Source organism: Lichenostomus cassidix, chromosome 6, assembly GCF_008360975.1.
Source record: "Lichenostomus cassidix isolate B80296 chromosome 6, HeHo_3.0, whole genome shotgun sequence".
NCBI lineage: Eukaryota > Metazoa > Chordata > Aves > Passeriformes > Meliphagidae > Lichenostomus > Lichenostomus cassidix.
In genome coordinates, this window is record NC_139487.1 from 17,763,715 (window position 1) to 17,889,338 (window position 125,624).

Here is a 125,624-nt window from a genome sequence, read left to right on the forward strand (position 1 = left end):
AATGGCATTAAAAACTGCAAATTTGTTCTTGCTCTGTCTCTCCAGCTCAAACCCCAAAGCAGAAGGTCTTTTCGCGTAGCTGACCAGCTAAGGATTTAGACAGGCTTTGTACTAGATGACAACCCCATACTAAAGCAGATGCAGACTCTCACTTCTGTCCTCAGTGACCTCTGCAGTCAGCAACTTGGTACTTACCACTCTGGGGACTCTGAGCTTTTATCTCATTGAAACCCAAGAGGCTGGAAAGCTCCTCATCATACCAGACAAGCAGTTCCTCATTTTTGTTGATTTTCCTGGTAGAACGATAATATAACTGACTGTTTTCTAAGTAAGCTTCCAAGTTCTGCTCCTTGCTATTGGCAGCTGCTTGTACAAGTCTCATCCAAGGCAGACCTGTGGGACTGTGCACAGATGTAACATCTACCTGTAAGACAGGACACAAAGAAGGGAAGTTACAGCTCTTGAGTCCCACAGCAAGATTTTCATCCAATTCAAGAACAAAGCCTGTTTTCTGCCTCACACTGAGCAAATATGACAAAGCTTGAACCCAACACATCCGCCAGTGTCACCAAAACCAAAGGCATCATAGGGAGAAAGCTGCCCCAGTGGGAGGGCTGAGAGCTCTGGGAACACAGCTGCAGGGCAAGGAGAAGGAGACATCAATGCTCAGGTGTAACCTCCCAGGCCTGGTATATTGGCTCTAGTCCTGTCCTGTGCACACTGACCCATGGGACTGTGCCAGGTGGGGATCACAGAGGAACAGGATGTGTGATCCTCTCTAAGAAAGGACCTCAATCCCATGGGGAAACAGGATATGAGTCAGGAATTGTGCAAGTGTTGTCAGCTGGGGGGGTGAGGGACGTGCAGATCCCTGGATCAGTGCAGTGTGAAACTGGGAATGAATATACACTCAGGACAGTGGAGTTTTTCACTGACATAACAGGATATGGATCAGGAAATGTAAAAAAAAACATAGTTATTTGATTAAGTACCCAAAGTAGGCATCTGCATATCTGTTTGGCTAGATTACACAAAATACAGATTTTAATAAGTACAACTAGGAAGCACTTACATGATCTCTTTACTTTATCAGAAATAAAATTATATATTCCTGTTTTAACCTTTGCTAGATTAATTAAATTCAATTAAGGTATCTAAAGAGATAAACCTCATCAGGTCAATTTTTTTTTTTGTTAAATAACTTCTGAGAGTTGCAAGGGGTTGATCTACTTTCAATTTGTGTGCATTCAGAAATACCAAACAAATTAAGATAAAAAACATTTCTCAGGTCGTAAGGTCAGGAACTAAAAAGTTAAAAAAATATTAAGTTTATTGCTTAAGTTAAATTTCTTTCTGTGTGTATATTACAGCACAGTCCTAAATCACATATAATCTTTACTCCACTCCCAAGTCATTTAGTCACAGGTTGACCATGAAATAATATAAGTACAAAACATTTGGCTTTATCTTCCTCATTCAGTGTGTGACTCCAATCTTAGTTACTTTATTACACTGAATAGGGAATGAATTATTTCTTTAGTGTTTTTTTCTTGGTGTTTACCGCAGCAGATCTGTGCCCTCTGCAACGTTTGAAAGACGGGGAAGATTTTAGTAGCTTGAAGGCAGAAACACAGGGCGATCAAGGGCAACATTTACATGCATAAAAAGCCTCAAATAATTTTTGAAGCACTAAGTCATTGTTTAGAAAGGAAGAATTTTGAAAATGAAAAATTTCTAATGACAAGTATGATCTAAATTTCACCCCAAGCAATGTATAGCTCTTTGTTTTCCACTAATTGCAGGGCAGCCATTCATTGGTGTTTGGTACCAGAAACAGTATTTTGGCTAATTATTTCTCTGGTTTTAACTGACTATTACCTACCATGAAAAGTTTGATGACATTAGTAGCTTGGATACAAGAATGAAACATTAAGAGACCATTAGGATAAGAGTTAATTAGTGTAAGAGAGAAAATAAATTAGCATGCCCTGTAACTGCTTCTCTCTAAATGCCATGGTAATTAACAATGATTGAGAAATACAAGTGTCTGACAGCGACACAAGAACACCCACCCACACAGAGTGGCTGTAACTAATAGCTATGACAGAGGCTGTCATATTTTAGTTGCTGTGTTTCAGAAATTCCAAGCAGCCACCCAGTGCTCTAAGCAAAGTCAAAGGGAGCACAGCTCCTCCAGGAACCAGGACTCCAGGGAAAGAGCTCAGTGAGCTTAAAGTAGGGGAGGAGAAGTACCAGACATAAGATCTGGGTGCTGCCAACTAGAAGCATGAACCAGCTTTAGTTTTTCCATGTGTTTAGAGACACTATAAATGCAACAAAGGCACCCTCTTCTGGAGATGTCAACCCCTCGGATGGATCCTTGTCACCCATTTATGAGGTAAGGGCTTCACAGCCCAACATCTCACTCATAGCTGGGCTATGGAGGCAACACGGCTCCCTTGGGAGATGCTGGAGGAGAAGAGAGAAAAAAGGACTTTTCCTTGAAACCCAAAAGAAGCTGTAAGAGGCAGAGGAACTGAGCTGGAAGGAACTACCTGTGCCAATGGCTGCCAAGGCATCTTCTTTGCCCAAGCGTACAAACTGGGCCAAGGAGCTCAAATTAAGGTCTTCAAGAAAATGAGGAAAAAAAGTGGAGTCCCCCTTTGGTGTAAGAAAAAAAGCCCAAGATGATGAAACCGTTCTTAGAAATAATATTCCCCAAGGTCTTGCAGGAGTGCTGATGAGCTACAATGAACAGAAACCTCAGTTGCAACAAATCCACCTTACTAAATTATTCCTACATGTATTCTGTTTGTACTATAACCATATAGCAAAACCCAGTTCTTGTTTTGTACTTCAGTGCCATGATGAAAACATAGTATCATGATTGAATTTTTAATTACTACACACAGAGTTAGGAGCTTAATGGTACTTCCTGATTTCTGGAAGGTTTACTTTTAATTATGAGTAGTTAACAGGATATGGGACTACTGATTGCATCTGAAGCAGCTAATTGCACAAAATTTCATGTATTTACTGCCAAAAGACAGAGATCTGAGCCAACTCAGGCATCCAATTTCATTGCTGCATAGCAATTACTTAGCTCAAGTGTAGAAAAACACCAAGGCCATCCCTCTGGAGGGCTCTTCCAATGTAGAAAACCTTTGAGGCTCTCTCTACAGTAATTCAAAACTCCCAGGAGAAATACAGAAATATTCCAAAAATAAAGCCTCATTTCAGGACAGGTCTCTCTCCAAAGAGTTTGTCGGTCTCCTGGAGTACTAATAACACTGTCCAGGAAAGCAAACTTGTGCCAGAGACTCAAAATAGTCAGATAAACCCAAAGCCTCTTCTTCTCTTTTTTAATATGCTTAAAGCAGAAGTGTAGAACAGGTATCTCTGAACAACTGTATCTTCCATATCACACATACGCCCTGGGGTTTCTCTGCTCCAGAGCACAGAAATCTTAGGCAAACCTGGATCTCTCCCAGATCCATCCATGCCACAGAATATGGGAAATTGGCTTTCCTCACATTGTAAAACACCTCCCTGTCTTTATCTACACCAATGGTGACTGAAAGGCACTCCAAGACCCAGAAAGGTAGGGTAAGAGGTTAGCGTAAGAAATATGCATTGCTCAAATTAAAATGTTACAACAGATAGTGACAGTGGAACACAAACATCTGGGGAACTAGAGCTGGAGAGTTAACAGGCCATCACAATCCTGGGGTTTCTGCCTTCCCTACAGTGTTGGGAAAGTGTAGCTGTAACACAGACATACATATCTAAGGGAACTTTAGGAGGTCCACGTACTAATAGCAATTAAGTTGTGGCTGCCTGAAGATTGTGTGGACTAGCTGCCTAACTGCCATGTGGTTTCACTTTTAAGGATAATGAAGCACACTGGGTTAGCAGTTGCTCAGATCTGTAAATAAATGCTGTGAATGTACCACCTGCATCAATCAGTGCAATGCCACAGTCTTCCCCCTCTGTTCTCACACAGCTGTCACACCTCCTGATAAACCTCCGTTGTAAGGACAAAACCTGAACTAGAGGTTACTAAACTATGTGTTCCTCTTTCCTCCTATTCCACATCAGATCTGAAGCAGGTCATCAGTCATCAGCATAGAAGTGGGACTTTGCATTCTTCCTGCAAAGGAAACAGTTTTCATTAGGTGTCGCTGTCGAGCAGCTAGCAGAGTAATGAATGCATCGGGTCTCAGTGGCAAGAAGGAATGACCTTTATTGTTTTGATTTCATCACATTTATAGAGTTCTCAAAAGTCACCCAGATTGGTCAGTCAGAAGCCTTCCCCCAGGCCTGATTGGCCAGGCCTGCACTGTCCAAGTTCTGGGACACTGTTCCAAAACATCCAAACTTTATCTTTATTTACAAAAACACAAGAAAGCTTCCCATGGGAAAAACTGTGCTAGCCACAATTAGGTCCTTCCAGTCTACAGCTCATATATCAGAAATGCACTGGCTACTTCTCTTTGAAGGCGCTGCTACTTTTGCTGAACAAAACAAAAACTCACCCCTAGCACAGCTGCCTTCTCAGGGATGCTGTAACTCTTTTTAATATGTATAACATTAAACACTTTTTTCTCATACCTTAAATACATAGTGGATGTTCCGTCTATCAGAACACTTGAGAGCAATGAAAGCTACAGTGTCCAGCAGAGTGTTCTGGAGCATGCATGGTCCAAAAACAACTTCTTCAGGGATGTCTTGTGTGGTATGAACAGTAGCCAGTATGTCTGGAAAATGGTGATGCAGAAGCTTGTTGTCACTTGTCCAAAGAAATTTAGGCAAAGATGTAAGTTCCATTATAAACCTGTAAAAAACACAAGAAATCACACTTGGCATAGAGATGGAAGTGGAAGGTGGCATCACTAGCTGAAGTACAAAACCTTCCAGAAGCTGTAGGTGAACTGTAAGAGTATGTCAGGACATTGTTGCTTACAGAGTTTTCAGCTTTATTAACATCCAGTTCAGAAAGAGAAAGGTTACTTTGCACTAAACCAAAATCTTAGGTTTGTAAACAAGTGAATTACTCTTCCTGGAATAGACAGATAGACCAAGACTTAACTGCTACTCTCTACAGATAGGAATAAGAAGCTTTGGGAAAAATACGCAAAATTTTCAGTGAGTAGAACTCAGCATATCCTTGTTAAGCATGATATCAGATATCCTTCTTATTTATTATTAATAGTTTGTGGAAGTGTAAATAAAGGTAGAGAAAGAGAACAGCAACCAAGAAAACCAAGACTTTTTGAAATAAATTTTGAATAAGCTGTGCTTTTTTCACTTGAGTGCAACACCAGTCTAGCTTCTGGTCAGCTGCTACAAAACCAGGAATAACCTGAGTGCTGAGTCTACCCACCCAGAATGAACAAAGTTTGTGGATATTCCTGAAAAGAATTCTTTTCATCCTGCCTCAAAATGTTATCAGCTGTTGTTGAGAAAATCAAATCAGATTATGGTTCTTTGCATAGTGATACTCTTAGCACAATGTTAGTAGAGATTGCTGTCTTTAGAGGATTAATTTTCCTGCCCTGAATGAAGAATAATATATTTGTCATTGCAGAGGCAAATTCTGCAACATGAGCCACAATCTGAGAACTCGGTATGCAGCAAGAAGACAGGCTTGAGTTGTTTGTCATTCTAAGCCTCTCTGGGTTTCTAATAAAGATATTGCCATCTCCAACTCCCAGCTGGAGGTCATGGAAAACCCCTCATTTACGCCATCAAGAGCTGGATCAGGTCCATTAGGCAGAGAAAATTAAAGAGAACAGCAACAAGCCCTGAAGAGGCCTTAGCCTAATAAATCCTGAGATAGAAGGGCTGAAGATCTAGTCTAATCTTTCTCACTCTCTGACAACAGAATTGATTTGTTACTCACTGACTCATGACTTAAACTGAAGTGGTATTAAGAGCTCATGAGAGTTGTACTGATTTAACTAAATCAATTTCTAAATCAGTGTAGTTAATTCAGTATAATTTGTTCCTTGTAGGCAAGGTCTATGAGCCTACCCTAAAAATATTAAAATACATGGTCATACATTCAGTATGTAGTAAACATCAGAAGGATGAAGGCATAAACCAGACAATTAAGGCAAAGTGGGATAACATACCTCCTCTATCCCACCTGAAGCATCCCTCAAACTCAGTATGACATTACAGTTTGCTTGCTTCTAAGTGACTTGTTAATTTAATCTGTGATCAGACAAAAAAATCTGCCAAACCTACAGGTGTAAGTGACAAACTCTCGAAGTGCCAGCCTGGCAGCTGTGGAAGCACAGAACTCAACTCCTTCATGGAAGGGTCACTTTTGTGAAAAGTTGTGAAAAGCATGCACTGTGATTACACAGCCGATGGGACTGTTAGGTCAGCCTTGCACCAAAAGGCTTGGGCACTGGGAAGATCCATCTTTTCCAATCATTTGGCGAATGCACCATCTAGTGTCACATCTCAGCATAACACTGTCCCACGACAGGGCAAAGCAGGACATCCGCCAGTCCCTGCTGCCGATGTGTTTTATCACCACAGCTCCTGAGCACCCTGTCAGGCAGGAATCGTTTCTCTCAGGAGGGGGTCATTCTCTCTGCCACTCTCTGCTCAGACAGGTTAGCTGCCTCTACAGGTACTGGGCTTGATAGGGTCTGATCAGGGTTATATCATGTAGGGAGAGGAATTTAAATCTGCGGTGTTGACTTTTTACAGTGCTGGCTGAAGATGTGCTGCTGGTATTTAGAGGGGAGAGTGGGGATACTCTGCAGCCAAGGAAGTCACCAAACAGTGCAAAAAAGCTGTCCCCTCTGCAGCCACAAGATTTCATCTTCTGTTACTGAGGCAAGTTCATCAGCTGAGGTATAACAGTGAGCAAACATGAATGTACAGCTTTCAAAAACAAACTGCTACCTCTGCAAAGTGATGCACTGCATCCTGTGAGTTTTCCAACCTGCCCTTGCTCAGGGCTCTCCATTTCAAAGTGTAGGGCAGGACTGGAACAAGTCCTCCCTTCTGCAAAGGTGAGGGGTGGTAGGGGGTTCTCTGGTAGCTGCCACCCTCACCATGGAGAACTAAAATACTGACTTTGTCAGAACTAAAGAATGAAGCTTGAGACATGACTTGAGAGAAGAGAAAAAGTTCAACTTATTTACTTTCTGAACTTTCTGGTGGAGCAAAGGAAATAAAACAGATGGGCTGAAGGGAGGTAAAAGGACCATGGACAACAGGAGTAAGAGATGAAGAGGAGAGAAGTATCTACAAAAGCTTCACAGGCATCACTGTAATATTATGGCTGGATTGTGCAACTCAGCAGCTGCAGCATAAAAGAGGTAATGCATTTTTACATTGCAGACTTTTTGAAATTACTTCTCAAAATTACTTTCCAATGGCTGTTACTGTTAAAGAAACTTATCAGGCTGTGCGGCACTTTTAAAGAAAGTTTACTAACATAGATTTTATCTTTGTCCTGTGACCCTGAGGATGGTGGTGTCTGGAAAATGCACAGAGAGGTGCCTTTTCAGCAAAGCTCAGCAAAGTTCAGCAGTATCCCAAGCCTAAACCCACATAGTGCTTTTCTCCCAGTAAGTCCAGTCAAATACTCACTGACACTTTACAGAAGTAAATCTCAACAGAGTATGGGCATTATGTTGGATTTGTTGGATTTTCAGAGAGATTCAGCAGGAGTATGACTACACTGTGGCACCTGTCAGTGCAGAAGGTGGCTGTGTAATAGTCAATGCAACCTCATGCTTTGAAAACACCACCAGAGATCCCAGAACTGCTGAAATGCAGCAGCACCACCCACAGCACTCAAAACAGACAGCAGAAAGGAGCTAGATAAAGATCATGTGTAGGTAGGCCAGAATATAAATCTGAAATATCTCTCAGTTTGAATGTAAGTTTGAATCTTACATGTTTTTCACCTGGTTATAATCTAAAGCAAAATCTTCAGCTACAGCCAAGATGCCTGGGAATTTTTTTGGCGAAACTTCCTTTAAGTTTTCAGGAACTTCAGACTTGAGCCTGAATGAGAATTCCACACGAAACTGTGAACCCAGTACCTGAGCTCTTGTTTAATTATAAAATCTGCTCTCAATGCAAATCTCACATTGTATTGGCTGAAATGCCAACGGTCTTCATAGTCAAAGGAAATTCATTAAGAATCTACAAATGGAGTCATAATAAGAAATTAAGAATGTATACTAGAATGCCTGGCATTTTAATTTGACAGGCTAAAGTAGGTGAATCGCTCACATCCTTCCCAGTGCGTAAAGAGAGAAAATTCTCGTAACAGAGAATTCCCCCAACTTCACCCAACTAATTACTCTTGTATTAATGACATTGATCTCCACATTTTGGCTACCTCCTTTAAGGAGCAATAAATCTGCTCTGCTTTCATTTCTTACAGATTCACTAGCTGTTGTACATATCATTCACTCTTCTACTATGTAGCAAAGTTTACAGAACTCTATCATAAGCTTCATTGTGAAGGTCATATTTTCAGCTCTATCATGCAGGCAATGATATGCTTGCCTCAAACTGCCAACACTGGGAGTGCCTTTGCTTCCCAGAGACATGATCCCCTCACACAACGAGATCTTGCTGCTCTCACTCAGGTTCTGCATAAGCAGTTCCTATCCCTCTAGGATCACCCACAGACGTCTCTGAGAGGCTGAAATAAAATGAATATTTATAGTGCTTCAGTGGCACATTAGACTCAGATCACCTGTTAGATGATGGGTACTGCCCATATTCTATCTGTCACAGATGTGAATACTTCATATGGATAAGTTTAGGGATTTGCTGCTTAATGGACTCTTCATCCCCCAGAGAGTTTCTGATACACATATACCATGTCCCTGAGTGATGGATTTTGCATCTTGATTTCTGAGAAGTGTGACAGATCTGTCAAAGAACAAGTACCTATGGGCAGGCAACTCCCTATGGATTATGCAATTGAGGATGTTCCATCAAAAAGCGCGTGAAATAGATGGTGCTCACAGCAAATGTTCCCAGCCTGCTTGCTTCCTGAACAGCACACAAATTGCTAGTCACTTTGGTTTCCTGAGTGTTCTCCCAAGCTGGAACTTTGCTGATAGTCTTCTCCTGGTCTCTCCACATTCCCTAGCACTTGTATAGCATCCATTAACCAATCAGGGTTACAACTTCTGCCTTCCTGTAAAATGTTTACATAGCTCCCTCACTTCTTGGGAAAAACATGTTTCCAGAGAGGAAAATAAAAGAATTTTAAGATCTCTGGTCTTCTACTGCATGGCCTTCAGATGTCACTGCAAGCTCTTCTAAGAAATGTCTGGAAATTCCCAAATGTAGAAAGACCAGTTTGAGCAAGGAGTCCCCTGCATCCTATTTTCAGAGATCTGGACCAGATTCTCCTTGCCACAGTAACAGTACTGAACTGTGGCATCATTTGGAGCTTCTTGGTGGCCATAAAGGCACTGGTAGCCCTGCTTAATGTTATGATAATGTTATGATAAGCTATGCAAGTGTTTAGGAAACAAACTAATCGCATTTGCAAGAAGGCAACTTTTTCACACAGAACTTACTTAGCTAGTTCAGTTCTTCACAATTAAAAAGAGAAGCAAATAACAAAAACTTTCTCTTTAATGAATTTGATTTTTTAAAAAGTCAATAGCCTCTTCTATTTCACCTTTACTTCCATTTTAACTGTAGCTTAATTTGCATGTATTTATATTGCTTCCAAAGCAATTACCCTAGTTGAAAAAAAATGGCAGAGAAGTTACTCATAAAAAATAATTAAAACTCTTTGATCCTGGAAAGCATCATCCCACAGTCTTCCCAACCATTTTTATATCTACTCCAGACTTTCTCCAGAGCAGGGGCTAATGTAAATACTACAGCTCTGTATTTCCCATATCTACAAAACTGAAAGGAAAAAAAAAGCAGAAAGACTAACTACTGGAGCCATCACTTCCGTCACCTCTTAACTTACTCCTTGCTGCTCCAAAGTGTGATGGCATTTTCCCTGAAGCGCATAACCTGTGACTTTGTGCCAGTGCAGTCCTGTGGCTGCTGCCAAAACTTCCTTTGATTTCAATTGCAGGTCTGTCGGTCTGAGGAATCCATGATCAGACGAGCAGTGTCATGAACAATAAACTGCAGATAATAAAGGAACTGAGCTGATGCAGACAGAGTTGTTCTGTCTGCAGCATTTATTATTTTCTGTTGTTATAAGGAACTGAGGATTCTTAACACATGAAGGAAACTTCAAGGGAATGCAAGATAAAAAAGTGAGAAAATCTGTTCTTGGGTTTTATACAATGGCTTTTCTTCTGTGCCAGGTTTTCTTCTCCCTTTATTTAAGTTGTGAACTGCAAAGGAGAAAAATCAAAACTAAAACTGAAGGAAATTGGCAGGAAATCAAATAAAAGAATGGAGAATTCTTCTTTTAAAAAATAAGTGATTCCAGAACCCACTAAATAAATCCTGGAACTATAACCTGTTTCCTAAATTCAATTACAGGCTAAGAAGTCCTTTGAAAGCACGAAAAGTCTAAACAAGTAATTTCTTTTAGCTCACTGCTACCGCAAGACAGAGTTTATGTGCTTCAGCTTGGGTGCAAGTCAGGTCTTTTTGAGCATGAAGTGGTTTCTTTGCACCTTCGCTGCTGGAAGCCCCACACACATGAAGAAAATTGCACAAACACATTTGGAAATAATAGCAATGTACTGCCATTCCCAGCCAGACTGGGATGAACAAAGCCATCTGGGGGTTTGCTACCCTTCAGACAGATATTATATCCCTAGAATATGCAAAGGTCTTGGATTACCTTGGAAAGGAAAGAATTTCTCTGGATTTTAAGAAAGAAAATTACTCATATGTCACTTATTTCTGAGTCTCAAGTTTAGTAACCTATCCATCTTTGAGATGGACATAAGACAATACACTGAATTTCTTTGACTATGCTCTTTCATCTTCTCATTTTCACTGCTCACAAATTTGGATCCCAGCAGTGATCCTGCATAGAAGCAAGAGGGTGGCTGAGCCAAAGAAATCCCTTTCCTGCCAGTGAGCCACATCCCATCTAAGCATTAAGAACAGCCCAACTAGCACAGATAAAGTAAATGAGAGAATGATAATAAAATCCGTGGAGACTGGAATTTTTTACTTTTCTTTTTGCTCTCCAGGGCAACAGCTGGGGCATATTTTGAGTGCTCCTCAGTTCCTCATAGCTCTTGATGTACTGCTCATCTAGCACATCCCCTGTTCTTCTGGCATGATTCAGTCACGCTTGCCTGACTTGCTTACCTGAGCTAGGCACCAGGGAAGAAGCAGAAGAAGATACGATGCATCAAGGAGTACTTTACTGACTGCAGAGATGAACTGAATCTAAAGAGAGTGGAATAAAATTGGAATTGAACTAGCCTGATGCATGAATATGGTTTTCCCTTGGCATTCCAGGGTTCCCCAGCTTTCTTTCATGACACTATTTTGTACAGCAGCTGCCTAACCCTGACCTGACAAGTCCTAAAAACAGTGAGTAGAAACAGAGAAACTCAGTGGCTAGCATCCTCTGGAAGGATCAGGGGGCAGCTCAGGGAAAGGACCTTGGTGTCTATTTTGAGCTTTCAGAAACTGGGCTGTTGTGGAGGTTTTATTGTGAATTAGAGACCTCCAAGCTTATGGGGTGCTCACCATTTTCTTACTGCATCATCATGATATCTTCAGGGAGCAGTTCTCCAATTCCTACTATTTTAATGCTCTGTGGTCTTCAGATTGTCTTCCATCATCTGAAATCCCCAGTACATGCAATGTAAGATGACAGCTTTTGATGAACCATCATTATATCTTGGCTGGATACCCAGCCTAGTGAATCATGAAACTGCCAAATCTTTTTATTATGAACAATCTCTCAAACTTCAGTGGGAATAATGAAGAAGACAGAACTAAAATTCCTGCTTGGAAATGAACAAATATCTCAAGCTCCACATTTGCTTTAAACAAATTTTGTGACATACAGGAACCATTTAGAAATGGAGATTAGAAGAAAAGCTTCCAAGTTTCTTCTTATTTTCTTTGAGAATAGGGAAGGTTGAACTGGCCTCTCCCCTGACGCATGGTAGCTGCCACATGGACACACAGAGCTGCCTCTCCAAAGCAGATGATGATTAAGACACATCTCCAAGACCCCCACAAGGATGCAATTTCCAGTCTACCTGAAGTCCTGAGACTGAGCATCACATTAAGTCTGATGAGAAAATAACTGAGATTTGAACAAGTCCCAGCAGAGTCACATACCATTGCCTCACTGACTCTCAAATGGCAGCTCAGCACCAAACTTCCTTATGGTTTTCAGAATTTCCACATTGAACCCCTATTTCTACCACCACTCCTTTCCATGGCAGGAAATGTGGTAGGTAGGAAAGGAATGGGCTATCCCACTGAGCTGGAAAGCCTGGTTAATACTCCTTGTTGGGATGTGTGATGCAACAGTATCTGCATGAAGCCTTTTTTGATTTAGCTGGAGGTTTTCAATCTGGCAGAACATGAACAACAGGGCCACTGAGGTCTCTGTTCCACCCCTTCCAGTGCTTGAATACAAGAAAAGCAGTGCAGGCACTGGGAGGACTCTTGATATTTCAAACTGGACAATGAGCAACAGTAATACCATGCTGCATCCATTGGAAATGATGAAATGCTTTTATTTTCCACAATCCCAGTGGTTCAGACTGGGTCTAGGAATTTGGCTTCATGATGTGTAAAATGTCAATATTCCTTTCCAGTTGGGTTGGTCCCAGGGACAGAATGAATGCTTCTGTCTGGCACTGCATCTGATCTAATGGACTCTGTTAGATGGTACAGGATTGTACAAGTCATTCATAAATCAGACAATCCACCTGTGGATAAAGAGGAGATGACTACAGCGCCTCAGTCTACCAGCTTTCAAAGGCTTTATTTTTGTCTGAAGGGCTGACTCTTCACTGGCTTACAGCTGTTCTATTTAATAAAGCAGTGTGTTTATCCACCACTTTGGTCTTTTGGTTTCAAGACCTAAGAAGCAGGGTTTCTATAGGATAAAGGAAAAAAATGGGTTTCTGTAGGATAAAGGGAGCATGTCTTAATTCTTCAGCCAAGACTGAGGATTATGAGACTGTAAATGTTATGAATAAACATAATTTCAGCTGCTTACACAGCTGTACATGCATTACACTGTATGGATACATTTCAGTTCAGAGCTCACAGTATTTCATATTCCAGGCCTGAACTGTGCTGGTGGTCACCTCAGAATTGGTCTGGTTTCTGCACCTGCTGCTCTGGCATTGTTCACCATTCAACAATTGACATAATGCCCCAAATCATCACAGGAAGTTAGAATTTTACAAGAGACATCCAGAAAAGAACAGAAAGCAAATGTTATTCCATGAGAGGGGGACAAAAGAAGGCAACTATTCATCTGTCACACAGTGTAAGAAAGTTACTAATCACATAGATGCATGTACCTACTTTCTACAAAATCCTTGATTCACATGAACAGCAGCCCTGACCATAGCAATTTGTGCTAGTGCATTTGTTTTCACATAGATCTGTGAATTTGTTCCTTCACCCAGGTATCCATGCAGACAAAACCACTATTCCCTATATGTAGCCACAGAAAAAGGAGAAACAATGGCCAACCAGACACATGATCTGAACACAAACAGAATTAACCAAACACAAACAGACTGAAACAAACACAAACACATGGAAACAAAATGTGTAGCTTGTGAAAACAGTCATAAATATTTGTCTTCTCACACAATTCACATTGATGCCTGTTTTTCAGAAATGTTAAAAAATTACATGATCTGGTTGAATTTAAAGATATATTAAGGTATGCTCCTGTTTAAGAGTTCTGCTACTTATTTTGGCAGCTTAAAAAAAAAAAAGTTGTAACTATTCAAATGTTTCTTTCCAACAGAAAAGCCTAATACACATGGTGTGTAAGCCCATACATAGAGATGGAAACACATAAATGCACATACATGACACGTATTCACAACTATACATAAATCTATACATACAGCTGTTACTCTTTTGTGATTTTGCATGTTCATAATTTGTATTTAAAAAGAAACATTTTTAAACAAAGACCAGTTACTTTCACATGGCTGATACTGGAGATTTCTTCAACAGTACTAAGTGGCATTAACTTACATTAATCTTATTTGCATTAGTGCTAAACTTACTACATGATGTCAACTCCAATAAGAGCAAGTGACAGAGCTGAAGGACACTATGCAAGGTGAAATTGTGGGAAGCAAAATAAACAACTTATTTTACACTACAATGAAGCCAAGAAACCTTTTAATTGAAAGTGATTTTGTAAGTTAAAACAGGTCTTACCAAAAATAATTTGTTTTCTACAAAAATACTTCATTCTTTGTCCTGGTGTTTATCTAGAGCATCTGCAGGTAACATAAGCCTGTGCTGCAGGAAAATTATATTAACAGAATCACAGCAATACAGACATGGAAATATCCATCTGTAAATACTGGGATTTAGCCACATAATTTCTTTTGCAAAATCTTTGATACAATCTGTAATTCATACACATAATTTATTTTTGTACTTTCTCATCTCATTATATTATGTTCAGCTAACAGAATCTAAATATTTTGACTTTACATTAGTATTTCTATGGCTACAAAACTATTTTTTTCTATTAAATGGTATCTCTATAGAGTTCCATACGGCAGCTCTACTTTGTTTGAAATACTGGAAAATGCTTTAAAAAATGCTTAGATACCCCCAAAAAAGACTGCGTTCTCAAGGAACAGCTTATGCTTTGGTGTAGTTTTATACATTAAAAGACATAAATTTAATCACCCTATTGCCCAAAGAAATTCCTCTTTTCCTCTCTCTAGTACCAACTATACTTAATAAATGGTAACAAAAGCTGTCAAGTGACACATCTTGCATTTTTAAAAGCCAAAAATAAGGGATAATTCCTGAGACATAATTTATTATTAAATTCTGAATTTCATGCATGAGTGAAACTGCTTTTTATTTAAAAGCAACTATATTAAAAATACAGAACTATTTAAAAATCATATCTTCCATCAAATTTCTATTGACATTTCTTTCAACTTTTAGCTGTCAGATCTCAGAACAAAGTCATTAAAACGTTTAAAACATTTTCAGTGGACTGAATTCCTGCAGAAACCTTTTCAGGTAAAGATTTGCAAATTTAAAGACCAATGTGACATTTTAAAGTGACAGCAATAGCAGCTCCTAACTTACTTAGCCAGTAAGAAATTTCTGCTACATGGATATCCACGATATAAGGAGTACATACAAACAGAGAATAACAATGAGAGCTTTTCCAAAGAAAGTTCAACAATTTCTTAAAAGCAATTAGACCCTCAGTAAGTACCTAAACCAGCCACGATGCTCTGATCACCTGCCGAAGCTGGAAGGATGGGGAGAGCTGTAGCCAATAAAAAGAGCAACTGATGCTCGAGAGTTCTCGGCGAGAGAAGAGAAGCCGGAGGGAAGGCAAAGGGCTGCTGCCGGCGGAGCTGCCGGAGGGACCCGCCTTCCCGTCCGCCTGGGCATCGCCCCCGCACCCCGGGCACGGCACTCGCCGCTCGGGCACTCCTGGGGCTCCTCGCTGCCGCGCCGAGCCGGGCGGTGCCAGCCAGCTTAGGCACGGGTCAGAGCAGCACCCCCGTGCCCCCACCTGCTCCCTGGGCCACCGCGGTCCCGGCAGGTCCCGGCGGGTCCCGGCAGCGCCCCGGGACCCCCGCTCCGGCCCGGCCCGGCCCGCGTTGGCACGGCAGCGCAGCGCTCCGCGGCTCCGGCAGCGCAGCCCGCTCGGGCGGCACGGACGGCGCAGCTGTCGCTTCGCCGCGCTCCGCAGGATCAGGGCCGCCCCGAGACCCCCGCCCGGCCCCTCTTCCCGGCCCCGCTCACCTGCGGGTCCCGCTGCAGCCTCCCCGCGGGCTGGGGATCTGCGGCGCCGGGGGCCCCGCCGCGCCCCTTTCCTCTCCCGGGATGCCGCTAGGACAAGTGCCCGCGGAGCCCTCACCTTACCTCACCTCACCTCACCCCACCGCCGGGGCCGCTCGGCCCCCCAAGAGCTGCGCCGCAGCCCCCGCCGCCGCACCGCCCCGGCACGCCGGCACCCTCCTCCCCCGCCGCGGCTCCCCGCCCAGAGCAGAGCAGAGCAGAGCAGACCCCGGGAAACGCCTACCGCAGCTCCTGCCCCCGACCCCCGCCTCCAGCCAGGCGTCCCCCTCCCCCGGGACCCGCCGCCACCCCGCCCGCGGGGCCCGCAGCCCTGGGCGAGGCAGGAGCGCTCCCGCAGCGGCTGCGGACAGCAGCGCGGGCGAGTCAGGAGGCGGACGGGATTGCCCCTTGTAACGGTACCGTAAACCGAGGAGTTTCTTTTCAAGTTGGGGGGAAAAACACACAAACACACGCACACTGCGAAATAAACAAAACAAAACCATCTCCACAGCCGCCTTTCCTCTTGTCCTTTAGATCCTCTGACAACACATTTGAATACAAGGTTCTTCTAGGAGCTGCAGGTATGGACAAGAACCGCTTAAAATGAAAACTACTGCTTCATAGAAAATACTCGTAGGATAAAAATTAGGACTTTGAGGTACGAAACGATTTGTGGCACAGCTGGTATGTAAAATAAAACCATCAAACGTCTTGTCATAATCAAATACACCCTAAATCTGGACTGGAGACATTGCTTTTGAAAGATGTCGTTCCATATAAATGCCTTTAACGCCTGGTAGAAAATTTTTATGAACGTGTTGACAAATGAAATAACCCGGGTTATTTGATTAGTGTCCATGTAATCTGAATATAGGCTTGTATCAGGAGAAGAAACGTCAACCCTTTAATGCTTTTGAAAGGATGGATTTTCGCTGCAATTAAAGAGTAATCTTATATCAATAATGAGAGCGAACCACTCTCGCCGTGTTCAGCGATACAGGGATTACAGAGGATGAAGTCAAGAGTTTCTGTTCTCCTTTAAAATTCTGCTCGGGCCGAACGGACAACGTTGTTGAGGACAGCGGGGGTTTGGTAGCTGCCCAGCCGCCCTGGAAGCTCTGCATCCTCCCGCCCGCCCAGGAACGGCGCTGGGTGCTGGTGGCATCTCCTAATCCTTCTCGGGAAACACTTGCCGATTTGGGAAGCAGGTGTCAGCCAACTGGGATGGACAATTCCCACTGCACTTCATATCGCAAGAGTTCTTATTTTTTGCAGCCTTTATGCAAATAGCGACAGGAGGTGTAAGAAGGGACAATTAGACGTGGTCACCTGCTTTACGGAGCTTGAACCACTGTGAGACAGTGCGCTGACATAACCTGTGGCCCAGGGAGGGTAAGATCCGCACCTTACAGTCAGCTCCGCTGCTGTTTGGTCTGATTTTCCTTCAAGCAAGACCCGACCAAACGAGCCCAGGCGCCCGAGTCACCGGCCCTGCCTGCCCTGCCCGCTCTGCCTGCCCGCTCCCCTCCTGCGGGCAGAAGCGCTGACACCACACAAAGCTCGCTCCGGCTGGGGACCTGACAGGCCTCCCAGGTGCGTGACAGCCACGGGAGGGGCTCAGGCCGATCGGAAAACCTGTTTTGTTTAAAACAGGAGGCTGTGGTCCCGGGAGGAGGCTCTGCAGAGGCGGCCCGCAAGCCCCCGCAGCGCCCGGCCCTCCGCACAGGGGCTGGAGGAGCAGGGAAGGGGCACTAGCAAAGACGCAGCCCCACATTCCCCATCGTGTTTCTGCCCAGCACTGACCGTGACAGAACCCAGCCGTGTCCTTGCCTTTGCATACGCCCAGCTAGGCATACGTGCCTTAAAATGTGTGCCCCTCGCCGAGCCCTTTGGAGGAAGGAGGCAGATGAGCCAGCCATCTCTCTCTGCAGACTCAGAGGATGTGTCAGAGAGCAGAGAACGGCAGTGCATTATCGGAAAATAGTGATTTTTTTTCTTGGCAGTGCCTAACTTTGCTTTGAAGACTCCCTTGGAGTCTGCCGCGTTATTTTACGAAATAATCTGATATTCACGAGGCACCGAGGGAATCTGACGCTATCAGCATTTTTATTTCGTTTTGAAAGGCCGCGGAGTGCTCGGGGAAGGTCGGCTGCCAGGAGCAGGGCTGGCGAGGGCTCCCGGGGCCCAGGCGGGCTGCGGACACTAGTGGGCACCGGCGAGGCCCTAGCCCGGCGGCGCGGGAGGAAGCAGGGGATTCCTGCTGCTCAGCAGCCTGCTTGCTCATTTTTTGTGAATGTCGCCAGGGAGGATGTGGGTTTCTTCCATTTCTCCATGATCTAAGTAATCGCTGGGTCTCAACTGGCCGGTGCTCAAAAACCTTTCAAGTGGTGAGCTCAAGCAGTGCATTCGGCTTTTAGCTGCGCATAGTTAAACCAGGCGAGCGGCTGAAAAGCGGTGGACCCTCTAATCTTTCCGCGATAAGTCCCCGACCGCCGCCGCGGTTGGGTATGTCTGAACTCAGTCCAGCACAGAACGGGCAACTGAAATCGAGATGCTTTCCCCGAAGTGCAAACTTTATTTCAGACTTGCGGGCGGCAGCCTGCACCGCACAAAACACGCCAAGGCTGCTGGAGGGGGCGCTGGGTGCGACGGGGAAGGGGCTTTACGCCTAGTCCACGCGTGTCCTCGTCGGGCGCAGAGGGAAAGGGCCTGCCGGCTGCGTGGAGCATCCCACTATTCCCCAGCAGAGCCGCACACTCGGGGCGGAGCGGGCAGGGCTCAACGCAGGGCTGCCGTGCGGTGGGGAAACAACGCACACGTCCCACGCCCCAGCGCTTCCCGAGCCCCGCCGCTGGCAGCGGGCCGAGCCCGCCCTGGTGGGCCGTGCCCCCCGCGGGTACCACCTTTGTCGGGGGCGGGAGGTGTCACTTCTTGCTGCTGGCACGTACGCTCGGCTCCCGGCTGGAGCGTTACGGCTCGGCTTCCCGGGTGAAGAGGCCCCGGCGAAGCGCTGGGTATTCGGGGGATGTGCCCGGTGGGGCAGCGCGCCAGCACCCCTCAGGGGATGGATTCCCTCCACCTTGACTCGCGATGGAAGCCTCGCCCCGAGAGAGAAACGTCTAACCCCAACTCTGTCATGCAAAGTGACTCTACTCGCATCCCTCCCCGTGGCTCTTTTCATTAATTAGGGGCTGCAAAGAGTGTGGGGGAGGGGGAAGCGGCTGGAAGCCACTAATTATTCAAACTTTGGAGACAGCATCCAGATGAGCTGGGCCATCTCTTTAGGGCAGCGCTCTGTAACCTGTATGTATCAGGCGGGGGGCGACTATGCTACTGTGCAAAGCCTCCATTAAGAGATTTCATTTCATCATTACTCATCGCCTGCAGGATGTGTCCAGACTCCAGAATGAGTAAAGCAAGATTTCCACGAAGAGAAACAATTTGCTGTGGCACGAGAGGGCCGTGAAAACCTGCCCCTACCCCCGCCCCCAAGCAATAATCTTTTTAATTGCACTCAGCTGCAAACAGATTTTTCCTAAGTGCCCCCTCGCGTTGTCCCCCTATCTCTGGTTTGTCACAGGTTTTTGCAATGACGCCCGTCTCCTACAGCAACTAATTTCTGCCTTGGGAGCTGCCGCCCCTCAGCCCCAACTGTTTCAGGGCTCTATCTGCTCCCGAGCCTGCTGGAAGTAGGCTTAGCAGGACGCGCAGCGATGCTGTGGAATGCAGCTGGGCTGCCCCGGTCCCCGGCTGGCTTCCTTGCCCGCCGCCGGCGGAGTTCCCGGCCCCGCTCCCCGCTGTCCTGCCCCGAGGGCAGTCCGAGAGGGAAGGAGGGAGAAACGCCCGCCCTGTGCCCCGGCGGCGCCGGGCAGTGGTCCCTAACCTCGGTCCCTCGCTCGCAGCAGCCTTTACCATCTCGGTATCCCGGAACAGGAAAGTCCCAGTTCAGCTTGCCCCCATAAGATCCTGTCTCCCTCCTCCCGCTCCCCTCCCTCTGCCCCTTCCTGCCTTTGGCCCTTGCGAGAAGAGCCTCTTCTCTGCTTGCGGGACGGGGCTGAGGCGCTCGGGGCAGCCGCCGGGGCGGCGGGGAATGGGGACTGGGCTCTGGGGACCATCCGCCTGGGCTCAGCCCCCCGCCCGGAGCCAGCGGTCCGGCGCCCCGCGGGCAGGGCTGCCTTGAGCTCTCAGGGCTGGGCTGAAGTTAGTGATTTTTTTTTTTTTTTTTTTTTTTCTTCTTGTTCTGATTTTTTTTTTCTCTCTGCTCTCGGTGCTTCCGAAGTGCCTGTAAGATTTGCAGAGAGAGCGAGAGAGACTCTGTGGGAGGAGAAAGAATTAAGGAAAGGGAAAAGATGGCGAGTTGCTGGAGCAGTGTGGAGAAAGCGGCATTTTTGTGCTGCTTTTTGCTGGCAATGGGGAGCCTAATCTGCTGCGCCCGGCCGGAGAAGGAGGAAGAGCAAGAAGAGCAGCGCTCCTGTCACGGTGCCTTTGATCTCTACTTCGTCCTGGATAAGTAAGTGACAGTCGCATTTAAAAACGTTTATTCACCCTTCAGTGACTCCTTGCAGCAGCAGGGATGTTGTTTCGCCCATCTTCCCGGACGACTTCTGATGCCAGACATGACGTGTGGGGCTCGTTGGGTACTTTTGCTCCCCAAAAATTGCACATTGCCTAAGTGGAGCATTTAGGGGAGCAGTGTGCTTTATGCTGAGCTAGTTGCATATGCAAACCTGGGAAATAGTGTTGCTTTCAGGTTGTAGCGTGTGGGGTGTGGGCCGTGAGTGTTGGATTTGAGGGGATGTTGATCAGTATCCCCAGCACTCCCGGAGTTCTGTGTCAAGACTTGGGCTATGTGCAGAGTTGTCACCTGTGGGACTCAGTAGTGCCAGGAGAGTGCAGACCTACTTAAAGATAACACCAGACTGCTTGTGCTTTTTTACAGATTCACTTATAAGAACAAGGTTTTATAAAACTTGTTTTCTGCTCAGCTTCTTTGGAGTTGTCTAAACCTGTATTTGAGTTACATCTATTAAAAGAGGTTGTCAAATACTTTTCTTTAATACTATGTCAGCTAAACTCAGGTATGGCCAGGGGTTATGATTAAGCTCACATGTGTAGGCATGATTTAGGAAGCACTGGCGAAGCAAGGGGTAAAGTGGTGCAGCCATGTGAAAATGGGTGTTTTTCAGAAGGTACAAATTTCTTTTTCTTCTGGTGTACTGCCCTGGCCTGACAGAGGGTTAAAGCCAAGGGTTTAACTCAAGGAGTAAATTGTTAGTATCCCCCAGTGTGATGGCTGTGTTATCTAATACATCCTGGGCTACCTATGTGACAGGGTATTATGAAAGATGCAAGACTTCTTCATGATTCTTGCCCACAAACCAGGTATGAAGTCTGCATTTTTCTATTTCCCAGCTTGGAGAACTGGTCAGTCCATAAGGCCTTCTGCACAGCCTACACGAGGCGAAAAATCACTATCACTCAGTATGTGTATTTATGTATTCAAGAAGGAAAAAAGTATCATTAACTAGTGATTCTTTTTTAAAGCAAAAGAAGCTGAAGATCAAAGGCATTTTGCCTTTCTAAAAGATACACTAGGATACCATGTGATCATTGTTTTGTTTTTCTTTTGCTTAGAACTTGTTCCTGAAGTAACCTTTGTGTCTAGAAAGAGCTCTGAGGGGGGCCAGTGTTATTTCTCAAATTCATTCCTGCCGGGCTTCCTAGAAGTGATGGGTGCTGTCATTCTGCCCAGTTCCCACATTGAATTCCCTGTAACAATGAATGTTGGTGATAGCAGAATGGGTTCTCCCTCTTCTGTAGTACAATTTCATTGTTACAATGACACTGAGTACTCCTAGCAGTCATAACACACTGCCCCATGCTACTTTTTATCTATATTTCAAAAAGCACTTTATTGGCTGTGCTGTTACCATTCATATTGTATTTCGGGAAATAAAAGCAGAGAAGAGAGCAGTTTCCTCGGAGATACTGATCTTCAAGCAGTAGGAAGTTGATGATGTAAGCAAGTTCCCTTCCAGTACTCTGGACCTGAAATAATATGTTTTCTTTTAGCAAGCCACAGGTATTTTATTTTGTTTCAGGTGCTGTCTACTCATAACAGTGGTCCACTGGAAACTGGACCTGATCATGGCTGAAGTAAAAAGTCAGGCATTTGGGTTCCAGTGGGCGAACTCTCTTTGGCTTCAGTTGCAAACTGAGTCTTTATGAGCTTTGAGAGTTATACCAAAGAGTTCCTCTTCGGTGAAAAGCTATGTTAAGTGTTACTTGGGCCACTGGGTGGTTTTAGAATCTATCCCTACTCCTACCCAGTCTGTGACAATGTGGTGGCAAAGCTGCTTTTGGTCTCAATCAGACTGCATTACAATCCATATGGGAAATATTAGAGCACCAGATCTAATAGGAGTCATAGGTCCCATGCTGGCTGAGGGTGTATTTATCCCAGCTGTGTTCTGTGACATCTGGCACAACACAAGGGGCTTTATGGAGGCAGGGAGGACTGACGGAGTGGATGGACTCTGGATCTTGGGACAGTTCATCAGGAAGGAACTAGGCAGTGTTTAGAATTCATTAGCATTGAGAAAGGTCGTGGTATTTCAGGTAGGGAGGAGGCAGGAAACCAGTCAGAAGCAGCTGGTAAATCTGTAAATGCAGTGGACAATTTTTAATTTTTTTTAGAATTGGATCCATGCTGACGTATATCTCTGAAGAATTCTGCCTCTAATTTCTAATGGGAGAAACCCCAGAAAAACCCAGCCATACACACCACAAAGTATCCCCATGTGGCTTGGGGATTGCCTCCCTTTGTTGGTGCCCTGCCAGTCTGGAGATAGATGCATTCAGCCTTAGTTAACTGTCTAACTGGCATTAAAGTACTGTTTCTGTGAAAGCACCAGGCTTTAGTCCTGCGACCCTGTAGTGAGCTGAATGACAGTTCTTGTCTCTAAAGCCAGCCTGGGTGAACCAAAATGACTTCAAGTCTGATTTGCTTTGCTTCCCAATAGAAAGATGCAATCTCACATCAGTAGGAGGCAATTTGGAAGAAGACAAACCTTTCTCTTCATGCATTGTGTGTGTTACTGCAATGACTTTATTGGGGCATGATTTTTTCTTTTCATTCTGCCAGACAAAGTCTGTGGGGATTTAATCCTGCAGGCAACAACCATCAGATGGAAAAGATCATCTTCTGGTTAAGTTATTGGTATAATATATATGCTGCCAATTAGAAAAAAGAAACTTGCTGTTTCCTTACAGCTTTTCTCTGCCTGAAGTTGACTGCAGCCCTTTCTGTAAACTCCACAGGATAGGCAAGATCAGAGCCATGCCACTAAGCCTTAGATGCCCAAAAAGCTGGCATGACAAAAGGGAAAAGCAGCATGTGTGGGAGGGAGACCAGGCATCATCCCCAGGATTGTTTCACCATGCCAGAGCCACATTAGGACTTCCTTGTCTCTGGGGATGTTTAAATGAGGAAATCTCCTGAAGCTGTGAGGACTGGACATTTGCTGGCTGCAGAGATGGCTGCCTAGAGTCTGCAATCTTGTGCTGTCTCTGTGTTTTGCTTTATGAGTTATGCAGGCTTGAGCTTGTTTGGAGGCGTAGTGGAAGACTTTAAAGTATCATAATGAAGCAGGAAAAATTTGTCTGTTTGCAGCTAAATCACCCTCTGCATGAGGTAAGGCAGTACACATTGCAGTTGGCACACCCACCTCTCCTTTGGCATGTGGTAAGATCATGTCACTTGTGATAGCAAAGATCTCATTTTCACCCTTAAACAACGTGAAAAATGCTTAAGCCAGACATAATGGGTTGTTGGGTAGTTCTTACTTGCTTTGGTTGCTTCATTTGCTTAGGTTGTCCCAGTGCACAAAGAACTTGTTTCAGTCCCATCTCAAACTGTGGAGGACAGGCCCTGATAGGGGTTTGATTGCTTGACCATCAGGTTTTGTAGTGACATGCTTGTGCTTGAGAATGTAAATAACTCCCTTTCATCCTGCCCTGCTGTTAATATCCAGCTGTTGTTTGTAATCATACTGAATTGCACTTCCAGAGAAGAAAGGATGACTGACCCCTAGTGTTTCCTAATTATAACAATGTCTGGTAGCATCATTATGATTGTTTATTAATGCAAAAAATAGAAACCCTTTTAAAGTAAGGGCTTATACTTAGCATAAATATCTGCTGCTGGCAATGCTTGACCTGACAGGTTTGAGCTGCAGAGCTATCTGTGTTGTAATTTGCCAAATATGAAGCAATTTCTTGATTATTTTTGACTGTGAGATAGACAAAAGTAGTTTCTTATTTTTCCTATTTGGGATGTTTGCTAAAATTGTTTGGATTTTGAGGAAAAATGAGCTGCACAGACTTGGGAAAATGTTTCCTTTTTCTACAGCACAGGTCGTGGCAGCAGGAATGTATTGATAAAGTCTTGGCTGGTTTTCTTGGATTATAGCTGATATGTTGGAGAGTTTGGCTTAACTACACTTTCTCCACTCCCCACCTTCTTTCTGAATTTCTGTATAGTGCCTCTTTGACTCTTTGGGCCCACAACAATATTGCTTTTCACCTCAATTTTACTTTGTCTGGTGTGCTTCCAAGAGCATCTGTGTCACCAACAACTTTGGTAAAGACATCAGTACAACTTGCCCAGTCTCTCACTTGTACTCCATTCTGCCTCTCTTTAAACTTGGTAAGCCTTGCTGCAGAGGTGAATGTTGCTGGTGGGAAAGAGCAAAACCTCTGATTAGGTGGGAATTAGCTACCCTGTCCAATATCCTTCCTGATTTTGTTTTTTGGGTCTGCACTCCTCCTCAACTTGCCCTTGAAAAGGCAGTTTTGTAGGGGTAGGAAGTGTCAGGAGGGAAACAGGTTGATCCTTCCTGATTTGCTTCAGGCAAGCCAAAAGCTTTCAGAAAAAAAGCACTTCAGGAGCTGCTATTTGAGGTCACCTTCTATAATTTTAAGACAACTAGAGGGAATTGCTGATCTCCACATACCTTGTTTTCTTTACAATATGCCATATTTAAAGCAAACAAAGAGCATTTGGTAAATACATGATTTGCTCCCCCCCTCAAGTTTTCCTTGCCAATGATTTGAATGAATTTAGCACTCATGAATTACAAGTGCTAGTGAGAACAAGTATTTTTTGCCTCAGGGTCTCACTGCAGCCCTCTTCTTCTTTTTCCTGCCCCACATAGTCCCAGCCTAAGATCGTTAGGCTGGAGCTGGACCCATGGGAACTTCTGCAGCTTCTCTCTCCATCCTATCTCAGTCCACTGCCATTCTATGTGCTGATTTTGCTCAATGTGTGGGGAGGGGAAGAGTGGCTAAATAACGTTGTTGTGGTTGAAAATCAGACTGCTGGCAAAAATAGGTGTCTGAACACATGTTCTATCACCTAACTTAGTTAAGTTCAAAAAGTTTGACTGACTTAAACCACTGCTGAACTGTTTCTTTTGAGTAACAATATCTACCTGCTGCAGCCAGACTTCAGTTCATTGTAAGATGTAGAACCTGATGCAGGTCAGCTGAGAGGAGTTGCTATCTGAACAAAAGTATCAGCTTTGTTCCTTTGATAGCAGTGATTTCTCTGTGTGTATTTAAAGGTGGTTGTCTGTCTTCCTGCTTTGCTGTCTAACTTCCCTTGCTTATAATTTGACCACATCATCTACATGACACCTCTCATAATCTCCAACTGCCTGTAAGCAAATTTTTTTTATTGTTTTCAAAACATAATCTGTTGGTATTTTGCCTTTCTGTCTTTCTTTGTTGTGGTTATATTGGAGCCAGTGCTGTGATTTGCTTACAACCAGGTATAATTGCTTGGAATGTTCCAAAGCAATTTTTACTCTATTTCAGACATACCTATGATATTTTAACCAGGTTTTATTTGTTTGTATTTTGTCTGATATTTTTCTGCCAGCTTTGACTTCTGTCAGGAAAAAAGAAATATTCAGGAAAACCAATTCTTCCTTCAGTCCAAGAAAAAAATCCTTTATTAAACACAAGGCAAAGCTAATGGGTAATGATTATTTGACATAAAACATGTACAGTTAACAGGAAGAAAGAGCCATGGCAGCTTGTCATTTGCAGTCTATTTATGCATGTAACTAAATCTGATTTATTTGGGGCTTGAGCCAAGGAAGTAAACCGTAAGATTCCCACTGACCTAGGATTTTTATTTGTATGTTCAGTGATTGAGAATTTCATTACTTTTGTCTGGGCTTGTAGGCCAAATTCACCGTTGTGAATTGTGAATTTGTATGAGGGTTAGTAGGACTGAACCTTCTAATCTCAAATGCAGAAATGAATTGATTCCTGTGAGGTATTAACAGCTCAAGAGTTGCATTATCCCTGCTCCCGGCTATCATTTGCACCGTGTTAAGGGTGCTGCAGCATGGCTGGGATTGTGTGCCCTGCTCTGCTCCCTGTGTTGTGCTGAAGAGCACCAGGATGCTGAGAGTGGCTCTTCTTGCCCTGCTGCTGCTCAGAGCATCTCCAGAGCTTTACAGGGAGCTCTGAAGTGGTTGAATGCAGTGTGAGCATGGCTTCTGAATTTCGCTTTGTGCCATGCTGTTGGGTGAGGGACTTAGCAAGAGCTATAGTGTAGCACTAGGTGGACAGGATTTGGGAATTAGATGGATGACTGTAGGATCAAAGGGCAATGTTTTGAGGCCTGGTTTCATAGAAGTCTGTAATATTGTTACAGACTTTATTTGTAGCTTTGTAGCACAATAGCAAGCTATGAAATTAATGAGTTTGATCATGAAACCTTTTGGATTCAAGCATTTTGGGTCATGACGCTGGGTCAGATGCTGGCCTGGGATTAAAACCCATTTTGCAGTCACTTCTCTGCATCTTCCCCTCCCCATTTCAGCCCTTGCCTTGTCCATTACAAGTACTCTGAAGCAAGGACTGTCTCGGAATGGCTGTCTCTGCCCATGTTTCTAATTGCCTCTAGAGCAGATGATAGAAACTAGTCCTTCCTACCCTGGATGAATCACCCAGTCAAGGTCCCTTCCATGCTTGGAAGATGCATTGTTTGAGAGAACAGGATTCTTGTCACTTTGAATGCTGTGGTGGCTCAGAAGGGAGCAGAGGGGTGGATGAACACTCAGGCATGCGTGTCTGAAACCACAACAAGCTACATGCCCCAGGGTTTGCTTTTATTGCAGAGCCATTATTAGCCATGTGCAAGAATTCTGTTGTCTGCAGTGTGGTTGTAACCACAAAGAGCTCTTCAAATAACAGTGTCACATTTATATGCAGTGGGCTATGTACAGGGCCACCGGTAGCTCAAGGAGGTAGAGACTTACAGGGACCTACAAACTTAATAGTCTTGTACTCTCCTGACACCATATCCAGACTAAACCCAGCATCAGTAATAATGTTTTTTACTTGCTTCAGGATGTCTGGAATTGCTGCTTTCAGCTACTCTCTAATGGAGGCAAATGGGCATGGGGTGTGTGTATGTGGAGCAGGACAAGGGGCAGCTCTGTGCTTTCAAGGGGTTTCACTCTGTCACTTTCAGCAGGGATGAAAGGCTTTAGGTCCTGCTGCCTTCTCTGTGTACATATGGTAATAAAAATATTTACTGTTTGGGAAGTGTTAGGGTTTTAACTTTCACTGTAAAACTGCATGACTGCTGTTTATTGCACTGGGTTAATCTCTATGTGCTCCTGACTGAATTCAGTGTTAGCTGTGAATCTCATGTGCTCCAGGACAGACACAACTGGCCCTCCTGCTATTTTACTGCTGAACTGACTGGGCTGAGAGTGGCACCCTTATGCCAGGGTTGTGCTGCTTCATTTCTCTAGGCTCCAGCTTCCACTGCTGCTGGAAGCCTGATAGGAAAGAAGAGAAAGTTTCCAATCTGTCTTGCTTTTGGTCTTCACAAATATTGAAATCCTTCGGACTGGATAGACACAATTCTAACATGCTCACAGTTTTTATGCTGACACAGAGCTCTGCTAAACCAGAAGGAATCACTCCAAAGTTGGCAGGAGCAGAATCAAGCTTTGGAATCACATCACTTCCTTCCACCCCCAGAAATATTCACTGACCTCCTCTCTTCCCCTCCCATCAAGCAGTAGCAATGTGAAATTAAGGAAAACAGCAGCAGCAGGAGCTGCGGCAGCAGCTGTTCCTCCGAGCCCAGTATGATGAGGCTGGGAGGACATTCTTTTCTGTGTTGTGGTTTGCTGACTTTTCTCTTTGTCTCGTGTGTAATAGGAACAGAGCTCATGGAGCAGGGAGCATGCTTAAAGCAAATGGCTTCTGTGGGGTGTTTTTTTTTTTTTTAACTTCACTTGTGCTGAATTCTGGTCCCAATTGCATAGGTATAAACCCAGGGAAATTCTGCTACTTCTCTGGTCCTGCTCCAGATTGACCTCAGTGAAAGTAGCAGCAGAAATAGGCTCTGAGATGCTTTCTGGAGCATTTCAGCTGCCTGCAGCAGCTGTTTATTGTGGTATACTTTCCTTCACCGTAAGAATTATGTCACCTCTGAGGGCTGAAGTCTCACTGTCCTGCTTGACTCTGAAAGGCTTGTCAGCTATGGGTCACCATCCACAGAGGTTTTGGGCTTGTGATTCCCCACTTCTTTGCAGAGAACATTAGGCTGGCTGGGCTTCTTCAGCAGAGAAAGTACAGGGAGGAAGGCCAGGGTGGAGGCAGCCTTTGATTGATGTGAGGGGCTGAACCAGGTAGCTGATGGCTGAAAGCAGGAAATTTCTGAGGTGTGAGGCTGCAAGGTGGATCTGGCTGCAACACAGGCTTTCTGTTTGCAGATAGCCTCAGTGCTGTCCCTGTGGCCCCGCTGGTACAATCCTCCACAACAGGATACGTAAGATTCCCTGTCTGCATCACTTCCTCATGGCTTGTCCCAGTTGCTGATGGGGATGGATGAGTGTGTGTTGCACCCCAGTGCTTTTTCTGCACGGTGCTGATCTTTAATATGCTTCATTCATTGTCCTAATCTGACCCAGCCACAAAGGGCAGCAAGTTAGTTTATGCTGACAGCAACAGTGATTCTGCCATGTGAAAGATAAGATTCCAAAGGCAGTGAAATGGCTCAGGATTTTCAATAGTGTGGGGCAGTTCTGTTTGTCAGTGTTGGAACTCTCATTTGATGGCATTTTACAACTTAGTATATAATGCAGCAAACATTTTATTGTTGTAATTTTTTGTTTAATCTTCCATTAAAACTGCCACTGCTGGTGGTATGGGGTCAGGCCTCTGGGGCAACAGATGAAACTATCAGGCTAAATCCAAGAAGTCTCCAAAACATATATATACACATATATATGAAATTACAAATAAAAGTCCTTTACAAACAGGGGTATTTAGAGGGAAGCTTGTGTGGCAGGGAGGGGAAATCAGGTTCTTGTATAAGCCAGGCCACTCCCACTGGTGTTCATGAGGGGTTTGGCATGACTGGCACTGGTGGCCTTTAGGCACCATTTGCAGTGGGAGATGACACCTGGGCTTGGAGGAGTGGGATAGGGAACGTGCTTAAGTGCTGACCAATTCACTGGTACTTCCTCCATGGGATTTTGAAACTGACTTTCATGCTAGTATTTTTGTCTGGCCTTGACATTTCCCTGTTGATAGACTGGGACACTTCTGACACTTCCCAGCTGGAAAGCAGCATGTGGGTGCAGAATTCCTCTTAGGGGTGAAGGACACCACTGCTGTGCTGAAGTCACTCTGCTCTGCAGGGCTGTAGCTCAGTGATGTAGAGCTGGGCACTCTGAGAGCACAGTACACTTCCTGTGAGGACCAATCCGTGACAGAGACCTCCCTAGCTCTTCAGGGGTGGGTGCTTCTTGATTTATTACAGTCAATTCTCAGTCTTGCTGGCTGTACCCTTTCCAAGAAGAAACAAGAAGTAATTCTGACAGTCCTAAGAAGGTAGTGGGAATGTTGGTTTGTTGCAGTTCAAAAGAAAATTCGCTGCTACTTTTTTCTTTGGATTGCATCAGTGCCTCTGCAGCTGGCAGTAGAAATTTGATACCTCATCTAAAATAGGTCAGTCTTTTCCAAGTAAGGATCTATGGCTATTCTGTGTAGGGAATTGACTTCATTGAAAATTTTAGGAGTTTAATTTAAGTCAGATGGCAAGCTCAGAATGAAATTGACAGTGTCAGCTTCAGAGGGGGGAAGAATTAAAAAAAAATTGGGAGCTATAGATGCATCTTGGATAGATTCAAGGAAAATCTTTGACTTCATCATGTTTAGAGATTTAGCCTGGGACTTTCATAAAAATCCTGGAGAACTGCAGGTGTTAAGATTAATTTGATAATAGTGCTAGCACCTTTCATTGGTGCTGTTCACAAATGACAAACATGCTGTTGCATAGCACATATAAACTGGGGACTGCAGAGGATCCAGACCCGTGGTTTGAGCAGTCCCTGGTGTTTTGTTGCCTTCCCTTGGTGCCTGGAAATCTCTTCATTCTTTGATCATCAGTTTATTCTGTGAATGAATCACCAGTTCCCCAGAAGAGCAGGATGAAAGCACAGGGTTACACAAGCCAATTTGTTCTAGCTGATGTACTTCAGGAGACTCCTTTGGTCCTTGTCCCTCTATCTTTGCTCTTCTCCACTCCACCAGCACTGCTGTAGGGCAGGCAGTGCCATCCTGCATGGCACATGTGGGTTTCTGTGCCTGACATACGAGGGCAGGAGTGACTGGCACAGGACCACTTGGAAAGCCCATAGTAGAACTGAGAATTGTAATAAGTAATTGTTTTCTCATGTTTACCCAAAAAAAGGCCTGACAGCAGTTAGAGGAATACTACTGCATTATAGTTGTTAAATTTCAGAACTTTTTGATTAGTTCTGCATCTAAACCCCAGTGATTTTGTGTATATTCCATAGTTTCATTTATCTCTTTTTATCTGCCTAAGGCACCTGATAGATGAGTTTGGCAAGCAAGGAAAGCAAATGGGTCATTCTTTCATAACCATGGTCCTAGGGAGGGCTTTTTAAGAAAATCACGTTCATGCTTTGTAGCCTTTTTAATGTCTTGAAAGTGTATGGCGTAGATTAACATGGTAGAAATTGATAATTAACTGTAGAGCTGCTGTATGCAAGGCTCTGAGGTCTCAGTCCCATCAGACTGTGGGGGTCCCTGATAAGACTTGGCAGGAAAAAGACAGGGAGTGCCAGTAATGTAGTTTTATATAATAGAAATTAATGTCTAAGTCTTCTGCATGTAACTAAGTTGCCTAAGTTTTCACAGGAAATCCATAATGGAGCCAGGGTTTGACTGTCCAGGACATTAGTCCGGCAAATCAGCCAAGAGTACTGCATTTCCCTTCAGAATTATTTCAAAAGCTTTCTCTTTTGAAACAAACAGTAATTTATGGAAACATTCTCCCACTCATTCTGGGAGAATAGATCAGTTAAGATTTTCTGTGTGGCTGCAACAGCAGAGCTGTGCTCTAGGAAAGTAAATAATCTGCTAGCAGATAATTTAATGAAGTCAAATAAAATTAATTAAACCAGAAGAAAATATTTATATTTTATACTATAAAAGGAAAAAAAGCAAATGGAAGCATTACTGAGCTGGTTTCAAAATTTTATAGTAAACCATTTCGGACCTCTTACTACATTCATTGAGTCAGTGGGTTTTGTCTTCATGGTTCTTATTACAGCTTCTAACACATCTCCATGCAATTTGTGTCCCTAACCACCTTTGGAGTAAGCCAGGCTTAAAATTCAAACAAGGAACAAGGAATTTCACTGCAAAGAAAGATTAATGTAATCAGTTATGTTTTGTTTGCAGATCTGGAAGTGTCAAAAATCATTGGACTGAGATTTACTCCTTTGTGGAAAGCCTAGCTGAGAAGTTCATCAGGTAAAGTTTTTTAAGATGATATTTTAATTTCCTGCATATGGTTCAATTTGTTTGTTTTTTTTTTTAATTCAGTGCTTCTTAGTGAATGAAAGTCTGCTGAAGTAATGTGTGATGTGGATCTGCCTTGTCCTTCTCTTTCAGCCCAATGTTGCGAATGTCTTTCATCGTTTTTTCTTCACGAGGCACTACAATCATGAAACTAACAGAGAACAGGCAAGTACCTCCCACAGCTCTCCTCCAGAATTACCCTCTATCCCTTCTCTCAAACAATGAGTGGCTCCACACTCAGAATTTGGAGGTCTGTCTTGGTCCTTGGTGTGGCACCAACTGAAATCCTCTCCTCCATTTCCAGCTGGAGGAGGGCTTAGAAGGCCTTTGGGTGTCCCATTATAATTTTATTTTCAGCTTTATAACAGAAAGGTGGCACTGGCCTTGTCCGTTCTTTACTGTGGTATTTCGGGGAGAATCTGCATTGCCATTTGGGGATCCATGTACAAATTGCTATCTTTAGCTACTCAAATAAGGGCAGTTTTTGTGGAAGATATCTCAGACCCTTAACTGATGAGCAGAAGAGTGTATGAGAGTCCCCCAATGCCCTTGGAAAGGACTCAGAGCCCTGAGCTTTACACCAGCAGCTGGTTGACCTCACTAGGCTGTGGCACCCTTCTCCTGGGCTGCCTGTAAACAGCACCCATGCCAGAGGTGGTTGGCAAAGCCTAGTGACAGGCTCTGTAAAAAAAAAAAAACCTGCAGCAAAATTCTTGTTGCCAACTTCACAATCAAATTCTCTGTCTTTAATAAACAAGCAAAAAAACCCCCCAAAAAACCCAAACCATCACTGAAAAAAGCCCCAACACAAAAAACCCACCCTCCCAATTCTTATTATTTTAATTTAATTTGCCTTACACATATAAATCCCTGTCATTGGGGTGTTTCTAAGTGTTTTCTTCCATTTCAGCTTAAAGCCTTCACTTTGGCTGCTGTTGCTGTCTGTGTGAGAGGGCCTCAATAGTACAGGGCACCCTGTAAATAATGGGAACTCTAGAGCTCCCTGGAGGTTTGTTTCAGGTCTCCATCATGTATCTTGGTGACAGAGCTCAAACTTGCTTACATTTCCCTGGGTGAATTTGCTCTTTGCAAAGTGGAAAGTTGACAGGAACCCTCTGTCAGTATGTTCAACACATTATTAGAGTGCTCCCTGTCCTAAACTCCTGTTCTCTGTATGGATCACTCTGTGCCCTTTCAGTTCATTTTTTGCCTTAAGGACATCCCCAATCCCAGCTCCTGATTTTTACCTTCATCCCATATAACCTCCTGTATTCTCTGTAACTGTGGTTGAGTCACCTAAAATGCCCAGTTGCAAAATGGAGTTTAGAAACGTTCTCACTATTCTCTTAAAGAAAGGCTGCCCCATGGTATCCAGAGCTGATGTTTAAACTGCCTATGTCTTAGCTGTTGAATATTTGTGCCTTATTTGTGTTCCATTAATTTAATGAAAACTTTGTCGAAGATCAGGGTCTTTTGGCGATCAGTGATCGATTAAATCATTAATGTCCCTGAATGATCCTCTTGGTTAATTGGCATTTGAGGAGTACAAAGCTATGCAACACAGGGGTCATGACCCCATGCAAGTGCCTCTGTTTCCAGGGAGTAATCTATGCCCCAGGAAGGCTGATCAGTCTCTGGCCTAGGATAGGAAATTCTCATCATTCCCGTCCTATTTTCTTATCTTTTGGCCTCTGTCGTTAAAATGGAAAAATCCTAATCCAAACTGTCCTGATGATTGATTGAATATGGAGTTTTAATTTGTCCCATTTTTGTGACAGGGTCATAAGCTTCTAAACTGTTTTGTTCTGCTGTTTGTCAAAGTTTAAGATCTGGCATTGGCTGTAATTCAATCTTATCCTTACTGACAGCATACAAGAATGAGGGAGCAGGGACAGAATTGCATCTTTAAAATATGTTACCCTAATGCTGTACCCTGTGTCTGGTTTTGTGCTCCCATGGGTGTTTGGCTGAGAAATTGTGGATTTTGAAAAACATCTTGGTTCAGCCAGTGTTTCTGCTCATGTTATACACTCTGTGCAATTGATTGACAGGGTGCATAATCTAGCTGTGGTACAGGAATATCTCAACAAAAGAAAAAAAATTAATAAAATGTTCTCCTGGGATTTTTTTGTTTTGTTTATTTGTGCTTGTTTTTTTTCAATCCAAAGGGAAGCCATAAGACGAGGGCTCGACATTCTTAAGGCAGAAGTGCCTGGAGGAGACACGTTCATGCATGAAGGATTTAAAAGGGTACACATCACAGTGCCTACTTTCTTTGTTTTGCACATAGAAACTTTGCTTACTTCCTGCTGGTATACTTAAAAGCTAACCATGTTCTACACTTTGTTGCAGGCAAATGAGCAAATCTACCATGAAACCTATGGAGGTATGTGTTGTACATCATTCCTGTTGTGTATCTGCATGGAAAAGACAAGGAATATAGTTCTTTTTATGACCTGCAGTAAACCCGCTGTAAGAAGTATTGGAGAAGGAGTGATGTTATGCAACACTGCATTCCATTTTGACTACAGCCCTATTTTAAATGCATGATTCATGGTTTATTGAGATCAGAGAAGACCAGTATCATCCTGGATCTGACCATTGCAGAATGCAGACCAAACCATTACAGCCAGAGCTGCCCTCTTGCACCCAGGAGACAGCAATACCCACATTTTCCTGTGTCCTTTTGTCCTGATGCACTCGGCCCTGTCTGCTTTGTGGCCCCACATCCTTGTTCTCATTAGTGTAGGTGTGAATGAGGGTTTTGCATCAGTGTGAATGATTTGTGTTCATATTCTGAGTTGCTAAAATGTGCATTTTCACTAAATTTTGAGGGGAAAGTGTATTTGTGCTTTTTGTCTGTGCCAAAAGACCTAGTTAGTTAACAAGACTTGGCTTGTTCATACCCTGGTGTGAGGTTGTTCTCGTTTGTGGGCTGATGGGCTCTTTGGAAGATGGAGAAACAGGTCAATGACTTTTTGTTAAAATAGGCTGTGAGTGTAGAGTCTGCAGCAGCAGCAGCTCTGCACAGTGTTGCAGCATTTCTGCCAGTAAAATCAGGAGTCCTGAAGTGTCCAACTGAAAACAATTTTACCTCATATCTAAGAACTAATCAAGTATTCTTTAAATTGAATTAGGAAGGAAAAAGAGTAGATGAGATCTGGATTTAAAAGCTAAATTACCAGGGAGGAAAAGTGTTGAAAAGAAAACAAAACAGGATCTCCAGTTTTTTCAGTGTTTTTCAAGGGTGCTGGGCAGAAAAGAAAAGGAAATCCAAGTTATTTTTCCTCCAAGTTGCAGGTCATTTTTTTAAGATTTATGTCTGTGTCTGACGTGACATGGGAAGGACTGCATGGCATAAGAAACCTGTCAAAACTAATCAGTCTTTAATTTCAGACAGTATGGGGGAAGACACTTGAAATTGTAACATATTATTTTGAAAAAATAACAAATACTTGCCTGAAAGTAGCGTGTGTATTAGTTACTTTGGTTAAGAGCTATGGGCTCAGAATGGTTAGTTGAATCATAGTTTGCATGTTAATTTGTTTTAATTTTGTTAACAGGTTGCATATTTCTAGGTAGCATAATATTCTATTTTGCATTATATACAGAAATATCTGCAACCTTTTCACATAAGTTTAGATGGGATATGAAATGCTGTATCACAAGACATGATGATTTTTTTTTTTAATGAACCTTGTCTTAAGCTGTTCACCTGTTCAGAATTCCTATGAATTTCCCTGGAAGTTCTTGTTGCTTGAGAATCACAGGACTGACCTCCCTATTCATTTCATGCCCAACATAGCCTGTTTCATGCTATGTTCAGTGGGATTGCTCTTTCAAAGCCTGCTGGAGGGGAAGGTAGGATGGCAGGAAAGCTCCTTTTGCAGAGGTATCTCTCACCACAGTCTCTGGACAGTGTTTATCTGGAGACAAGTTTGTCAAGAGAAGAGAGAAAACATCTCCTTTTCTGCAAACCCGTTTTGTCAGTTCTCCACGTGAAAGGTCTGGCTGTAATCTTGGCAGGTGCTCTGATTTATGCAGAACAGAAAATTCAGTGTGTGAGCCTTGTTAGAGCAGCACTGCCCCTCCAGAGGTGCTTGTGACGTGAAAGTGCCCAGGTTTTGGCTCACTGCATGCCTTCCATGTGGCCTTCAGCTGGTTCGTCACCAAGTCCATGCAAACCAGGCTGAGAGTCTGGCCTTACAGGATTGTATTTATTTGTCAGAGAAAAGGATTGCCTCACTCCAAATGCTTTTTCCATTGCTGAATCTTGCCATGTGTGTGCAATGTGTTGAGCACTGTCCCCCACGCAGGAGTTCGCACTGCCAGTGTGATCATCGCCCTGACGGACGGAGAGCTGCAGGACGCTCAGTTCTATTATGCAGAGCAAGAAGTAAGTCACTCTTGTGTTTACCCAAACTAATTCACGTCAAACCTGTACACATTTAATGATTATATGGCTTTGCACTTAATGGAATTCTTGGGGTTTTTTAGGCCAACAGAGCCAGAAACTTTGGAGCTATTGTTTATTGTGTTGGAGTGAAAGATTTCAATGAAACTCAGGTAACTTTTTTGCTTTCTCTTGTTGTGTTTTTCTGTCATACTACGGCACAAGTAACAGCATCAGATGAAGGCATTTATTTAATTACTTGAGGCATAAATCATTTCGTGTTGCCATGATGTCTTTTTGCAAGTATGAAAGGGCCCAGTTTTGTTCTCTATAATTTTGTTTTCCTCATGATTTATGATTGTCTTTCTTTGCAGCTGTCAACGATTGCTGACAGCATCGATCATGTTTTTCCAGTGAAGGGAGGCTTTTATGCCCTAAGAGGAACCATCGATTCAGTAAGTGGGATATTCTGAAATGCAGTAAAGAGCGCCCTTTCCTGCAATTAATAAAGCATAGAAGAAAATGGTTACCAAAAATGCTCTTATCTAAATCTTCTAGATTCTCAAGAAGTCTTGCATTGAGATCCTAGCAGCTGAACCATCCAGTGTGTGTGCAGGAGGTAAGTTTCCACAGGAACAGTGTGTTAAGGCAAATGAATGACACTGATGAAATGTCAGTAACTACCTAATGTGGGATTGGAGCTGAAGCCTGTGGATGCGTTAGAGCATCCTTTCAGGCCGTGGTAAGTCCCTGCACGTTCCTTCTAAGCCTGAGAAAAGCATTCTGACAAAAAACCATGTAGCTGCTGTGGCTCAGTTCCAGCTTGGAGAGTTGGCAGGGGAAACACTCAGGGAACTGGGGATACCACTTTTAAAAAATCTGACAGAAAGATGAGAAAAGTGATGTAAAGCCAGGCTGACAGGGGTGTTTTAGGGTCCAAAGGCAATATCTCACAAATTTCTGGAAAGGCTGCATTCCTGGGATCTGCTAGGACTTGTCAGCAGTCAGAACAAGATTTTGCAAAACATTTACAGAAATTTAAGGTTTATTAAACCAAATATAATTTGCTGCATAGGCCAAGATACTGCTTGTGTTTTCCAAGATGGTGATGTTTTACTTACTTGAAAGAACCATTATTCTTTATGGTAAACATGAAGGATCCCCAGAGGAGCTGTTGATAATTTCATGCCTTTCATGTCTAGTATATTTAACTTGGATTTGTTCTGGTTTATGTTAGCAATTCTCTTGCTGTGTTTTTGTGTACTTTAGAGGCTATTGCAGCAGAGTAAGAGTGACACCATAAGTTTGCTGGAAGGTACAGTTTTCAGCATGGTTATTTAGCTCTAGTGTTAGTGTCTTGTGTTCATTTTCTTCTGCACTGCAAAAAGGAGCACATAAAAAATGGCAATGATGCATGAAAGCTGACTTGAAAACAGATAAAATATGAAACTCAGGAAAAATCTAGTAAGTATCACAGAAGAGAAATTGTTCACTCTTCATTTCCACATGTTGATCACAATACGATCTTACCCTGAATATTTCAATTTAACATGAAACATGCTTGTATCTCTTGAATTATTCTAAAGTATATGATTGTGGACTAGATGTAAAATCTTGTCTATAGAAAATTTAAAGGAATGATTTTACTTTTAAAAATATTGTGGAGTTGATTTTAAAAAACCCACAGTTTTAAAGCAATTTTCTGTGTAAAGCTTATTGTAAGCTGTCCTATTCAACAAAAATTAATTTAGCTACATGAAAATGTGTGTTCCAATAGAAGGGATTTCAGTACTAGTCTTGCAATTGTTTGGAGCAATGTTAAGAATATTGGAAAGTTGAATTTGCTTTTGAAAAAAGGGTTTCAATGTGGAAAATATTTTATGGAGTATTTGAGAAAATGAATTCTCAAAAAAAATTTCTTTCAACAAAATCAGTATCTTTCAGCAAAAAGAGTAAAATTTCTTTATTTTTCCAAAGGATGATGAGTTCAAACCACTTCATTTTTTGCTAAGCTTGCTAGGTAACAAGTTCATGATAAATGTGATTAAAATTACACAAGTACGCTCTAAAAATAATTTGCCCTTAAAAACCCAAACAATATTGTTGCCTTACTTGGATCTGTGAAAGTTTTTCATTGTCTTTGTGGCTTTCAAACAAGACCAATACAACTTGGGCAGAATTGGTTTGTGTGTTGCTGCTGATTCAGCAAGGTACTGGTGCTTCTTTCACTTAAATTCTGACATTTGCTCTGTACCTGTTGACAAAGCAAGGACTGGAAAACGGTGAAGCATTGCTGCCCAATCTCCACGTGCTTGAAGGTTTGTTTGTAGCAGCAGAGAGCTTGAAAATGGGAGGAAGCCAAAGCTGCAGCTCCACATGGTGTACACTGTTTGTATACTGCTGTATTTAAAGTATTAAAGTCTTTAGCAGTAAGAATCAGGCCTGTAATAGTGTTTAATATTATCTCATGAGCCACAGCTGAAATTACTTCCTGCAAGAGGTTTTTACAGTATGAGGCTACAGATATTTACATTTGTGCTTAGATTTATTATCCTTTATTATCCCACTTACTTCAACATAGCTGGAGGTTCATCTGCATAGCTGTCGGCACCACTGTCTCCTAAAAGGAATCTTCCAGGATGAAACAACTTTTTTCATGGTAGTGTGAATCCAGATCTTGAGTTGAGTTCACTGGAAAGTTATAGTGCTACACACTATGTAATGTGGGGGTTTTTTTCTTAATGTGCTTCATTTGGACTTTGATGCATAAGGTAGTGAAGCCTATGAAGTAATGTCAGAATTTTCATGCATTTTAAATTTAGGTAATTACTATTATAGTTTACTGATAACGTATTGTTAAAATAAATAGCCATTGTATCCTACATCAAAATACATATGCACTTGCATGGTGTATGTACCCACTGGCTGAAAACTAGAACATAACATTTTCTAGAAATGCAACATTCCTCCCCCTTTTCTTTTAGGTTAGGAATTTTTTTGTTTGTCTTTTTGGGTTTTGGAGGTTTTTTAAAATGCATAATAGAAATTTGCATTTCAAAATGATGATCAGAAAGTAATAGACCTTTGGAAAGATTGCAATATATTGTCACATTCTCCAGCAAAGATATTTATCTATTTACAGCCTTGAAATGTGTGTCCCTCCATACTTGTTGTATGAAACTTACCTGAGTGAGGAGGTGATAACTGGTTTAGCCTCTATTTAGCATTGCTAATAATTTTTACTATTTGGTATGAGATCATGAGAGATTTGTGTGGGTCAGTAGAAACAAGTTATATTCAGGGCTTAAAGCATGGTCTGAGCCACTCCTTGTAAATGTTCCTGTGGTTACTACCACGTTGGTAATTACTGGTGATCTTGGCTTCATTTTTGACTTGCCAGAGGTTTAGTGAAATGCTAATGGAACAATTTCCATGTGTTGACAATTCCAGTTGGGACTCTGGCTTTCCCTGATGAAGCTATCTGGCAAGTCCGTTTACAAAATGATCTCGTCATATTGTGGCAGCTGTCTGATGTTTAATGCTTTTTGACCCTGCAAATTCATTGTCCCCAATGTGGAGCAGTGTTGTTGGGCCCTTCCTGTTGCCTCTGATTTAAAGTGACCAAGACATGCAGCCTGTAAACAGGCTATCAGTGCAGAGTCAGAGGTGCCTCATATCCCGTTTGACAGCATCATTGCTTTGATTATGCTTATGGTACGCAGATGTGATTGAAAGGTTTTGTTGGATGTGGCATCCTAGTGGCCACGTCAACTCCCAGGTGTGGATGCAAGCAGTCAGCTTCTCATCAGAGTCAGAGAAGCGGAGCCGACAGCACAGCCAGTGCACACCAGCTTCAACCTACCATCTCGCTGCCAGCGCCGCCCGGTTAGTTCAGTGCTGACCTTTTTCCCTTCGCTGTCTTGTCAAAAGCTGCAATCTATGATCTGACAGTAACTAAGGAAGAAAAGGACGCAGCCAGAGCCAGGGCGCAAAATTAAACGGAATTAGCCATTTCAACAGACCATCATCCAGAGCACGTTAATGCTCCACAGCAACCGAGGGGCAGGCTTCTAACTGCAACAACAAACCCAGTACCAGCTGTTTACATTTCCCTGCAAATCTGGTGTACTGTCAGCTTGGGTTGGTGGACAGGTTACTACCCAATCACTTGTTCACAGCTGGCTGTGCAGAGTGGCAGTCACAGTGGAAAGAGCGGCAGAAGAGGTAAACTATCTTGACAAGACTAAACTTAGATGTAGCTTTTACCTGTGGTATCTTGTATTGAAAGTTTCTTACTTGCTGCATCTTTTTAAAGTCACTAGTTAAGCTTTTGTGGTTGCTACCTTTTAAGGCCATTATTTCAGAAGCAGGGGAAGAAAAATTTAAGTGCAATTTTGTTATACCAAGCTTCTTTTTTTTCCCCATTTCAATTTTATATTTTAAATTATAATCTTGGCTGGGTGTTCAAGTCCCTGTACCATGGACTGGCTACAAGCAAGTCTGGCAATGTGTGGTCCCAGGCAGGTAGTTCTGGTGGGTGGCCAGAGGCCCAGTTGCCCTCAGGGCTGGTCATGACTCTCAGCTTTGCTGGCAAAAATAGGGGATGCTCATCAAGAATAATTCTCAGTATATCAGCTGGGTTAGATGTGCAATGGTTCAAGGCATGAATCTGACTAAGAGTAACTCAAGATTCTTACCAGAGTAAGAAGCAAATGAATCTGGCCTACAGTCTATTTTCATTTGTTTAAAGAAATGCCCACCACCCTCTATGAGAACCAGGATGTGTAACCCTTCCCATTAAAAAGGGGCCAAATTCTGATGCTGGGTTTGCGTATTTGGCTTTTGGTGTTGCTCGGTGAGATCTCAAATTTTATCATCTTTCTTTAGCAAGGTGTCCAAGCAATGGCAACATGATCAGTGGTGCCAGAAGTGGAGGGCATGTGCAGTTGGGATCTCACTTCTGGCAGCACTCTTCCTAGACTGGCTTTACTCAAATGCAAAACTTCTTTGTCATTAAAAAAGGCTATTGGAATGTTTGCTAAAAACCAAACCTGGTGATGCTGCTTCTGCTAGAATGAACAAATCAGAGTTGTTTATCACAATAACATAAGAAATCACAGGTACCTTCCCTATCGGGACTAAAGCAACAGAAGTTTTGGCAGGTCTCTCCTGGTGCCACTGGTATTTTCAGCTGCTGGGGCAGGGATGTGGGGGAAGAGCACAAAGAAAACAGTGATGCCTGGGTCCTCAGATATTCCCATGCAGAACAGATTTTAGTGGGGCTGTGCATGGATGCAGTGCATGGGAAGGAGCACTGTTTATTCAAACAGGGTTTGTAGCAGAGGCAAAGCTTTCTCTCTGAGTTACAGGAGGTTTGGGAGTTTTGTCTGTCAGCATCTGCCTGAACAGAGTTGCTGCTGAAAGCCTAGTGCCATCTGCCATGAAGATTAGGGAGAAGGACTGGTACTTGTGGCTAGAAAAAGTGTCTGTCCCAAAAGCCTTGGAGGAACCATGAGATACCATCAGTGAAATCAGACTTAGTTTTACTGTGGCACCTTTAAGGCATTGCAGTTCTGTGTTAGACTTGGGGGAAGCTGACTTTAGACAAAGAGAAGGCTCCAAAGCACTAATGTCACAGCAGCATTCTTGGACATTGCTGCTGAATAGAGAGAGTCTCAGTGTGAATGTTTTATTTCAGGCAGAGAACAGCAATTGTCATGTTTTAATTGAGGTCATTCTGAACAGAAATGCTGTATTTGAATAATTTCTCCTGAATCTTCTGTATTTTTATTTACAGAATCCTTTCAAGTTGTGGTAAGAGGCAACGGCTTTTATCATGCAAGAAATATCGACCAGGTGCTCTGCAGCTTCAAGCTCAATGACAGCCTTACTGTCAGTAAGTTTGCATGCTGGTGGATTCCAGTGACCCCTGTGGCTGTGTCATCTCATGGGACACAGGCCAACTGCCATCCATGTTAAGGGGAGTCCTTGCAGCAGATGTGAGAAGGAGCTGGGGTAGAGGTGTACACTTAAAAGAAGCTTGAAATTAATCTTTATTCAGTGCAGTGACTTGTGGGCATTGTGTTGTGGGTGCTTGCACAGGGCATGCTGCTGCACAGTGACCTTAGCACCACTGGAGTGGTGCACGTGGGTGATGCATACAGCAAGAGAGGACTGGGGATCAGGTTTTAAGATGGAAAATTAGAATTGCCTCCCATTCCCTTGTTCATCACCAGTAGAAAGAAATAATGCTATCTTGATCCCTTGGTGGTGTTTCCAGGTTTTTATTCACTGGGTCAGGAGACAATTGCCATAAAGCCAGGCCTCCCAGGCACACTGTCCCTGTCTGACACCAACTGCTGGTCCTATTGCAGTGGCTGGGTAACATGGAAACTGCCTGTCATTGCTGTGCTGAGCAGGGTCTTTTGTTTGCTGTCTCAGCAGCCAGGCAAAGGACTGAATGGCCAAAAAAAGATGAAATGTCCAGTTTCTCAGCAGTCCTCTCTCATTCCTGAGGAGCTGTGTGTGTCTGGCAGGGGGAAGCAGGGTGTGGGGAGGGGAGCTCTGCTCCTTTTTCATGTATGCTCCCCTTGCGGCCTGAGCACAGTAGAGGCTTTCATACCCTGTCGTGGCCAGACTGGTGCCTTCCCTAGCAGTGAATTCACTTACAAGGGGGAACACATGAATTGCTCCTTCATTTCCCACCCTAGTTGTCTGTGTCAATGCTGCAGTCAATCAGCTCTGGTGGTCTTGCATTTACAGAAATGCCATCTGTAATATATACCTTGCATGTTACAGATATGCTTTAACCAGGATTTGTTTTTTGTGGTTTATCAGTTAGACACTTTCTGCTTTTTTTTTTTCCTTGTCCCCAGTCCACTAGCACCTTGACTGGACTTCACACAGTGAGTGTTGACCTGGGCCTGGAAACATACAGGAAGCTACTCTGATTCCATTCCAACTCCATGTTGTGTTTTCCTTGGGTTAGGTTTGCAACAGATGTTGTAATGAGATGCTGATCTATGCTGGCTGGCTTTTTTTCCCTCTGGCTGGCCCTAAAACATCTCTGATTTCCCTGCCCTCATCTCTGCCAAGGCAGGGAAATGAGTTCTGTCTCAGGTGTGCTTGAAGTGGGTGAAGCATGAAGGAAGAACTCTTAGATCTGTTGCTTAATTTTTTTTTCCTAGATAAAGAGTAAAGAAGCCTCTAAAGTATAACTAAGATGGCAGCTTTTATCAGCCCATTATTCCCTTGGATTTGACTCTTGTAGCCCAGTCTTTCTCCAGGCTGGCACCAGAGCTGCTTTGCTGGCCACTCAGAGCTAAGCTGTAGTCACTGGAGTGATGTGTCTGCTCTTGTGCCCCAGCTGACACACTTTTGGTGGAGTGCCATTGCAGGATTTCTGCTGGGCCTCCTGTCTGTGGACATGTCCTGTTCCTGGACATGTCTGCTGGGCCTCCTGTTCATGGGACATGGCTTTCTGGATGTCTTTTGAAAGCAAAAGGATTAACACTGCTGACTCCTGGAGCAGTGGAGTTCAAGGAAGTGGGAAGGCAGGTGTGCTCTTGTGTTTTTCTCTGCCTGCACCAAACCCTTATAAACGTGGCTTGTTTACAGATGATGATGCCACAGGGGGGAGGTTGGGTCCAGGAGAAGCAGCTACTACAGAGTAGGTGCTCATGGCAGCATCAGTCATGGCCCTTCTCTGCCTGTTTCCTGTAAATGACTAACCATGCTTTGTGTTTGGGTTTTTTTCCCCAGTATTTTTCTATTTCAGCTCTACCCAATCTCTCTCCTTCCTTTTTCTTGGGCTCAGACAATGCAGCCTTGGATTCTCTTCTGTGTGTGTTTGGATGTGAGTGGACAAAAATTGAACCCTAAACTTTTGAACCCTTGAGTAATTGGAGGGATCAGAGTATTCAGGGTGAGCAGAGGTTGCTTGCACTTTTCAGATAGACATGATGAATGCTGCTCAAAGTTGAATTCCAAATGGCTGATCACTGCTCTCAGGAACAGAGATAAACTTCCAAATCTTAGTTGTGATATCTGTAGCCTGATAGCATCATGTTGGCATCAACCTGAGTGGTTATTCTAGTTCTTGGCTTTTTAATTAGCACTGTTGTGGGAGTATTGGTACTTGACAATATACTGAGTTCATCTGTGGCCATCATTGGTGTCAGCACCTCTGAAGGGCTTGGACTGCTTGAAACAGTTTATTTTTTTTCTTCCCCTGATAGTTATATTAATTTCTTTTCAGATGAAAAGCCGAGTTTTGTTCATGATACTTACCTGCTTTGCCCTGCCCCGGTGATAGAAGATGCTGGACAGTAAGTATTGCTTTCTAGCATGTGTCAAGAGAGAGTGGATTTCTGGATGAGGATGTCATTGCTGAGCCAAAGGCTTAGGATTTTGCCCAAAGTGTCAAGCTAATAAATTTGTGTGTGTGTCATATTGCAGCCATCTCCTTTCTGCCAAATCCTTTCCTCGTATGAGCCAGCACAGCTCACTCAGTGTTGGGTCTTCATCACAGTTCAAGCAAAGGTCTCCTTGGACCATGGCCCTATATCATAGAATCACAGAATGGTGATTCCTTCTCTTTTCCTATATCCTGTTTTTTCAGATCAAAATGTAATTAAATTGAAGACAAACTTTTAATTTTGGTGGGAAAAGATGCTTTATCTGAATTCCTTTGCTGCGATTGTATGTGTTGCTTCCTGTATTTTGCTCTGCTGTGTCTAGGGTTGATACTTTTCAGCCTTTTTAATCCTGTGGACTTCTGGGAGACATGCCAGATCACCTACCTTTTCCCTAGGTGATCTTGAGGGAGCTTCAATACTGTACTGGGGTTAAGGGTGAGCACCTCCCTCCACTTTTGTATTCGTGGGTGAAGGCAGTTAATTTGATGGGGCTTTATAATATTTTAATTATTCCTTTAGTTTTTTTTTTCCTCCCTTAGATCCTTTCTCTGATATTGGAAAATGGATAGGGACAGATTCTTTTTGAATTTCACTGGCATTTCAGTGTTTTTAGCCTTTTTGACCTCTGTGCAGGTATTCTGGATTTGCGTGGATACAAAAGAACACATTCTGACTCATTGATACAAAGTTTTCTTTAAACAAATAAAAATCCTTAAGTTTCTTGTGGTATCTACAGTAGTACTGCAATTGTCTGCTCACTGTCCTAGTCCCAGGTGGGATGGGTTTTTTTACTCAAGAGTGTATGTCCCAGCTCTGCTAAGGTAATATAAAAAGGGCAAGCAGGAAGGCAAATGTAGATAAGTGCCTGAGGCCATGAAAATGCCCTGGCTCAACATGCTGTCCATGCATGCTCCTAAACCAATGGCTGAAATAGAGACAGAGTAAAGGTAACAGTGGGTGTAAAGATGACACTGAAAATAAATGTGTCTGTTTTGTGCTCTAGGGTGGTTTTCCTACAAGTCAGCATGAACAACGGGCTAACCTTCATCTCCAGCTCTGTCAGCATCACCAGCACACATTGTGTAAGTGATTCCAATGGGGCTTGACAGAGGAACCATGAGACCCTGGAAAGAGATGGTTGTTCTTCAGGCAAAGCCTCCTTCAGTGAGCTTGAGTTCTCTGCAGCTTCTGCATCACTGCTGCTGAATGGATCCCAGCAGCTCTTGGGAAAATAACCAGGGCTACTTAAGATGGAATTGTTATTGATGATGGATAGATCACCATAGATTTTCTGAGTAAAAGATTATTATAAAAGGCACCCTGCTCATTCCTACCCCAGGAGGGAGATCCCCAAAACTAGGATCTTAACAGAAGGAGATACGAGAAAACAATGGAAGGAGCATCAGGGAGCAATACCCTGTTGAGCCTTGGGGTCCCTGATGGGATCTGAGGTAAAGGGTACAACTGTTAGGACTTGTATCTGGAAAGGCTGCAGGGAGAAAGGACAGTGATGACTGTCCTGCATCACATGGTCAAAAAGACCCAGTGGTGTGTCAGGGATGAGCAGCTAGAAGTGACCCTTTATCAAAATCTGAGTTTTAGAATCAAATAAGCAAAGTTAAGAAACTCACTCTCCTAGATAAGCAGTTGTCTTCCTTGCCTTGGGTTAAAAGTAGGCAGTGTCCATAGCTGGTGCAAGCAAGTACAGTAATTAAATATGTGACCTTGTGCTTGTGGTCTAAACCAAGCTGGTGAAGAACCTGATAGCAATTTGTATCAAACTTGAGTTTTATTGTTATTGGTGTCAAAAGGACTTTTATAGCCTATGCCAAATGCTGTCATATTGGTTTGTAATCATTGTTGGCCATTTTGACAGCTGGAGAACAGAAGGGCAGGAATGCAGATAGAGGCAACTGGAACTTGTAAATCTAATTTTCTGATGTTTTCAGCAATGAAGGTGGGAAATATCACACCAGATTGCTGGAACAGTCTGGGGTGCAGTGACTCAATTTAGCAGAGATGTGTTTGCTTCTTTACCGAATTATTTGTATTTTGCCAAAACTTTCTTCCAAATTTTCTATACTGAGGACTGATACTTTCACATTTTATTCCACTCTTTTACCTCAGGTACAATAAAACCTTTCAAGTCTGCAGTGAAACACAAGTGTTAACTGGTGCATTTAGTTACCCATATGTAATCTATTTCTGATGAAGACTGAAGTCTCAACCCTAACTGGGGTTCCTAAAGGCCAGAGCATGGATGGAGGAAGCTTTTCCTTTTGATAGCCTTAGGATAAAGAGAGGAATCCAATCTGCAGTCGTGTCAATCTGACAGTTTTTGACCAGCCTCTTGCAGATTGAATGTGAAGGAGGCAGGAAGGCTGATTTGCAGCTAAAACAAAAATACTGTCTCACTCCTGTTATGTCCCATAAGCAGGGAGGTTGGCAGCTCAGTTTCCAACTTTGTCTTAATTTCATGCATTTCACTCTTCTCGTTTTAGACTCCCTCCATTTCCTTTCCTCTCCTGTTTCCTTTTCTGTGGGTGGCACTCAGCTGGCCTGCTCAGCTCTCCTCCCCAGCTGCTCCTTCTGTCCTTTCTCTACAGTAAGTATCTTCACTATAATCCGAAAGCCTCTCTGTGATCCCTGTGCTTATTTCTGTTCAGCTGCATGAAGTCTGCTATTTTCTTGCCAAAGTCCAGCTTCACTATGGTGCTTTGTATCATTAAGATCTTTAAAAGAAGACTCTTTAGCTTCTTGGTGCCAGCATCTCCTGAGCTACTGCAGGCAAATGCCTCAGCAATTTATATGTGTAGTTTGCACGGGAAAAGTGATGCCTGAGAATAAAGAGTACCAAACAAGGAGGTAATGTGTGTTTGGAGTAATAGTAGCAGTGGTACTGCATTGCTACTGTGCTTGGATTTGTTTCTAAGGAGTGCAGCAACACTTCTTAAAGTTATGCTTGATTTTTACTCACTCTTTTCTTAGCAAACTGACTTCACTGGGAATTCATGTACTTTCCACCCTCAGCCTTTTCATTATCTGAGGGGCAAACAAATGCACTTAGAACAGTGAAGGGAATGTTTGTTCTAAGAAGGAGTTTGCATCAGTTTCTGGTGTCATGGAAATTCAGCAACTAGTTTCAGATTTAATAAGGTGAATCTCATATAGAAATCTTCTAGAAATATCATATAGAAATGACTGTTGGAATTTGCTTTCTTTCCCTTTATCCTCCCACTTATCCTTCAAAAATCTTACAGCTTCCTCTCTAGCCAGCTCTGCTTTCTTCTATTTTCCTGCTAAGTTTTGTGTGTTCCTTGATACCTGTGTTGCTGGGGAATTGAACCTCTTCTCAAATTTTGAAAACCTACCATTGAAGAGGCTTCTTTCCCCAGTATAAAAAATACAGCTGAAACACCAGATTCTTAATATGTCTTAAAGATATATTAAGAATATATCATTCATCTATCATATGAATGATATATTCTTAATATCATTCCAGAACCCAGTACAGTCCAAGGATAGGGCATGTTCCCACATGTCACTGTCCATGTGCAACAAGTGTTTACTTTCCAAAAGCCACGTGCACTGTATGTTCTGCAGGAAGCAAGCAGCATATGAAAACCTGATTCCTGTAGTCATCAGAGTAATAGAGAATTAACATCTCTTCTGCGTACACTGACATGAAATGTTCCAAGTGCAAAGGATCCATAAAGATTTACACAGAAAAATCAGAGCTGTGATTCTTTGATTGCCTAGCTGCTTTGGAAAATTAATCTCAAGTGTTAACACTTGATTTTTTTTGTTTCTAGTGATTTTAAAGAAAATTTAACTTCGATTTGGAAGGGGTAGACCCTTAGCTCTCCATTCCCACAGTGTCACTGTTCTCTGCAGAGAGATCATAATATGATAAGAATCAGAAATGCTTAAGATAACGATTACAAAATCTCATTAAAAATAGTCAAACCAGCCCTAAGAAGCATACCAAGAACAAACAGCATTATTGGCTGGTTTGCATAATCACTCAGGCTAAGGTGGTGTGAGCAGTTTGAGACAAGAGGCAACACAGGCAGCTGATGGGAGCTGATGTGGTGAGCGAGTTGTGCTCTGTTCTGTGATACTGACATGTGGACAGCTACCCATAAGGTCTGAGCTCCAACATCCCCATTCTTTGAATATCAGTATTTGCATATTCTCCATCTCGAGGAGTGAATGGTTGCTCTGCACACCTGAGAGTCTGTGGTCATGGAGTTTGCAATGCCATTCTGACAGTATTAAGGGACTTGTCAGCACAGAATGGGTCAAGTTTAACCTTTAAGTTTAACTTCCTTGAATCTTGTGGGCAATAAACATACCATAAATTAATACATAAATTATACCTATACATACTGCAAAGAGGAGATGCTTCCCTGCTTTTGTGACTCCAAATACTAATGTGACCCTAATGATAATAGCAATTGACTGCACAATCTGCCTGAGACCTTGTAGCGAGGGAAAGCTGACTCTAAATGTGTAACTTCAGGACTCCTGCCCTTGTTGAGACATACAAAGGTAACTCAGAAATAATCATCTTGTTTGCAGCTGACTGGGACCATCCTTTTCATTGCTCTTCTGATTCTCTTTCTGCTGCTGGCTCTGGCTCTTCTGTGGTGGTTTTGGCCCCTTTGCTGCACGGTGGTAAGTACAGTTTTCTATTCTATTGACCTGGTTTCATCTATTCTCTGCCGAAGCAGAGTTAGTGTTGAAGTGGGTGGTTGACTGTGCTTAAGAAAAATGCTGCCCCATTTGTAAAGCCCTGATTCAATAAATTAAGATGCTTGTTGAAGTCCTTCTGGTCTGGGTTTTTGATTATTTTAAGGCCTTTGTGATTCTTACATTGAATTAGAAGTTTAAGTAAGCTCATGGATGTGACTCAGATTTCTGTAGGGACTGAGACCAGCTTTGAAACTTGCTGCAGAAAATATGAATTGATTTACTAATGTGTGCATAAGCTGTCACAGTACTTTCTAAAGACAAGTTAGAGGATTATTTGGGTTTTGTTGATTGGAGTTTCTTTAATCTATTCAGAGGAGCTGCAGATTCTGAGTAAATATCTTTGCACTACCTTGGTAATTATATGGTATTTTTCAGGCAGAACTACCAGGGTTACTTACTCTAGAGCACTTCTTGATTGATCAGATAGTTCAATACAATTGATTTAGCATCTCCTCTGGGTTTATTTTATGCCTGCTGAAAAACAATGGGGCTAATGAGAGGATTGAATGTGGGGGAATGGAGCAGGGTGACTCGTTTGTGAGATGAGCAAGAAAGCAGGAAGAACATAGTATTGAGATGGATGAACCCTACCATTGTCTCCGATTTCTCCCATTATTTATGTATTCCAGGTGATCAAGGAGCCGCCGCCACCACCGCCTCCAGAGCCTGTAAGTGTGCTGTTTTTGAGCTGTGCCACTGTCTGCAGCTATTTAGTGTACTGTGCTGCCCAGGAATGTCAGCCCTGTGGGTGTCTTAATGACACCTTGAAGGCTGTGAGAGGAAGTGCTCTGGGTCAGGATGGTTATTTCTGCCTTCTGGCCTCTTTACATACAGATAGCAAAGCTGCTTCCATCCAGGGAGAAAACAGTTGCATAACTTGAAAGTCCACAGACCAGCAACAGTTCCTATGGTATTTTGTTCCTTCTGCTGTGCATCAAACAGGTGTGTAAGCAAATCTTTGCTTCTCAAGCTGTGCTGACAGCTGTCCCTCCTCCAGTAAAGCTGCCATTCTTCTCAGCAGGAGTTCAGCCCAGATTGGCAGTAGAGAACAGTCTGGCAGCTGGAAGAAAGAACAGCAAAGGCCACATTCTTGTGGCTTTGCTACAGGAGAGGAGACAAAAGCCTGCCCTGGCTGTGGCTCTTCTGCAGAGTGACCTTTGGAAGGACATTTAGCCTTTTTTCCATTTAGGTTTTGAGCTGCTTGAGGCAGGGTTGTATTTAGTTCTTTTGGGGGCAGTAACTCACTGACCCTGACCTCAGTTTAGTTTCACCATACAAATTTCATGAAAGTAACAGTAGTAAATAAAAGCACCTCCGAGAAAACTTATGTCTTTTATTTCTTTCCCAGGCATAGACAGTTAAATGATGGAAAAATACTTTTCTAACCCACAAAAGAAGCTTATAGTTTACTGCTAACTTGCTGTAACTTGGCATGAATATAAGGAGGCAACCACAGCTGCTGTTTCGAGGTTGCTAGAGACCACCATTAGTGTGTGTGTGATCCTGTTACTTGTCCTGAGCAGCAGCACGGTGACAATCTAACTTTAGGATGCACACCAGAATTCCTGCTGGGGTTAGTGTGATTAGTGCTATCACAAAGCCTGCAGCTGCAGCCATACTGCATTTGAAGGAGGTTGCAGAGAGCATCATACCCCTACAGAAGTTCCAGATGCTTTGCAATTATTCTCAGCAGCAGAGATTTTAAATGCAGTCAAAGAGAATGAACTGATGTAACCTTCTAGGAATAACACAATACAGATGCTATCCATCCCTTTTCTTGGCCTTGTCCAAGAAATAGATTGTAATAATTCTGTTTTGTAGTAATTGTGTGATGGATTTCATTACATTTAGCACTAGGCTCCCTAGGTGAGGTGACCTGCCCTTTAGCTGATACAGTGTGGTATTGCTACTGTTAAACTGAATATAGTTGTGTAAAACTTGTTCTAAAGCACCAGCATTAAATTTCCATGTGGCAGCTGTTAATGTTGCTTTACTGTGTGTTCAGTGTAGGGGATATTTGGTATAAATCCTTTATCAACTGGAAAAGTATCAGCTGTTACCATTGACTTTGTTCTGCTAGAGTCAGGCTTGCCAGATGTAAGAGCTGTTAGACATGAACACTTTGCATAGAGGAGGCACAGTATCTTATATAATACTCAGGTTCACAATGAAATCAAACATAAATGAATTGAAAATGCTGATGTAGTTCACTGGGTACTGGTGTAGTTATGGTATGAAATGGGATAAAATCTGTGTATTTATTGTACTCTCCAGAAAAAGCTAATTGAAATAGCACCAAACCCAACACCAAACCACAATACCTTCACTGTATATTTATTTCCCTGATTTAGGATAAAAACAAAATAAGAGGAACAAAAAAGTGGTAAAATACCAAAAAGCCAAACCACAACAATAAAAATCCCAATCTCAAACTCCACTTGCTAGTTAATGAAAATGTCAACTCTAGTCTTGCCTGGCCATAATAAAGAATTTGTTAGGGGAGCTGACCCGTTGAACTGTAGCTGAGAGATCACGTCACTGATCTCTCAAGATGGAAATACCTTTCTCCAGGACATAGCCTAAAAGGTAAATATGAACAAACAAAAATTAAAGCATGGTTTTAAAAAGTTATTATTGTCTTTTGGGCTCTTAATTCCTTTTATATTCCAATAGAAATATGTCGGGCAATTTTGAGAAAAAGCCATCTAGTAATGTAACAGTAATTTATGTCCACCTGTAGTATTTGGATTTCACTTGATTTTTTGTTGTTGTTTTTTAAATTAAAAAGTAAATTCCGGTAGTGTTTCTAGAACATACTTGTATAGATGAAAAGTAGTAGAGAGCATTGTGCATGGCCAGTCCAAGAGCAGCAATCACATCTGCATATCAGCATGAGGTACAGTTATTTGAGGAATGAAGAAAACATTGTTGGAGGCTTGTTGGGCCCTTTCCTCAGCTATGTATGTACTTGGAGAGTGTCAGGCTGTGACTTTCAGGTGCCTCGACTTAGTATAATGATATGGAGTCTGAGAAATCCCAGTTGCTTCTCTTGGCTCCAGATGATAGAGCTGGAGATGTGTTCCGAAGCTTGTGGAACCAGAAATGTTTGCCAGCTTTTAGTTAAACAAGAACAGAAAAATGAACCTGAAGTTAATTCCTTATTCAGACTTTCACATGTTCCAGAAGACTAATCTTCTGTCTTTATAATTGCTCTGATTCTGATCTCCCTGAAGATTGTGAGATGCTCCTGTCTGAACCCTATTCCAAACTGTACAGCTTGAGCCAGATTCCACAAAGTATCAAATAGTGTAGAGTAACTGCTTACAGCTGCCAGGAGAAAAGGGTCTGATGCACATGCTGGAAAACTCAACAGTGGTTGCTTTTTCTTCCTCTGTTAGGTGGCATTAAGTTCTAAAAGTGCAATTAATGAATTATTTCTTTGGGCTAACTCATCGCTGCATTTTCTGCATAGCATAGTGGCAAGCCAGTATAGTGTACAATTCATCTGCACTTGGCTTTCCCTTACAAATCAGTTGGATTTTGGAGCTCAATGCACATTTGACTAAATAAAAGCAGCCTGGAGAGAGGAATAGGCAATCCTTTCTGGCTTTCCTAGTTAAAATTGCAGCTGCAGGGACAAGAGACTTTTTTTTGTTTTTTGTCAGCAAAAAAGCATAACACACTAAGCCAGATATCCAAGGATTGGACCATAGGATGTTCAGCTGTTTTCCACAGTTTATGCTTTTTATGTGAGAACAGCAGTAATATCTCCCTGTCTTTCCCACAGGACTCAGATGATGAAGATGGATTGCCAAAGAAGAAGTGGCCAACCGTGGATGCATCTTATTATGGAGGTCGAGGTGTTGGTGGGATTAAGAGGATGGAGGTATTTGGTTTATTCTTTAGTGTTATAAACCCCAGCACATTTAATTAAAAATTGTACCACTTTGTTTTTGTGTGATTTTTGAAGAGGACTGGAGACTGGGATTTAATCAGGACCTGTCCACCTAATTTGCACCTGCTGTCCAAGTAACAGGCATCAAGCTGCTATCATTTGCATGAATAATTAAATGAATCTAGCATTATGAACCAGAGAAAATTTGCAGGTTAAGAAATGAGATAAGCACCAAAAGAAATTTTAGTTTAGTGAATCAAACCCTTTTGTGCAGATGCATCCACTTCTCTTGTCAGAGGAAATTCAGGCAGAGCTGATTTTATATTTGAGGGTGCTGTCTATGCAGTGTCTGGTTTCTATGGAAGGGAAGACTTCTCAGCAAGTTTCTGCAAGACTGCAGATGAAGTTTTGTATCTTAATATCCTTAACCATTTTCCTTGGAAGAATTTTATCTTTGATTCTGAGAATGTATGCTGACTGTGACAGCTTGGATCATATATTGCTCTTGAATGCAGAGCCATTTTTCTGTGTGAGCTAAGTCAGACAACATAATCAAATATTAGGATATTAGATAGTGGGAAAAATTTCTTCACTGAAAGGGTGATTAGGAGTTGGCACAGGCTGTCCAGGGAAGTGGTGGAATCACCATCCCTGGAAGTGTTGAGAAGGCATGTGGATGTGGCACTTGAGATTTGGTTTAGTGGTGCTGGGTTGACTCAATCATCTTAGAGGTCTTACCAACCTTAATGATTTTTATCTCTCCCAGAGGCTGTGAATTCCCACAACATCTTAGATTACTGGAATGCACAAAGGCTAGTAGTTCCAGCAGGTTTTGAGTGAGACTATTTTATTCTTAAATGTGTATTTCTAATTCTAAAGTGGGAGTTTGGTGCTTTCATAAATTTGACTTCATTCCTGGTAGCACTTGGTCATCTGATGGGACCTAGATTAATACCTGTGGAAACCACCTGCTGGTGGGGACTACTGAAGTGTCCTCTGACAGTGTGCTCTCCTGACTTCAGGTGCGATGGGGAGACAAGGGGTCAACAGAGGAAGGAGCAAAATTGGAAAAACCCAAAAATGCTATTATTAAGCTGCCAGAACAGGAGTATGAACCATGGGAGCCAAAGCCGAAGAAGCCCCATGTGAGAAAACCACCTTCCCAGAGAAAATGGTACACTCCAATCAAGGTAATGTGTCTGACCCTCCATTTTTCCAAGTCTCTTGCATCATGTAAGATACTATATCCCACTTCCTTAGCCCAGCCTTTCCTTCAGTGGAGCTGAGAGAGCCTATGTAGAAAAGTGGCCATTAATCCTCACCTTTGCCTGGTTTTGGAACGTGAATTTCACTTGGCACTGTGTTGCCATATTTTTTTGAGAAGAGTAGAGGGCATGAGAGAGATCTTCCTTTCCTCAGCTGACACGGTCTTTTCCAGGTAGTCTTGTCTGGGTTGCAACAGCAGATCACTTGAATTTTAGGGACAGCAGATACTGTTTTGTGCCATCTCAAGGCAGTATAGAAAAGGATCACATAAAGTGCACTGTCCTTGCTTTGACTGCTTTGTGGCTAAGGCGTTGGGTTGGGATCCAGCTCTGTTTGCCCCTAGTTCAGCCACAAGACAGCAGTGTTTGATTTTTATGCAAGTCACTCAATGTCTCCATATTTTCATCCCCAATTCTCCCATGTCATTATAATGTCTGGTGTTTCAATGTCTTTTAAGGTATGTATCCTTAAAACACAATGCCAAAGGCAGGGAAAAGCTGTTATCTCTGCTTACAGAGAAGGAAGCTGAAGGGCTAGCACAGTCAAGGCTGCACTATACCATGTTCATTCCAGAAATCTATGACCATGTCCCAAAACAGTGCTTTGTGGGATGAATTCCCCCCTCCCCTCCTTACACACAGATCAATTAAACAGTGCTTGAATTTGTCTGGAAAGAATCTGTGAATTTTAAAGCCTGCCTAGGAAGGTATTCTTTTGGGTGTTTGTCCATGCTCCATTTCTCTTCCTGTCAGTACTGTACTTCCGTTCTGCCTTTTCTAACACCTAAAGTAAGACTAGTACCTTAAAGTAACATCTTTCTAATTGTGCCTCTTAAGAGAGTTGTTCACATTAAACTACTCTCATTCTCCCTGCATCTTGGGTATTTGGTTCACTGGGTATTGGGCATTTGTTACCCCACTGGGGTTCTCCTTGTCCAGATAAGCGATGTACAGAGGGCAAAGGCACAGGATGAGTGTGTGTGTGTGTGTGTGCAGATAGCTTAATACAGAACAGCTGTACCAACCCACATGTGGTTTAATCTCATGCTATTTTCACCACACTTCTTGGTCATATCTTGTTTTGTCCTGTGTTTTTAATTGCAGGGTAAACTTGATGCACTGTGGGCATTGGTTCGACGAGGCTATGATCAAGTCTCTCTTATGAGGCCACAGCCAGGGGATAAGGTAAGGCATCTCAAATGCACTGGAAGGTCACTCCTGTTAGCAGCAGCAGTGCTCTTCCCTCCCAATCAGCCCATCTTTGTCTTCTTGTAAGCTTGTCTCTTTTCACATTGCCCTAAAGCTAAAAGCTAAAAATTCATAATGTTTCTTGGATTTAATAATGGAGTTCAATGATTATTGAGAGAAATTGTGAACTGTACAGATGATGAAAAAAACAAATCATAGCAAGGTTAATGGAGAACAAAGTTGGTGTTAAATTCTGTACAGACACCTTCCTCAGTCATCTCCCATAGAGTAGGCAGAGAGTATCTCCTTGCCTTGATGAAGTCTATTGGCCAAAAGTAGGTCAGGAGTAGAGTCCTCCTGGGAGGAAGCAGGGAGTCTGTGCTTTTCAGAGCCACAAAGATGTCTGTGTACTGTCCCTGTGTCACTGGCAATAGCTTAGTTCAGAGCTCTCACAGTTTCCCCATGTGAGCCTGGCACTGTTATGGTTGTCTCTGTTTTGTTATTCTAAGGGGACAACTCCCTAAGAATTGAGTGCTGCTGCTCTGAGCTGTTTCACCATCAAGGTTTTGCTTTCTGCAGTGATGCTTTGAAACATGAGGATTAAGCAGACACAAGAGCATCTTTCCCTCCCCTGTGGGCAGAGTCCATACATTTCATCACCTTGGCTCTCAGGTGAAGGGATTACAGAGTTACAGCAATAGGGACTATAAAGTGCTTTTTTGGGGGTAGGACTGCTGCAGAGGCCCAGGCTTGTTTACCTGGGTAACTTTCACACCTAATGACAGACTTTAAAAGTAGCTTTAATTTGCATCAACTAGGGCAGTAAGTTGCATGTTTCTTGCTTTTGGCAAAATACTGTTATGTCATTTGTCTAGTTATTAACAAAACATGCTGCTTCAGCTTCAGTATTTAAAGTTTAATCTCTTCCATTTTTCTTCTGGCACATAAGGAAACTAAGAGAACAAACCCAGCTACTTATACTACTTTGTAAAATGGTCTTAAATGTTTCACTAAGCTGCATTTTCAAGGCAGCTGTGCTTGAGACACTTTATTTACTTTTTAAGCACGATCTAGAGCTTCTGAATAGGCTCTTTAGGTCCAGCTGTATTTTGATAGCACTAACATTGTATAATATGAATCTATCCTCTGCCTTTCACTCCCTTGGCTGGGACATTTCTATCAGTGCAGAGCACAACAGAGCCTCTGTTAGCCAGCGTGGTCAAGAAGCATGCAGGGGGCTGGCTCAGAACAGGGATCCTCAGTTCCTTGCCTTCCAGCTCTGCTGTGGGGAGAACAAGGGGCTGAAAAGAGGCAATGTAAAACAGCAAGCTGAAGGATTATTGTATCAGGGATAACATAAGAAAAATCAAATGTACATCTGGGAAATAGGGTGGAAACAATCCTATTGAGCCAGATCCAGTGGAATCATAGAATCATCCCTGTTCCCTGGCCTGTGAAATTAACTAAGGCTGAAGAATATTGAAAGTGAAACAAGAAAATAACTAGACAGCCTTCTGCTGTTTCAAAAAGAAAAAAGGACATCACAGGCCTTTATCTCATGGAGAATACTAGCACAGAAAGGAGCAAGTTTATTATTTATTCTTTGAGTAACTTCTCTAGTAGCAGTCTCTCAGTGGATAATTGACTCCTTGTAAGTTAGGTTTTTGGTGGGGGGGATATGTATAAATACACCTGAATGCACCCAACAGTAAATGTGAGTATACACACTTGTCTTTGTGGCTGAAGAACTGGGAGATCAGATCAGTGCTGGGAGTGAGCAGCAGCACAGAGAGCTTGGAGCTCTGGCTGTGCAGAGCTGCAGAAGCCCAGCAGCCCCAGGAGTGAGGCCACAGCTCTGCTCACCTCAGCCCAGGTGGGACAAGGTCACTCCTTGTCCAGCTGTGCTGGCAGCAGTCACAGGCTTTAGCTTGGGCTTGGGCAGACATAAGTGTTCAGCCTGGCATGCCTCGGTGTTCTTCCAGACTGTGCCATCCAGAGGCCAGTGACTGTGTGGTGAACTTGGGGTGAGAGGTTGCTTTGGTTCATGTGGTTTTCAGGGACTGGGGTGAGGGAGCAGGGGAAAGAGTTCTTGGTGTCTAAATGTACCTTTTTTTTTATTTGAAGGTCGTTTCATAGCTGTCTTGGCTGTTCAGGAAAACTTAGAGCTTAGAAAGTAAAAGGAACACAATTTCACTCTGCTTTGGGAGTGACATTCATAACTTGGAAAATTCCTAAATCTGAAGTTCACAGAATCAAACAAGTTCTTTCCTTTATATTTTCAGGGATTACCAGAGATATAGGTTGTTTCCCACTGGAACAAGATTCACTGAAGTTACATTTTCCAAATTTCTGTTTCACAGTTTACCTTCATTCTAAAAAAGTTTCCATTTTCCATTTTTACTGCTTTGGTTGGGCATATGTTCCTTTCTGCAGCCATTGGATGAAATTATAGCAAACCACTTTTTTTCTGTGTAATAAAATACTCATTATGGAGAATAGAACATCTACAGGACAGGGAGAGAAATATTTTTCACAAGGCTTTTGGGATAGGAGGAAGATGAAAAAGGATTTTTTTAAAATATTTTTTAAATTTATTTTTTTACTTTAAAACAATCTTTAGAGACTCTTTTGAAAAATTTAATTTTTTCATCATTTGAAAATGAATACTGTGATTTAGGAGCTTTTGTCTCCCTCAAAAATCTGAAAAATACTTATAGAAAAGCCTTGTGATTGGTGAATATACCAAAAACAACAAAACAATGTGTTTGGCTTTGTCACAGAGAAGCAAAAGTCTGTTACACTTTTTGACAGCTGTTCAGCATCTTCCCCCCAATACAGGCTTCTTCTCTTTGGGTCTGCAAACCATACAGCAAAGGCAGTATTGCTATCCTGGATTTTTAAACCATGACTTGTTACCCATTCCCGTCATGAAGTGAAGTTAAAAATAGTACTGTTTGTATATTTTTGAGTCTCCATGTGGGGCAGCCCATTCCAGCCTGTATTGAGAACCTTGCAGTAGAAATACAGACTGAAGCATGTGTGCAGTAATACAGGACTGGCTGCTGCAAGGGGTTTCTGTTGTCCTTTCCTCTGAGTGAGCAAGTCTGCTGTCCATCCATCTGGTTTTCTGCCTTCATCATGGTCCTGTTGCCATTCCCCATCCTGCTCTTTTCCCTGTCTGTGCCCTGCTTGGACTTCTGCCCTAGACAGTGCCTTCCATTTCCTTCTGTGGTTTCTTCCTCATTTTCTCTCTCAGTTGTTTCCATACCCTTCCCTTGATGAGACAGACTGGTTCCCTGCAGTCCTGTCTTTGGGAGCAATGGGCTGATCCCCTGTCCCTCTCATCTTGCAGGACCTGAGCTGCTGGTAGCATCCTGCTCTGGGCTATAGCCTTGCTGTAGAGCTGGCTGAGGCTCTGAGAGTTCCCCTGTCCTGGCTCATGCCTTCCGTGAAATCAAGAAAAGGATTTCAGGATGGATGATTCATCAGTGTTAGGCAGGATTATATTAATAGGACTGTATTAATCCTTGTGAAAATCAGAGGAGCTTTTTGGAACTGCCTATTTAAAGAAAACCAGCCAAGCACAATCTCTGGTGCTCAGTCTCCTGTGTGCCCACAGTGTTTTGCTTGGCTCCACAAGACAGCTCCTCCTCTTGGTCTCCTTTCAAAATCATATCATAGCACTACCACTGAAATTTATTAGTTTGGCAAGTACCTCAGTAAAAGGTCACAGATGCTGCTCACTTGACTTCCTCAGGTCACCTCTAGCAGGAATTTCTGTTGCACCAGGATGGGACAACAAGGGATAAACACACTTAGCTCTACCCCATCATTAGCAGCTAGGCTGTTATTTGTGGCATGGAGTTTTGCTGAGCTCTCAGACAGCATCAGCAGAGCAGTGGAGTGGTGAAAAAGGGCTAGTGGCTCTGTGGAGGATTGCTGGGCTTTCTGCCTTGCAGGCATATACAAAGGTGAGGCCTTCACAGGCCTTTGTGCTGCTGCTGCAGTGATGGATCCCTTAGAGCTAGGCTGCTATTCTTCCCTTCCTTCCTCAGAAATCTATGTCTTCGAGGACCAGCAGTCACTCTTTTGGTCCAAGAAAGGGATTGACAGCTCTGAGGTGGGAACACTGCTCATCCAGCCACAGGGAGTGTGTCAGTGTCCATATGGCCTGATGGGCTATGTGTTGCTCAAGATACTCAGAATTCCTTGAAAACTTTCCTGTCACTGTATTGGTGTCATTCTGAGCTTGCAGCAGCTGCTTTAGAGGCTGGGGTTTGCGAAATACTAGTGTTTGGCTATCTTGAAATGTTTGATACAAACCACAGTAGCAGGTAGGGCAGGTTGTCAATAGACTCTGCAAAGGTAAGTTTTGAGCTCTTCCCCTTGGCCTCACAGCTCAAAAGTGAGCTGTTGCTCGTGGCAGCAGGTAAACATTGAAAGCCCAAGTACAGGCAGAGAGGAAGGGGAGGTGCTTTCAAATGGTCTGTTAGTTGCTGCTTTCAGCAAATCCATTCCATTTTGCCTCTCAGCACGTACTGATTGATGCAGGAAATTCTTAGAGGCTCGGTTTACCAAAATCCCTGACTAAAAACCCAACATTTTTCGCCTCAGGAAGAATTTATCATTTACTTTAAAGACTTAAAAAGTGGTCTCATTATTGTCACTGAAAATTTTGTAGCTGCAACAGAGAGGGAGAGTGTAGACTGGATTTTGCTGTCACCATCCCCTTGTATACCCATGGGATTTTGCTTAGAAAAAAGCAATGCCTTAGTAGTACTACCCTGTGGTTTGTACACAAAAAGCCCTTTCCTGGGGAAGGGGACTAGAAGAAGGCTGTCGTACAAAAATCTGAAAGCTTTTTGCCTTTTTCTGTTCCATAAAACTGAGATTAAAAGGCTGTTGTGCAGCCAAAAATGTCACAAACTATGAGCTACTGGTCGTTTTAGAGGCCAGAACTTCTGGATCCTTTCAAGTTCTCACCCTTGAGTTACGGTGTGACTTTAAACAAGGCATAGCAGCTGGAATTTTAAACAGCAGCCTTTGAAATGAGAAGTGTTTGGGTTTCTTGTTCTGTGCATCCCTTTGAGTGATCACTCTTAGTCTGATAGGTTTGTTGAAGCTCAGGAGGTCTATTACCCCCAAATTTTAAGTGATTTCTTGTAATGCTGACTATAACATCTATGTGCCTTAGTTTTCCTAACAACAAAATAATCACGAGAACCCAGTATTACCTGCCTTACAGCCGTGAGGTTTAGTGTTCTGCCAGGCACTTGAGACTCCTGAGATGAATCACGGGACACCAAGCTTATGGATTATTAATGACTAGTAATTACTCTCTAGCTGCTCCTTACAGGTGGTCAGCAGCTTGAATGCAGCCCACAGTGATGGCAGCAGCCGCCTGTCACGCCACGTTGACTGCCCACGTACTGCTGCTATTTGGAGCTCATTCTAATTACTTCTCTTCAAGACCAAGTAATGGCTTTTAATAGGCTTCCCTGCCTCTTGCTTGGAGATGTGTTGTAATTGCCCATGAAACAGCTGGCAGGGCTACAGGGGGTGCTGGAAAAGCAGCACTGAGCTGCTCCAGACTGGTTATCAGGGCTGCTGCCTGGTCCTGGGGCTTTTCTCCCTTTGCTTAACCTTTCTGGAGCCAATCACCTTCATAAGCTGCTGAAAAATTAAAGAGATGAGGGCATTGCCTGCCATAGTAGGTGATCTCACTTTGTCACTTTCAATGAATATGTGACACGTGTAGCTCCCATTTTGCTACTTTATCTTTTCTTTTTTTAAAGGACACCAGTATCTCTAAGGTTCATGCCTGCTTTAGGGGAGATGGCATGGGGGGGAAAAGCTCTCTCTCTCTGGTGTGGGACCAATGTCCTAATGCACAGTTCCCAGGATGAGTTGAGCACTGCAGCTGGAAACATATAATCAGTGACTAATGAATTTCCTGTCCTGCAAGAAGCCCACACACTGCATTGCCTCTCACTTGTGCCAGGATGGTGTTATTTCTGTTAGGGAAGAGGAATTCACAAGTAGACTTTGGGGACGGATGCTGCCTGGCTTCACACAGGTCAAACCAGTAGCTTGTCCATGTCTTTGGGAGCCAGAAGCATGCTCAGGAACAAGAGGCTCTTCTGAAGGATGAGTGCAAATCCCAGGGCTGCTGTTACTTGGCACAAATCAGGATGAAGAAGGATTGGCCTTGTGGTTAAGATACTGGCTGGCTGTGGCTTACATAAGTTACTTCATTTCTGTTGTACTGCATTTCCACAGTGAATAAGGGAGATGAAGAGTAAATTCAAGGAGGTTGAGACCATGTTCCTAACAGCACTTTGAGCACTCAATAGACAGCTTTTAGGTAGAGAGGGTACTCTCTGCTTGTTTTAAAACATATGTACTGCTTTGATATTTCTCTGATATTTATGATAAAGGAACAGCTTCATCAGGTCTGATTCTCAGGGGTTTTTATAGGGAATGTGTCTTTGGGATGAAGCCTGGTGACTTAATCCCTTGTCAGCTGCAACTCTGACATGTCTGCACTGGGGAAATAGACTCTCGAGTGTTATCAGAGTTTCCCAGGCATCACTTCCCTGATGCCCCACCATAGAGCGTGTCTAAGCTCTGTAGGCCTGACTTGGAGCCCTGTGACTGTCTTGGGCCTTAGCAGTGCTTTTCAGGAGGAAAAATGCACAAATACACATGTGGTTGCTTACTAGGACTGCATGTATAAATCCACAATTTACCCATGGACAGGTATGGTGTAGCCAATATGTTTGTTTCTCAGCAGCACCCATGGATCAGTGCTGAACCTCAACTGACCTTGTTTCTGCTGGGTTGCTGGGAGCTGTGCATCCCTCATTGTGTTTGAGTTGGGTAACACTCCAGAAATTAACCTACCCAGCCTTCCTTAGCTCTCTACTTACATTACACACTTCCAGTAATTATGCAGAATGTGTAATGCTGTAACCTTCCTCTGAAGGTGTTTGAGGTCCAGAAATAAAAAATACTGTGTAAGATGATGTATTCATGTTAAAGGTATTGTGCAGAGTGATAACTAAAAATCAAAAGGTATTGCATTATTACTTTCCAGAGAGAAACTGTAGTTCCAGATGTCTCTGTTCTTGTAGAAACTATTGTGATTCATGTTGTCGTACTAGAAAAAAACCCAAATCACAGTCTCCCACTATACAAATAACACAAAGACACTAGACAACCAGAAGAGCTTAGATTGATGTATGTTAGGTCTTAAGATCAACCTAATCTTGCTTTGGACATTCCAGTTTTATATGCCAGTTTTAGTTTTAGATAGGAACTCTTCCTGCAACAACAGGACTGCAAACACTTTGTGCTTTCTGCAGCAACCCTGGGGTTGGTTGTTTTGGTTAGTTTTTTGGTGAGTGACTAAATCCCTACTTTCCCCCTCCTTCACAGGTTTCTTCTAGGGAATTTAATTGCCCAAGCAGACACCTCAGTCTCCATTGTGCTATTAAGGAGTGGAATGTACAGAAACTTTGATGTGAGGCCTACCAAGAGCAGTGTTCCTTCTTGCAATGCTGGTGGCCAGGAACCCTGAGTTGAGCAAACCTTTGAAAAATGAGAGGAGGTGTACTTGGGGTTTTTTCTACTGCTGGGGGCAGGCCACTGACTCTGCTAAGGTGAGACCAGGGTGTGTAATAGAGTTCATAGGAGAGAGGTGGCAATGGGGTGCTCATGGAAAAGAATAACTTCCAAATACAGAGATGGTACTTGATAGCCTGGTCAAGCTGCATAGGGGAAGCATGGCAGGGATATATTTGCATAGTGTTAGATCTCCAGCATACCTGAAATGGGACAGAGAGTTCCATGTCAGGACTTTGGTCCTTGAGTTGCATTTTTAGGGTGTTTGTTCTTATACAGAATAAGGTGGTTGTGTCCCAGGACTATCTGCCATTCAGCTTAACATAGAAGCTTTTGGGGAGGAGAGGTTTTCTGTGCTTTATCAACATGCCAGTACTGATAATGAACTGTATGAGTCCCATCCCAGGAGAAGAAAATCCATGTGAGATAAGCACAGGAGAAACTGAGAAGTGTTGGTTTACCATCTACTTGTTCTAGGTAGCAGCAGAGCCATTTAAGGGGCACTTACACAGAGAAGCATTGGGGATAATTGTGTGTTTCCAGACTCTGCACAAAGAGGCAGCCTGTCTGTGTGCTGGGCCAGGATCTTACATTTTTGGCTGAGGCAAGGAAAAACAATAACTATTTCCACCAGAAATCTCTGAGTCTCCCTCATTACCCTGTACCCTAGTCAGGTGAAAACCATTGTGTTATTCCCCTATGCACACAAAAATCCCAGCTTGCTCCTGAGAGACAGTCAAATAATTCACCCAGGAAAGCATGATGACACTTAATTACAGTTTGAGCAAGACCAGTTATGGTCCTTTGTGGCCTAATTTGCTGCTCCCAGCAAGCCACCAATACCTCAAGGCTGAGGCTGTTGCACCCAACAAATGTTTGTTGCTTTTGTTGCTATGCTCCAAAGCCCTCCCCATTGTAGGAGATGGACAAATGCAATGTCCTCTTCCCTGAAAACACCAAAGGAAAGAGGAAAATCTTTTGCAAACCAACCACTGCTGGCTTTTTCTTGAACCACATTCTAGTCTGGTCAGCATTCAAGTGTGGAAATGTGTGGTGCTGTGGTTAAAACAAGGGATGTGAGTCACGAGTCCTGAACTTGTAAATACCATTTTTTTTCTCCCTGCATAACCTTGAGTAGATGACCTGACAGTGGCTCTCCTTGCTTCCTCCACTCTGGGACCCTCATCAATAAAAGCTGTCAGAAAAGAGGAAGTCAATAAATCACATGTTGTGAGTGCAGGTTTAGGTTAAGGTATTTTTCTGAGGTTTGGGTGGGATTTGGTCTGGCATGACAGCCCTTTAAGATTGGTACTGAATATAAAGTGTACCTGATAGATTTTAACTTTGGTTATGCCCAGTGTTACTCTGTTCTGCTCCCTTTGTCACCTCAGCTTTTTTAGGGCCCAGAATCAACAAGCTTTTTTGTGGATCTGCACTGTGCATTACTTCAGCCACAGCCTCGGCAAAGTCCAAGACATGTGATGTTTTGTGCATTCCTGCAAGATATCTTGTGACTCTGACCATTCTTTCAGGAGTGTCTGTAGCCCGTTGCTGCATTTCCTTGCTGAGGCAGGGCTGGAAGCAGCATGCAGTTCCCTGCTGAATGGAGTGGGATGCATTTTATTTGAATAGTCCTGTCTTCAGTACTGGGGTGGGTTCTCCATGTCTCTTTCCTTGTGTGCCTAAGGTGAAAAAGTGTTATCAGGCATGAGAGAGCTGGCTGGTAGGGATATGTTCAGCACAAAGTTTACTTTGCTGAAGTGTACTGGTCCTAGCTTAAAAGTCTGATTTCCCTGGCTGAGCTATTCCTCCCTCAGATTCCTCATTATTGTCCATTTTCTCCAGTGGTAACTTGGAAGCAGCCCCCTTCTCTTCAGTGTATTCCTGCACTGGTCTGCAACCTGACTGAACAGACAGCTCCCAGAAGAGCCATCCCTTGTTTCAAGCAGCACTGTACACAGCTGGGACTGTGAACTGGGGAATAGTGTCTGCAGATGTGTCTGGGGAAACTATCAGCACTTGATTGTATTCAACTCTCAGTATTCTGATAAAAGAAGCTACAGTAGCCTGGGATACTGCAGCTATTAATCTCACTGGAATACAGATCCTGTTTTAATTCCCTAGTAGGATTGAACACAGTTTTCTGTATTACTGTCTTTATTTTGGTCAAAAACTGTTCCTTTAGATGGCCTGTAAATGTTTTTTTTCATGTTAGTAGAATTAGCTGAAGTGGGAAAATATCTCCAAAAAGCCTCAATATTTTCAAATTTTGTTTTGAAACACCTTTTCTGTCTGAAACTCAAAGATGGTTTGAAATGAACAACACATGTTTCAAGCCTAAATTAAACTTGTTTTGACATACTTGTTTTACCTGAAAAATGAAGACTTTTGGTTGCTGTTGACTTTTCCTTTGGCCAGCAAGTGAACCGAAAGATGACTTTTATTGCTGCTGTTACGTGCAGTGCATGCCATGGGTCTGTTTGTGAGTTTGCCCTGGCAACCTCCCTCCCCTGGTCCCTGGGGGATCCCTGGATGGGATTATCACACATTTAGTGTCAAAAGAAAAGCTCCTGTGCTCTCTCATCCCTTCCCCACCCCATATATCCTAATTTCTCAGCTATTTGGCCCCCATAGCCAGGGTGTCTGAGGACATACTTGACTGGCAAAGGATTTCTTCTCCCAGCTCATTTACAAAACAAGGCTGGTCCCTCTTTGCCTCTATGAGAGGGGCTCAGGCATCTTGTCTGAGCTTTCTGGGCAGCGACATTGGCCATGCCCCAGCCAAGACAACAGATTTTATGCTGAATGTGTCAGCAGCCCGAGGCATTGCTCAGCCGTGTGTCACTGTCACCATGTGCTCAGCTCCTGCTCCATGGGAGGATCTCATTGTTTGGGACTTGGGAGTTAGAGTTTGTGAGGCAGATTAACTTCCTATGCTGTGTCTCCATGGTGCTGCACCAGTGAGCCAGGGTGTGTGGGTGGTTCAGTTTGGTTGCTAAAAAGAGAAGAAGCAAAGAGTTACTTATAAGAGGGTTTTTGTGGACTTCGTGAAGGATTCACATGTGTCTCAGCTGCTTTGAAATATCGCTGCCCTTCCCGTGTCAGGATATGTGTGTCCTGTTTAAAGCTGGGTTACCTCCCACATCTTAAAGCTCAGTCTAATTCCTTTTGCAATGAGAAGCAGGCTGAGTGAGCCCAGTAAGTTACACCTCTTGGTAGCACCACCTTGCTCATGCTGTGCTGTAAACAGAGTTTTCTGCTATTGCTTGGATCATCCTTGTGCATTTGCATTATCATTTTGTAATTTTCTATTTGAATTTATCTGATGTGCCTAAGGGCATTACAGGGTCCTCAGTGTTACAATGAGTGATTCACAGCCAGAGTGCAGTGGTTTCCTTCTCCTCCAATAATTCCATCATAGAAGGGAGGGAGCAAAAGTGATAGGAGTTTACTTATACAGAGGCCAGATAACACAGGGAGAAGAATGGGCTGAATTTTCCTTTTTGCAATCAACACAAAAGGAAATATTACATTCTCATTGTTGGACACTGCCACTTTACCGGACCTTATTTTTAAAATCCTCCTCTCTTCAGTCAACCCTATTTTCTCTTATCTTTTCATAGTTTTGGACTACCATCATTATAGATGTCATTGCTGAGCTGCCAAATAGATTCCCAGAAGACTTTTATGTACAAGAGAGGATTTATTAACTGGAAGATATGTATCAGAGTCAGGTTATCATGCAAACAAACATTTTAACTTGATGATATTTTTTATATGAGTCCTAATAACTTAAAATGGCTATGTATAAAAGCAAATGACAATTTCATAAATTAATTGTTAATGATTAATGAAATAAGCATCATATAATTATTTTTATAATTATAATTTAATTGTTAAATAATATAATTATAAAATAATTATAAATTGCATATTTATTGACCTGAAAGCATGATCAGTCACCAAACTCGTGATATGGGAATCTCTGACACTTCCAATACTTTATTTTCCAACATAAAAACGATATCTGAGTCCCAAACATAGGAACAGGAGTTAGTGATAGGTAACTTCTATGTGCCTGAAAACCAGGCAGCCTTGGGTTTTACGTGACAAACTGTTCCAGCAGCTCACTAATTTCTAGCCTGTATGCTGCAGGGTAATCAGTGCAATTCCCAGGAAACCCATGAAGGTTTTAATGAACCGTGACATGTTGAGCGCACAGTCAGCGTGAAGCAGGGCAGTGTGAGGAAGCTTTTGGCAAAGGCTGATGCACATAGATCCTGGCTCCTGAGGAGCCAGCTGCTAATCCTGACACTTGCCCAGGGAACTCAAATAGTGGGAACTCTGTACCACCTTGCTTCATCTCTTTCACTATAGAAGTGTTGTATCCATAATCTGCCTCTGATAAATAAATTTGCCTAATGAGTTTCCCATACTGGCTGGTTTAGGATATTCTGTGTAGGTGTTTCTGCTAGAATACTCTTGTTCCATATTAGAGAACAGGGTAATCTCTAATTTTGCTGAGATTCAGTTTTTCCACAAGTCACTGATCTTAAAGGTATATGTCCTATTGTTTTCTGGGTGTGTGGATCAAAGCCTTATCTTAACTAAAGTGATTATGACTTTTTGTATATGCTCCCTCTCGTGGTTTTGTATGTAACATAAAAGCCTAGAATCTATTCTCTTGAGATTTAGAACTACATTTTTATGCTGAACTATTGTTAGGTATTTAGGAAGTGAAGCTACATGCTGATGAACCAGGTCCACAGCAAGCTGGCAGACTCATCCTGGTGACTTCCATAAACAAAATTGGAGAGAGAGCTCAAGGAAATTATATTCATTTTGGATTTCAGCATCCTAAATAACACTTTTATTTAAAAATAATAAATAATCTCATACTTCCTTACTGGGAATAACTTTGTGTTTAATTTGGTGGTCTAGTGTTTTGAATGGCCCTGCTCAAATTTTAAAGGAATTATTTTTAGTCCATTCTAAAATGCACGTATCATATTTTTACAATATCAAAACCAAGAAAATTTAGTAAACTAAGTGAAGCCAACTCTTTTTCAGTCAGATACCCACCTCTGCAAATCCACATTGCAGCACTGGAACTCCATACGCAAAACCAAGAGGGAGTGGAAAATTAACCAGAATTTATAACAGGAAGGATGTCTTTTATTTGGTCAACTAATGTAGCTAAAAATAAGAAACAGGCATATTTTTGTGTACACAAAATACAGAGATGAAACTGGATTTGATTTTTGTTAAACACCAATGCATGTATTAAAACGAAGAGAGAAAAGGGACAGCTACTGGCAGATGGCCTGGATTTTTAAAATTCTTTTTGCTGAAGTGATCTTAGTACGATGGGTGAAGAGACTTCCCCATGGCACTCTTTGAATTGCCTGGATTCTTTTAACAATCCTTTCTTTCAGATGAAAACTTGCTGAGTAGTAGCTAAAGATTTTGGGGAAATGAGTGCTGGGGAACGATGTAGTGAGCACTGTGATGAAAGTAGGCCAGCAATGTGATGCAGTGGCTTTCAGGAGGTTCCTCCCTTCCTCCCCCCTTAAACCACACACAAAAACTCATCCTAGGTGGTCGAGGAGACTTTGCCTGGAAGTACAAAGTGCCTGAATTGCACATGTGATTGTTACACTGGGATAAAAGCTGGAGTTGGGACAAGGGCAGATCCCACTGCTTCAGTATTTGTACTTTTTGAAAAGCCAATTTGGCAAGCAGCATAACAAGAGCCTAACAAGTGGATGGACATATGGGGAGGCAAAATAATTGTGCATTAGGAAGACGGTGCAGATGTGAGCTGAAGTAAGGGCGTAACTCCATATGGCACAGTGCTGACCTTCCGTTGGTGCCTGAATGACAGTACGCCGTGTGGGTCGCACCATCTGAGCAAGGCTGTTTTGGGAGCAGGACCCAAACCAGACAGAACTGGATTTACACAGATCAGCTGCCTCCTGGAAAACAATAAAGCAGCTCCCGACAGCTGTTGTGCCTGAGATCATCCTGGTATTCTGCACCTTGCAACTCCAACACCTTCCCTGAAACACTTAGTGTATTCCATGCTTCTGGAAAAATATGTATTATTACCACTATTAAAGTGGTGGTGGTGGCTTCTCAATCCATGTTAATTCTCTGTGCAGGAAGAGCAGAGAGAAGTGTGCAGGATACCTAATTTCTGTCTGTGTTCCCAGGGTTTAAAAGCCTTTCTATGTCTTTGGAGAGGAAATTACTTAATTCTTTCAAGCAGAGAATATTGAAAATATTGTGGTTAGCATGTTTATTTGAGAAACATCATGGATTTTTTTTTATAGACTAACCCCAGTGGGATGTGTGTGTTAGGCAGAATAACAGTGGCACTCTGTTATTAGGAAACTGTGATGTGTGTAGGGCTTAACTCTTCAACCTAGAAATCCTTTGACAAAATACACTTGATATGTCCAAACTATCACTTATGATTTATTATCATTTGTTCTTCCCTTTCCCTTTTCAGCTGTTAATCCTGACACTGGCTTAGAGTTCAGCCTCATTTTATCAATGGCTGCTTGAAGTGCTCAGGAGGATTTGCTCCAGTATTCACCAGAAGTCTTTGATATATGAGATTGTAGGCTAACACTGGTAATCTTTTGTGAGGAAGTGTCACAATACATACATCGATCATCCAAGGCTCTGTCTGTCAGACTCTCCCAACTCAACCGTATTTTCCATGACACAATGCATCGCATGGCCTTTAAATTACCCATCTGTCTGACAAATCAGTGAGTGTGGCAGAAACTGGCAGCAGTTTGACGTCGCCTATCACTTTAACTGAAGTGAAAGTAATGCAAACAGATTTATGGGATCCCCTTTGATTATAGACTATGAATATATTTGGAATTGATGTTTGTGAGAGAGACACAACAGAGAGGCAAGAAAGGCTTGTAGGCAAAAGCACTAGTGTTGGGTTTGCAGCTTCGCATTTACTATGAGGGAGATTGTTCTGTCCTAAATTTTTCCCTCCCATATGGTGCATCTCATCTCCGCACCTCTGACCTTTTTTCTTTTCCTTTTTTTTTTCCTTGTCCTGAGTGATTACTTAGCTGCTCTAAATTCATAACTTTATAAATATAAAGGCTGAGCTTTCTTAAATGGATTTGAGGTGCAGCTGTTAAATATATCAGTAACATTCACTGCATGTCAGTAAATACTGCTCAGTGTCCAAGGGTGCTCTGAATACAGTGGAGCACAGCAGAAGACAAATACCTGACAAGGATGGCTGCTTGCTGCAATGCTGGTGAGGACTTGAGTTCTGTGATGGAGCAGAGCAAAGCATTGATTTGGTTTTTTTGATCCCATGGTTTATCTTTGTTGCAGAAGTAACCAAGACCTTGCCTTTTGCCTCCATGCAAAGGCTCTGGCCCCAGTATAGTATTGCCATGAATTTGGTTCATAACCAAAGTCTGCCATAACAAGCCTGGATTTTTAGAAAAGGAATTTTATCCTACTCACTGATGCTGTTTGTTTAAGTGTAGTGGTGAATTGTGATGCTGAAAGCTGGGACAGAGAACTACTGAATATGTCTCATGTACAGGCAACAACATGCCCATTCAAACAACTCATGTCTGCAGCTGAGCTCTGGAAGCCCAGAGCCATCCAGTCCAAGTAAGTGGTAGGGTGGTATCCTTTGGGTGTTAGTACATTTGTTGCATCATTTTTTGAGCTCGGGAGCTTACAAAAGCTTCTTTTATAGCACTGCTTGCCTTTTTTCAGAGAAGTCATAGACTTAAGCTATTCCCTCCTTTTTAAAGAAATAGTTTTCATGAACAAAGGTACAGGCACTGGAAGTCATTTAACAAAACAGTTGTGGTTCTGCTGTGATAGCTTTTACCTGGTTTCCCAAGGAAATTGTGATTTGTGGGTTTGCCACAGAAACTCAGCCCATTCTCTAAACACCTTCAAAGTTTTCCTATGCCAGGCAGCACTGAGCCAAGAGCAATCTGTCACTGGTGTGGGTTTTTGTATTCCTGCTGCCACAGTCATTTGTAGTGGGGAGGATTGTGATCTACAGCTGCTTAGCTTAGACATAAGTTTTATTTTCTTTGGAGTCCTCCTGAATTTGCTTGGGGGATGTTGTCATAACCTTGAGCTGAACTTTTTTTGTTGATTCCAGCATGCAGCCTACCTGAGGTGTCCAACTGAGGCTGCCATGTAGCTTTAGAATTACCCAAGAGCCTCTGGCTGCTCCCCCCAGGAAAGGCTAGGTGGTCTTTGGGGTCTATCTCTCTCTCTCTCCCTCTTCCTGTCTGTAACTTGGTTAGTGGGAACCTATGCAAAGCTTTATTTTGTCTAAAGGAAACCCTGACATATTTGCATTTAGTCCCAAGCACCCCCAGTGCTTGCTTTTCTTTCAAATCCAAGCTACTCCTATTTCAAAATCTCCACCCACACTGCTTCCATCAGGTCCTGCCTGCCTGCATCCCACACCCATCCTGAAAACACACTTACTGGAGAGCCCTCTGTGCAAGTTCTTCACCTTGCTGGTGTTTCTGAGGGAGGCCACATCTACACTGGAGCACAGAAGACAAAGGCATTATCCCAGTGTAATGTTCAAAGTACAGACATCAGCCAGGCTTGGATCTCTGTGAAAATGAGAGCTACAGACTGTGTCTCTGCTAATACTATAATGCTGTTGCTCTGGTATAATCCTGTATGAGCTTTTTTCAAGCACAGCTTTGTGAGTCAGGGATCCCACCAAGGCAAGGTTGACTTTGGTGGAGCTGTTGCTTTGGGCATGTTCTGCATAGCTCTAGTAGCAAAACAGACAGCATGTGTGAGCAAAGTCACACTGTGCTCCCTTTTGGTTTAAGCCAGTCCTAGGCTATTCTCTGTAGGCAGGAGCTCTGAAAGTCAAGGAAATATGAGCTTTAGTACAGCACGTATTTGAATGTCATGTCTAGGACCCAGTGAATGATACTGGGTGAAGTGCAGCCTGGCCCCTCTGCTTATAGTCCCTTGAGTAGCTGCTGATGAGTCAAAATACCTGCTTTTTAATAATGAACTCTTCTTCATCTCTAGGGAAGATGCATAAACTTCACTCGGGTGAAATCGGATGGAACCTCTGCCCCTTACAGCCCACCACCAAAGCAGCCATGGCGTGACAGTGCTCCCCTCAACAATGCTCCAAGGAATCCTTCTTCTCCCGTGTCTCTGCAGCCCCCTTCCAGGCAGCCACCTCCTGGACCACCTCCATCCCGAGCCCCTCCAGGACCTCCTCCGTCGCGCCCACCGCCGCAGCCCATGGTTTAGAGCGCAGCAAAACCTGATCGACAAAACATGTCTCTTTGCTGAACGCAGCATATTTATTGAGTATTGGTTTACAGTTAAAGATATCAGAATTTGTTGCTGGTCAGCAAAAAGAAAAAAAAGGAAAAAAAAAAGAAAAAAAATTTCCAAGTGTCAATTTTAGTGTATGAATATATTTATACCACACGTGCTGAGTAAACATTCAGTGGATAGATTCAGAGCTATGGGGTATAGAAACAAATCAAAATGACCATCTAGATACAGTAGCAGCTTTTATGTGTATACATTTGAAGATCTATTTAGATACGACATTTGTCTGACTTTTTATGTCAGATCATTCATTAATAACTTTAGCCGGTACTCATGCATCAGTGGCTTTGATAGCTGCCACCTGCAAGTTGGTTCAACGTAGTTCATTGAGGAATTTGCTTTCTTTTCCCCAACAGTACTGCATCCAGATGTTAATATGGGTCAACAATTGCAAAGATAACTTTCTGCCTTGGTTCTGCAGGTGGAACTTCCGTGGAAGTTTTAAGAAGCCTTTAACTACAATGAGGTAACACTAGACTGTGTGCCAATAATCTAGCTCAGTAATCTAGCACAGACAAGGGATATATTTTTTTCACCTGGCAAAATTATTTTTGAGGTTGCCATCTTTGCATATGTTTAGACTTGGTTGCATAGGATAACCACTGAAGGTCAGATCTGTATCTAGAAATCCAGACTTTGGACAAGACTTGGGTTCAGGTTTGTCCAAAGTTCAGAGGAATTTTGAGAAAAACTTTTTGGCTGGGTGTTTAGTTTTCATTTACAGCAAGCATAGTCCAAAATGAAGCAAACATACAGCAGATGCTGTAGTAAGCAAACAGCATGTGTTATTTATATCAGCAGTATTGAGAGACTGATTATATTGCTATTTGATTGGATAAATTTCCTTTTGACCTTACTGCTAAGAAAAATTTGATCCTTTTGTATTCAAATGTAAATTCCTCTTTGAGCAGTTCTTTCTTTAGTTCAGATCCCACTAACATGTAACCCTGCAGTCTACTTGTGGTCAAAAGGCATGGTGTGAAGTGTGAGTATGAGCTTTTATCCCTGTTTTATATGTTTGGCTGCTCTCCCATGACCTCAATTCTGGGTATCATCAGAAAGTGATGTGAGCACCCACACAGAGGTGGGAATTCATGACGCGGGACTGTGGGTCAGCCCATCATTAGTGTTCACTAAGCCATACATGAGTGGGCTGTGCCCAGAGCATTCCCTAGTGATTCAAAATAACACCTGAGCTTGCTTTTTCTCCACCACTACCTATCATATTGTACTGGAGAGGGAACCTATGCTGGTTCGCTTTGGCACTGGCTGTGTTTTTAGGATAGTTGTAGAAATAATGATATGTTGCATTATGACACAGCATATACCTATTTCTCCATCTGTGTGTGGGTGTGTAACACATCACAGTAGTTACTGGCACATAAGTCTAAGATAAAACACTAACTGTATCATGCAGTTGCTCCAGATTTAAGATCTTTTCACACAGTTTGCAGGCATATAAAGTTGTTCTGGTACAAACAGAAATAAAGCTTACTGTTTCCAGTGGAAGTCCCACTTGCAGAACCACCACCAAGCTCTCATCAGTCTATGCTGATCACTGTGACACGCCGTGTGTATGCAGCTGAGGCTGTCAAATGTAACTCAGAAGAACCACAGAGCCTCTTTCTCCTCTTGCACTGCTCTGCTCTCTTGAGCTTAGCTCTTACCTCATGTATATTGGTGCAGGTAGTGGAATCACAGTTGTGAGTGCCAGCTGGTCTTGGACCTGTTCCTAATTTAGGCCTGAGCCAGCAAAGCACTTCTGCATATGTTAAAATGTCCTGCAGGTCAAGAGAAACTTCCTTATGCCCAAGTACTTTGCTGACCTGTGACTTCATTGGGATCAGAAAGGAGAATTGGGATGCACTTAACCCTATCCTCATTCTTTTTAGACACTTGAATAGGGTCTGCATAATTTGGTTCATAAGAATGGATTTCTGTTTGGAGGAGAAAGAAGAATGTGTGTATGTGTGTGTGTGTGTGCCTGTGTTTGTGTGTGGGAACTGTGTAGGGTTTTGTTTGGTTTCTCTTGCTTTACAAAAATTGCTTGAGAGTTGCACTCCTATGAATGGAAAGGCCTTTTGCAGCCAGTGTGACACACAGTCATCATTTACCTCTGTTTGCTTCAGTTGAAAGGTGAAACTTAAACCAGTCCAATTTTCCATTGCAGTTCTGGTGAAGCTGGGCTTTTGGCCCCAGTGAAAGGAACTGGATGACTGCAGTGACAGGGTAAGGGGAAGGGAGGGGGAATGTGCTTCACAAGCAGAGATCATTGGTGGACATTATGTTGGTAATATGGAAACCCAGAAAAAATCTTGCTGGGTCTAAAACTATTTGTAGTGTATATGTACAGGTGTCCCGAACAGCTTCTCACATTGGTTGTATAAGAATAATTAGCCAGAAAATGCTAACTAGAAATTGAAATGGCACAGAGCAATAAAACTGATTCCCACACCAGGACAAAACAGGGCATTAGAGCTTTAGCTGCTTGTGGGGTTGGGGCAGACCACTGCAGCAGCGATGAGATTGAAGCAGTGACTTGGTGGATCGAGAGTTAACTTCAGCTAATTAAAAAGCCTGGGAGCCACAGTTTGTCTCGTCTTGCACCTGCACAGGTCTTGGGAGGGGTTTGTAGAGTTGGTGATTTGCCCTGATGTTAATGTTGCTAGAATTTCACTCACTACCAGTGAAAGTGGAGGTATTGGCTTAGGGAGGGCTTCTCACAATCACACATCCAACATGCCTGTTGTTTGCAGTTGAGGAGAATATTCTTCTTTGCTGGAATAGCCAGTCTTGCAGAGATAACACACCCTAACAATTCTGCACAGCTTCCAAGTGCAGCAGGAATGGCAACAGTTTGGGCTTCCAGGTTAACGGATTCATGTATGATAAAGCAGGAACCAGCATGGATTTGAAAATTAGATACGGCATAAATAGACTTTCTTGCATTCTCACTGTAAAAGAAACTGAGCATTTGGTGTGTAACTTAAGTTTTTGCTGCAGCCTCTGGACAGGAGCACTGCAGGTTTAGTTTGCCAAGAAGGCAGGAAGAGAAACTGAACTTTTTTGCCTTAAAATTAATTGCCTTTGCAAAGGAGGGAGCAGTGAATGTGCAACACTGGCTACAGAAAGGCCTTTTGGTTGTGTAGAAATGTACTTGTTTGCAGTGATCTCAGGCACTGTAACAGCACAGCAGGAGAAACTGATTGCTATTTCATCGTCTGTTGAGCTTGATCCTTACCTGGTATAAATCAAAATAGGCCAGCTGATATCAAGGCAGTAATATTGGTGTCCATCAGCTGAGAACTGTCTCGAAATAAATGAAGGCACAAAATGCCTCTAACTGGCTTGATGTTTCAATGTTTGTTTGGTATTCTTGTATATGTAGTTACACTGCTAAGAAATGTTCTCATGTGGGATGATTCCCATGTATTTTCCAGTATATAGCATCATTCGACACTTGCAAAAAGTGAATATCTAATACTTCCCCAAATCCTAAAGGAAAATATGGATTCAGGGGACCTTGGGTTCACATTTAGTACAGATGTGAAACGACACAAGGTGCGAAGCAGCGGTGAGGGAAACTCTATGTGTTTAAACCTGATACAGAACCACACTGATCAAAGCACATTTATGGCCATCTTTCAAACTCAGTGCATGTGTTGCCATCTGCGGGAGTAGCCTGCAGAGCAGACGGTCCTAAATAGAAAAAGAAAAACAAAAAAAAAAAAGGAAAAGAATCAGCTTCTCATGTGAAAGAGCAAGCATAACAATGAATGACGTTATTTTGTGAACTGTACCAGTTCAAATGCATGTGCACCTGGTGCTCCTAATGCTTTTTACTCCTGTTGGTCTTCAGACAACATGATCAGTAATATGCTTTCTCTCTTTAATAGTTTGCTGTTTTTATTGTTGTTACTTTGTTGTGGTTTGTTTGGGTTTTTTTTTAAAGAAACATTTCACTGAGAAAACAGCCCTACTTCTGTAAATATAGAGTTTAATTTGGAGGAGACAGCACACTTCTGGATGTTACTGCTGGACAGTTATTTATTAAAAGGGGCTCAAGGTGAATAAATAGAGGTGGCTCAGGACACATGCATGCAAGTGTGATAATGCAGTATAGCATTTTCAGTTCTCTGTAGTTTTGGGGTAAGGGGAATTTTTGGGTCATCCTAGTTTGTTTAGAAGTTTGTTACTAACTTTTGAATAATGCAGTAGAGATTCCTAACATATAACAGTGCTTGAACAAATGTGTAGATTATGATAGATTTTAAATTTGGGATGAGGAGAGGGGTAGTGAGGGAGAAATATTTTAGGAAATGTTTTTGTTTTTACGGGGGGAAAAATGTACTGTACTCAACTTTTTAAATTTTTGTCTGTTTAGAAAGATGTAGTGTTTTCAGAAACAGTGGGGATGTGGGCTAATACACAGCTGGGGCATGGAGATGAGGGACAGGGGAAGCTGTAGGATTTTTGAGGGATAAAGAAGCTTTACATGGGGTGTGGGTTTGTTACTGGTACAGGTGGTCCAAATTTCTGTAACTGACATGCTGCTTCCATGTTATAATCATGTAACTTTATGCATTTTAGGCGCATGCTCCGTTTCTCTGAGAAAACATTGCAAATGTAATGCCTGCATGCAAATGTGGGAGATGTAGCCAAAATCTTGTAATCCAACATAATGTAGTCTTAATGGATTCAGAATCAACAATAAAAGTGCTTACTGGTTAAACACTACAGAGAATTTCATTGGAGGCTCTTTTTAAGAGGGGATAAGCTTCTCAGTACCTTCTTTCTAATCAGCTCAGACATTTCATGGTCAGGAGAAAAATGTGGAGTTGGGCTGTCAGAATTACCACCCTCTACTTGCTACTATTTTAACTAGAGATGAGGGTATGTTCTGTGCCTCAGTTTCTTGATTCTAGGCTGAGAATTTCGATTTTTGCCTAATTCAAAGGTAACCCATTGTTTTTTGTAACAGGGTAGAAATGCTGAGTAAATTGAACTGGAGTCAGGGCTCAGACATTTATTAATACATGGGGCAGAGCCTGAACTAATTGCTGCTGTCTTGAAGAGAAGTCATAGAACACATAGAGACAAAGTAAAATCCCTGCAAGATAAAATGCCAGAGCTCAAGATTTTAACAAAGAGAAATTCCATGGGAAATCCTACACCTCTGAAAACACTGGAGTCACCAGGCTTCAGACAAAACTACAGATTTTCAGTCCCTCCCTGCTTCCACTGTTTCCTCTGTATGTGTTCCAGCCCCATTGAGGACTGGGGGTGGCGGGTGGGAGGGCTGGTGGACATAAGACAGGCAAGAAGGGTCAACAGGGGTAGGCCACAAAAATCTCCAACCCAAGCAGGCTGCAATTATGGCTAATCAAGGCTGCTGCAAAGCTGCTGAGCTGTGCTCTGCACTCTGTGCCCAGCATGGCAGCCACAGCCCTGTGTGCAAGGGGAGAGGAAGCTGCTCTTTGCACAGACACAATCCCCTGAGCACATGTGAGCCCCATCAGCAAAAAAAACGGTGGGCACTGAATTTTGGGGCTCTGGTAGCCACATGAACTCATTGCAGCAAAGCAGGTGGGAGCTGTGTGGTGACTGAGCCAGGCATCCCTTCCCTCTGGGCAGCTCCAACTGGCTGTGCTGCTAATGGGAACTGAAATCCTCAGCCTGGAGCTGTGCTACTCCTTCATGGAGGCAGGGGCTCTGACAAAAAGCCTGGCTTGCTCTCACTCTGCTCCCCAAGCTGGCAAGACAATAGTCACCCAGTATGGTTTTGTGGCCTTAGCTCTTTTTTGTTCTTCCATCTGCTTCTTACTCAAAAAGCAGGCTCAAGCTCTCAGAAGAGATCAGATAAAAAAAAGTGGTCCTGCAGCCAAAGCTCTGGGCATTTTTATTGTGCAATAACAAAAACCCTACACTGGCTGCAGCTGTGGATGGTTAGGTTTATGCATGCCTGAGAAAACAAAATTCAGATTTGACCCGAACATTCCCAGAGACTGGGAATGTGTAAATCCAGGTCTTTGGTTATGGACTTGTCTATAAATAGCCTCTAGTGCTGATTTAGAATCTTTCATCAAATGTACTTCACGGTCTCAAGAGTGGCATTTACATGTTCACATACACCAGCCTACCCTATTTGGCTGCATGGAACTCAGCAACAAGAATTTTATTGGCTTCAGCAACCTGAGCCACGAACTGAAAAAATTCCCTTTTCCCCTCTTCTCCCATTCCTTAAAAAACCACAGGCAGAGCATGTTGCCCATGCTGGAAGTTGTCTGATCTTTACTCTGTGAATGTGCTTTGCCCTTTGGGATAGGACTCATCTCAAAGTTCATCTGTTTCTGCAACCCATTTACCCTTTTCCTGCGCATTGGAGGACCTTCCTTTTCAGTGCACAGGAGGTTGCACTGGAGTTTCCTAGCCAGGTACCACTCTGATTTCTGACTGTAGCTCCAACTGCAAGATTATGCATGAGATGAAAAAGTTCCATAAAAAAAGGTTTTGCCTGTGACATAAATTGAAAAATGTTTCCTTTTAAGCTTTCAGAGATGCATGATTGCATAGGTAAATACTTCACTGAAGGTCCTTAGAGGAGCCCATCTGTGTCTCAGCCACAGAAGTCACTCGCTGAAGTGAGCTGTCCTGCATCTTACTGAGCCTCTGGGCTGTGGTCCTGGAGCACAGACTGTCTTTCTCTTCATGATAGAAATAGGAGTCCAGCAGAAACATCCTAGGTCCTGTGACCCAGAACACTTCACACTTAAGGTATACACTTTTCCCTCTGGTGGCAGAGGGATATGGATTGAGAGCATGAGTTTTCCCTGAGCACACAGGAACACAGCTGTCAAGCCATAGCCATGTGTAATAAACACCCATGTGTTTTCCACAGGTTACTAAATACAGCAACTCTTTCCTTACTGGTCATGTCTCATGCACTGTTAGGGTAAAATACTTAGTGCCCTTAAATGTTTTCTAGTATCTGTTTTTTTTCAATACATAGATGTTTTGAGGTGGAAACAGGAGTCCCAAAATTCCCCTTCATCGTCAAAGATGTGTTTGGCCAATCAAGACTAATGGAAAAATATGGCAAGCATATGTGGCAGCTCATTCTCTTCAAAAACACAACTGTTGCTGCTTTGTGCCTCTCTTTCCTTTTGCATCAGGAATAGCTTAGTTAACAGTGAATGTGCCTAGGGGTAGGGGGTGGTCCTAGTTCAGCTTTGGGGCTTTTTTTCCTAGTCTTTTCTGGATTTCTGATGCACCTGTGTAAGGTGTGTTGGCCTCTTCAGTGATAAAGGGATTTCAACACCTCAGTGAGGCTGTTATTTCCAACTGGGAAAGGCTTCAATGTCCTCAGCAGACAGTGCCTTCAGAAGGTAGTTAAAAACCCTTGCAAGCCATCATCATCATGATGGTAGACTTGGCTCTGCTGTTGCTCACCAGGAAACTCCAGCTCCAGGAGTGCAAACAGCCTGTGTCTGAGACACCAGGAGTGTGCCAGCCTATCTGCCAGGACACTCAGAGAGACCCTGGTGCAGTCTTTCTCTTCCCAAGCTAGCGAGTATGGCCAGGGACTACTTGTGTCTTGAAGCACTTACCCTTCTCCAGGGAAAAAAGTGGGCAGGGAAAAACTGGAACTCTGCAGGCTCTGGAGTTTCCCAGTCCTCTCTCTATTTTTGCCAATAGTAATGGTTTGTACTGTTGAAGTGACTCACAGATCAAAATATGAAATAGCTCATTTCCCCCCAGCCATACACAGGAGCAAAGCAGCATGTCTGCCTCTAATCCAGGCCAGCTGAACCCAGCATCACCCCGGGCAGAGAAGGCAGAATGCTTCCCAGGTGGTCCCAGGCAGTGTCTGTGCTGTGGTCTCCTGGAAGTTTTATCTGGAGGGTGAGGTTTTGCATGCCTCATGAATCCTGTTGTTCGCCTTCTCCTAAGCCGTGCTTGGGTGGTGGTTGTCTGCTCCCCATGGGTCTGAGCTGCAGCCTGCTGGTGCCAAGAGGGGCTTGGAGGGGTGATGGGGCACCTCTGGGCCCACCAACTCTGCACAGTAGTTTTTGTGGGGTAGCCTTTCCTTCCCTCTTGTGAGGCTAGTGCAGGTGAATCAAGTTATGGCAGAGTTTCTCTGCCCTCCGTTTTTGCCTCAGTTCCCCTTGCTGCAAGGACAGAGCCCAGCTCTGGCTGTTTGAACAGTATAACTCAGTGCTCCTGCCAGGCAGTTTCAGCAACTGTAGCTATGGTGGCTGCTCTGACTTAACAGCTGCCAGCTTTTCTCTCTGGGTACCTTTGCAGCAATCCCTGGGGCAGAGGAAAGAGGCTGGAGAGGCTCCTGGTCCTGGCCGTGCATGACTCATGTTTGGCATTCCAGTATTTTTGGTAGTTCAGGAGCAGCCCTAACTGAACTGCAGGAAATGAGTGTAAAAATAGCCTCTCAGTGTGTCTGCAGCCAAGCAAAGTGCATGATGCTTCTCTGCCAGGATCTGGCCTCAGCAGCCATGTCCCCAGGAGAGGGAAGCAATACTTCATGTCTCTTTGCTTTTGTTTACCTTTGTCAAGATTTTAAGATGCCTCTTCTAGGTCCACCAAGAGAGATCTGGATATGCATTGCAGTGTTATCTGTGTGACTGGCACGAGCACACTGACTTCAGTGGTGTCACTACAATTCTGCAGCAGTGGGAGGGGAACCAAAATCAACCAAAAGGCCATGGGTCTTGCGCAGCTCTCACAGGAATAACTGGGAGACTGCAAGCAGTAAAAGGTATGTTGCTGCCTTGCTACAAACAGCTGGACTCAGACACATCAGGGATATGAGAGAATTTTTCTTTATTTCTTCTCTCTTAGGTTGCTCTGTGGGAGTCTGCCTCTATAGCAGGGTCATTTCAAACAGCAGGGATGTGTTTAATTGTGCACGAACACTGATACTTATTCCATCGAGTACACAAAAAACGATCCCCACAGAGGTAGATTGATACATGCACAAAATACTTCACAGCCGAGCATCCAAAGACTTGCTGAATGCTGCCTATCACCCTCTGCTGGCATGGGAACTCCTGCCATCTGTCATGTCCCCATCAGACCCAAGTGAGCTGCCTCTGACCATTTTGATGGTCAGCAGAGGGTGTTTTCTTTATTGGCCTTTGGGTTTAAACAAGTACAGCAGTTGCCTGTTTTGTGTGGAGAATGGTTGTTAGAGCAACTGGGAGGAATTCCTTGGCACCAGCACTAGCTGAGAAAGGAATGAGCAGAAAAATGCTCAGCCAGAGTCAGTGGCAGAGCAGAGGCAGGGCAAGTGTTGGTGCCTCGCCCTGACTCTCCCTCCTGCAGCAAATTTTTGGGGTCATTTACACTGTGAAATATGGTTCAAAGGCTCAAGAGCAAAGGGCAGGGTGGGTAGTGAGCTGACAGGTAGGCGAGTACAATTTTTCTAGGCTTTAGCAACTTTATTTTTGCATTACAGATGCTCTCCTTGCACTAAGCTGCTGCCCTCCCCATCTGACCCTTTTCCCCACCCAGCTCACACCTCATTGATAAACAGACAAATCTTTGTTTGGATTAACTTACTGGAAAATAGACACAGCTCTCCCATTTAGAGATCTGATTTCAGGTGAGGTGATTAATAGTGATAAACAGGAAGAAAAGAAAGAAGAGGGTGGTGGGGGGAAAGGGAGCAGCAGAAGGTAGTGCTTGGTCTCTGGTCTTGTTTACATAATGGCTTAAAACCTGCAGGACGAAGCTACTGTGGTTTCACAGTGAGATTGTGAGCCTTTCTGCAAGCAGGGCAGCTGCTGGGGAAAGGGACTGGGGCAAGACTCTCAAAGGTAGGGCCAAGTGCTGTTAGTAATGGGTGCAGAGCTAAAAGACTTGTATAAGGGTAATGTTCAGATCTGGAAAGTACCGTGCTATGTGAGTTTGGTGATTTATACATAAATAATTCTGACATTTGTTGAACTGGGTCCTCATCACAGCTCCAGTTCTACATGGTTCTGCTCACAGACTCGGTTGCAGAAAGGTATCCATTTTGTAGCCTTGTAGCAGAATACCCCTCTCCTGTTTGGTCTAAGGGGTATGCTCTTGGTTCTTCAAAGTTAAGTAGCTATGTTATGTGGTTATAGTAGTATTGCTTTGCCCAGCAGTGTATCTCTGTGTTTGATCTGCTGTTTCCTCAATGATTCCACATGATTTCCAAGTTCCTGGCTGAAGAAAACAAACAAATGCATACTTTGCAATGAAATTCCCAGTGGAGTATGCTGATTTTGTTGGTCTTGAAAAGATTCTGTTAGAAGTGAAAGCCATGAAAGGAAATTGCTGAGCAGTTGAGAACCTGGTTTCCATAGGCTTTCATGTTCCAGAGAATTCAGCTCTTGGCCTGAAACTTTCCAGGCATAGGGCCAGACTTCACAAACCCATAGATGGAAAAGGGGGCTGCCTCTGCACTCTAGAAGGCTTTAGTCATCCTCAGTCTGACTTACAGCATCCTTTACACTGCTGCCATTCAACCTCCAACAGAACAGCCTGAGATTAATAGGTAGTAAAAGCTTCTTGAAGTGATGTCAGTCATGCATCTTTCTAAGGCTATCGGCACCTTTTTGTTAAGGCGTCCTTAGAAATCACCTTTTGTGATTTCTATTATGATTTCCTTTGTGCTGGATGAGTACCTATCAGGGACAGCTCCAATGTCAGTGATTCAAGTTTGGAAAGTCCCGGGGGTGGAGTCAAAGAAAGCTAAGTATACTAGTACCTGCTGCATTTTGTCTACCTGAAAATTGATTTGGACTACATGGCTTAAAATCTCAAAACCAAAGCTGGTTATGGTGTAAGATGTTGTTCTGATGGAGGTTGCTGCCCACTCTTGCTGGCTGACAGCTCTGCTGGGCATGTCAGCAGGTGCAGGGACTCTCTGAAAGCCTGGAGAAGGCATGTGGATGAGGCCTCAGAAAAAGTCACTGTACAGACACTCTGTGGTGTCTGCACCATGGTATGGCTGACCCACTGCCCAGGTATTCCTCCTGCAGATAGATGAAAGATGGCTCTGTTTTGTGGGGTACCACAATACCCTGTAGTATAAGCAAACATGATGACTGACTGAGATAAATTCCAACCACCTTAATAATACCTTGAGCGGAGTTTCTAGACAGTCTGGTTTGTTCATTTAGGGTTCATTTTCCAAAACAGAGTAGTACCTGAGATGCAAGTATGGCCTCTGGGCTGGGGGACAGTGACAAGGTGAGAAAGTTGGGCTTGGGAGAGTCCATGCATCATTTCCTGCCCCTTTTCTAAAGAGCTGCGTGTTCCTGAGGGTAATCACTGACCTGTGTGTGAGGTTGTGCTTTGCATTGCTTACTGGTGCTGTAACAGTTCTGTGTGTCTCTGGTGCACAGCAGTAAAGTCCATTAACCACAGATAGATTCACTCACACAGCACAAGTGCTAAGGGAGGGACAAGAATTGCAATGAAGACAAATCTGTTCATGTGTACAGCTGTTCAGGGTAGCCCTGTTTGCTCAAGCCAAAAGGGTACTGGACTGCTTCCTGCTCCACTGGCCTGAGAGTGCCGACTACTGTGCTCTGTATTAAGTCTATGCAGCACTGCTCTGAGCCTTGTTGCAGCTTTCAGGCTCTCCAGACCTCTCCTACCCCATCCATACGGATTTCTTAAAACCTGCCCAGTGTGTCTATCCATTAAAATACCCTCGTTCAACCCTTCACAGCCTTTTTAGTTCATGATGGCAAAAATGACCTCTTGGACTTTTTCAGATTTGCTGTCTGGTTTGGTCTCTGCTCCCTCTGTGACCTATGGCTCTTTGCTATAACTCTGTGATTTTCTGACTAGAAGGGCTTCTTTGTCCTTGGAAACCTCAAGAAAGCTTATCTCCATGGCAAGCTGACCGAGTTAAATCCCAATACAGGGAAAAGGTGTATGTAGGCAGCAAATACTGGGATCCAGCAAAAGCAGATGCACCCTGCCTGCTAAGGCAGGTTACCCCCACAGGAGGAGGACTGAAGGATCACTCATGAGCTCTCCTTTCTGTGTGCTGTTGATCAACCTGCCAGTGCAGACCTGACAGCATGATTATTATACCAAGGGCAATGTTGCCTCCTCCTTCCCAACTTGCCCTCGCCATGTGATGGATGTGCTGAAGGCAGGAGCAGCTGGCCCAGCTCGTCCTCTTAGGAATAAGCCAGAGCAACTACCCAGGCCAGCAGGGGCCTTGCTGAGTTAACTGAAGTAGCAGTGTGTGGGAAGGAAATAAGAGAGGCCCAAAATTTGGTGTTTACCCAGCGTGCCATGATGTCCTGTAAATGTGAGAGGGCACAAAGCTCCTATAGCAAGCGTTAAGATATAGCTGGTGGGAATGTTTCCATCAGGGCACCTTTCCATTGCAAATAAATAAATAAATGCTGGTATGGGTGGATTCTGACAAAAGTCTAGACAGGAAAATATTGCTACAACCATAAGGTATTTCAGATGATTTCACAGAAACATTTCTCCGAATTAAAGTACTAGGAGCTGTTCAGCTCTTTTTATTTCTTTTCAAAAAAGAGAAGTTTTGCACTCCACTCCTAAGCCTTAACATGTCACAGCAGCTAGTGCAAGCCGTCTGACACTTAGCTGTGGTTGTCATTACTCAGAGTTGTTGGTCCTATGTTACCCTAGAGATCATTTGTGACTCATGCTGAGGAAGTCTAGGTGTAGGATGGGGGAACCTCCTGAGTCTCTGTACAATCTAATGCATTACTGAGCTTCACTGTAAGGTGTAGGACATGCATGGTGTGGAGTGTGGCTGCGTATGTGGTTTGTTTGGCTTGGAGGTTTTTTAGTAAGTTTTTGAAGGAGGGGAGGTAGAGGAGGGTTTGTTATGTTTCTAGAGTCCTGTTTGGCAGTGTTCCAGATTAGTAGAAATAGAGTTGGTAATAATGAGTGGCTTATTCAGTTGGAGCTGAATTTACCTCGTTTCAGTGAACCTTTATGCTGAGAAATTACAAATTTGCATGTTGTACCTGTGCCAGAGGCCAAAGTGTTAGCAGGGAAGGGTGTGTATTGGGAGAAGCAGTGGAAAAATTACAATGAGTCAACAGGGTTGAATTTAGGGCTCCTCACAAGGGAAGCCTCGTTTATTAAGCAACTCTATTGCTCCCTGTGAGATCATATGTGAAAAACAGGTTGAGCCATGTCTGAGGGTGTTGCCCTGTGGAATTTGTAGATAAGGATGCTTTATACCTGCGTGTGCCTGAGAGGCCAGTTACATTCTGCGGCTTCCAGAGGGAACAAGCCTCCAGAGGAATACAGTTATTCCATTTTTCTTGTGGTAAGTTTATTGAAAAGAACTTTTGTTTCTTCTTCTCCTCCCTATGCTCCCCGTCAAATCTCAGATTCCCAAACTGTGAGGTGTGATATGTGTGGTTTTCTTCACCAACAGACCCAGATATCACTACTGAGACAGCAATGGCATGGTGGAAGGCCTGGGTAAGTAGAGATATATTGACACTTTGAGATTTTTTAGCACTAGAATAAGGTGACTTATATATAACATTAGGCACTGTGCAGGAATGGAAAATTTCCTTTAAAAATCAGCAAGACCTATTTACTGTTTTTCTGGCTGCAAAATAGCATTCAGCACTTCAAAAACATTGATGAAGGCAGCTGTTGACATGATTGCTAGCAGTAAGAAGAGGAGCAGACCCTCTTTGGATCCTCAGTTGAGAGTGGTGCGGGAGGTGCTTATATTTCTGTGCTCATGGGGAGATGGTAGCATGCAGCAGCAAAGTTACACAGCTGAAGTGTGAAGAAACTGTGGGCTCCTTTTCTGCTCCCTCGTGCTGTGGCAGTGAGTTCAGGGCTCTGGCCTGTCCCCATTGTGGTCCCCTGTTGTGCTGGCAGGCTGTGGTCACAGAGAAAGATACGGTCAAGCCACAATATCTGTCTTTGGTGGGTTTCTAATATTGCAACAATAATGAGTCTTGAACACCCTGTCTCTTTGCCAGGAGCCAGAAATGCTGTGTATGTTCTCTTGTAAACGCTTGTGGCTTTGACAGGAATGTGGCAGGATGGGGAGAAGCTCATGGGGTGTGCTGAGGCAGCACCTGGGGTCTGGCTCAGGCCAGGCAGCAGGTAGCTCTGGTGTTGGGCCAGCCATGGCAGCTCCCCTGTCAGCCTCTGTGGAAGGCCAGATTTATGTCCAGATCTCAAAAGATATTTTTTTTTCCCCTCAGAAAGACTGAAATTGTAATCTTCCTTTCTGAGTTCCCTATTTCCTTTGGAAGTTTGGTATAATAAAATAGATGTTTTTCTAAAGTTTGGAGTAGCTCTCACTTAAATCTTTCCCTCTTGGATGATCTATTCCCCACTACCCCCAAGCTGGAAATAATTTGTAAACTTAGAATGAGAAAAGAAGGAGAAAAGCCTTTAAAATCCAGTGATCTCTTATCAGTTGGTGTTTTAGGGGGTGGAGGCGTGAGAAGGAAATGAGAGGTCCAAAGAAGGATGGAGAAAAACTGTTTTGGTTTTCTAAACCCCTCACAAAAAATACAGTTCAAAGGCAAAGGGAATGAAAAAATGCAAAACTCTCTGAGAAAATTTCCACTGAAAAAAAAACCAAACAGTAATCCAACCTGTCCCCAGATTCCAGCTTTTCCAAAAAAACTATTGTTTAGTTTTGAAAATATTTTGGTAGTAAAACTTTTACTCTTTCTTCCGTTCATTTATAGGTAAAACTTTTCAGAGCATCAGCTGTAGGGTACACTGCTTCTGCTGCTTTCATGCCAATTACTCATATTTACATGAGAGTCACACAAACACCTCGAGTAGTTTCAGTTAGGGAGTAGTAGGATCAATTCAGCTGGTAAACAAGACCAATGTGAACAGGGATTCTCTGAAAAACTGGTGTGATTGTTCCTGTGCTGCAACAGTTATGTGCACAGAGAATGAGGTGCATGAGTGAGTCACAAGTTGCTGCTTGAGCCAGGAAGGGCCGTAACTGCTTACCGGAATTAGTACCAAAAATGATCGTTGTTTAATTTGTTTCCACTGCCTCCAAATGAAAGCTCAGCTTTGCACACCCTCTTTCACTGAGTCACCAGGCATGGGTCCTGAATGTCTGGGGGTTTCTTCACAGGGTCCTTGCATGCAGATGGAGAGGATTGACCATCTTTTCTTAGCAAACTCAGATGGATGAGTCTAACCTGCTGTCTTGGTTTGAAAACAAACTAGTGGGAGATCACAAGTCAAGATTGAAATTAAAAATAAGTGAAATAATACAAGGAAAAGCACTGACAAAGTCAGATATAACCTAACACCCTGTTAGGGTGGTAGTAGCAGTCCGACTGAAGTAGTTCAGTTGAAGCAGTGATCTTGTGAAGGTTTAGTCTCTAGCTGAAGATCTAGTAGTAGCTCTGGTTTTCTGGGAACTCAGTAGACAGGGCTAGCTCAGGCAGTTTCAGGGCTAGGTTATATTTAGGTGGGAACACCTGGCTCTTCCCTTTTCGGCAGAGCATTTTACAATGGGATGAGATAAGTCTATGAGTCACACGGTGGGTCCTTGATGGCCTATTGCCTGTCATGCGGGGTGGGTCGTTAGCAAGTGATAATAGCTAACGGATGGCCCATTGCCTGTCATCCGGAGTGGGTGATAGCAGCTAATGGCCCACAGCTGGTGGTAATAGAATACTTAACTACATCAATATTGCAACCTAGGACATTATCCACTCTTTATTTTATTACTATCTACACAGTTCTCACTTAAGATAAGGTTTCTTTGTGGGACACAACGGGTTTTTTCATCTGCTTGCATCACTTACTAAGTATAACTAGGTTCTTGGGCAAAAACAACCCCACGGATGGGCTTGCTTTTGCCTGAGGTGGGACTAATCTAAACAGTCTTTCTTAAAAAACTTTTTACGTGTATTATAGGGACTTTATTTCTATCTACTGTGTGCAAAGGTTTGGACTCGGCAGGACTGGCTCGATTGATAGAACTCCTTGTGTTAATTATTTAGGTGGCTTTTGCTAAGTTTAGTTTTTAATTTTTGAAGGTTCCCCCGCCAAGTGCTTTCAAAGTTGTTTTAAGTAGTCTGTTGTACTGTTTAACTTTCTTGGCAGTTGGTGTATGATAGGGGATGTGGTATATTTATTTAATTTTGTGTTTTCTAGTTTAGGTGCTTATGAGGCTATTTTTGAAATGGGTTTCATTGTTAGACTCGATTTTCTTAGGGGTATTATGTCTCTACAGGACTTGCTTTTTTAGACTTAAGATGGTGTTTTGGGCAGTAGCATGAGGCACAGGGTAGGTCTCTAACCATCTCGTGGTTGTTTTTACTATGGTTAGCACGTAGCGCTTTTTTTGGCGGGTTTGGGGAAGTGTGATGTAGTCAACTTGCTATACTTCCCCATACTTGTACTTTGACCATCGTCTACTGTACTACAGAGGCTTTACTCGCTTGGCTTGTTTGATTGCAGCGCAAGTCTCACAGCTGTGGATGATTTGTGAGATGTTGTCTATGGTTAAGTCTATCTTTCGGTTACGAGCTTACTTGTATGTTGCATTTCTCTCTTGATGATTAGAGGCATCATGGGCTCAACGAGCTAGAAATAATTTTTTTTTGTGCTGTCAGTTTAGATTTACTTGTGACACTTTTACTTTGGCAGCTCGGTCTACTTGCTCGTTGTTACGATGCTCTTTATTAGCTTGACTCTTAGGTATATGTGTATCTACGTGTCGAACTTTCACGGTTAGCTTTTTTGCTTGGGCGGTGATGTCTTGCTAAATCTCAGCGGCTCAGATGGGTTTTCCTCTGCGCTGCCAGTTAGCCTTTCTTCAGCGATTTAATTATCTCTACAGTGCATTGGCTATCATTTAGGAGTCGGTGTAGAGATAGAGCTTTGGTTATTTCTCTCGTTCAGCAATATCTAAAGCCAGCTGGATGGCTTTAAGCTTTGCAACTTGACTCGATCCACCTTGTCCCTCGGTAGCTTGTACAGCTTGTCGTGTGGGGCTTTATACTGCAGCTTTCTATTTCCGATCTGCGCTTACAATTTGGCAGGACTCATCGGTGAAGAGGGCATAGCGTTTTTCACTCTTCGGCAGCTCGTTATACGGGGGTGTTTCTTCGGCACGTGTTACTTGCTCTTCTGCTTCTTCTGAAGATAATTTAAAAGTCTCACCTTCAGGCTAGTTTGTTATGATTTTTAGAATTTCGGGGCGATTCGGGTTTTTAATACGGGCGCGCTGTGTGATGAGGGCAATTTATTTGCTCTACGTAGCATCAGTGGCATGGTGGGTAGAGGGAACTCTTTCTTTGAACATCTACTCTAGCACTGGCAGTCGGGGTGCAAGGAGAAGTTGTGTTTTTGTGCTGATTACTTTTGAGGCGGCTTGGACTCTTTTGTAAGCTGCTAAGATTTCTTTCTTGGTGGGAGTGTAGTTGACTTCAGACCTTTTGTAACTTCGACTTTAGAATCTTAGTGGTTGACCTCGGGTTTCACCAGGCACTTTTTGCTAAAGGCTTCAGGATAGATCATGGCTCCCGGCTGCAGAGTAAAGCACATTCTTTACTTCTGGTCCTGTTTTGACTGGTCTAAGGGCTACCGCATGAGCAATTTTTTGTTTGATCTGGGTGAAGGCTTGCTGCTGTTCAGGGCCCCAGTGGAAATCGTTCTTCTTGCGGGTTATGAGGTAGAGAGGACTCACGATCTGGCTATATTCAGGGACGTGCATTCTCTAAAAGCTTATGGCACTTAGGAAGGCTTGTGTTTTCTTTTTGTTGGTTGGTGGAGACATCGCGGTGATTTTATTGATGACTTCAGAAGGAATCTGACGCCGTTCATCTTGCCACTTTACTCTTAGGAACTGGATTTTTCGGGCAGGTTTCTTGACTTTACTCTTTTTGATGGCGAAACTAGCTTTCAGGAGAATTTTGATGATTTTCTCTCTTTTCTTAAATACTTTCATTGCTGTGTCCCCCCACACAATGATGTTATTAATATACTGCAAATGTTTTGGAGCTTCACCTTTTTTTAGAGCAGCTTGGATCAGTCCATGGCAGATGGTGGGACTGTGCTTTCACCTTTGGGGCAGTCGGTTTTACGTGTACTGCACACCTCTCCAGGTGAAAGCAAACTGAGGCTTGCACTTTGCTGTTAGAGGAATGGAGAAAAAGGCATTGGCAATATCAATGGTCGCATACCACTTTGCTGCTTTGGATTTTAGCTTATACTGAAGTTTTAACATGTTTGGTATAGCAGCACTCAGTGGTGGTGTGACTTCATTTAGGCTACGGTAATTTACTGTCAGTTTCCATTTTTCACTGGACTTACGCACCGGCTATATAGGGTTGTTAAAGGGTGAGTGAGCTTTGCTGACCACCCCTTGGCTCTTTAGTTTCCGAATCATCTTATGGATGGGGGCTACAGAGTCTCTGTTAGTGCGGTATTGCCGGCGATGCACTGTTGCTGTAGCAATTGGTATTCGCTGTTCTTTAATTCTCAGTAGTTCTACAGCAGACGGGTTATCTGAGAGACCAGGCAGGCTATTCAGTTGTCTTATGTTTTTTGTCTTTATGGCTGCTATCTCAAAAGCTCAGCGATGTCTCTTCGGGTCTTTGAAATATCCACTCCTGAGATAATCTATGCTGAGGATGCATGGGGCGTCTGGACCAGTCACAATGGGGTGTTTCTGCCACTCATTCTCAGTTAAACTTACTTCAGCTTCCAGTACAGTCAGCTGCTGGGATCCTCCTGTCACCCCAGAAATGGAAATGGATTTGGTCTCTACATATCTAGATGGCATCAGGGTGCACTGAGCGCTGGTGTTAACCAAAGCCGTGTATCTTTGTGGGTCAGACGTGCCAGGCTATCGGATCTACACAGTCCAATAGATCCGATTATCCCTTTTCTCTACTTGGCTAGAGGCAGGGCTCCTCTAATCTTGTTTTTGGTGCACGATGTTCTTCTCTTGTAAATGTGTTCTTGAGGTCCTTTCAAGCGGATCAGTCATATTATCACTTCTATTCTGTTTGGAGTTCTGTCCACAAGAGACTGGGGCAGTGTTGTACCTAGATGAGCCTCCTGAAGTGGATGTTTCTTTTTTTAATTCACGTACCCGGGCTGCTAAGGTGGAGGTGGGTTTCTTATCCCACTTTTTCATGTTTTCTTCATGCTCTTGAAGGAAAAACTAGAGGTCACGTCGTGGAGTTTGTTTTCTTTCCCTGACTGGAGTACGTCTGCTCTTGATGGCAGAGACTCGGGTTGGTTTTGGTGTGGCATGGAAAAATCTTTCTGTGAGCTCTTTCCTTAGTTTCTGATGGCTCTCTTCAATTAATTTTCGGACTTGCTCGGCTAGGTTTGTTTCTACCGATGAGACCTGGGTGCGTAGTGGAGCGGTGACAGTGTCCTCATAAATTCTTAGTTTGTTTGTTAACACGCTCACTTGGTCTTCGCCTTCCTTCCACTGCAGTGTTGCCAGGTAACGAGAGTATATTTCTGGTCTGAGCCGCGCGAATCTTAGCTACATTTGTGAAGTGTACTGGACATTATTTGGGCTCTTGGGGAATCTCTCGTTGTCTGAGAAAATGATCTCTAGCACAGCCAATTCCCTCAGGTATCGGATACTTTGTTTTATTGTGTTCCATTTCTTTTGGTGCATCTGGAGGTTTTTTTTGTACAGGTATCTGTCCCGTACACTCAGCAGCAATCGCCGCCAGAGGCTGAGAGTTTTCTGGGTTTTCTCAATCTCCTGGTCAATGACCACATCCTGAGACAGGGATCTCAGTTGTCTGGCCTCACTTCCGTCCAGAATAGTGTCATTAGCAGCGGCGTCTCAGATGCGGAGCAGCCAGGTCAAGATGGACTCATTCGCTTGCCGGGTGAATTCCTTCCGTAGGTCACGCAGCTCCCCCAGGGATAGAGAGCGAGTGATGATCTTCGGCTCTGTCTCTTCTGCTTGGTGAGATGGTCCTGCCGCATCCTCATCAGTCGCTGTGCGGACTGATTTGCTCTTGGATTTTTTTTTCTGGACGGGGGTAACTGCTACTGGCTTTGGCTGTTCTGATTTGGCAATGGTCTGTGTTGAGACATTGACTGCTCTTTTGGTTTTTTTTTTCTTGCCTGCTGACTTGTTTCTTTTCTCCTCCTCTTTGAGAAGATGCTGTATAACACCAGGTATTGTTCTGTTTCTCAGCATGAGGTACACTGTGCTGGTCGCAGAGAAGAAAGAAAACAGAACTAACAGGAAGATTATGCCATCCTTAGCATCCAGAGAGAACTCAATGTTGTCAAAGATGGCTGTGCCTGGCCTGAAATGCTGGAAGAAACCACTCTCTCCTCCTAGCCCCAGAGGGTGGGTGCGATTGCTGAGGAGGTCCCAGACGAAGCAGCTCAGGTTAGGCTAGGCAGACAAAGTCGAGTATATATTCCGAATGGTATTCATTGCCTCACAGGTTATCATGCAATAGGCATAATAAACCAATACAGCAATTCTTATGCCATTTCCTGGTCGCAACAGGAGCAATGCAACGGGTAGATAGTTTCTCATTTGAGGGAAAATATAAAGGGTAAGATACATTACCCACATAGACAGGCTGATCATTATGGTGATAGGATTTTCTGAGTTTCCCCAGGTCGAGCCCCACGTTGGGCGCCAAAATATGTCTTGGTTTGAAAACAAACCAGTGGGAGATCACAAGTCAAGATTGAAATTAAAAATAAGTGAAATAATACAAGGAAAAGCACTGACAAAGTCAGATACAACCTAACACCCTGTTAGGGTGGTAGTAGCAGTCCGACTGAAGTAGTTCAGTTGAAGCAGTGATCTTGTGAAGGTTTAGTCTCCAGCTGAAGATCTAGTAGTAGCTCTGGTTTTCTGGGAACCCAGTAGACAGGGCTAGCTCAGGCAGTTCCAGGGCCAGGTTATATCTAGGTGGGAACACCTGGCTCTTCCCTCCTCGGCAGAGCATCTCACAATGGGATGAGATAAGTCTATGAGTCACACGGTGGGTCCCTGATGGCCCATTGCCTGTCATGCGGGGTGGGTCGTTAGCAAGTGATAATAGCTAACGGATGGCCCATTGCCTGTCATCCGGAGTGGGTGATAGCAGCTAATGGCCCACAGCTGGTGGTAATAGAATACTTAACTACATCAATATTGCAACCTAGGACACTGCTTTCCAGGAAGCTGTGGTGGTGCTGGCTGTCTTAAGAGAGAGCTAGAAAAGGAGCACTTGAAATGGTCCTGCCAGTTCAGTCAAATTCTTCTAGGCCAGTGACAAACTGTTAGAGGTGTCAATGCCACCTGCTCTGTCACTGCTTTTGCTGCAGTGGCAGCTTCTCCACAGACTTAAACTTGCTGCTCATGGACTATTTGGATTCAAAGCTGCATCTATTACAAAGTTTCCTGTTGACATCATTTTCTCCACAGCTGCTCCTTCTGCTGCAAGCAAGGTGTGGTAGTGCAGGAGTGTTTCTGTGCTGTCTGTAAAGCAAAATTCCAAGTCTTGCTGATTGCTGAGCATGCTGCCTCTCTCAATACTCCTCATTGCTGCGTGGCTGGCAAAGGGGTCAGCATGCAAAGGTGTGCCAGCGGTACCCACAGGTTCTCTTTCACACCAGAAATAAGAGCAGAGGGGATTTGCATCATAGCAGGAGGCTGGTGGGTGGTACGTGGTGGTCCATGTTATGCAAGTCAGGTGGGACAACCCTAATGCTTCCTTCTGGTCAGTAATCTCTGATTTTATTTCGCTGTGAAGCCATCCCCATTAAAATATCCATCAGCTCATACTGATACCATTAGTTTAATATTAACCCTGCCTCTAAAGGTAAATTTATGAGAATATAGTAGTTTGCAACTTAACTATCCTTGCTTCTAGGAAGGAGAAAATTGTGTCTACTATTGTAATAAAGTGGTGATGATTCTTCATGCCTAACCACCCACATACTTCCCCTACTGATAGTACCAGCTTGTGACAGATGTGACAATATATTCAAGCCAGTTCCTTGACTACCAGCTTTCTTAAATTGAAGCTCTTATACCTGGGCTGTGGTTGATGGCCGTACTACCCTGTGGTGACTAGAATAAATCTCCATGTGTCTTTCTGCCTTGGGACTCTGGCACTGTCGACACCTTAGGGCTCTGTCAGGAGGATTCTTGTGTAGTTGTACCTGATCCTTGGTACAGGGAAGAGCATCAAATTTGCACTCCTACAGATGGATCTCTTCCTTCAAAGTAGTCCCTTGGCCCAAATCCTTCCAGTGGATGTGCTTCCTTCTTGAAACCAGCTATGCAGACATGCAGCAGCAGCTGCTGAAAACAATGGTGTGCAAGAACAAGACTATTTCAGGAATTCAAAAAACTATCTAAACACTACCCTGCACCAACCCACTGAGAAATGCAGTGTGATACAATAGCATCCATGCTGTGAAGGACTGTATTTAAGGGGTGAATAGGAAAGTGCAGTCTACTACAGTCTGTGCTTTTTCTGCCAGACTGCCTGCACCTCACACCACTTGTAGCACTGTCAGACATGCTTTGCAATTCGCTTTTCTGCCAGCAGCAAAAGGCTGGTACAGGAAGGCGGAAACAGGCAACTTGTGCTCTCTTTGGAGAGAAAGTTGTGTTCTCTTTTTGAGCTGCTGAGAAACTTTGAGCCAGTCTCTCCTATTTTCTGTGATTTCACCATGTGTAGGCAATAAAATAGCATTAATGTACTTTTCAAATCCTTTTTCTTCAGTTGATGAAAAGAAGAAGTGAGAAGTACTGTACTTTTTTTCTTCTTTTAGAGTGAAGCAGAGGGCAGGTCCGTGGCAGGTGCTTTTAACTTTAATGCGGAACCTGATGCACAGACTCTGTATAAGGCCATGAAAGGGCTTGGTAAGTTGACTACAATCATATATGTAAATTCTATATTCTTCTTATAATTGCTATGTTGAAAGCCATTCCTTAGGAAATTTGCATCCAGAGGTATCACTTCTTTTTTACTGTGAAAAATTAAAATTAAAGTTTCCTCAGCATGTACTTAAACTTCTGTACAAAAGCAATGAACTAGACAAGGTTGTCTGAATATTTAAATTGGGATTTTGGACCAGTCTCAGCTTATTCTGTGCACTGCATTTATGACTTATTGTTGCTCTCCACAGGAACTGATGAACAAGCTATAATTGATGTCCTAACCAAGAGGAGCAATATGCAGCGTCAAGCGATTGCCAAATCCTTCAAAGCACAGTTTGGAAAGGTTCTATTCTATTATACAGAGCCATATTCAGTCACTGGTTTACTGCATGCAGGATATAGTAAATGGGTGTAGAGTTCATCCTGAAAGTATGATGAAAACTATATGCAGGTCTTCTGCAAATAAGTAGATTAATACCTATTTATAAGACCTGTAATGAATGCATCAAATTAATTTTTGACCAGAAAAAAATGGTTTTCTCCTAAAGAGTTAATGTTTTTTAAATTCATTTTGACCAGAAATACTTTTGAAAAATCAATTTTAACTTAAAGTTTAACTTCTTATTAATTTGAAGATGTAACAAAATTTGATACCCGTCTAAGTGACATTTTGAGTAAAATATTGGTTTGTTTAAGGCCTTTTTAAATGCCAAAGAAAGTTCAGCCTAAAGCCTTATTTAATTACACTTGTTTGGAAATTCCGTGGTTATTGACAACCATGTTTTCCTTTGGCTCTCTTTGTTTCTTTGATAAAATCTTATTTTTATTGGGAAAACTTTTTCACCAGCAAACTGTACCCCCAGCCCTACTGTGGAGTCTCCAGTGACCCTTGCTGGAAAGGGGACTGCCATGCAAAAGCCTCAGAAAGGAAAGCAAATATGAGGGTGGAGAGTATGGAGCAATGAACATATAGAATGCTTGCATCCCACTAAAACAGTCATCCTCTAGGAAAACCTGCATTATAGTCAAAGTGAAGTTTGAAGTGTATCTTCAAGCAGACTGCATTCCTGATTCTGCAAATGTCCTGGGTGCAAGTTTATATGCAGGTTTTGGGAATCAGCTCTCTCTGAAGCTACACCCTTGCTCAGTGCAAGGCCTTCAGCTACCTGGTTCTGCTCACTGAGTTAAGCAGAATGGAGGAGAACCTGCTGCAGGATTAATTTTTGAGAAAGCTTGAATACCAAGAAAACAGAGAATGTCTAAGGACCTAGACAAGTCCCATTTTGGAATTAGGTACCTTTTTTCAGTCCAGGACCTTTTTAAATCAACAATGCTGTTATTCAGCTTCATTACTTAGGCCATGAGGATGGAAGCAGCACGGGCAGTAAAATGATCATGTAAGGCTGTTTATGTAACCATGTGATGATGAATGTTTAACAGGATCTGATTGAAACCTTGAAGTCTGAACTGAGTGGCAACTTTGAGAGGCTCATCGTAGCTCTCATGTACCCCCCATTCAAGTATGATGCCAAGGAGCTGTACGATGCCATGAAGGTAAGCAAATTGCGTGCTGATATCTAAGCAGTAGCACAGATACAGTGCTAATTTTCTGCAATTGTGCAAGTGTTAATAAAGGCACTGTTACATGATTAAGCTTGTTATTAGCAGTAGTCTTTGAGAAATACTTAATTGTACTATTAATATTCTGGGGGAAAATGCTGCTTAACTATTTATGGCTTTAAAAAAGTTTCTGTACATACGTGACTTATGGAGCCTGGGAAGGCAACAGCAAAACTAATTTCACACCCAAACTTGTTGCACTGATGCCCCACATGAGCCATGAAACATTCAAAGAATCAAGGAGTGGTAGTGCAAGGGCCAGGCTGGGATTGGCTGGGATCCTACCTATTGGTAATATATCTTTACAAGTTTCAGATGCTGAGTGGTCTGTTAAAGTGGTACAAAGATGGACTGACTAGCCAAGCATTGGTCTCCCTGCATCCCTCTAAAGCTGTCTGTCGCCAAAGATTTGACTCAAGAAAAGCATTGTAGAAGTGTAGGATTACATAAAACCACCCTTTACAAATTAGGCACCTCAGTAAAACAAACCATGTTCAACCCAAATGTGTTTTATGTCTTCAGCTTTCATCATGATGGTTTCTTACAGGTCAGCACACAGCCTGACACATTGCTGCTATCCAACTCCTCCCTTCACAATACTTCTCTAGCAATAAATCACCCTCCATGACTAGATGCCTTTCTCCACCTTTATTTCTCCACTGTGTTTTCTATTAAAGGGTGTGGGAACCAATGAAGGTGTTATTATAGAGATCTTGGCATCTCGGACAAAAGCGCAGATCAAGGAGATAATCAAGGCGTACAAAGAAGGTGAGTGCCTGGGGCTCAGATTTCTGTGGTCAGAGCAATGGGCCTGATAGCACAGTAGGAATGCTGTTACCAGCTAGCACTGTCAGCAAGAAAATGGCTTTTCTAAAACCCATTTAACTCGAAAAGCAATGTAATTCTGCTTTAAGCTGGCAAACAGAACATGGCTATGCTGAGGGAATTTGAAAATCCCTTTCTGGGTCTCCATCCATCTACAGCGAAGGGTCAGCAAATCACAAATTTGGTTCAGTTTGGCTACAAAGAGTATTGCCAGAACATAAACAAAACTATAGCTTTTCGCTCTTTTGGCTTTTTCGTCCCATTGAATAGATGGAAATTTATCAACTATGTATTTGTAAATATTTTATCTTGTTCATCCCTTCAGTTATAACACTAAAATTAGCTCTGGGTTTATTCCTTGGACATTAGGGGAGCTAGTGACTCAGCTGGATGTAATGCTGACCTGGGTATTACAAAGGGTGTGAGCTGCTCTCAGCCCGTTTTTTTCCTCAATGACCTTCTTGCCCTGTGTCAGGCTATTGTGTATGCTTGGGTTACTGATAATATCTTGACTGTATCACCTAAATAAATAACAAATCCTTCCCTTGTCCTTTTCTTTCCCTTGGGTAGAATACGGTTCTGATCTGGAACAAGACATAAAATCGGAAACACGTGGCTACTTAGAACAGATTCTGGTTTGCCTTCTTCAGGTAATGCTAGAGATGAGAAATGAGGGTATAAGGGTCTTCACATTTTTCTCTTCCTTTTTGGAGAAGACATGCAATAGGAAAGCCAGCAGAGTCATGACCGCTGGATAAACTGCAGAGACAACCATGTCACTTGGACTGGATCTGTTTCAGCTTCCATGTGACAGAAGCAAGGAAAGCTCCCTCCCCTAGCAGCAATAAGAGAGCTGGAAACTTACAGCCGACTGTGCTGTAGGGAGACACCTCCCTTTTGCATATGTGTAAAGCCACTGTGTTCTCCAAGGGTCTTAGAAAACAGCGTCCCTCCACTATGATTCACCACTTTTCCAGGGTCTGTGCCTTCAATGCTGAGTGCATTTGGATGCATTTACCCTATCATATTTTTCTGAATTTTCCTGCCTGGTAGCAGAAAAACTGAGCAATTTTTTACTCTGCTTCATATGACTGATTTCAGTGCCTTTCAGTGAAGGAGTTAGCACTTGTGCTGTCTTAAATATTACTGCTTGAGTACTTTGCAGAAATAGATAGCTGATAAGATAATTGATCTTTGCTCAGAATGAATGTTCTGATCCTTATTTATGAAAGAATCTTCATGAGACAAAATGGTTACCTTTCTTTTTCTGTTTATAGGGTGAGAGGGACAATGCCACTCTCTATGTGGACACCGCCCTGGCTGCCCAGGATGCAGAGGTACTCTCAAATGCTCATGATCATTGATATGCCTGCATTTCTACCTTCTTGAACTTCAGAGTGCTTCAGTGAGCAGCACAGTCCGGGTCAGCAGAGGGTTGGAGTCTCAACAGTTTGGGATGGGGTGATCTTTAAGTAAGTAACTTGGGGTTCTTAAATTTTGCCTGCACTGCTGAGCTCGGCCATTCGAAAGAGAAGTGATGAGGCCTGGGCTTTGGCTCAGCTGTTTCTGATATGTAAAAGTGTATGGGTATTGTGGAGTGGAAGAGGAGAGAAAAGGGAAGAAACCTCAAGTGTGTTTTTGGCTGCTCCAGCTGCTGCAGGAGGGGTAGAAAGGATGGAGATAGTGGCTGCTCCAATTTGTCTAGAAGACACATTGGTTTTCATAACCAAGCATTCTAGGAGACTCTGGTTCACACAGTGGTTTAGGTTATGCCAAACCCCTTTACCCCAGCCATGCCTTTAGCCAAACTCTGTTCCTTTACCAGCTGCACACACAGAACACCTCGCTAATAATTGTGTGTTAAATTCCAGACTCTCTATGCTGCTGGAGAGAAGATCCGGGGCACTGATGAAATACAGTTCATCACCATCTTGTGCAAAAGGAGTGCCACACACTTAATGAAAGGTATGGAGCAGAGCCCACTCTACGAAAACTACAATTCCAAACCTCTGATATCAGAAATCACCCTAGCCAAAAAGAACAGAGGGCTATAGATGAGAGATGTGGATGGTCAGAAGTACCTGAGCCTGTTTTGTAATTCCTGGTCACTCAGTAACCAAAAGCTGCCAGCAGATTTTGTGGGAGATTATGAAGATATAGTTCTGCTGAAAATCAAGTGGCTTATCCAGGAGTCTCTATACAGTGGTGGTAACTGGATAGTTGTTTTTATAAACCCAAGAAGTGAGTGAATGAGTGCCATTCTAAATAAGTAGGAGCATGTGGTGAACAGACACATCCCCTTGGATGTGGGTTCCTCTGGGGGAAAAAAATCACTAAAAAAATAGCTGGTTATTCAGTGCTGGAGAATCACAGGGTGCAACCTGCATTTCTGCCCCAGGTCCTTTTGAGGGCATCAGAGGCTGCTGGGAGGGAAGACACTCGCCCTGCTCCAGCTAAGTGAGACCTCAACTCCCCACTGTCCGTGGAGCAGAGACCAAACCTTGTCATCTCAAGGCTTTTGAGGCATAACAGATTTTGTTATATTGGCTGAATCTAAGCATATCAAGTACTGTGGGAATCAGCTGGACCTAAGCTGATAAATTTAGCTGGAGATAGATTAGGTAGGCCTGAGCTTTTTCAAGCTGAGGTCTTCTGAGGCTGTTTCTGTGCCCTGGAAGCCAGCTCCCCCTTGTGTTTCAAATTCACTCTCCCAAGGTCACTTAAAAATAAACAAAACAAACGAACAAAAAGAGGTGGTCTCTATAGTCTTTGCTCGTATCTGCCTTTTAAAAATTGAATTTCCTCTAGTTGTTGTCATAATGCAATCAGACTGTGGGACCTACTGTGGCACCAACCAATTTCTTCTGTGTTACAGCAGCCTGTAGCTGTTTGCCTTTAAAACCTGAGTATAATTGTTGCAGGTTTTTGGGTTTTTTTTGTTAACAGAAAGAGTAGATCTGAGTTGAGAAGTTTGTATCCATCTGTCTATTCTGTATTCCATTTCCCCAAAGTGTCGTGAGTGCTGATGATCTTGGATGCTGAGCAAAGTTTATTAGGATGTCCACTGCATTACATAGCAGTTTTCCTTCTTTGTTAGTCCTAGAAAGCTAGGAATAAAAACAGATATCTATGTTTCTGAGACTTGGAGTATCCAAAGTGTGAAAGGCAAGCAATGACACTGTTACTGAGCTTTTGTTAATGTGGGAACTCAAATATCTCAGTATCTGCACCTGTGTTTTGCTTATCTTTTCTCAGTTGTTTGGTTTTTTTAATTGTGGTTGAAATAATACGTTTTCCCAAATGGTGTTGTCATCATTTTAAAGTCCATGGGCTCTGAACTGCATAGTCCTAGATTTAAGCTGATTTTATTTTGGCTCCTGAAGCTAATGACATCAACAACCACAAGACCAAAGGTGTGCCTAACTTCGTTGTCTGCTTTATTTCTGTGGTTAAAGACGGAGATGAAGGGGCAGATTTCCAAATGAACTTGAGGTGACTGAAATTACATTTTCAAATGAAGTCAGGGAATTAAGAACCATTAATGGTTTAGCTTTTTCTAAATGTTAACATCTATCTTTGTAGCTGATTTCTGATATTGACTAAAGCCTCCTGAAGCTGGTGCCAATGTGGCCATTGCTTTTGCAGGATTTGTATGTTCATATTGCCACACATAAGTAATGCCTGTAAATACTGGGCACAAAATGCCTTGGAGGTTACTTGGTGAAAAATTAAAGTTCTTTGTGTTTCAAACAGTGTTTGAAGAATACCAGAAACTGGCTGGTAAGAGCATAGAAGACTCTATCAAGAGTGAAACTCGTGGTTCAGTTGAGGATGCCATGCTGACTATTGGTAAGAGTGGTGACTTTCCCTTTCCTTTGTCAGAGTCTACTGCCTTTTTTTCTGCAATACTTGACTCTTATTAGATGGATCTGCTTTATAAAGGTATCTGGAAGGAAATAAAGGGTGCCTCTTGGGTAAGATAAACTCAGATTCCAGGAGCACACTGAATTAATGGAAAGCATGTTGAATCTCAGTCACATGCTGCCCTGGACTGGAATTACCATTGATTCTTACTGAGTCTTTTTGTATGCCTAGTGAAATGTACCAGGAATATCCATTCCTACTTTGCAGAGAGGCTGTACCATGCTTTAAAGGTAAGACTCTTCATTGCAACACACTTGTTTTCATATAAACTTAACTTGTAACCTGGCTTCCACCAATTCAAACTAGAAGAGCCAAGGGTTTGGTGAAATTCAGCAGGTTTAGTGAAATTTTTGCAAGAAATAGCAGAATCCTTTCAAACACCTTGGGTAGAAAAGTACCCTTTAAGCTCAAGATACCAAGGTGGCTTTTCTGGCTAAAGAGTCTGCAAGGATCCCAGCCCCACTTTCTGGAACACTTCTGGACAAAACTTCTGGAAGAAACTTTTCTAGGAGGTTGATTATGGTGAAGTCTTGCCCTCCATTTTAATAGACTGATAGACTGGAACACAGTTTGGTTTTTTTTTTAGGAAGCAATTTTCTCAAAGGCGGTATAAAATAAGAGCTTCAAAGGGGGACACATAGAGTATTTGCAGACTGTGCCCCTGTAATGCTTAACTGGTATGCAGAAGATGTAAGCTCTCCCAAACTTTTGGAAAGCTGAGATAACTTTTTTGTTATCAATGTGATCTTAATTTTCCTGTGAGTGATTAAACAATGTTGGTTGAAGCCAAACACTGTCTGGGAGATGCTGCAGAAGGACAATATGTATTCAGTGCCAACTCCCAACTCTGTAGCATGTTTGCTTTTGCATTTGACACATGCAAAACTTGTGCACACTTCTGTGGTGGGCTTGTGGTGTTGACAGTGGCCCCTGGGAGGGGTGTGAGAGTTGGTACCCCAAAAAGAGATGCAGATATTCCACAGAATATGTGCCAAGTAGTGTTTGAAAGCTGACTCCTCCTGTCCAGGACTAGTTTGCACAGCTCATCCCTTGAACACCCCCTGACATCACAGGCTGATATATCTGTTGTTCCAGGGGGCTGGCACAGATGATGGGACTCTGATAAGGGTGATGGTTTCTCGAAGTGAAGTTGACCTAAATCTTATAAAGCCTGAATTCAAGCGCATCGCAGGAAAGACTCTCTCCAGTATGATTTTGGTAAGCAAAATCTTTATATGATGGCTCTTAGCCATTGCATGTATTCCTAGTCTTTCCAGCACTGTGGGATGCTTCCATGGTTGTTTGCAGTAACAATTTAATTTCTGCTATGATCATGGCTCTCCTTCAATAGGCCTGTTAAGAGTCATGTCCTTGTGAGACATATATAGATATATACATATAGATATATATAAATAGTGCCGGGGTATTTTGCTTGCTTGTTTTATTTTTTTTTTCTTTTGCTGTTGTTTGGTTGGGGTTATTTTAGCTGCCTTATGCCAGGTGAAAGCCTGGTCTGTACTATGATGAGACAAGGTTCAGAAACTGAACCTTGTCAAGGCTTATTGCAGCATTTGAGTCTCAGCTCTGAGTGAATGTGCCTCCCCTGTTAGTGCTGAAATGCTGTTTTTTACCATTTGTCCTAAGGACTCTGGGACTTTCCTCTCCCCCTGTGCAAATGGCACAGAAACCCTGTCCTTAGCAGTCCCCATGGGAAGTCTGGTTCTGCAATGAAGGGCCTTTCTTCTAATTGACACTGTCAGTGTCTGTCATGTTGATTAATGATCAGTCTTCAAGGGTCTGTACAGAATATTCATTCCTCCTGAGAAGTGGAACTAGCTTTACACCTGTCGTCACAAAACATTCAAAGGGAGCAAATTTTTTTCAACTAGTGAACATTTTGTGTAGTGCTTCTAGACCAAAACGACCACATTTGTGGGTTTTTAAAAAATGCCATGTGTTAGGGCTAACTATAGTGCCTTTTCCCTTCCTGTAGGGAAGAGATGCTACACAAATACTCAGGGACAAAAAAATCTGAACACAACAGGTTTGGTTGCTGTAATTTGTGCTGACTTTGTCTGTGCTGCTCTGTGGGATTGAACCCTGATCAATTGCTCACCTGCATTCCAAAGGAAAAAGTTGGACTTGATAAATGTTATTTCAGGTGGTAGCTACAAGCCACAATTCTCCATTCGCTTTTGATGGTGTGTCAGCTGGCAGTAACTCTGCTGAATGAATCTTTCCAAAGTCCTTTTCCTGCATGAGCATATTCTGCTGACTGAAAAAGTCAGCACTTGGGGCACACAGAGGAACATACATACTCACCTATTTTTTAATATTTTCTCCTGTCAGGATGACACCAGTGGCGATTACAAGACAGCCTTGCTGAATCTCTGTGGCAGTGACTGACAGACTCTAAGAGGAAGATGTTGAAAAGGATACAGAGGGAAAATTAGCAGTGACCAAGGGTCTGAAAATGTACTTGTAGAAAATCTGTCCATTGATCCAAGCGGTGGGGAAAAGAAGATCAAATTAATGGTCAAGATCTCCAAAGCTCTCTGAAGGGTGTGGATGCTTATTACACATTGAATGCTATCTATCTCCCCAACAGTTCTTCAAACACAAAAGGGAATGATGATTTTTTTATTTCCATTTTGTTCTTTGAAGTTTTCTTTCTATCTTAACCCATTGTGAAGGATGACACTTTGATATGGAATTAAAGGTTCTTTTAAACCCGCTGCAGCTGTTTCACAAGTCTGAACAACCCTACCAACTTTGGGCTGCCCTGAAGCCATGCTAATTTCACTAGGACAAGCTGGTAGAGCTTGGGCCATTTGATGCTAGCAGGATGGGTCTGGAAGGAGTCCCAGATATAAATGAGGCTTTAGGGCATGGGTCAGAACTGAGAATTTAGTGCCAGAGGCACCAGTTTAGCAGCCTTATCTACATAACTTCAGGAGGGGCTCCCCAAGGAGCAGTGAATGGCAGAGCCAAGCTGGCTGTAAGTATGTGAAAGTTGAAAGCTGAGTGCCTAATTTCCCTCTTGCTTGTCTGTTGGAGAAGACCAGCAAGTTCATGTCCTCACATCAATGTCAGACAATGGGGGAATCAACACTGGCATAGATGATTTGGTTTTGAAGAACATAGGATGTCCTGCCCTGGAGAGCAGAACTGTTTCTGCTCCTTGTGTCACAGTAACTTCTCAGCAGGCAGGGGATTCGCTCCAAAATTACCTCCAACCCCCATGACTGCACCTACCCTGTGCTGAATGAAGCCCCAGATGTGGACAGGGATACAGAGAGAACAGTCTGAGAGCTTTGAGAAGTTTGGGTCTGCCTCAACCACTGGTTCTCCACACTTAAAGCAACTCCTTTAAATGTGCAGCTACCTAAAGCCTTTCAGTAAATGTGTTCAGTAAGGGAGTTTTTCTGATCAGAGGGGTGAAGTTTCTGGCTGAGGGGTGCTCCTTTCTCTGCGATGCGGAGATTAGCAGGAACCAGTGCCATGAGAGTGGCAAGTTCAAAAGGTCTTGGTGAGTCCAGGACAGACAAGGCACCTGGGTCAGGGTATCTACACACCTCAAGCCAACAGGAAGGGGAGGTTTCAGTCTTTGCCCCTTTATGTGCTTGTCTTTTCAGTGATACCCCAGTTCCTCACCTTGTCTCTAGGCCGACCATCAAGGTGGGGGGTTCTTCTCTCAGTTTTTGAGGGATGTGGGCCTGCTACGGACACCAAAGGCCAGGGAATCGCACATCCCTTTTGCTGGGCAAAGCCCCACTTGCTTTTTCGCAGTCACTTGTTCTAACTGACACGGATGATCAGGTTTCCCTGCTTCGTTTTGGTCTGGGGTTTTTTTGAAGCGGTTCGGGCCTGCTAGAGCCGGGTGGGGCTGCGGCGGTGGCGAAAGCCGAGCTTACACTCCCCTCTGCTGGGAGCTGCCTGGCTCTCGGCTCTGCTCCATGGGCCAGGCCTCCTCGGGAGCTGAGACGAACAGCAGCACTGTGGCTCCTGGGGATTTGCCCCGTTTCCCCCTTCGCTTTCTCCCACAGCCAGCGCGAAGCGGAGCCGGAGGGGTGCGTTCCCGGTGCCCTTGGGGAGCCAGCGCTGGGGCTCTCAGCCCACAGCCCTCAGCATGGCTATGAGCTCTGCAGCAAGGGATTCCTCCAGCCAGAGTCGTGTGAGGAGGTTTTAGTGAATGTATGAGCTGTTCTGGTGCGTTTGGGGTATTATTTTGGAAAGGCCAAATGGTAATTTATGTCTGCCTGAGCAGGGAACCGAAGTGATTTACACTGCTGCACCCACAACACCTGCATTTCCTGAAGCTGTACAGGCAGCAAGTGAAAAGCAATCCCAGCTTTGAGGGACCTAAAATCTGACTAGAAAAGCCTGAAAGCTCATTTCGAAGGCTGAAAGCCTTCAAGCATATTTTAGTTTAGAGTCGTCTAAAGATTTCACTAAAACATTTGTGCTTATATGACCCCCGGAGCTGCCGTTTTGTTGTTATTGTTATCAGGTTACTCAGGTCAGAGGTTGGCTCTCCTTGCTGGCCTGTGCTTAGCACAGTGGGTCTGGATTAGAGCTGTTTCACTGTGATTGTGATCCCAGTTTATTAATAACAGCTTGGGAGATGTAAACTGAGTTGCCAGAGTGCTCACAGAAGATCAGTAGTAAAGCTGGAAAGGAGGAACAACCAGGGGAAGCTGATTCTATCATTGTAATTGCTGGGAAACAAAACAATTGTAAAACATCAATGAAGATTTAATTATATATTGATTGCTGCTAAAATGTTCCCTGGGTGAACAGGTGCTTTAATAAATCAGGATCAATTCCTAAGCTGTTCTAACCAGTCTTTTCTAAGTGCAAATATTGACTTAGGGCCTTTCTATTCATTCAGAGTTTTATTAACATGATCTTATTGCACAAAAATCAAGATAAAAGCTTGGCAAGGAAAAGGTAACAGGGGCAATGTAAAAAATGCCCAGGAGTAGTGCAAGCCTTCTGCAGCCTATGTGCCAGGCTTTTTACTCCTCCTGTGCTGCAGAAAGACTTGTGTGCAGGGAGTCTCCAGGGACAGCACAAATGCCACCTTGCTGTCTTCCCCTGGTGGCTGCTCCTGCGTGCTCAGATGCAGCACACACAGCAGGAGCTGGGCTCTCCATCAGCCTCGTGGGGTGTGGGTACTTCAGCTCTCTGCTCAACTCACACCCTGGCATACATAGGAACTATTAGCTCCAATTATTCGTGCTGTTCCTGACACCTGGAAAACTAACAGAAGTATGTTCAGATATGCTGATGCATATACTTCGTGTTTAACCCCTCAGTTTCCATTCCAGAGAAAGCTGACCTTATATACTATTGCTTAATTCTCCCAGCAACCCGGTGCGGATGTGACCTGAAATCCAGGAGGCCAGCCACAGGCAAGCAAAGGCTCTGCTTCTTAAGAGGTGCGTCATCACTGTGAGAAGAAGAAAAGATGGTATGGGTTTGGCTTCACTTGTATTTCTATTTTGCAACAGTTTGGAGTAGTTTTGGATAAAATATGTTTAAGTGCTCAAACTGAGGTTAAAATAACATTGTTCGTGTCAGGAAGTGGAAGAAGAGAATAGCGGGTATCTTAGTTGGGCTAAGTGAGAGATCTCTTTACCATCTCCTCATTTTTAGGAAAGGATTTCAAGGCCAGGAAATAATCTGAGAAAGATGTTCAGTCGTCCTTTTTGTCTGCAGTTTCCCTGTCAATGCTCAGAGGCAACCATGGCTGCTGTAGGCTGTTGAGATGGGGCTGGGGTGGGGCCGGTACAGAGCTTTGCCTCAGGCACCAGATCTGACACTGGGGCATCTTTGAAGCAGCCCAGACAGCACTTCTTTGCAGAGCTCAGGGTGGGGTTGCCAAAACACAAAACAGCACGGTGTGTGGCCCGGGGGAAGGGAAGGTGGATTGTCATGGATTGTCATTGCTGTCATGGATGGCTCCACTATTTTGTTCTGGGGTGGGCTGAAGGGAGGCTCGATGGGAGAGCACCCTCATTGCTGGGCAGATGGGATCCTTCCTGAATGGAAACTGCTGATTATTTTTATACTTAAATTAATAAATTAATGATAAATTAGTGTTGATTTATTAATGCCACAGTGTTTAAATACTGCCTGCCACAGACATCCAGATGGGATAAAGGAGTGTCCTAGTGTTGTGGCTTATTGTCTGGCTATCTTGAAGCAGCCTATTTTCCTGGCAAGGTGGCCATCTGATAATAAAATGTGCACCTTCCTCAGGGATTATTAGATGGAATCTCCTTTGCAGGGAAGATAGCAGCAAGCTGTGAGATGTTAAAATGGGACTGTGCCGAAGACCTGCCAGGCTTTCTTTCAACTCCTCCCTTGAACCCAATTGCCTGAGCTGATTCCAAAGACTCTTCACTTCTTTAGTGGCTGGGGTCAATAACTGCAGAACATCCCCATGCCTGGGATACTGCAGCAGCAAGAGATGTTTTGTTTGACACAGTGCAGCAAGCTCCTCTCCTCAGACCACATGTAAACAAGGTCACTCCAATTCTCCATCTCTCCCATTACTGCAAACATTATTGGCCTTGTAAGTAATTGTTGTTCAGTCTTCTGGTGTCATCTGTTTGAACCCAAAGAACTCAACCCTGAGGTTCCAAGAAATTACCAGTAGTTTTTGTTGTTCACAAAAAACTTTATGTTAGACTGCAGAAAAAACTTAATAGTTTAGGGTTTGTGTCTGACTGTCCTCTGAGAAGACAGAAACAGCCAATCCTGAGGACCTGGGCTCCAGTCTGTTTGGAAGAAAGTATTACATGTTCAAGCTGTGTTTCTGTTTCCCCAACATTCCTTCCTGTTACCAATCTCAGTTAGCCATGGTGGGTCAGTATCATGCCTTGGACTGCTCATGTCTGTTGGAGGCTTAGAGTTGGCATTTCTGACTGAAAGTTGCGTGCCCAGCACTTAAAAGTGTCACTGGTGTGGGAGTTTGAAGTTCACAGGGACTTTATCCCATAATACTTTGCATCCTTCCAGTTGCAAAGAAATACTTACGGTGATATTGTTCTTTGATATAGAAGTCATATGATACATCCAAGTATAGTTCTGAGAAACCTTTTCTGCATTTCTGGCTAGATAAAAGTACTTATTACAAAAGAAACACAGATGTCTGTAGGTTCTGTACATGCGGGAATATAACATTTGGAGAAATAAATAGCTCTGGATCACACAGAGGAACCAGTACTGTTCTCTCTGTGGTAATGAAGAACAGGATATGTTGTAGGCACAATATTATTAATAAATAGTGGGCAATGCAATACGAATCTGTAATTCAATTTAGGATTTCAGCTGAAATTGCTCTTTGGAGTTATAGATGGCAGTGAGCTCTGAAATTGAGTTAGTCCAAACAGGAACTGAGTCATGTGTAGCAATGGTCTAGGGAAGCATAGAATCACAGTCAGCACTGGGCAAAATATTATTGACAGTACTATATTCACAGGGGGGAAAAAAGGCATTTGGTGGGCATAAAGAAAATTTAACTGAGTTTATAAATGAATGTCAGGCAGAAAAATAGGGGGGAAATGAAAGTCAACATTTCCATTTATTGATTTTTAAATGGCAACTTTATTTTAAAAACTGATTCAAGCTGAAAAACAATTATTAAAAGGTTTCATTAATCTGAAGCTGAAACATGACATTTTGGAAGGGGAAATTTTAATACTCTGCTTGCCTGAGAAAATAATTTTTACTTTCTGCACTATCTCCTAAATTTCTATTTTAGTTTAAGACAAAGAACCACAGTTCCTTGGTTTAGCCACTGAGCTGAAAGATTGCTTGTTATTTTAGACAAAATAAAGGCTGATATTATTCAAAAGGGAGGGGAGAGTCATTGCTTTAAATGTCACTAGCAATCTTCTCCAAGAGAAGAGATCAGTGTTTGGGGGTCTAATTTCTGAGTTTAAACAGATCCCAAAACGTTCAAACAAGAAATAGGAACAGTACAGCCAATGTCCATTTTGAGCCTTGCCAGAACTGAAGCACTGGCACAGGTTGCCCAGAGAGCTGTTGGATGCCCTTCCCTGGGAACATTCTGGTTGGATGGGACTCTGAGCAAACTGATCCAGTAGATGTCTCTGCTCATTGCAGGGGGTTGGACTGGATGGCCGTTGAAGGTCCTTTCCAACCCAAACCATTCTGTGGTAAGTTCGCTTGTTCCTCACTGCTTGTCCTGCTTCTGGGACTGAAAGAAAACCCCTCCACAAGGCAGTTTACTGCTTTGCAGATGTGATAGCTCTGGATTTCTAAGCCACAGCTGTGTTACCCTTAGTTATGTGCTAACTCTGAAAGCCATGCAGAGATAAATCTTTACTTCATGGGACTGTCTGTAACGAGGTTAAATTGATTAATTTCAGGAAAGCGTTTAGAAGCTATATAGAAGCTGTTAAATAAATAGGATTGTCAAGCAGTATAGCACAAGATGAGGTTCTTCTGAAGCACCAGGTATTGTCCGCAGTTAAACTGGTGAGCCAATACGATGTACTTTTTAAGCACCACATTAAGTCTATGGATTCTCTTGCTTTCTCTTTCATCTGGATCATCCTGTAGGAAATCCACAATCACACTGATTGTCTCTTTTCCTGCCAGGCATTCTGGAAATCTGGTCAGACAAGGCAGGATACTGAAAACCAGGCTACATTCAAAGAAGAGGTTCACAAGATCATCTGTCTTTACATATGTAATAATCTTTCTAACAGCTGACTCCCAAATAAAATTATATCAGACAAAAACTTAGAAGAACTGTGGCTTTGGGTTTTGGTGGAAGATAGGGCAAGGAGTCTCTTCTTAAACTAGCCAAGTACCCACTAGGCATTGCAACTTTTTTTTGGTTTCCTGGTGAACTTTTCACATGCTTCTAATGATAGGTCATAACTACTTTGTTAAATGTTTCAGTGACAGTAAACACAGCAAAAATAATTGTCTACCATACATTGTTCCTTAAAGCTCTCTCACTAGTTAAGGAAAATTGTAGCTAAAAACTGTAGCATTTGGATGACCTCCCTTTTTCTGTTCTTCCAGCTAATACTAACACTCAAATCTAGTATAAATAAAGGCAAACATTAGTGATAATAAACTTTCAAACTCAGTCATTGGTTTGTTTATAGCTAGGTTGGTACTTGAGGGATCCAGTGCAATTTAAAAGGCAATAAATTGAAACAAACTCACTCATTTTGGAGGCTGTTTATGAACTCTTTTAATTTGGTGTCATATTTATTTGGGAAGAATTAGATTATCCTATTCATTAGATGCTGTGGCCAGTGATGAATGAAACAACATTCCACATCAATGGCATTAATTGAATCCTCACAAGCACAGATAATACCCCTGCAGGAAACAGGAGAAGATGGAAAAGTTCTCCAAAGTAGGTCTGCAAATACTGCAGTGATGAGAGAGCACTGCTGGACAGCCAGGGTAGTTGGCAGCAGTTGAATGCTTTTCATTTTTTTGTGAGACTACTTAAAGAGTAGTTATGATCATCAGGCATACAGTTAAGATCGGTCTCCGGGGTGCTAAAGGCACCACATATCTGACACAGAACCAAGGAGGGAGTGCAGGTCTCCTAAGCTGCAGGCTTGTGCCATAACTGAAGATTTTGCCTCAGGGGAAATTTATTTCAGACAGAAACATAATCAAAAAGACTGACAGGCCTTTCAGCAAAACTGATTTAAAGCTTGGGTTTGTAAAAATACCCAGATGATTTTCTTCTAGCTCATCAATAATACATGGGTCTGTTGAGGATTTCTCAGAAATGTGTCATTCTTCCAGGGAGTGTGTCCTATTGATAGAGCCATAAGCCACTGCCAATTAATCAGGGCATAATGCAGTGTTCAAAAGTGAGCATGAGCTTTTCATGCCAGTCCTCTTTGATTCATGCCTCCTCTATGATTCGTGCCAGTCCTCTTTCAGATGAGCAGCTGTTTGTTATGAGCAAATTACTTTATTGTCAGTGAAAGGTGGAAACCAGCCTGAGACATTGACGGCCTTTCGTGCAAAGACAGTGGAAGCTTCATCAAATTCTCAATTTCCTGCTTGCTTCCTATAGAAGAAGGAACATCACAGTGGCACAAAGCAGTTAATAGTGGCAAACTAGGTTGAAGCAACAGCACCCTGGATGTATGGGATGCCCTAATACCCCTGATGTGACCTATGAAGTCCCTGTATTACTGATGGATCCTTTCCATCACTGATGTGCTTCCAGGCAGCAGGCAAGGGGCAAGTGTCCTCAGCAGTGTGTGCACCTGGACAGTTCTCCTGGGAAATTCAGGAAGAGTAGGTGGAGGGATTTTTCCTTAATGTTTTGATCACATGCCTCAAACCCTCATGCTGGGTAAATGAGAGTGGCAGGGCAGCATATGTCAGAAATGGTGATTACTCATGCTTAAAAAAGGAGGTACCAGGACTGGCCACTGGGAACAGCGATGACTCTGATCTCTCCCACAGCATGTCCTCTGCCATGGGCAGAGGGCTGAAAGGCAGTAAGTAGCACTGTCCTCATTTTCCTGAGGCAGAAACAGAGGTGAATGACCAGTTCAGGGTCAGCAGTGGGACAGCAGGGATTAGGATGCAGTCCATCAGAGTCCCAGACAAATCACCCACCTGAGGACTCCACCTCTTCTCACTGCATGTACTGGGCCATGTTTTTTTTTTCTGACCTGCACTCTCGATATTGCAGTTCTAAGAAAGTGCTCTCAGCCAAGGTCTCTAAGAAGTTAAAGCAGTAATAGCCACAGAGGGAGTAGCAGGGGCATCTATAAAACTAACCAGTTCAGAGCACTAATTTCATCAGCAAGCTAATTGCAAATATTGTATCTAAGAACATTTCCAGCCATCTGCAGGAAGGGAATGTCACAGTGCTTGAAAGGCATCTTGTATTTATGATTGTGTCCTGCTGATACATAAATCTGGCACGGTGAGTTTTGGATGCCATTATGATAATCATGCAGAAGAAACATACCTTACTTGGGAGATATTTACCTGGAGGTATTTACACACCACCTTTATTGTGGTATCTGAATAATTCCTTATGTGTGTAAAATCCTGCTACATTTCACCTCTGTTTTGAGTATAGAACTGAGTGAATATGGAGACTATTGCACATCCCTACAGCAGGACTTGACTGTGCTTGTCACACAGTAAAACTGTGATGATGCAAGGAACAAAATTGCATCTTTCTGGGTCCGAGGCTGGTACTCTGCCAAATGTGTTTCTGTCTTATTGTGGATCCAGGTAAATATTTACAGTTTCTAAACAACTTTCATCAGACTTGGTCCTAAAGTTTCATGAGTGTCAAAGGGACCAAGAAATTATGTGTCTGTGTCCCATTCCCAAAGAAAAGCAGCAATATCAGGAAAATGGAAGTTTGAGCTGTCCCTTTGCTCTCTGTATTCTGTGTAAATTGAAATTCTCCCTTCCTAGAGCTGGAGATTGTGACAGGCACCAAATCTGCTCTGCTGGAAGGTAAATAATTTTTATAAAATATACAGGGCAAGATTCACTATGTGGTACAGTTTGGTTTGGTTTTTGATGCTCCCTGAAACAAGCAATGATGTTTTAGCTCCAAAGGAACCTGCCACCCCATTGGATAAACAGTTTGCCTTTCAATCTACTTGGAAGCAGCTTTTGAGGCTTGTTGCTCTCTGGGAACTGAGTTTTGATGTTTGGAGTGTCTCACATAACTCTGAATCATCTGTATTTGTAACCAACGCCTTTCAGGGATTTGTGTATAGTGTATAAATAAAGTTAGTTGTGCTTACCTTTTTTCTTGTGTCCAAAGGTGACCAGTAAGGACCTGACGTGTGAAGCTACCTGATGTGGTGGCAATGTAACAAATAACCTGCAAGCTCTCCCTTCCACTCACCTGCTAAATAATTGTATGTCTGCATATAGACTGCAGATTTTGTGAGCTGTGAGCCAAGGAACTTGGAGTTTGACATCAGCATAGGTTCTACTTTGCAAGAGCCAGCAGCCTTTTAAAGAGAAGCCAAAATTATTTTTAAAAATACTTGTTTGTGAGTCAGTTTAATGAAGGACATTGTCCCACTAATCATTGTTATAACACTTATTATGACACTTCCCTCACCTGATGATCAGTGGAGAAATTATAATGTGAAGTCTTAAAAATTTGTGCTGAGACAGATGTCTTACCAAGCACAAAAACATTTCTGTCTTGAAGACTGGGTGAAGTTATTACATCCAGGCTTAAGGCTAAATAATCCCAGGGGTCAGGATTGAATTTGCAATGTAGTTCTTAAAACACTACCCATTTATTTCTAGAATAAGCCAGTTGAAAAAAAAAGAGACTTGTGTTTCTTGATAATTTTAGCCTGCAGCTATCAGTGAGACATTGATATTGTGTTTGAAGGAAATAGAAACCTTACCCCGAAACAGTTCACTTTAGAAGGTTTTATTAACATCACAGCTAATATGGCTCCAATTCTGGTAAATTATTTGTCTGGACAGATTCAATACTAGGACTGAGCACTATGGATTTTGTCAAAGTTCTCTTGCTGGGGTCCAGTTAACATGTTCTTGAGATCATGACCTATGGTTGGAGCAGAGAGCAACACAAAACTTTCTTCTCCCCTTGACTTTAGTTAGAGGTGTGGAGGCTAAGCACGTCTAATAATAAATAAATGTACATGTATCAAGCTCTTATCATAGTAAAGAGACAGAAGTAGATGCTGAATCTCAGCAATTTGAAGGTACCCAGAAGGATCTGTCATTGCAAGCTCTGGCTGAACACTACCTGGGTCCTGCTTTTCCTATAGATTGTGTTTTGTCTGCCCAATAAACATATGCAACACAAGATGTACACTTCTAAAAGCCTAAAGGACTTGCATATGAATACGAGGACACAGTCCTAGAAGTATTTTCCACTTTGCAGTCTTGACCATGCTCTGAGAGCTAAGCCTCTCTTGTTTGAGTGTCCTCTGTGTTATTGTTTAGGGCAGAGGCTGGATGGTTAAGCAGTGTGAATCTGCTGTGACACTGCTCTGACACAGGCCATGTGGTCAGATTTGCTGTCACCTGGGGACACCAGAATATTTTTTTAACACTGATGTATTAATTAAGGGTGTCTTAGAGTCACAGTTGTGAGATTGGTGATACTGGTGACAAACGAAGTGTGGCTGGACCATAAACTCCATAGTCTGTCAGTCCTCCCAGCAGAGGTGATCTGCAGAGATGATCCAGGAGGTGAAACATTGTTGAAGACATTTAAGATAAGAAGCACCCAATCACTCAGTCTACGTGAGCAGAAGAGCAGAATCATGAACACAAACAATGCTTTGCCACCTGTAGTGGGCTTAGCACCAGGCCTCCCAAAAAGTGAGCCCAGCTCACAGGAAAAAGAAAGCCCAGTTTATGCAGGCTGAGGTTCCAATTCAGAAACAAAGTTTCTTCTAGTCTTTCATGCCCCTTTCCAAGACAACCACGATAATAATATCATTTTTGTCGTAGAGCTAAGAGGAATAGGGCCCAATTTTCCAAAGGTGTACAAAGCAGGCAGGAAAATTCACCTCAAATTATGAAGATCTTACAATTTAACAGAAAGCCTGTTAAAGAAAACAGGCATTGCCTTTTCTAGTGTAATAATGAAAATGTTAGGTTTTGTTCATCCTACAAGAGTGGTATTTTCAGGAGCAAGTAGACTTTGACCTTTATACTGTGAGGCAAAATACTGTTTGGAGAAAAAAATAGAAGATCCACATGATTAGTGGACAACACTCTTAAGGTTAATTAAAAATTGAGGTTCCTTTGAATATGAGATCCTGAGTTGACAAAATCCTCAGCAGTCATGGAATCACTTAGCAATTAAAACTTAAGGAGATTGCAAGTTAGAGTGAGTGGAGAAGGATAACAATTTTGACAGAACAAGGGTAGTTTATAACGCAGATGCACTTGCTGTATTTGTAGAAAAAAACAACCTGCTTTTTCATGCCTGAGCTCACAGCTCAGAATGCCTCAGTGAAATGAAGAGTGAAATAACCTGCTAACTAAACATACTTCAGCATAGTTCAGAATTGCCTAGGCCTGGATGGGGATGGAGCTTTGGCCCAGCTTCCCCCATGATAAGGGATTGGCAGAGTTTGCACAAGGGAACCTGTTTCACTGACTGGTGGTGCTCTGCTGCTTTATAGCAGCTAAACATCTGCTTTTAATTTAACCAGATGTTAATTCCCTTAGGCTGGGCACGTCCTTACTGCCTGGAAATAGGCTTTTTTAGCATAAAACAGTCTTCCAGCCTCCACTGCTGGGGTAGCTCCACTTCATCTGTCATAACCTTTGCCCTACTTTCACGATTGTTACAAGGCTTTATTACTGCTTGCAAAAAAATTCCCCATGTTTTACCGAAAGTAGCTTTTTAAGAACATTGATTGCAGTTTATTGTGCGCACCTGGGTATAAAATCACCACCTGAGACATCAGGTCATGGAGTAATGTAACTCTGTAATGCAATCTAAGATAACTGATTTAGGGATGGTAGGGAAGGTCCCAGAAGGTATATGCTTGGTTTTTTGCCATTTAAGGAACTGGACATGAGGCTGTTAGGTTAGTTGTGGGGAAAGGTGAATCTGAAAAGAAGCAGGGATAGCTTCTTATAGAAGCTGTAGAAATATAGAAATTAGTATAGTCTTTAGTACCAAAGTGAATTTCCCCATAGTGTTGTTATTGTTGGAGATCAAACCAGAAGCTATTTAATGTGTTGTTGATGTTCTTTTGATTTGGGTTTGTTTTGTTGTGGGTTTTTTTGTTTGGTTTTTTTTGTTGTTGGGTTTTTTTTGGGTTGGTTTTGGGTTTTTTTAGTATTCTATGCATAGATATTTTTTACTCGTAGAATTGCTCATCTTGTGATTTGGAAGCATCAAGGTATATTTCTATTAAAAAAAAAAATTTTTCTGCCTTTACCTGAAGGGAACAGGGAGTGACTGTTGTGCTGCTGTGAACTGCCTGAAGATTTATGTTGAAGATTATGTCCTTAAAATGGCTTTATGTTAGTTCTGTATTGTATGCTAATGACATCTTTGGGGAGCTTGCCCACAGATAACTTCTTCAAAATTATTTTTTTCTCTTTACATGTTAGAAGAACATATCAAGGCATGGAGGGTTAGTGACTTGGAGGCTAAGATAAAGGAATAAGACTTCAAGCAAGGCTGGCACTGAGATTGAAGCAGTCAGTATGATATGCCAACTACCTGGCAGCAAAGCACAGGACTTTCAGAGCTGGTCTACATCTATCATCTGCTACAGCACCAGGTAAGTTTGTTTATGGCTAACCAGGCTTTTATTCTGAAAGATTAACATGGTTAGAAGGTACCTCAATGAAAGCCTTTCAGTTTCAAGACCAGCCCTAGCTTGTTTTCGTGCTATCATTGCCATTTTACCTCAACTGCTTTTTCTTTGTAATTTAATTTGCCTGATGCGGGTACAAATGTCAATTGCATCCTGAACAGTGAAGCTCTTTTAATCATTTTTGGTATACAGATTGGCTGTTTCTCTGATCCTAGTAATTGTAGTTTGCAGCTTGTTCTGGTTTCTGTAGTTATTTCCTCAGCGTGGGTCTCTGTGTTCTGCATTACGTCCTTGTGTAGAGTCGCTCTTGGCAGTAATTGCAATTATGTTGCTCTACAGCACATCCTCAGGTTGCATTTGTACTTCTCAGGGCTGCCTTGTGTTGGGAGCTCACTGTAATGCTGAGAAGACAACATGATGTCTTCATCCCCTAGCAGTACCAACAACCATTGCTTTCTTCAAAGGGCACTATTGCATTTTAAAATGGTACCTCAGATGTGTCACAGGTGGGCATCTCTCTTGATACTGTGGAGAGCAGCACTTCAGTGCAGCTGCATTATAAATACTCCTGAGTTTATGCAAGGACCAGACTCTGCTCCTTGACATTGTAGTGTGTAGCTTAAAAACTCTACATCCACACAATATTGAACTAATATTGAATAAATATCATAATATCTCTATAACCTTTAAATGCTCATACATTACAATGGCAAGACAATAAGGAAAGATGAAGGGAGTTGTTACACATACTCCCTGTAATAATGTTTGTGGTGGCCTTCACCAATTTTTCTGTTCAATGATAATTTACCTTATGCTGATGACTGCTTGCATTTATATTCATTCAGTTATTGTCAGCTGACACTTAGGAGTATGGGTTTCATGTTAACTCCTTGTTTCTGCTCCTTTGTCACTAGGATGACCAAAAAAAGGGTAATTTTAATAAGTAAATATATTTATCTGACTCATCACTTACTGAGAGTTACTCAACATCTTCTTTACAGAGTTGTGTAGGACAAACTAGAAAATATGAGGTTGTCCTACTCCACTGTGATCAAGAGAGGAACTAAGCCAGACGAATACAATTAGGCAAGCTGGAGCATGAACAGCATCCAAAACACACAATCAGAATTCCCTCTGGCACAGCAGTGCTCAAAAAACATGCCATACATTTGCAATAACTACAGAGGGTCAGGAGCTCAGTTTTACAGTGCTTTGGAGAAAACTGAGTTTTCACACTGCTACTTTTACCAAACCGTATTTGGCTTCCTGTGCTGCACTCTCCTCAGTATTTTAAGCTGATAAAAACCCCATTGTGTCAATATAGGAAGGAGATTTTTTTTGTTTCAGAATGTAGAAGGCAAAAGTTCAATGTGGTGTACTTTTCCTCTATTTATTATGGGGCTTAAGTATTTATAAGAAGCTTCTATAAAACACTTTTTGGTGAACTTGTGATAATTTGAAGCAATTGTAAATACTGCAGCAATTCTGCTAAAATCAGTCAAAATAGTTCATCCAAATTACATGCTAAGTACCTTCTGCTTTATCATAACATTGTCTGTGTTGTCTGCATGGGACAGAATTTTTCATTTTCCTGTTCTGAATGCCTGTTCAGTTCTACTGCATGTTGTTAAACAGATGTAGCATTTCACCCAAGAGCTGGTTGTGTTTCAATACTGGATAAAGTGGTTCCTGTAAATAAGGCTTGCAAAATGCTTTCTGTCTGAACAGAACTATGGGCCAGTTTTTATTACATGCTATTATTATAATTATAGGATCTTTTGCTTAATCAGGATGTGCTTAATTAGGATAGCCATTTAATTGGGACATCTCCCAAGGAATCAATTTAGCTTAATGTTATTAGTGCTATCTAATCAGGGCAGCTTAGGAAAAAATTTGCTTTTATAAAATAGGACCCCAGCAAAAGAAAAAATAACCTGATGTTTTGCTGGTCTAATGCGTCCAGTCCATTTCTCAAAGTACTGCAGGGATGATCTCCTCAAAGTAACACAACACAAGCACGATCCCTCTTTGTGAAAGTATCAGACATGACCTTCACTCCTGCTGTTGGCTGCCATCTCCTTATAGCAGAATACCCTGGCAAATGAGACCCATGAACTTCATATTGTACTCAATGGGAAAAAAGTCTGCTAGCTATACATTGCAAAATGGAAAATGTTGCCACATGTTAATATTGAAGTTATTTGCAAGGATATGAAATAAAGCAACAAGTAATGGGTTTTGAAAGGAGAGTTTCTCAAACAGAGATTCTTAATAAAACTGTTTTTCATTGAGGTGTTTTATTCATATTTTAGAAGAAAGAAATCTATTTGTTCTATCTTAGGTTTTGGAGTTAGTGTCATTGTGGTTATACATCCAGCATGGCCCAATGAGATACCTCTACCAAACAAAATCTACTGTTTTAAGGAAACAGAATCATGCAAGTTAGGTCTAAATTTCAATAAGAAGTTCAAAGGTACTATGGTTTGGAATGAAATTTAAGACTCCACAATGGCCTGTGAGCTAACGTGATCCTAGATGGGCAATATGAGCCAGCACCTGAACTGGGGCTGAACTTTCAATATCAAATACTGGTGAGAAACTTGGACTGAAAGAAGACAAAGTAGTGGAGAGACTTCCAGTAGGTGTAAATCAGTCACAGCCCATTGCAATTGCTGCAGACATTGCAATTGCTGCTGGTTTTCATGTGCTGAAGATTTTAGCTTAAGACAGTAAGACAAAGCAGCAATACAATTGCTTGCATATGATGGCAGCACTGAACCAAAGCTGGTCGGGGGGGTGGTGGAATTTTCATCCATGGAGGTATTAAAACCCCATTTGAACATATCTTGCTGAGTACTGTTGCTGAGTATCTTGCTTGTAGTTATCCTGCTTTGAGCTCAGGGGCTGGACAAAGTAGCAGCTGCTCTGTTTCTGTGAAATTGCTGATCACAGTCCCCTCAGTGTAGGTAAAGTATAAATCCAGACACTGTGGGTTTGGTTAGGCACAATGTTGGCTTTGGTGGTAAAGCTTATCTAAGAAATCCCAGTTCCCAGCATTTCCCTCTGCTTTTTCATCCATGTGTAAAGTCGCTGTCTCTTTATTTATGGTGATTAAATTCTTTCAAGGGCCACTGCATTAACTGGATCAATGATAAGACAAAGTTAAAAATAACAAATTGGGGGGTTTTAAGAGTGTTTATTTTTTTAAGTCTTATTTTTAAATGCACATCAGTTCAGCTATGCAATTCCCAGTTCTGCTGGGATGTACTGTCACAGCCCACAGGATGATGAACGAGTGGGTGGGGAGAAAGCGGAAAAGAGCTCAACATGATGCCTAAATCCATCATGTGAAATTGCAGATTGACTTATGCTGTCTCTTGCAGAAAGCAGGACTGTGTTATCTGATGTTAACTAACTGAAAAAAATCAGGCCTCTGTCTTCAGCTCACTGTACATCTTGACTACTCGTCTTATGGAGATAGAACAGACAAAACCTTTGCTTTCTTTAGGCTTAGTTGAGGAGGTCTAATGGTTAACCAAAGAAGATTTAAAATTGCATGAAAGCATATCTATCGAGTTCTGCACAGGTATGTGTTCCTCAGGGGCTGCGTGGTTCATTAGTACTACAGAGCCTGCAAGAAATAAACTCATTCAAACTAAGTTAATTGTAAAATCAAGTGACTCCCAAGAAAGAAAATAATTTTAATTGTTCCAGTTGTGTGACTGTCCATACTTATTTAGGTCACCTTGTACAGCCCCATCTCCTTTCCAGTGTTCTTACCCCCTCAGTCTATTCTGGATTGAAGATGCTGGAGCTGCAGTTTTCAGAGATTTAGGTATGGTTAAGGTGGAAGTGGATCATTGATTATTGTGTTGGTGTAGGACTGGGTTCAACAGCTGCTCAGGTACAAGCTCCCTGTATGACTTCAGCATGTCACCTTGGAGCTGATTTTAATATTAGATTTAAATGGAGCTTGGGCATCTATACTCCAAAAAGGGATGCTCAAAGCTCTGCCTAAACTTAGATGTCTGCTTTGTGCCACTTCCCTGGTCCATCTGAAATCCTGCTGTGACAATGTGGGAATACCCTTGGTTTTGTCACCTCTGATGAGCCATTCAGCTTCCCAGTCCCTGCTGCTGCCAGCAGAGTGGATGCTGCCCAGCCTGTGCCTCCTCAAAAACCTGCCCCACCAGGTGTGCATCAGCAGCCTGGCCAAGGCCCTCATACTCTGGCTGGACTGCTGAGTAGCTGATATATGGGCAGTGCATGTAAGACCCCTCCTCACTTCCCTGCACAGCTTCTGCAGCAGCAGCAAGCTGTATTTATAGCACAGGTAGATAAGCAAAATTATCTACCTGTGTCTCCAGGGCTCTGAAAAGAGAAAGGTAAGGTGTACACCTACTTAATTTGTTACTGTATTCTGTTCCCAAAAGTTAGTTACCTGCATATCCCTACTGTCTTGTGTGGTAAAGAGCAGGTGCTCTGTAGCTCTGCCTGCAGCCGTGGATGTGAATATTCATGCATGTCCCTGTGGCATGTAGGAAAACATCCAGTGGTGTCCTGGTTGATATGCTTCTGCAGGTGGAATTTAAGTGTAGTTGCCCACACTTAATCTCTGTGTATCATCATGGCACTGGGAGGCCTGGAGTTTGTTGTAGGAGATGCTGCTGGCAGTTATTTACAATTGAAGTATATTAACAGAGGATGCAACACAGACATTCTTTCCTAACACCGCAGTGATTTGTAAACCTCTATTAAAACAGTTGACAGTGTTTTCCTGAATAGATATTATAAATGCTGCTTTTTTTTTTTTTTTTAATAAAGAATGGATGTTCCTGGAAGCTGGTACCACTTACTGACCCCATACCTCTTATTAATTTGTATTTGGTTATAAAAGGATATCTTAAACAGTGTTTGCTCTTAGTATAAAATAGGGGATTGCTACTGATAAGTATGCCTAAAACAAGCACCAGAGTGGTTCTTTTCATTCCCTACCTATAATAACAGACTATACAGAAAAAAGAGAATGCAGCCAGTCAAGCTGATGGCTGAATCATAGCAACACCATCAATTGATTTGTTTCCAAGTCTAAAAAAACTAATAAAGACTTTGCATGATCTCCTAGATACAAGAGGATTATGGTTAATGTCTTAAACATGTCCTTTATGCTCAAATACTCGCTGTGTGTGCACAGATACCTCCTACTACCTCTTTCAGGTGAATTCTATTTATAAAAATTGATATTGAGTTAAGCTGGTTGAAACAAAGGCACGTTCCTTCTCATTAAACTAAAGAAAAGCTATCAGCAGTTCTGAACTGCTACAAGCCTCATCATTTACCAGTCATAACAGTGCATTCATGTGTGATTTGCAGTAATTTATCATTACTATTCCTTTTTTTTCTTTCTAGTGAAACTAATGTTTTGACCTAGGAAGTACTGCACAGTAGGAAATTTAAAACCAAACTGCTCCTATTCCTGACATATTCTGACGTAAACAATTTTTTTTTAGCACATTCAACCTGTTTGCAGAATGAGAGATATTTTTTTGTCCTTGTTAGTTGTTGCTTGGAAATTTTCAAAACAAAAAATCAATTTTCTTAAGGAATTATTTTTAAAATGTTTTGTGTAGATTTTTTCCATGGCCCCTATCCTGAGAAATAGTGTGTTGATGATAAATCTCATATGTATATTTTAATCCTGGAATGCTTTGCGTATTGTTGTTCTAAGCAGTTGTGGTTTGCAGAAAGCAGTTAAGTGAAAATGTTATAAAGCACAAAAACTCATTGTCCTCACTTAAAGCATAACCTTTTCAAACCAGGTATGTAATATATTCATTTTGCAGAGCAAATAACTGAGCATGTGCTGGATCAGGGGTTTTTACCTGGGTCAGGCCAAGGTAAAAATTATGGAGGAGCAGCAATGTTAGGGCCTTCTTCAATGGCCCTGGGAGGCTCTTTCCAGCGCCAGTGTGCCTGGAGCTCAAGGCTCTTTAGATCTCTCAACCCTAGCCCTAGCCCTAACCCTAACCCTAGCCATAACCCTAACCCTAGCCCTACTTAATTTCCAAAAAAAACGACCAGGCTTGCCCAGATAAAATTATGGAGGAGCAGCAATGTTAGGGCCTTATTGCAATAGCCTTGGGAGGCTCTTTCCAGCGCCAGTGTGCCTGGAGATTGAGGCTCTTTACATCTCTCAACCCTAACCCTAGCCGTAACCCTAACCCTAGCCCTAGTTAAATGACCGAGCAGACCCTGGCATTCCCGGCTGAGAAATATTGAGGAGAACACATGTTAGGGCCTTCTGGCAAAGGCCTTGGGAGGCTCTTTCCAGTGGCAGTGTGCCTGAGGCTTGAGGCTCTTTAGATCTCTGAACCCTAACCCTAGCTGTAACCCTAACCCTAGCTCTAGTTAATTTCCGGAGACGACTACCAGGCTTGATTAGGCAAGCATGATGGAGGAGTAGCAAAGTTAGGGCCTTCTTGCAATGGCCTTGGCAGGCTCTTTCCAGCGCCAGTGTGCCTGGAGCTCAAGGCTCTTTAGATCTCTAAGCCGTAACCCTAGCCGTACCCCTAACCCTAGCCGTAACCCTAACCCTAGCTCTAGTTAATTACCCGAGCAGAGTTCCTGGCTTTTCCAGCTGAGAAAGATGCAGGAGGAGCCATGTTAGGGCCTTCTTGCAAAGGCCTTGGGAGGCTCTTTCGAGTGGCAGTATTCCTGGAGCTTGAGGCTCTTTACATCTCCAAACCCTAACCCTAGCCGTAACCCTAACCCTAGCCCTAGTTAAATGACGGAGCAGACCCTGGCTTTCCCAGCTGAGAAATATTGAGGAGAAGACATGTTAGGGCCTTCTTGCAAAGGTCTTGGGAGGCTCTTTCCAGCACCAGTATTGCTGGTGCTCGAGGCTCTTAAGATCTCTGAACCCTAACCCTAGCCGTAACCCTAAACCTAGCCGTAGTTAATTACCTGAGCATAGTGCCTGGGTTCTCCAGCTGAGAATGATGCAGGAGGAGCCATGTTAGGGCCTTCTTGCAATGGCCTTGGGAGGCTATTTCCAGTAGCAGTGTTCCTGGAGCTTGAGGCTCTTTAGATCTCTCAACCCTAACCCTAGCCGTAACCCTAACCCTAGCTGTAATCCTAACCCTAGCCGTAACCCTAACCCTAGCCCTAGTTAAATGACCGAGCAGACCCTGGCTTTCCAGGCTGAGAAATATTGAGGAGAAGACATGTTAGGGCCTTCTTGCAAAGGCCTTGGGAGGCTCTTTCCAGCGCCAGTATTGCTGGTGCTCGAGGCCCTTTACATCTCTCAACCCTAACCGTAGCCCTAACCCTAACCCTAGCCCTAGTTAATTTCCGAAAAAAACTACCAGGCTTGCCCAGGTAAAAATTATGGAGGAGCAGCAATGTTAGGGCATTATTGCAATGCCCATGTGAGGCACTTTCCAGCGCCAGTGTGCCTGGAGCTCAAGGCTCTTCAGATCTCTAAACCGTAACCCTAGCCATAACCCTAACCCTAGCCAAAACCCTAAGCCAAGCCGTAACCCTAACCCTAGCCCTAGTTAAATGATCGAGCAGACCCTGGCTTTCCCAGCGGAGAAATATTGAGGAGAAGACAGGTTAGGGCCTTCTTGCAAAGGCCTTGGGAGGCTCTTTCCAGCACCAGTATTGCTGGAGCTCAAGGCTCTTTAGATCTCTAAACCCTAACCCTAGCCATAACCCTAACCCTAGCCGTAACCCTAACCCTAGCCCTACTTAATTACCCGAGCGGAGTTCCTGGCTTTACCAGCTGAGAAAGATGCAGGAGGAGGCATGTTAGGGCCTTCTTGCAGTGGCCTTGGGAGGCTATTTCCTGTGGCAGTGTGCCTGGAGCTTGAGGCTCTTTACATCTCCAAACCCTAACCCTAGCCGTAACCCTAACCCTAGCTGTAACCCTAACCCTAGCCCTAGTTAAATGACCGAGCAGACCCTGGCTTTCCCAGCGGAGAAATATTGAGGAGAAGACAGGTTAGGGCCTTCTTGCAAAGGCCTTGGGAGGCTCTTTCCAGCACCAGTATTGCTGGTGCTCGAGGCTCTTTAGATCTCTGAACCCTAACCCTAGCCGTAACCCTAACCCTCGCCCTAGTTAATTACCTGAGCATAGTGCCAGGGTTCTCCAGCTGAGAATGATGCAGGAGGAGCCATATTAGGGCCTTCTTGCAATGGCC

General features: G+C 43.0%; 3 protein-coding genes and 1 long non-coding RNA gene across 5 annotated transcripts in view; 3 read left to right on the top strand and 1 right to left on the bottom strand.

Moving 5' to 3' along the window:
- The window catches only part of ZNF488 (zinc finger protein 488), an 8,334-nt gene extending 3,374 nt beyond the window's left edge, over positions 1–4,960 (bottom strand). The window contains exons 1-2 of the mRNA XM_085064518.1: positions 4,612–4,960; positions 196–424 (exon numbers count right to left, since the gene is read on the bottom strand). Coding sequence (XP_084920644.1) covers positions 196–424; positions 4,612–4,890 — 508 coding nt within the window. The 5' untranslated portion in view covers positions 4,891–4,960. The remainder of the gene's footprint in view (positions 1–195; positions 425–4,611) is intronic.
- Positions 4,961–18,934: 13,974 nt separating this feature from the next.
- Positions 18,935–77,575, top strand: ANTXRL (ANTXR like). 2 transcript variants are annotated; one of them, XM_085065347.1, is made up of 18 exons: positions 18,935–20,488; positions 31,786–31,857; positions 31,999–32,070; positions 34,074–34,155; positions 34,258–34,291; positions 36,222–36,301; positions 36,403–36,471; positions 36,673–36,753; positions 36,857–36,917; positions 42,096–42,194; positions 44,556–44,625; positions 45,719–45,797; positions 49,297–49,392; positions 50,100–50,138; positions 53,258–53,356; positions 54,388–54,555; positions 55,735–55,815; positions 65,287–65,647. In XM_085065347.1, exons 1-18 carry the CDS (start codon positions 20,328–20,330, stop codon positions 65,290–65,292), a joined length of 1,449 nt encoding a protein of 482 aa, XP_084921473.1. In that variant the 5' UTR covers positions 18,935–20,327; the 3' UTR covers positions 65,293–65,647. The 2 variants fall into 2 exon arrangements, with proteins under 2 accessions (XP_084921473.1, XP_084921472.1); XM_085065346.1 differs by lacking the exon at positions 65,287–65,647 and adding an exon at positions 72,514–77,575 and having other exon boundaries at positions 18,944–20,488.
- Positions 77,576–86,007: 8,432 nt separating this feature from the next.
- Positions 86,008–104,821, top strand: ANXA8L1 (annexin A8 like 1). Its single transcript, XM_085065348.1, has 13 exons — positions 86,008–86,149; positions 86,261–86,307; positions 95,608–95,698; positions 95,965–96,059; positions 97,157–97,270; positions 98,014–98,104; positions 98,732–98,811; positions 99,439–99,498; positions 100,033–100,126; positions 101,915–102,010; positions 102,257–102,315; positions 103,181–103,303; positions 104,435–104,821. The coding sequence occupies exons 2-13, from the start codon at positions 86,287–86,289 to the stop codon at positions 104,489–104,491; spliced, it is 981 nt and encodes a 326-aa protein (XP_084921474.1). The 5' UTR covers positions 86,008–86,149; positions 86,261–86,286; the 3' UTR covers positions 104,492–104,821.
- Positions 104,822–105,786: 965 nt separating this feature from the next.
- Positions 105,787–117,382, top strand: LOC146435377 (uncharacterized). The gene is made up of 3 exons (XR_014853212.1): positions 105,787–106,279; positions 107,455–107,526; positions 117,215–117,382. It is a non-coding gene; the product is annotated as an uncharacterized LOC146435377 (long non-coding RNA).
- Positions 117,383–125,624: the final 8,242 nt, after the last annotated feature.

Coding starts and splice junctions, on each gene's coding strand:
- ANXA8L1 (XM_085065348.1), top strand. CDS start 86,287: ATGGCATGGTGGAAGGCCTGG. Junction 96,060..97,156: donor TCAAAGCACAGTTTGGAAAG/GTTCTATTCTAT, acceptor AATGTTTAACAG/GATCTGATTGAAACCTTGAA. Junction 100,127..101,914: donor TGCCACACACTTAATGAAAG/GTATGGAGCAGA, acceptor TGTTTCAAACAG/TGTTTGAAGAATACCAGAAA.
- ANTXRL (XM_085065346.1), top strand. CDS start 20,328: ATGGCGAGTTGCTGGAGCAGTGTGGAGAAAGCGGCATTTTTGTGCTGC. Junction 36,918..42,095: donor ATCCAGTGTGTGTGCAGGAG/GTAAGTTTCCAC, acceptor TTTTATTTACAG/AATCCTTTCAAGTTGTGGTA. Junction 44,626..45,718: donor GTGATAGAAGATGCTGGACA/GTAAGTATTGCT, acceptor TTTGTGCTCTAG/GGTGGTTTTCCTACAAGTCA.